Below are 144,179 nucleotides of genomic sequence, written 5' to 3'. Positions count from 1 at the left end.
GGCAGTTCTTCAGACAATGTGCTGGCGACAAGACACAAGTGGTTTGCACGCTGTGCAATCAGAGCCTGAAGCGAGGCATAAACGTTCTCAACGTGAGCACAACCTGCATGACCAGGCATTTAAGTGCAAATCATGAGCTGCAGTGGAGTAGACACCTCAAAAACCAAAAAGTTCTCTGGCTCCTCCTGTTTCCTCTTCTGCTGCAGTCTCAGCCTCTTCATCCACCTCTGGAGTGACAGTGCCACCTGCCACCCCGCAAACAGAGGATCTGCCAGCAACACTACCACCTGGGTCACCAAGCATCTCCACAATGTCCCTCCAGCACCACTTCACCACCAATGACTGGGCCTCCATGCGAGACCTGTGTCCCTTGTTGCGCTGTTTCGAGTACTCCACCAACATGGCCAGTGCCGATAACGCCGTTCTCAGCATTACTATCCCACTTTTATGCCTCCTTGAAAAAACGCTGCTGGCGATGATGGAAGAGGATGTGGCACAGGAGGAGGAAGAGGAAGAAGGATCATTTCGTAGGGTTTCCGGCCAGTCATTCACAAGTGGCTCCAAGGGTGGCTTCCTGCACCCACAAACGCCAAGTACACAATTGTCCAGCCAGGGCACAGTTCTGCAGGATGAGGAGGTGGAGGATGAGGAGGAGGAGGAGGAGATAGAGGAGGAGGAACCTTGCTCACAGCAGGGTGGCACCCAGACCAGCTCATGGCCATCACTGGTGCGTGGCTAGGGGGATACAGAGGACACAGACGATACACCTCCCACAGAGGACATCTTTTTTTGCCTCTGGGCAGCCTGGCACACATGAGCGATTACATGCTGCAGTGTCTCCGCAACGACTGCAGAGTTGCCCACATTCTTACTTGTGCTGATTACTGGGTGGCCACGCTGCTGGATCCATTAAACAAGGACAACATACCGTCCTTATTTCCCTCACTGGAGCATGATCGTAAGATGCGCGAGTACAAGCGCACACTGCTGGACGCGCTGCTGGTGGCATTCACACCTGACAGCGGGGGCACAGTGGAAGCACAAGGCGAAGGCAGGGGAAGAGGAAGAGGTCGCCAACGCAGCTGGGGCACCACCAGCACCCCAGAAGGCAGGGTTAGCATGGCCGAAATGTGGAAAAGCTTTGTCAGCACGCCACAACAGCACGACACAACAACAGCACGCCACCACCAGCTGATATGCAACGTCTTAGCAGAAGGTAGCTTTTCACCAACATGGTTAAGCAGTATGTGTGCACACGCCTACACGTACTGAATGACAGGTCTGCCCCCTTCAACTTCTGGGTCTTCAAATTGGGCACATGGCTTGAGCTTTCCCTTTACACCTTGGAGGTGCTGGCCTGGCCTGCAGCCAGTGTATTATCTGAACGTGTGTTTAGCACGGCAGGAGGCGTTATCACAGACAAGCGCAGCCGCCTGCCCACAGCCAATGTGGACAAGCTCACGTTCATTAAAGTGAACCAGGCATGGATCCCACAGGACTTGTCTGTACCTTGTGCAGAATAGACATGCATACCGGCCTTAACCAGCCATTGTTATACCACAGCGCAATTGCTCATTCTTGTATTTTGGATATTTCACACTCTTTTGGAGTGTACCCTAATTTTTTATAAAAATTAAAACCAAAAACCAGTGTTCGCTACCTTGTCCTCCTCCAACGCTGCTTCCACCTACAACGCTACGTCCACTGTCTCCTCAAACTCCTACTCCATATGGACCTCCACCTCATAAACCCAATTTTTTTTTTTTTTTGTACGTATTTTATTTTATCTCATTTCACTACTTTGTCTGTTACATTTTCGGGTGAAATTCACCAATTTTTGGGTGTGATGTACCACTGCTATACCTAGTAGACAGGTTAAAAAAATTCACAAATTTGTCTGAATAAACCCCTGCTCTGCATAGGTAACAGGGAATAACATTTCAGAAATTCTTCATTCAATGCTTAAACTTTAACAAGTTGTACCACATTTGCTCTTCAATAATTTGTTACACATTTGCGCTTTAATAATTTGTCCCACATTTGCGCTTCAATAATTTGTCCTACATTTGCGCTTCAATAACTTTTCCCATATTTCCGCTCGATCCAAAAATTTTTTAATCCATTTATCTCCCTTGGATGTGGTCTCTCTTTCTCACGGTGCGTGGAACCCTGTGGTCTCTCTTTCTCTCCAGCGTGGAACCCTGATTTGCCGATAACCGTGATCAACATGGTAGGCTCAGAAAAGAACATCCAAAGTTGATAGAGAAGATATCCAAATGGATGTTGGACGTCATAGGGGCACCTCTGCATAGGTGACAGGAACATAAATTTCAAAAAATCGTCTGTTACATTGTCAGGTGACATTTTACAAATTTTGCTGAATAGAAACCCCTGCTCTGCATAGGTGACAGTGAATACAATTTCAGAAATTCTTCTCTAATTCATGCCACATTTCCGCTCGATCACAATTAAATTTCATCCATTGATCTCCCTTGGATGTGGTCTCTGTTTCTCACACTCCCTCTCTGGCGTGGAACCCTGATTCGCTGCTAACCGTGATCAACATGGTAGGCGCAGAAAAGAACATCGAAAGTTGATAGAGCAGATATCCAATTGGATCGTGAACATCACGGGAACGTGCGACATGGTGGGGCAGTATGCTTGCACACGCCTACATGTACTGACTGATGGGTCTGCCCCCTTCAACTTCTGGGTCTCCAAATTGGGCACATGCCCTGAGCTTGCCCTTTACGCCTTGGAGTTGCTGGCCTGCCTTGCAGCCAGTGTATTGACTGAACGTGTGTTTAGCACGACTGGAGGGGGTTATCACAGGTTATATTTCCCAATGTTTTGGGGTGTACCCGAATTAAAAAATATATAAATAAATTTAAAACAAAAAAGCAGTGTAGGCTACCTACTCCTCCTCCACCGCCGCTTCCACCTACACCGCCACATCCACCGCCTCCTCAACCTCCTACTCTATATGGACTTCCTACTCCTAGATCAAGATTATTAGTTTAAATTTTTACGTATTTTAAGTTATTTGAAGTCATTTCCCTATCCACATTTGTTTGCAGAGCACTTGCCATGCTCTTAACCACATTTTGCAGGCATTTGCAGCCCTCTAGCCCTTTCCGTGACATTTTTAGAGCCATTTTAGTGCTCAAAAGTTCGGGTCCCCATTGACTTCAATGGGGTGCGGGGTCAAGTTCGGGTCCCGAACTCAAACTTTTTTGTGAAGTTCGGCCGAACCCATTGAACCCGAACATCCAGGTGTTCGCTCAACTCTAGTTATGATATTTGCTATAAAGAACCTTATCTAGGATGTTATGTTCCCTACATAAATGGTTCGTTGAGTGATACAGAGACTGAAATATATATTATTGATCTCTCTTTTCTACCTCATTAGCACTAAAACCAATATTTAAAACCAAAATAGTGAGAAGTAGTGTTGATCACAAATATTCGAATTGCTAATTTTTATTGCGAATATAGGTACTTTGAAAATTCGTGAATATTTAGAATATAGTGATATATATTCGTAATTTTGAATATTCAAGATTTTTTTATTTATTCGTAATGCTAATTTTTAATCACGATTTTTTCAATTGCCGAGTAAAAACACGATTCCTCCCTGCTTCATGCTTGTGGGCCAATGACTTTAAATGGGAAAAATGATGAATATTCTAAAAAAAAAATATGTATAGCACTATATCGAATATATTAGTTTTTTCGAATATTCGTAATATTTTAAAACAAGAATATATAGCAATACAGCGAATATTCGAAAAAATACGAATTAAGAGCGATTTAGCTAATTTAGTGCTATAATCTTATTTGTCTAATAGTTGTAATTTTTTTCTCATCTGGAGTTCAGATTGGAAAAAAATTTCAACTATTGGAAAAAAAGATTATAGCACTAAAATAGCTAAATTGCTCTATATTTGTTTTTTTCCACGAATATTCGCTATATTGCTATATATTCTTGTTTTAGAATATTACGAATAATCCAAAAAAACAAATATATTCGTTTTCTTGAATATTCGTAATATTCTAAAACAAGCATATATAGCAATATAGCGAATATTCTGAAAAAAAATAAAACGAATATAGAGCAATTTAGCTAATATAGTGCTATAATCTTCTTTGTCTAATAGTTGTAATTTTTTTCTCATCTGAAGTTCATCCGAAGTACAGAAACAGGCTAAAGCCGACATGCAGGACTATTCAACAGCTACCAGAAACATTTAGTTGCAGTCATTGCTGCACAATGGGATCACACCATATACTGAACCCAAAGGTTCACATTTTACACTGCGTGCAGAATTATTAGGCAAATGAGTATTTTGACCACATCATCCTCTTTATGCATGTTGTCTTACTCCAAGCTGTATAGGCTCGAAAGCCTACTACCAATTAAGCATATTAGGTGATGTGCATCTCTGTAATGAGAAGGGGTGTGGTCTAATGACATCAACACCCTATATTAGGTGTGCAGAATTATTAGGCAACTTCCTTTCCTTTGGCAAAATGGGTCAAAAGAAGGACTTGACAGGCTCAGAAAAGTCAAAAATAGTGAGATATCTTGCAGAGGTATGCAGCACTCTTAAAATTGCAAAGCTTCTGAAGCGTGATCATCGAACAATCAAGCGTTTCATTCAAAATAGTCAACAGGGTCGCAAGAAGCGTGTGGAAAAACCAAGGCGCAAAATAACTGCCCATGAACTGAGAAAAGTCAAGCGTGCAGCTGCCAAGATGCCACTTGCCACCAGTTTGGCCATATTTCAGAGCTGCAACATCACTGGAGTGCCCAAAAGCACAAGGTGTGCAATACTCAGAGACATGGCCAAGGTAAGAAAGGCTGAAAGACGACCACCACTGAACAAGACACACAAGCTGAAACGTCAAGACTGGGCCAAGAAATATCTCAAGACTGATTTTTCTAAGGTTTTATGGACTGATGAAATGAGAGTGAGTCTTGATGGGCCAGATGGATGGGCCCGTGGCTGGATTGGTAAAGGGCAGAGAGCTCCAGTCCGACTCAGACGCCAGCAAGGTGGAGGTGGAGTACTGGTTTGGGCTGGTATCATCAAAGATGAGCTTGTGGGGCCTTTTCGGGTTGAGGATGGAGTCAAGCTCAACTCCCAGTCCTACTGCCAGTTTCTGGAAGACACCTTCTTCAAGCAGTGGTACAGGAAGAAGTCTGCATCCTTCAAGAAAAACATGATTTTCATGCAGGACAATGCTCCATCACACGCGTCCAAGTACTCCACAGCGTGGCTGGCAAGAAAGGGTATAAAAGAAGAAAATCTAATGACATGGCCTCCTTGTTCACCTGATCTGAACCCCATTGATAACCTGTGGTCCATCATCAAATGTGAGATTTACAAGGAGGGAAAACAGTACACCTCTCTGAACAGTGTCTGGGAGGCTGTGGTTGCTGCTGCACGCAATGTTGATGGTGAACAGATCAAAACACTGACAGAATCCATGGATGGCAGGCTTTTGAGTGTCCTTGCAAAGAAAGGTGGCTATATTCGTCACTGATTTGTTTTTGTTTTGTTTTTGAATGTCAGAAATGTATATTTGTGAATGTTGAGATGTTATATTGGTTTCACTGGTAAAAATAAATAATTGAAATGGGTATATATTTGTTTTTTGTTAAGTTGCCTAATAATTATGCACAGTAATAGTCACCTGCACACACAGATATCCCCCTAAAATAGCTAAAACTAAAAACAAACTAAAAACTACTTCCAAAAATATTCAGCCTTGATATTAATGAGTTTTTTGGGTTCATTGAGAACATGGTTGTTGTTCAATAATAAAATTAATCCTCAAAAATACAACTTGCCTAATAATTCTGCACTCCCTGTATACTCACAGATATATAATATTGGATCATTTTGCTTATTAAATAAATGACCAAGTCTTATATTTTTCACTTATTTATTTGATTTGGCTATTTTTTTATCTATTTTTAGGACTTATTCCACTAAATCCAGCACCACTGTACCTGCACAAATGTTATAAAGATGTTCTAATTGTTTTAACCCTCAAATTAAAACTTTCAATTTTCGATTTTTGTACCTTCCCAGAGCCATAACTTTTTTAATTTCTCTGTGCACATAGCCTTATGATGGCTTGTACTTTCTAATGCCACTATTTATTATTACATATGATGTAGAGGAGCTGGAAAAAAAATCCAAATGGAGTGGAATTGGAAAAAAATGCTATTTACTGGAAAAAAAAAAACTTGATGAATCTTTTTTTTCTTTTCATCATTCATATTCAGAACTTTTCTGTAGTTATGTGTATGGTGCTATATGAGCCTCATGGCTGAACACATACATCCACTTCGGGCCTCTGATGTTTGGAACAGCAGAAACACGGCGGCAATCTTTTTATGTGCTGACTTCCGCCGTACATGAACGGCAGAAGTTGTGAAGGGGTTAAACATACTCTAAGGCATAGGGGGATAATCTTTCTGTATATACCAATGACTACTAAGTAATACAGTATAACCAGACAACATAATTGACAAACTATTTTAGCATAAATCTGTCCATATAAAACTTTGGGCCTCCACCATTATGGTGTTGCTCTTACATTGGACAATCCCACTTTGTCAGCATTGTCCTTCCCCTTACTCAAAACATTTTTTATACTTTCCCTGTTTGTCTTCTTTGATGGTCCACATCAGTGGTCAACAATGACTGGGCCACGGCCCAGGACCGGTCCCTGGATGATTTTCTGCCTGTCTGCGGCTACACAGAGGAGGTGATATGGCGCATGTGTACTGTGCAGCACACACTATGCTCTCATCTGCTGCAGCACGGCAGGAAGGAGAGAGAACATTCCTTCCCACTGTGATGCTGGCCAGCCACTGCCACCAATGAAAAGGCTGATGTCAGGAAGGGAGGTTGGCAGGCATGGACTGTATGGATTCAGCCACTACCTCACCAATGAAAATTAAGATGAGGGACCAGGGGGAGTGTCATTTAGGGAGGAAGGAGGAGAAAAACCTGGGAGCTCAGTTTCTCTTCCTTCCACATGCATGGCCTGGAGAGTGTCACTTAGTATTGTTTGTAGATAACCATCTGTGTATTACAATGGAATGGAAAAGAACTGTACAAGAAAGATGGTTTGCATCTATCTCTCATGGGAACTCAAGTTCATTGATCTTATTCCCTAAACTGCTAGGGTGATAATCTAGCAGTCCGACTGCCCTCAGGAACAGTGCCAGAAGATGCCAGTAGTACAGAGGATAAGAAATGACAAGCTCAGAGTCTTGTCTTCAAATGCTCGCAGTTTAGGGAATAAGATCAATGAACTTGAGTCTATAATGGCATTTGAGAATATAGATTTAGTGGCTGTTTACTGAGACATGGTTCAATGGGAGTAATGACTGGTATATAACAATACCAGGGTTCTCTCTATAATGGAAAGACAGAGAAGGCAAGAAAGGGGGAGGGGTGGCACTGTATGTGAAAGATAGCATAAAATCTAATTTAATACAAGTTAGCGAGACCAATTTAGAGTCAGTTTGGGTCACCTTGCAGCTTGATAATAATAAGGTAACTCGTGTAGGTGTGATATATAGACCACCTAGCCAAGTCAAAGAATTAGATGATCTACTAGTTGAAGAAATAGCTAAAATGACCTTGAAGGGGGAAGTTATCATTATGGGAGACTTCAATCTTCCTGATGTAAACTGGAAAACCAAAATAGTTAGTTCTGCCAGGAGTACAGATATTCTAAATTCCCTACTGGGATGATCTCTACAGCAAGTAGTTGAGGAGCCAACCTGGAAGGAGGCCATTTTAGATTTAGTATTCACAAATGGAAATTTGGTATCTGATATTACTGTAGGGGAAAGCTTGGGATCTAGTGATCACCAGTCAGTGTGGTTTACTATAGTACAGTGACTGATTCACACCACACAAAAACAAAAGTTTTAGACTTTAGAAAAACTTACTTTTCTAAAATTAGATTAGTGGCATACGAGTCCCTATCAGATTGGAACAGTTTCAATGGAGTCCAGGAGAAATGGGACTACTTAAAAGTGGCACTATTGAAGGCAACAGATAATTGCATTAGGCTTGTCAGTAAAAGCAAAAAAAGGAAGAGACCACTGTGGTACTCAGCAGAAGTGGCCAAAATCATTCAAAACAAAAAGATAGCATTTAGTAATTATAAAAATAAAAAAAACGAGGATGACAGGCAAATTTATAAGATTAGGCAGAGAGAGGCCAAACAAGTTATAAGAGCTTCTAAAGCACAGGCAGAAGAGAAATTAGCTCAGTCAGTGAAAAAAGGCGATAAGACATTCTTCAGATACATACATGAAAAAAGGAAACTAAAACAAGGAATTAACAAATTAAAAACAAAAGAAGGAAGGTATATGGAAGAAGATAAAGAACTAGCTGACTGCCTCAATGAATACTTCTGTTCAGTTTTTAAAAAGGAAAATTAAGGAAAAGGACCTCAGTTAGGAAGGAAGACTAATAAATCTTTTGATGCATGTGTCTTTACAGAGGAAGAGGTTCTAAGTCAGCTGTCTAAAATTTATACAAATAAGTCACAGGGGCCTGATGGGATACACCCAAAGCTATTAAAAAAGCTTAGCGGTGAACTAGCAAAACCATTAACAGATTTATTTAACCAATCACTGGCAACAGGAGTCGTCCCAGAAGATTGGAAATTTGCAAATGTTGTGCTCATTCACAAGAAAGGTAGTAGGGAGGAATCGTGCAACTATAGGCCAGTAAGCCTGACATCAATAGTGGGGAAATTAATGGAAACCATACTTAAGGAGAGGATTGTGGAACATCTAAAATCCCATGGATTGAAAGATAAAAAACAGCATGGGTTTACTTCAGGGAGATCATGTGAAACTAATCTTATTGATTTTTTTGATTGGGTGACTAAAATAATAGATGGCAGAGGTGCAGTAGACATAGCTTATCTGGACTTTAGTAAGGCTTTTGATACCGTCCCACATTGAAGGCTTATCAATAAATTGCAGTCTTTTGGCTTGGACTCCCATATTGTTGAATGGATTAGGCAGTGACTGAGGAACAGACAACAGAGGGTTGTAGTCAATGGAGTATATTCAGACTATGGTCTTGTTACCAGTGGGGTACCTCTGGGATCTGTTCTGGGACCCATATTGTTTAATATCTTTATCAGCAAAATTGCAGAAGGCCTCGATGGTAAGGTGTGTCTTTTTGCTGATGACACAAAGATTTGTAACAGGGTTGATGTTCCTTGAGGGATACACCGAATGGAAAAGGATTTAGGAAAACTAGAGGAATGGTCAAAAATGTAATGTTGGTAACTAAAATGTAATGTTGATAAGTGCAAGATAATGCACCTGGGGCGTAAAAACCCAAGAGCAGAATATAAAATCAGTGATACAGTCCTAACCCCAGTATCTGAGGAAAGGGATTTAGGGGTCATTATTTCAGAAGACTTAAAGGTAGGCAGACAATGTCATAGAGCAGCAGGAAATGCTAGCAGAATGCTTGGGTGTTTAGAGAGAGGCATTACCAGTAGAAAGAGAGAGGTGCTCATGCCGCTCTATAGAGCACTAGTGAGACCGCATTTGGAGTAGTGTGCGCAGTACTGGAGACCATATATCCAGAAGGATATTGATACTTTGGAGAGAGTTCAGAGAAGAGCTACTAAACTAGTACATGGATTGCAGGATAAAACTTACCAGGAAAGATTATAGGACCTTAACATGTATAGCTTGGAAGAAAGACGAGACAGAGGGGATATGATAGAAACTTTTAAATACATAAAGGGAATCAACAAGGTAAAAGAGGAGAGAATGTTTAAAAGAAGAAAAACTGCTACAAGAGGACACAGTTTTAAATTAGAGGGGCAAAGGTTTAAAAGTAATATCAGGAAGTATTACTTTACTGAGAGAGTAGTGGATGCATGGAATAGCCTTCATGCAGAAGTGGTAGCTGCAAATACAGTGAAGGAGTTTAAGCATGCATGGGATAGGCATAAGGCCATCCTTAATATAAGATAGGGCCAGGAGCTATTCATAGTATTCAGTATATTGGGCAGACTAGATGGGCCAAATGGTTCTTATCTGCCGACACATTCTATGTTTCTATGTATGAATTCTGAGATTTGTGAAAAAATAGACTTAACACAACATAGATGCATAAAAGTTTATGAGACTATGATTTACTTATTCTAAATTTATTCGATTCAGATTGTTGTCCAGATTTGGAACTTCTAAAAAACCTCTACCTCTATTGGCGCTAGCGGAGAAAATCTATTTTCTGTGGGAATAATTAAATTCTTTTTTTCAACCTGAGGTTCTTTCTTTTTCCTTTCCATTTCTTTCTTTTTTCATTATTCGCATTTTTATGTTAAACTTTTACTGTATCTGGTTCTGATCTTGACGGTTGAAATTATTTTTGGGGTCTAATGAGACCCTCTATTACGAAGGGAAGCTGCCAACATCAGTTCTGATTCGGTTGGCAAGGGAGATTGTGTTCCTTAGCCACTGACAGAGACGCGGAAACGAAGGAAAGCTGAGTGTGGTTCAGCCCTGAGTTTATTTGGATACAAGGCTTATCAGGAGAAGAAGTAATGCCCCTTTCACACAAGCGAGTTTTCCACGTTGGTGCTAGGCATGACGTGAACGCATAGCACCCGCACTGAATCCTGACCCATTCATTTCAATGGGTCTGTGTACATACGTTTTTTTTCACGCATCCGTTCTGCGTTGCATGAAAAACGCAGCATGTTCTATATTCTACGTTTTTCACGCAGCGTCAGTGAAAAACGCATTTTATCCTCACCTGTTTTTCACCGATAGCTGCTAAGAGATGTTGTTTTTAAATCTTCAGTTTTTTATTGCGCGCATGAAAAATGCATCAAAACGCATTGCAATTGCGAGGAAAAAACTGAACAACTGAACGCATATTTGCGGACAAAACTGCCTGAACTTGCTTGCAAAATGGTGTGAGTTTCACTGAACGCACCCTGAACGCATCCGAACCTAATCCGTCACGCTCATGTGAAAAAGGCCTAATACTGACACTGGGAGTGGTGAGAAAAAGATGTATGCTAAACACATAAAAGATGCAAAAACTGTTTAGTTCACTCCAAGTCTTCTGTCTTCTATCTATGTTGGTTGGTGGATCAAATCTACAGGTAGGCATTGTTCCTTTGTGCCAATGCATCATATAGAGCCAATATACATTTTTAATTTCTATTTTCTACATTTTATAGTCTTGTTCTAGATGGTAAATTTTACTAGTCCTCCAGGTCATACTCTATATTGTTTTACATGAGAATATTACTTTTTTTTTATAGTTATGTCTCACTTGCGAATATTGTATGCCTGGAGGTTGTATCTGAAAAACCGCTTGTAAAGGGTCATAGTTGTGATCTACGATTCAGATATCAATCTGCCATTGCTATTAAGCCATGTTAGATATACCTGTTACATCAGTTCCCGATGGCTAGAAAGTAGAAGGGGTTAAAATAATTTACGTTCCCATACTAAAAAGTCCTGAACATGGTGCAACATGACTTGAAACAGTCCAGAGACTTCTAGGGGAAAAATATTAATCAAAAGAGAATAATGAGGTTCATTAATTAGCTTCCCTAGACTGATTCTCAGAGCGGCGGTATAGGAGCCTAGGGCAGCTATTAGCAGCTTCTACTTATTCTATTGATCTGTGTATATCGGAGAAATTCCTTTTTTTTTCTTCTAAGATGTTTTATTGATTCAGATATCCTTTCTCTTTTGAAACAACATGAAAGTTAAACTGAACTTTGCAGCAACTCTGAGCCAGAAGAAAGACTGATTTATTTAAGTGTTTCATCCTCGTGTCATGCAGACAATGCCATACTTTCCTTTATAGCAAAGCAACATTTTAAAAATCCTCAGAGCATGATATAATCCTCCAGATGCTCCCTCAGTGCTTTTTGCACAGTACCATTCCTATAACTTCTAACATTGATGTTAGTTAAAGAAACTCTCATTGAGCAAGATTGCTATCAGCACCCAATAGGCTATCATTGGCAACAGTTTGAAAAAACTTTTTCAATAGAGTCATCCATTATTTAGTTCTTTCAATTCAGAACTATGAAACAACAGCTCTGGCTTCCTGCTGGTTTTCCAAAGATTCCTATAATAATCCTTTATGTTCTTCCATATGAAATTGGACCCATTTAAATTGCAGTATTGCCCCTGTTAGACTTCTTGCAAGGATTGTCCACCACCATCATGGCTAAACTTATGTTGAATGGTGCCTTCTGTTTCAATAGTTTTTATTGAATTTTTCCTTTCACACTGTTAAAGAAAGTACATTACAGTTTGATTTGTTACAGTGTCAAGCAGAATACCATTATAATCAGGTAATCAAAGGAGAATATAAATTCCAATATAATACAATTATTCAGATAACATTATTTTATGTTAAGCACCATCCTATTCTTTATTGTTCTTCAATGAAGCAACCTTCTAGTAGATGCTTGGAGCCTGCTTGGGTGTCCAAAAAATATTGTGTACTGTATGTAAAGTGTAGAAGAAAAAATAAACTGGTAGATAAGGGTAGAGATGAAATAAACAAAAAGATAGGTAACTAGAGAGAACTTAGAAAACCTATTTAGGTCCCTTATGCAAAGGAAAAAATGTACATCACAACCTAATCTAACTGTCTAATAATGAGAAGTACCTTGATGAAGTCCATGGTGTCCAATTTTTTGCGCACTTTATTAAGTGTATTGTTGCTTCTGGCAATCATTTTTTCAAAGCTATAATTGACATTTACCTTCCTTATTATTTGAGACATGTCAGGAGTTGATGAGGATTTCCAATTTTGCGCTATACACTGTTTGACAGAGAACAGTCCTTTGGGGGACTGAGTACCTATCGATATCAAGTCTTAACAAAAAAAAGCGTCAGGGTTAAATGGTAGATTGAGGTTGAGGGAAGAGTAGATTAGAAGGGCAGTTTCTTTCTAGAAACCTGTAATGATTGGGCATTCCCAAAACATATGTAGTAACGTGCTAAATTAATTATAGCCTCTCCAACATAGATCAGGGGAATCTTTATATAGAGCAGGGGTAGGCAACCTTCGGTACTCCAGATATTGTGAAACTACAACTCCCAGCACCAGCATGCATACTTGCTCTGTTCTTCTCAGAACTCCCATAAAAATGATTCGAGCATGCTGGGAATTTTAGTTTAACAACAGCTGGAGTGCCGAAGGTTGCTGACCCCTGATATAGAGCCTGTATGGGGTGTAATACCATTTGAAGATTAGTTTGGAGTAAGCCTCATGATGATTCTGCACATGATGTGCTGCGCATTTAAGTTAAATAGGCAGGAAGGTATGTATTTGGAGATATTTAAAAATAAATCTGAGATATCTAGTCCATATTAATTGCTCAAGAATAGAAAATTATGAAGTATTGTGCCTTTGTAAAGATCTTGTATGGTCTTAATACCTGATTGTATCCATGAGGAGACTGATTTCTAGGATGACAATATCTACGACTTGTAGGGGAATTTCCATTGTTTTAAGGATTGGTAGATTTGAGCATATTTTTATGTAAGATTTCCATGTTTGGAAAGTAGATTTGGCCGTCGGCAGTACGTTGGCATTATTTATATTGCCCACATTAGAGGCCAGTAAGAGAATGTCTAGTTTTTCTGTCTGACTAGTATGTTTCTCTATGCTCACCCAGAGTTTGTCAGATTGTGGAGTCCACCATGCTGTCGATTGATCAAGTAGCGAAGCAATATGATATGAGTTAATATTTGGGAGGCCCAAACCACCATGGTTTTTATGTCTGGTCAGTACCCCAGCTGCGATTCTAGGGTGTTTGTTGGACCAAATAAATATGTTAAGTTGAGATTGAAATTTTTTAATTATTGGTTTTGGGATAGCTAGGGGAATTGAGCGGAATTGGTATAGGAGTTTATTTGGTTAATATCTGAGTTTGAGCAGTAATGGTTTAAAGGATGGTGCTATCTATGATATCTTTTATTGTAACTTCCCATATGGTGTCATATAGTGTACAATTAACAACAGTGCCTTATTTTATGTGCCATACATGGCGTCCGAGTAACAGTGACATAGATTCTACTGCAAAAATAATATACTGCACAGTGCCTAAGTAGCGGTGTCATACAATGTAATCTTCACCATCTAGTTTCAAAAAATACCAAACGCATAGTTAGTGACCAAATAACTACTCCATACATACATTAATCAACTAAAAGTTGATTACAATGTCTAGATAATACAGCTATATAATATTTATTGTGGTTGCAAGCCTTCAATACCGAGTCCTCTGTGGAGCCTGCACAATTCACACTTTCCTAAAGCTGGCCCAACAGGTGTTGTTCAAAGATATAAACATATCTGCTATCCACAGGATAGAGGATAAGTATATGATTGGTCGGGTTTCATCTCCTGGGAGTCCACCAATCATGAGAATAAGCACCCCAAGTACTTTGAATGAATGGCCGTCAGTTCATTCTCAATGGAACTGCCAGAGTCAATCGAGTACAATGCTTGGCTATCTCTGGCTGTCCTGTAGAGAATGAATGGAACAGCAGTGCGTACTTTTGACCACAGCTCCTCTCAAGCCAAGGAACTCAGGAAACCTGTTCTCGTGATTGGTGGGGTCCCAGCCATCAGATTCTTGCTGATCTAATAGCTCACAAAACAGATATGGAGGGAGGGATTGATTAGGAAGGGTCAAGGAAGAGCAGGGAAATTAGACTTTTAGAATGGAAAGCTTGGCCAGGCACACAAAAGTTTTGGGAAAGATTGGCTTGACACAGAGGAAAAACTGGGTAAAAAGCAGTGTGGACTATAGAAAACAGAGCTAAGGAATGATGGGGAAGGAGTGGTCAGGCATGTAAAAGAATTAGGAGAAGGAGTGTCAAGGTACAGTATAATGAAGCCTTGGGGGAGATGTGGTTTAGCAGAAGTGAACACTTACAAAAAAGACAGTCTATGCATCTGCTATGGCGTGTGGTGTTAAGTAGCTCATGAAAGGGGTTTCATTTTTGTCTTCACTATGGGTTCCTTGTCTTAATTAGAGATGAGCAAAGTTTTGAAAAATTGGAGTGAGCAGCTTCGTCAAAGTTTGACAAGAAATTTGATCTGTTACAAATTAATTTGTCACAAATTGCTATGTTAAAACCCCATTCAGCCTATCAATCAATGGAAAGTGTACCCGTCTAACGGCCATTAAAAATGCTCACCTCATCCACTTGCTCGTGCAGAGGCAGTCCGCTCCTTTCTTGATTGAAAAAGACCTGCCGAATGACCTCCGCTGTGTGATGACATCACCACTAATGACGTGAGCGGCAGGGGCTATATTCGAATTTGCGATATTTCACGAATATTTGGGCGAATATTCGTCATATATTCGTGAATTCGAGATTATTTTCTTGATTGCGAAAAATCGGCAATGCAATATTCGCGTAATGCACGCGAAATACAGGCGTGGGTCACTTTTGCTACATTTTCCAAGCTGCTAGAAGTTTCCTGAGACTGGAGAAAATGGTTGGCATGGCAGAACATAAAAAAATGGCTTTATATGCAGATAGAGTGCTCCAATATATTCGCGATTGCACTAATCGGCACTAATGATGCGAATATTTTGGTGCAATACATGAAACTTCACATTTTAGCAGGTCTGCATGTATGTATGGACAGCAGAACCTATCACACTACCTAACACACTGCACTGCAACAGCTACACTATATCAGGATATAACCTACACTGACTATCTCCCACTAACTATCTGTATTATATATATATAAGCTATCTAACTATCAATCTAATGTAGTGTGGAAAGCACAGAGCACAACAATGACACTGCTGTCTCTCTCAGAACTTTAAAAAACTGTAGAAAATGGCTGCTGGGGAGGTTCTTATATAGTAAGGGGTAGGCAACTTTCCTATTGGTTGCTAGGTATGTTGCTAAACTCAGACAAAGACATTGCAGCCTTCTCATTGGCCCACAAGCAAGAAGGGAGGTTACTGATGAAAAAAAAATCTAGAATATTCGAAATTACGAATATATATCAATATATTCTAAATATTAGCGAATTCTCGAACCGCCTATATTTGCGATTAATATTCGTGATTTGAATATTCGCGCCCAACACTAGTCACCACACGCTCTCAGCATGATCACAAGGTGACGTCATGTTATATATTAACATATTTCTTGACCATGAGTGTTTTATAACCTATCCTGGGTTAGAAAGTTATATTTTCTTTTTTCTAGAAGGAAGCAGGTGGACTGGCCATAGACTCTATAGGGAAATTTTTCTGGGGGCCGATGCCCAGGGGACTGCCCGAGTTCCCCTCACTGCCGGTACATAAGGATCTGATGCTCTTAGCATTGATCAAAGCTAGGAGCATAAGATACTTATACACCTGCCCAGCAGCCACAGGTGCTCTCCTCTATCACTGTCCTCAGTATGGTCATATGGCAGTATTTTATGCTGCACAGTATTGCTGATCCTGCCTACTTCTGTTGGCCTTGTCTACTTGTGTTTTCCCGCTTCTGTCAATTTGGACTCTCCTACAACTTGGGACCACTTTTTTTTGCCAGGGCCACTTTAAGTTTCCAGTCCGCCCCTAGAACGAAGGTAGAGCTGAACTGGCTAATTAGTGCCTTCTTCCTGTCTAGAGGAGTTAGGGAGTTGGTGACATAGAGATAAGAGTATTTTGCCTGTGGGGACAGCCCAAAAAAGAGCCCCATAGCACTTGCCAGGATATGTATAAGCTTCCAGCCTGCCTAGCAGTGTTTTTGCAGCTTGCATTTCTGCTTGTGGAATCTGTAACTCACTGTTAGGAATTGCAGAGAAATTTGGAGAAAATGCTATTCAAAGAATTGCATCTCAGAGGACTCTGAAGATAGCCTATGCTTCAGCCAGAACTTTGTTGTAACTGTTTTACTAAAATATTATGCCTTCATCATGAGCGTGTTTTGCATCTTAACGCTTAAGTAAAGACTGTCATTTACCTCATTCAACTTCACTTTGATCTCCTGTCTATCATTCTGCACTTCACCATCAAGGGCACCCCATCCCCCATCAGCCAGGAGACTCAACACAGGGTGATCCATGGAGAAAATACAACAGGTATACCCCTCATCACTGTGCCAGCCCTGGGAGGGAGAAGGATCCAGCCACTGTGCGTACCATGACCACTACTGCTCCCATCCTCCTCTCTGCGTACCCTCTGCACAAGTTTGTGACAGCTGAAAACACTTGGACCAGAGGATGGAGGTAAGTCTGCTTATGCCTCATAGACTGAATACTAAACCACCACAAATTATGTGGATTTACAGGAAGTTTACCCCATTTTAAGTAGATTTTAGAGAAATGCATTTCAATACAGTTTTAATACCCCTAGCTATAAAGCAGCAGGTGCTATTCACCTAAGAGATTTCTCAGAATAGAAATGCAGGCTTAGCTTGCCAAAATCTTTAGTAATAGCTTTGTATTAAACTGATAGAAAAGACTAACTTTAACGTTTTATAAAACCTTTCTGTAAAATGTTGATGTTTTGATATGTTGTAAAGAAGGGCAAGCATACTGTATTTTTTAAATGTTATAATATCCGCGTGTACTCAAAAAATAACTGAGAGTCTTCACAGTATGCTGTCACAATGATAGGAAAGTGAGAAGTAGTGAACTGTGTATGCTAAAGGCAAAGAAAATAAGAAATTTGCTGATCTCTGTTTACACAGAGGAGGGAAAAATAGGGTCAGATAGGGAAAGTGGCTGAGAAATTGGACTGGCAGTCTACATATACAGGGCCAAGACATTGTCATTATTGTTCACATCCCATTAGTTGGTTCCTGGTAATTGAAAATGATAAAACGCAATAAATACTGATAATTATCTGTCACGCCCAATGAAAATAATAAACAGGAGGCAGCACTACTGAAAAAATGGCAGTGTTACTTTTTCCAAACCAACGACAAATCCCCACTGTCAACCATGGCTTTGCAGGTTCTGGCCACATCTCTATTGTCTTGCATTGGGCATTCCTGGATAATGCTGATTCGGGCAGACAATTTAAAGAACACTCCAGCTCGACAATATATTCTGCAGGTACAGCTGCAAGAAAAAGTAGTTGAACCCTTTGGAATTATATGGATTTCTGCACAAATTAGTCCTAAAATGTGATCTGATCTTCATCTAAGTCACAACAATAGACAATCACAGTCTGCTTAAACTAATAACACACAAAGAATTAAATGTTACCATGTTTTTATTGAACACACCATGTAAACATTCACAGTGCAGGTGGAAAAAGTATGTGAACCCTTGGATTTAATAACTGGTTAAACTTCCTTTGGCAGCAATAGCTTTAACAAAACGTTTCCTGTAGTTGCAGATCAGACGTGCACAACGGTCAGGAGTAATTCTTGACCATTCCTCTTTACAGAACTGCTTCAGTTCAGTAAATATTCTTGGGATGTCTGGTGTGAATCGCTTTCTTGAGGTCATGCCACAGCATCTCAATCGGGTTGAGGTCAGGACTCTGCCTGGGCCACTCCAGAAGGCGTATTTTCTTCTGTTTAAGCCATTCTGTTGTTGATTTACTTCTATGCTTTGGGTCGTTGTCCTGTTGCAACACCCATCTTCTGTTGAGCTTCAGCTGGTGTACAGATGGCCTTAAGTTCTCCTGCAAAATGTCTTGATAAACTTGGGAATTCATTTTTCCTTCGATAATAGCAATCCGTCCAGGCCCTGATTCAGCAAAGCAGCCCCAAACCATGATGCCCCCACCACCATACTTCACAGTTGGGATGAGGTTTTGATGTTGGTGTGCTGTGCCTCTTTTTCTCCACACATAGTGTTGTGTGTTTCTTCTAAACAACTCAACTTTGGTTTCATCTGTCCGCAGAATATTTTGCCAGTACTGCTGTGGAACATCCAGGTGCTCTTGTGCAAACTGTAAACGTGCAGCAATGTATTTTTTTGGACAGCAGAGGCTTCCTCTGTGGTATCCTCCCATGAAATCCGTTCTTGTTTAGTGTTTTACGTATCATAGATTCGCTAACAGGGATGTTAGCATATGCCAGAGACTTTTGTAAGTCTTTAGCTGACACTCTAGGATTCTTCTTCATCTCATTGAGCAGTCTGCGCTGTGCTCTTGCAGTCATCTTTACAGGACGGCCACTCCTAGGGAAAGTAGCAGCAGTGCTGAACTTTCTCCATTTATAGACAATTTGTCTTACTGTGGGCCGATGAACAGCAAGGCTTTTGGAGATACTTTTATAACCCTTTCCAGCTTTATGCAAGTCAACAATTCTTAATCGTAGGTCTTCTGAGAGCTATTTTGTGTGAGGCATCATTCACATCAGGCAATGCTTCTTGTGAAAAGCAAACCCAGAACTGGTGTGTGTTTTTTATAGTGCAGGGCAGCTGTAACCAACACCTCCAATCTCATCTCATTGATTGGACTCCAGTTGGCACCTTACTCCAATTAGCTCTTGGAGATGTCATTAGTCTAGGGGTTCACATACTTTTTCCACCTGCACTGTGAATGTTTACATGGTGTGTTCAATAAAAACATGGTAACATTTAATTCTTTGTGTGTTATTAGTTTAAGCAGACTGTGATTGTCTATTGTTGTGACTTAGATGAAGATCAGATCACATTTTATGACCAATTTGTGCAGAAATCCATATCATTCCAAAGGGTTCACATACTTTTTCTTGCAACTGTACATTACATTCTGCTGTTAGTGATGAGCGGCATAGGCAATATTTGTTTTCGCAATATTTTGCAAATTTTTTGCATAATATTCGCAATAAATTAGCGAATTCTAGAATTCACGACCTCCAGTAATTATTATTTTTTTTTTTTTTTATTTTTTTTTTAAATTTATATTTTTATTGTAAGTTTTTAAAAGAACAAACAAAAACACAAATGTGGGGTAACAAGGTACCATGGTATAGGCGCGCAGGCCTTGCTATAGTAATTGTCGAGAGTACAGACTTTGCGATTATAGATACATGTCAAATGTACGAGAGGATCTACTAAGATCATGATAGGCAAGTAGACGAGTAAACAAATAGGCAAGTAGGTAGATAGACCAATAGTCAATAATAAGAGCTGTCTAGAATTGTTATCAGGGCACTGAACAACTTTTTTCGTGGGAAGAGCAGCTAGCAGTTCACTCCAATCATACCAAGGTATGATTAGACTCTGACAGCAATACAGTGTGTAGCCATTATATGGGTTACATGCGTTTAGGACGATTTTTAAACAGTTTGTGCACTTGTATTCAGTGGTTGTAGTGTCAGAACCTCCATCAGGTTCTATTAAGGAGTCTAGGGTTTGGGTGATCTAAAAGTTAACCACAATGTCCATTTTTTTAGGAAGACCCTGTGGGTACGGGATTCCCATGAGGAGAGTTCCTCGAATCTATGGATCTGGTCTATTTTCTGTATCCATTGATCTAGGGTTGGAACTGTAGTCTGGAGCCAGAATTTGGGTAGTAGGAGGCGAGCCGCAATAATCATCTGTATAAATACAAATGGTAACTTAGCTTTCCCATTGTCTTGGGGGAGTGATAGAAGAGCAGTCAGCGGAGAAGGCTGAAACCTTGTTCCACAAACCTTATTTGCTGTAGCGAATATGTCATCCCACCACTTCTGTATGAGAGGGCATGTCCACCATATATGGAAGAAGGTGCCCCTCTCCCCCAGGCATCTCCAGCACCTATCAGTAGTCGAACCAGCATATCTTGATATCTTATCCGGGGTGTTATACCACCTTGTGAGGATTTTGTAACTGTTTTCCCGGATCCTGACACAGCGGGAGATACTGTGGGGGGAATCTAGGAGCTTGGGCAGTGAGTCAAAGGGGATTGTGATGTCTAGATCTAATTCCCATTGTCTGACGAAGGATGGTTTAGCTAGCATAGGGGATAGACGTAGTTTGTTGTACAGCTGAGAGGTGAGTTTTCTGGGCAATGTTTGTGAGATAGACAAGGCCTCAATCCAGACCAAGGGGCGAAGAAGGTCTCCTGTTTTGATGTGCTGTTTTAAGTAAGCCCTAAGGTAGGTTACTGGGATGAAGTCACATGGGTGAGGGTTAAGTAGGGCATTCATGTCCCTAGAGTCCATCCATTCTCCAGACGGAAGAGCTAAGGATATTAGTGGTATCGAAGAAGACAGCAATCCTGGTGAGGTGGCATTCCTTAGTGTATGGGGAGCTGTATTCAGTGCGTCTGATATTGTAAGTGTGGGCGAAGGGAAAGGGATGGAGCAGTGTGTATGTGATAGCCACTTCCATGCTTCTAGTGTGGCACGAATAATTGGATAAGCTGACATATGGCGATAGAGAGTAGTTTCCTGACCCAATAGGAGTGCCCTAGCTGATATATTCAGTATGTCTATTTCCATTTGTGCCACTGTGGAGCGTGGGGAAGGACTTAGCCATGTTAGTGCACGAGCTAGAAGGATAGCCCTCCCATATAATTCAGGGCTTGGAAGGCCTATTCCTCCTGCATGTCTGGGTTTGATGAGGAGAGAAGAGGGCAGCCTTGATCTCCTCCCATTCCAGATGAAAGAGCCAAACTTCCTCATTATCGAGACGTAATAATGCTTGGGAACAGTGATGGGGAGAGCTTGTTGCAGGTATGTGAGTTTGGGAAGTATCAAGGACGAGAGGATGTTTTTTCGGGCAAGGTTATCAATGGAGTCGAATATAGATTTCCTCAGGGGAATATAGTTAAGGGAGAAAAGCTCCGATATGTCGGGGCTAATTTTAATCCCTAGATACGTAATGTTAGGGGATGACCAGTTAAATGGAGAATCCTTCATTAGGAGAAGTCGGGTTGGTTGAGGGATGCCTAGGCAAAGGACCAAAGATTTATTAGCATTGATTTTAAAATCAGATATTGAGCTATACGCCATGAGGTGAATCTGCAATTTAGGGAGGGATGTTTTGGGATTAGTTGTCATTACAAGAACATCGTCCGCAAAGGCGATGATTTTCTGTTCCCTGCCTCCCAAACATAGACCTCTTACCTCCTGATCCAATCTTATGTTTGCCAAGAGAGGCTCTAGGGCTAAGACGAACAAGAGAGGGGATAAGGGGCAGCCCTGACGAGTCCCATTCCCAATGGGGAAAGAAGGCGATGTATTACCATTGACTAGGACTGAGGCTGTAGTTTTTTCATACATCGAAAATACTGCCTTGATATAAGGATCAGGTAGGCCAAATCTCACTAAAGCTTGTTTCAGGTATAACCAGTTGACTCTATCGAATGCTTTTTCAGCATCCGTGCTGAGAAAGAGCAAGGGGGAGGCGAGTCGTTTTGCATGACAGAGGGTGTTGATAACTCTTGAAGTGTTATCCTTGCCCTCTCTATTGCGGACGAAGCCCACCTGATCTCCATGAACAAGGTGAGGGAGTATGATAGCGAGTCTGTTAGCTAACATCTTGGCCAGGAGCTTGAGGTCTATGTTTAGGAGGGATATGGGCCTGTAATTGGCACACAGTCTAGTGTCCTTCCCTTCCTTGGGGATAAGAGTAATATGTGCCGCGGTCATATCTCTTGATAATGGAATTCCCTTAAGAGTCTGGTTGCATACATCTAGCAGGTGAGGAAGGAGTATTGTCTGGAAAGTTTTGTAGTAGGCCAATGGTAGGCCATCTGGGCCTGGACTTTTCCCTGTCGGCATTTGATTCATTGCATTCTTTAATTCTGTTAGAGAGAAGGGGGCTGAGAGGTATGTTTCCTGATCTGAGTCGATTCTAGGAAGTTTGGCTGTCTCTAGAAAGGAGGATGTCAAGGAGGTGCGGTCTTCAGGGGTTGTTGATGGAGGTAGGTTATATAAGTCATTATAAAATGAACGGAATTGAGCAGCAATTTGTTCCACTGAGAAGATGGGAGTCCCTTCCTGTGATAAGAGTTGATGGACAAAGTTTGTGGATCTCCTCCCCTTAATTCTGCTCATTACAAATTTGGTGGCCTTATCCCCGTGAGCAAAAAACTTGTGTTGAGAGCTCATATGATATTTAGCGGCTCTAGTAGCTAGTAGGGATTTGAGTTTTGCCCTATATTCAGATAGCTTTTGGAAAAGAGCATCAGAGGCCTTAGCTTTATGTCTTATCTCATGTATCTGGATATTTTTCAAGGTTTCGTCTATTTCTTTTTCCCTCGCTTTCTTAAGGTATGTGCCCAGGCTAATGAAGAGCCCTCTAACTACAGGTTTATGTGCATCCCAGAGTGTATTGGCCGATACTGCGGGGCTTTTGTTGAGAGAGAAGTATTCAGCAATTTGCTTAGAAATCCGATCAACTGATTCTTGAAATCCAACAAGTGTTTCGTTTAAGCGCCAATTAAAGCTCGAGGGCATCACTCTAGGGGCCTTGACTGAGAGATAAATTGGAGAATGATCTGATATATGAATAGTTCCAATGGACGTCTCACTGCACAGATGTAGGTGCTCCTTAGAGATGAACAAGTAGTCTATTCTGTGATATGTTTTGTGTGTTGAAGAGAAAAAGGTGAAGTCTGGTGTGTTCGGGTTGAGGGACCGCCAAGCATCTACCAAATGTAGATCCCAAAGGGTATTCCTAATACTTTTAAGGAAACTTTTAGAGTGAGACGATTTGCGTGTGGAGATATCTAGTTGCGGACACAGGGCTACATTAAAGTCACCTCCAACAATTACTATCCCCTCTTTGAAAGCCTCTATGATAGGGAAGATGTCGGAGAACCATCGAGGTTGGCCAGTATTGGGGGCGTATAGGTTGACAAAAGTATATGTTTGTGGTCCTATGGAGCCCTTAAGCAGAATATATCTGCCTTCAGGATCCATATTCTGGCTGATAAATTTGAAGGGAATTTTCCTCTGGAGCCCTATGCTGACTCCGCAGGAAGCTGAGGAATTACTCCCACAATGGTACCAGTTAGAGTAGTGCGAAAATCTCATATCTGGGTAGTGGTTAAACCGTAAATGCGTCTCCTGGAGGAAGACCACCCCCGCCCCGGCTTTTCTCAAAATGGCAAAGACTTGGCTCCGTTTGGAAGGGGAGTGGAAGCCCTTGACATTGTAAGAGGCCACTGAGATGTCAGCCATGATTTGCTATGTGTGTGGGTTTACCTTGTAGCTGTTGTGGCCCTCTCCCAGGAGACGCATTGAAACCGCTATGGACCATCTTCCCTTGTATTCTTGGTGTCACTCGTGTATCAGGGGCGATCCTATCTGACATGTAAGTCTGGTACCTTGAGTTAGGGGAAAAAAAAGGGGGTAAAACAAAACATAGTGAACAAACAGAGGAAACAAACATAGACATAACATTTGATGTCTAAATCTAGTGGGGGTTACTTGGTCTGTAGACCGTTTAAGAGAACGTTTGACGCCCTATGGTATGTGGTGATGGAGCAGAGTCAGACCGAATGCAATAATGAACTAAGTGGACTCTGGACGTTAGTGTTTAGGCTATAGGACTTTGCGCTAACAGTGGGAACTCTAGAACCTAGTTGAGAAAAATGTCAGTTAACCACTTCCCGCAACTGTAACGCCGAAAGGCGTCATTGCGGCGGCTCCCCCAGGCTACGCTAACGCCAATAGGCGTCATCTCGCGTGAGCCGAGATTTCCTGTGAACGCACGCACACAGGCGCGCGCGCTCACAGGAACGGAAGGTAAGAGAGTTGATCTCCAGCCTGCCAGCAGGCTGGAGATGTGTTTTTTTTAACCCCTAACAGGTATATTAGACGCTGTTTTGATAACAGCGTCTAATATACCTGCTACCTGGTCCTCTGGTGGTCCCCTTTGTTTGGATCGACCACCAGAGGACACAGGTAGCTCAGTAAAGTAGCACCAAGCACCACTACACTACACTACACCCCCCCCCGTCACTTATTAACCCCTTATTAGCCCCTGATCACCCCATATAGACTCCCTGATCACCCCCCTGTCATTGATCACCCCCCTGTCATTGATCACCCCCCTGTAAAGCTCCATTCAGACGTCCGCATGATTTTTACGGATCCACTGATAGATGGATCGGATCCGCAAAACGCATCCGGACGTCTGAATGAAGCCTTACAGGGGCATGATCAATGACTGTGGTGATCACCCCATATAGACTCCCTGATCACCCCCCTGTAAAGCTCCATTCAGATGTCCGCATGATTTTTACGGATGCACTGATAGATGGATCGGATCCGCAAAACGCATCCGGACGTCTGAATGAAGCCTTACAGGGGCATGATCAATGATTGTGGTGATCACCCCATATAGACTCCCTGATCACCCCCCTGTCATTGATTACACCCCTGTCATTGATCACCCCCCTGTAAAGCTCCATTCAGATGTCCGCATGATTTTTACGGATGCACTGATAGATGGATCGGATCCGCAAAACGCATACGGATGTCTGAATGAAGCCTTACAGGGGCATGATCAATGACTGTGGTGATCACCCCCCTGTCATTGATTACCCCCCTGTAAAGCTCCATTCAGATGTCCGCATGATTTTTACGGATGCACTGATAGATGGATCGGATCCGCAAAACACATCCGGACGTCTGAATGAAGCCTTACAGGGGCATGATCAATGACTGTGGTGATCACCCCCCTGTCATTGATTACCCCCCTGTAAAGCTCCATTCAGATGTCCGCATGATTTTTACGGATGCACTGATAGATGGATCGGATCCGCAAAACGCATCCGGACGTCTGAATGAAGCCTTACAGGGGCATGATCAATGACTGTGGTGATCACCCCCCTGTCATTGATTACCCCCCTGTAAAGCTCCATTCAGATGTCCGCATGATTTTTACGGATGCACTGATAGATGGATCGGATCCGCAAAACGCATCCGGACGTCTGAATGAAGCCTTACAGGGGCGTGATCAATGACTGTGGTTATCACCCCATATAGACTCCCTGATCACCCCCCTGTCATTGATTACACCCCTGTCATTGATCACCCCCCTGTAAAGCTCCATTCAGATGTCCGCATGATTTTTACGGATCCACTGATAGATGGATCGGATCCGCAAAACGCATCCGGACGTCTGAATGAAGCCTTACAGGGGCGTGATCAATGACTGTGGTGATCACCCCATATAGACTCCCTGATCACCCCCCTGTCATTGATTACCCCCCTGTCATTGATTACCCCCCTGTAAAGCTCCATTCAGACGTCCGCATGATTTTTACGGATCCACTGATAGATGGATCGGATCCGCAAAACGCATCCGGACGTCTGAATGAAGCCTTACAGGGGCATGATCAATGACTGTGGTGATCACCCCATATAGACTCCCTGATCACCCCCCTGTCATTGATTACCCCCCTGTAAAGCTCCATTCAGATGTCCGCATGATTTTTACGGATGCACTGATAGATGGATCGGATCCGCAAAACGCATACGGACGTCTGAATGAAGCCTTACACGGGCGTGATCAATGACTGTGGTTATCACCCCATATAGACTCCCTGATCACCCCCCTGTCATTGATCACCCCCCCTGTCATTGATCACCCCCCCTGTCATTGATCACCCCTCTGTAAGGCTCCATTCAGACATTTTTTTGGCCCAAGTTAGCGGAATTATTATTTTTTTTTTCTTACAAAGTCTCATATTCCACTAACTTGTGTCAAAAAATAAAATCTCACATGAACTCACCATACCCCTCACGGAAACCAAATGCGTAAAATTTTTTAGACATTTATATTCCAGACTTCTTCTCACGCTTTAGGGCCCCTAGAATGCCAGGGCAGTATAAATACCCCACATGTGACCCCATTTCGGAAAGAAGACACCCCCAGGTATTCCGTGAGGGGCATATTGAGTCCATGAAAGATTGAAATTTTTGTCCCAAGTTAGCGGAACGGGAGACTTTGTGAGAAAAAAATTAAAAATATCAATTTCCGCTAACTTGTGCCAAAAAAAAAAAATTTCTATGAACTCGCCATGCCCCTCATTGAATACCTTGGGGTGTCTTCTTTCCAAAATGGGGTCACATGTGGGGTATTTATACTGCCCTGGCATTCTAGGGGCCCCAAAGCGTGAGAAGAAGTCTGGTATCCAAATGTCTAAAAATGCCCTCCTAAAAGGAATTTGGGCACCTTTGCGCATCTAGGCTGCAATAAAGTGTCACACATCTGGTATCGCCGTACTCAGGAGAAGTTGGGGAATGTGTTTTGGGGTGTCATTTTACATATACCCATGCTGGGTGAGAGAAATATCTTGGTCAAATGCCAACTTTGTATAAAAAAATGGTAAAAGTTGTCTTTTGCCAAGATATTTCTCTCACCCAGCAAGGGTATATGTAAAATGACACCCCAAAACACATTCCCCAACTTCTCCTGAATACGGCGATACCACATGTGTGACACTTTTTTGCAGCCTAGGTGGGCAAAGGGGCCCATATTCCAAAGAGCACCTTTAGGATTTCACAGGTCATTTACCTACTTACCACACATTAGGGCCCCTGGAAAATGCCAGGGCAGTATAACTACCCCACAAGTGACCCCATTTTGGAAAGAAGACACCCCAAGGTATTCCGTGAGGGGCATGGCAAGTTCCTAGAATTTTTTATTTTTTGTCACAAGTTAGTGGAAAATGCTGATTTTTTTTTTTTTTTTTTTTTTCATACAAAGTCTCATATTCCACTAACTTGTGACAAAAAATAAAAACTTCCATGAACTCACTATGCCCATCAGCGAATACCTTGGGGTCTCTTCTTTCCAAAATGGGGTCACTTGTGGGGTAGTTATACTGCCCTGGCATTCTAGGGGCCCAAATGTGTGGTAAGGAGTTTGAAATCAAATTCTGTAAAAAATGACCTGTGAAATCCGAAAGGTGCTCTTTGGAATATGGGCCCCTTTGCCCACCTAGGCTGCAAAAAAGTGTCACACATCTGGTATTGCCGTACTCAGGAGAAGGTGGGGAATGTGTTTTGGGGTGTCATTTTACATATACCCATGCTGGGTGAGAGAAATATCTTGGCAAAAGACAACTTTTCCCATTTTTTTATACAAAGTTGGCATTTGACCAAGATATTTATCTCACCCAGCATGGGTATATGTAAAATGACACCCCAAAACACATTCCCTCAACTTCTCCTGAGTACGTAGATACCAGATGTGTGACACTTTTTTGCAGCCTAGGTGGGCAAAGGGGCCCACATTCCAAAAGCACCTTTCGGATTTCACTGGTCATTTTTTACAGAATTTGATTTCAAACTCCTTACCACACATTTGGGCCCCTAGAATGCCAGGGCAGTATAACTACCCCACAAGTGACCCCATTTTGGAAAGAAGAGACCCCAAGGTATTTCGTGATGGGCAGAGTGAGTTCATAGAAGTTTTTATTTTTTGTCACAAGTTAGTGGAATATGAGACTTTGTAGGAAAAAAAATAAAATAAAAAAAAATCATCATTTTCCGCTAACTTGTGACAAAAAATAAAAAGTTCTATGAACTCACTATGCCCATCAGCGAATACCTTAGGGTGTGTACTTTCCGAAATGGGGTCATTTGTGGGGTGTTTGTACTGTCTGGGCATTGTAGAACCTCAGGAAACATGACAGGTGCTCAGAAAGTCAGAGCTGCTTCAAAAAGCGGAAATTCACATTTTTGTACCATAGTTTGTAAACGCTATAACTTTTACCCAAACCATTTTTTTTTTACCCAAACATTTTTTATCAAAGACATGTAGAACTATAAATTTAGAGCAAAATTTCTATATGGATCTCGTTTTTTTTGCAAAATTTTACAACTGAAAGTGAAAAATGTCATTTTTTTTGCAAAAAAATCGTTAAATTTCGATTAATAACAAAAAAAGTAAAAATGTCAGCAGCAATGAAATACCACCAAATGAAAGCTCTATTAGTGAGAAGAAAAGGAGGTAAAATTCATTTGGGTGGTAAGTTGCATGACCGAGCAATAAACGGTGAAAGTAGTGTAGTGCCGATTTGTAAAAAAGGGCCTGGTCTTTAGGGGGGTATAAACCTGTGGTCCTTAAGTGGTTAAAGAGACAGGGTTATTTATATCAACAATATTGTATACAAACAAGTCTCTCTAGTGATCTTGTGAAAGGCTTCTCGGAGTGAGGTGATGACCCCTCTTCTTAGAGCGAGATGACTTTGGCGTGCGCAGAATCTCAAATGGTGCCACTTTAGGTATTTCGGGTAAGGAGCCGAGATCTTGAAAAAGTTCCCAATTTTCAATCCTCATGGGAGGCACATTAAGGATCTCGAATGCAGATGTGAGGTCTGTATATGACGAGATGTTCACTCTCTTTCCGGCGTATGTGAAGGATATTCCAAAAGGAAAGGACCAGCGGTAAAGCACTTTTTTGGAGCGAAGCCAATCTGTTAAGGGCTTAAGGGCTCTACGTTTCTTTAATGTAGATGGAGCTAAGTCCTGGAAAACTTCTATTTTGGATCCCTCAAGCGCCAGATCAGGGTGAGCACGTGCGGCCTCCAGGACAGCTGTTTTGACTTGGAAATTCAGGTATTTACAGATAATGTCTCTGGGTGGTTCGTCCGGCTTGGGCTTAGGTCTGAGGGCCCTGTGCGCTCGTTCTATAGTTATCTCATGAGGAAAATCAGGCCCCAATAGCGATCTGCTAATTTCGATGATGGACGCTGAGACCTCTCCTGGGGTAACCGACTCTGGCACCCCTCTGAATCTGAGGTTGTTCCTACGTCCTCTGTTTTCTTGGTCTTCTAAGGAACAGTGGATGTCATTCAAATATAGGGCACATCGACGGAAAGAGTCCGTTACAGCGCTCTGGTGATTCAGAATTTCTACCTGGTGATTCTCCAGGCTCTCCACCCGGTCTCCTATTTGTCTCACCTCGCTCCTGCAGGCAGATAGTTCCGCTAGTATTGGCTCCATGATTCTGCTCAGGGCCCGGTCGAGGTATTTCCTTGTTACCGGAAGATCGGAGCTGGTTTGCACTTCTTCTGAATCGCTTTCATCCTCCGGTGGAGCAGGGGCGCGCTTCGGTGCTTTGGCCTGAGGAGTCGGCGCCATCTTGGGTTCTCTGGCAGCCACTGTGGCGGCGGCTTTCTTTAGGAATTTTTCCATTTCGCCTCCTGCAATCTGTGTTTTGGAGGGTGTCGGGGTGTCCACTAGTGATGAGCGGCAGGTGCCATATTCGATTTCGACGAAATTCGCGAATATTCGATAGAATATTCGTTTAATATTCGTCGAAATCGAATATTCGTCATTATTATAATATCTCGATTTATTAAGCGATTTTAAAGAATCGCGATTGCGATTTTAACTTAAGGCTACTTTACTATTGGTTTGATATCTAGAATTAGCGAAGATGACGAATATAACGAATGTATTCGTCATATTCCTCAAAACGAAGATAACGAAATATTCTCCATCTTCGTTTTAGTTAACTATTCGTCATCTTCGCTAATTCTAGCAATCAAATAGGAAAGTTGACTATAGAGACAGCTAAATATAATTCGCTATGCGATTTTATTACTTTTTTTTTTTTTTTTTTTAAACAAATTGAATAGTTAACTACTTCATTATTATAATGATTATATTTATAAAAAAAAGTGATATAATCGCATAGCGAATTAAACTTAGCTGTCTCTATAGTCAACTTTCCTATTTGATTGCTAGAATTAGCGAAGTTGACGAATAGGTAGCTAAACCGAAGATGTAGAATACTTCGTTATCTTCGTTTTGAGCAATATGACGAATACATTCGTCATATTCGCTAATTCTACCATCCAACCATAGTAAACCAGGTTCTAGTTGAAATAGCAATTCGATTAGTTAAAGTTAAAATAATCGAATTTCAATTTTAATATAGCACTGCTATATTCTTTATTTGTTAATTCTAGCCTAATATGGACTATAGCAGTGCTAAGCTTAAATCACAATTCCATTATTATAATTTGAATTAATCGCATTGCTATGGTTTACATTACTATGGCTAAATATTCTTCAGCTGCCTCAATTTAAGTTATAATCGTATTACGCGATAATGACAACAACGTAACTTTCGTGTAAGGCGATTTATCTTTGTATGTTCAATGCTCCCCAAAAGTTAGCTTAATAACACCATATTAAAGTTACAATCGCATTATGCGATAATGACAATTATGTAATTATCGATTAAGGCGATTTATCTTAGTATGATTTTAATGCTCTCCAAAAGTTAGCTTAACACCATCATATAATAACAATCGTATTACGCGATAATGACATCTACGTAATTATCGTGTAAGGCGTTTTTTTTTTTTTTAATCTTCCCATATCTAGTATAGCGTGTTGAATCTTTCAATCCTAAAATTCGCTTTACATACAATTTATTAAACAGTGTTGGATATAGTTGGTAGACTACACATAATATTAAATTAGCTAAAATGTCTATAGAAAAATAAATGGCGGGACATTTACCTCAGCAGTGGCCATGAAAATCGAAATGCGATTTTCAATAAAAGCGTTAATAACGATAAAATCGTATTTTTTTTGCCCAAATGACAGAGCAGATTTGTGAACCCTCCCTTCTCCTAGCTTGAATAGCCAATGGGAATGGCCTGTCACACCTTAGCAACATCCATAGCAACCAATCGGTTAGTAGCCTGCCCCTTCACTATATAAATAAAGACACCGCCCGGTTGCCATTTTGTGGGTTTAGTTGTTGTAGTGAGAGGAGCAAGAGCATTTGTCAGTCGAAATTGTGCAGAAATCGAAATTACAGTTTAAAATTATTAGATAGATAGATAGGGTTTAGGACAGTGAATAATTATATAGTTTGTAGGGTGCAGGGTAGGTCATAAAGTTAGTTTAGGCAGTGTTAGGGCTCAGTTTATTATATAAAGTGCAGTGTAGAGTAGGGACTAGTTAGTTTGAATTGATTAAATACAGATAGGGAATTAGATAGTAATTTCAGGATAAATTAGCTTAGTTCTTAGGGTTTAGTGTAGGATCAACTTTATTATTTACAGTAATAGTTAGGGTTTAGTGTAGGATCAACTTTATTATTTCCAGTTATAGTTAGGGTTTAGGTTAACTTTTCATATAAAAGCTTAGTGTAGGGTTTTAGTTTAGTGTCCTTCTGTGTAAATTCGTAGTCTTTATTGTCTGTTCCGAGTTTGTTCATTTTGTCCTAGTCCGTCCGTCAGTCCGTCCGTCTTTGTCTTTGTGCCGTTGTAGGTAGTTAGTAGAAAAAAACAAACCTTTAGTGTTACTTGTCTTTGTTTTGTCTTAGTCCGTGTTTTTGTAGTTAGTTTAAAAAAAAAAAAAGCAAAAAAAAAAGTTTTAGTGTTACTTGTCTTCGTTTTGTATTAGTCCGTGTTTTTGTAGTTAGTTAAAAAAAAAAAAGCCAAAAAAAAGTTTTACTGTTACTTGTCTTCGTTTTGTCTTAGTCCGTGTCTTTGTAGTTAGGTCACAAAAAAGCCAAAAAAAAGTTTTAGTGTTACTTGTCTTCGTTTTTTCTTAGTCTGTGTTTTTGTAGTTAGTTTAAATAAAAAGCAAAAAAAAACTTTTAGTGTTACTTGTCTTCGTTTTGTCTGTCTGTGTCTTTGTAGTTAGGTCACAAAAAAACCAAAAAAGCCAAAAAAAAGTTTTAGTGTTACTTGTCTTCGTTTTGTCTTAGTCTGTGTCTTTGTAGTTAGGTCACAAAAAAACCAAAAAAGCCAAAAAAAAGTTTTAGTGTTACTTGTCTTCGTTTTGTCTTAGTCTGTGTCTTTGTAGTTAGGTCACAAAAAAAACAAAAAAGCATAAAAAAAGTTTTAGTGTTACTTGTCTTCGTTTTGTCTTAGTCCGTGTTTTTGTAGTTAGGTCACAAAAAAAACTAAAAAGCAAAAAAAAAGTTTTAGTGTTACTTGTCTTCGTTTTGTCTTAGTCCGTGTCTTTGTAGTTAGGTAAAAAAAAAAAAAAAAAAGTTTTAGTGTTACTTGTCTTAGTTTTGTCTCAGTCTGTGTCTTAGTAGTTAGTTTAATTTTAGTTATTAGTGCAAAATAATAAAAAATAAAAAAATATATATATTAATAATTAATCTTTAATTTCTTTTTGGTTTCTATAACTTTAAATTTTTTTTTTTTGGTATTTTATATCATTTGTGTTTTTTTGTCACCGGCCCAATAAAGTTTATCCCCTATATTTATATATATTTTATTTTTGGTTGGTTCTTCCAAAAATGAGCCACAAAGGCGAGGCACGCAGCCAGAGCAGTAGGGGCAGGAGAAGGAACGCTGCTACGCAGCCAGCAGTCAGTGGAGCACGCCTGATCCCAGATTTTTTTGCGCGTGGCAGCCGCACAATTGGTTCAGACGAGGCGGATGCAATTGTGGCATATGTGGCACAATCCAGTGCCACAGATTCATCTGCCCAGGCTCGCAGCAGGAGCAGCAGCATCAGCAGCGGTGGGGCAACTCCTCCTCCTGCTTCACCACCCCCCAGTCCCCAAGATGATACCCTGCTCCTGTTTAGCGACAGTGAGAGGGACATCTTGGGGGACTTAATGCAGGAGGGTGAACTTGAATTTAGTCCACCCGATTGTCAAGACCTTATGGAAGGGGTAGAGGAGGAGGATGGGGTACCTCCTGTGAGTACCCCAGTGATATCCCTTCCAACGGGTGCGGGTGGGGTAAGCCACACTACTCCGGCACCTAGTCAGACTCAGGTGTCAGTGAGGGGACAGCAGAGCCATGGCAGGGGCTCCCCGTTAGCTGTTCCTCTCGGTCCATCACATGGGGGCCTTGAGTCTGAGGAGGAGGGTGACACAGAGTGTGTGCCACCTCCTTCGTCACGTGACAGCAGCACTGACGAAGGTAGGCAGGCGAGGCAATTGGTGCGCCAGGTCACCAGGGAGCCCAGTGTCAGGGGCGCCACTGGTAAGAGCGGCAGGCAGCAGCAGCCAGCTCCTACTGTGCGCACCGAGCCTGAACAGGCGCGGGTATCCTCTGCCCCATCTGACCAGAGGTTTGGGCGGAAGTCGCCTGTTTGGGCCTATTTCACCCTGGCAGCAGATGATGTCACAATTGGCATCTGTCAGCTATGCCATGCCAGGGTGAGGAGAGGGAAGTGTTTGGCTCGGCTGGGTACCACTGCCCTGACCCAGCACCTTAGAGTCAATCACTGGCGGGAGTGGGAAGAGATGCGTGGTGGTCGTAGCAGCAGCGCCACCACCAGTGTGCAGGGGCCAGCACCTCCTGCCACTGTTCAGCATCAGCAGCAACCGCAGACTCAAATTGAGTCCCACTCCACCACTCCCTCTCCTAGAGGTACTGGTACCGGCAGCCATACCTCTGCCTCCACTGCACCCTCCTCCAGGTCCTCCTCCTCTGCCGTCCGGCGCCAGCCCTCAATTGCTGAGGCTTTGGAACGCACCGCGCCCTACACCCCCGGGGACAGACGCGTGCGTTCTCTCAATGGGCTCCTGGCAAGGGTTATTGCCCAACATCTGCTGCCCTTCAACCTTGTGGATAGCAATCCATTCAGGCAGATGTTGGAGCAGGCCCAACCTAGATGGCGTGTCCCCAGCCGCCATTTCTTCGCCAGGACCGGCGTCCCTGCCCTCCACCAGCATGTGGTGCAGAATGTATCCCTGTCGCTGGATCACGCTGTCAGCGACAGGGTGCATCTGACCATGGATGCCTGGACCAGCAGGCATGGGCAGGGGCGCTACATTAGTTTTACCGCCCATTGGGTTTCCCTCCGAGGCGCCGGGGAGGGAACAGCGGCATCAGAGTTTGTGGTGCCGCCACGGGGTGTCCAGGGTGGAAACACTATCCTCCCTCAAGCCACTGTCTCCACAGCTGCTGAGCCCCCCAGCAAGCGTCCCCGTAGCTATGCAAGTGTGGGGCACGTCCGCTGCCAGGCCGTGCTCCAGCTTGTTAGCTTAGGGGAACGGAGACACACTGGACCTGATGTTCTATCAGCACTACAGGATCAGGTCCAGAAGTGGCTGACACCCCGAAGGCTCCAGGCAGGTATGGTTGTATGTGACAACGGCAGCAACCTCCTCGCCGCCCTCCATGCTGGCAGTCTGACACACGTCCCCTGCATGGCACATGTCCTCAACCTGGTTGTCCAGAAATACCTACGTACATTTCCAGGGTTGAGTGACATTGTGCAACGTGTCCGTCGGATTGCCAGCCACTTCCGACGCTCCCCAACTGCCTCCGCGTCCCTGTCCAGACTGCAGCGGGACAACAGCCTGCCCCCTCACAGGCTGATTGTCGACAGCGTGATGCGGTGGAACTCCACCCTCCACATGCTGGAGAGGTTGTGGGAGCAGAGAAGGGCGGTGAGGGAATACCTGCTTGACCTAGGCACTCCAGGGCCAACCAACACACTCCCATACATCACTAATGCGGAGTGGGGGCAGATACAGCAGGTCTGCCACGTGTTGGCCCCATTTGAGCAGGCGACCAAGATGGTCAGCGGGGAGCATGTCGGCCTCAATGACGTGCTCCCCTTAGTGTTCCTGCTGGACAGGACACTAGATCGCCTGCTCAAGGCTGGGGAGAGTGCCTTGGTGGAGCAAGATGAGGCGGCCTTGCTCCACCAGGACCAGGCCCAGGACGACGTGGAGGAGGAGGAAGACATTCATGACGTCCAGGAGTCTGCGCCTGGTCAGGAGGGAGAGACGGTGTCGGGGGCACCGTTAGTCCGGGGGTGGGGCAGCAGCAACAGGGACCATCATGAACAGCAGCAAGAGGACCAGGAAGTCATGGTCCCTGGCAGCCATGAGGAGGCACAGCAGGCTGTCCTCTTCCCTATGGCTGCCCACATGCTGCGCTGCCTTAGGAGGGACCCCCGGATCAGGAAACTGAAGGAGAGTGATGATTTCTGGTTGGCCACCCTTTTAGACCCTAGATGCAAGGGGAAGCTGGAGCAGTTCATCCCAGCCAGCCGGAGACAGGCCCGGATTGAAAAACTGCGGTCCTGTCTCATCAAACGGCTGGAGGAGGCTAACCCGCGGCCTCAGGCTCCAGTTCTCCCCGCCCATCTCACCCAGCCGACGGCTGGTCCCAGCAGCACCAGCCGACTTGGTGACCTTATGGGTGAGATGAGGCAGTTCTACCAGTCTGCGCGACCCAGTAGCAGCAGCAGCAGCAGCAGCAGTCACCACCAGCGGCTGGCCCGCATGGTGGCTGACTACATGGGGTCAGTCGGTGCTTCCGACAGCATGAGCACCGACGACCCCATGGAGTACTGGGTTGCCAGGCTGGACACCTGCCGTGAGCTCGCTCAGTATGCGCTGGAGCTATTGTCTTGCCCCCCCTCCAGCGTACTGTCTGAGCGGACTTTCAGCGCGGCAGGTGGGGTGGTCACGGACAAGAGGACCCGTCTGTCCACTGACTCCGTGGACAGACTCACCTTCATCAAGATGAACGAGTCCTGGATCGGCAGTGACTTCTTGGCCCCCGCTGTCGGTTCAGGACGTTGAGACGTCCCTTGTCCATCACTCTCCTTTTCTCTCCCTCCAAAAATCCGTTGTTTTTTAATCTTTTTAACTTACTTATTGATATTTTTATTTATTTATTAACTTATTTATTTATTTATTTATATTTATGAATTTATTTATTAATTACTAGTTATGAATTTTTTGATGAATTTTGAAATTTATTTTTCTATTTATTATATATATATTTATTTATTATTTTGCATTATATTTTATCTATTTATTACTTTATTAATCATGGATTTTAAAACTTATATATATATATATGTATTTCTTAGTTTTTAAAAATGTAATATAATCATGTATGTTTGATTTCAGTAATGGTGTGTATTATTTAATATTTTTATTATTTATATATTGATTATAGATTTTATTTATTTTAATGTATTGATCATGTTTTAATAAATATTTTTATTGATTTTTGTTAATTTTTAATATATTTATAGTTATATTTACATGTATATTATATTTTTTAATTTATTTAATGTATAATATGATCATTTTTAAAATTATGAAATGTACAGTTGGGTTTTATTTATATTTATGTATTGATTAATTTCAGTATTGATCCATTTTTTAATAATCACACATTATTTTATTTTTAAGTAATTAGTGTGCATGACCACACAGCACACAATCAGACCTAAGTAGTCTGCTCCAGGTTTCCAGATCAGGCACATGGAAGATGAAGCAGAACACTGTGTTTTCGCTTACAACGACATCATGTGTTTTCTCGAAGGCAGAGTGCTGTGGAATTGTCGGTGTTTAGCAGCGGCTCTTTTGTTCCTCCTCATGTCTGTGAGGAGGAATGTGTCCCGACGCTCCACCCACCCATACACGATCAGTATCGCACACACGCTAGTCTACATCCAACTCCTACACCCATCCCTCATGTGCCTTTGTGAGCACCAAAGGCAGTGATGAGCCAAGTTTCAGCGGGCGGAGTCTGGAAGCGTTCCGCCGTGATCCAACGGGGGAAACGCAATCTCCCTTAGGTGATGAAGCAGCGTTGTTCCAAAGCTGATGAAAGGGTCCACATTGGGGCTTCCACCAGTGAGCAACCTGCATGATCTCTTGACGGTCATAGGGTCTAACGATCCATTTAAAGTGGCTATTTTGAACAACCGTGGTATTGCTGTCAGGCGCAAAGGGTGCATACTTGAGCATGGCACAGCGGATCGCCAACACTGTCATCCAGCATAGTGCATTTTTCAAGCTGTTTAGAGGGAAACATGTGTTCTTCAGTTACATAGAACTGACAGTAAACTGTTTGTGCTTTATTAATCACGGTTATGTTTTTATTATGTTTTTTATATAATTATAAAAAAATTCAAATATACATTGTATATCTATGTGCAGTAATACGGTCCAATAGAATGTTGATTTCAGCCTTATTAGCAAATTTGATTGCTTCCAGGGTGAAATGGGTGAGATTGATATATTAATATTGCATTATAGACAAAATCTATATATTTACCTACCACATCAGATCTATTTAAGTGCTGTTTTTTTTTCCTTCTACATACAACTGCATTTTAGAGGAGCGTATTACTGTAAATTTATATAAATCCTCAAAGAATAAAAATTTAATAAAACTAAAAAAGAATTAAACTTCTTTCTCATGGTCAATTGAAACACACGGTAGGAATGCGTGATGTCAACGCATAGCACACGCACTGAATACTGAACCATAAATTTTTATGGGTCCGTGTACAGGAGCCAAACTGCTAATCGTTATGCACAAACAGTTTACTGTCAGTTCTATGTAACTGAAGAACACATGTTTCCCTCTAAACAGCTTGAAAAATGCACTGTGCTGGATGACAGTGTTGGCGATCCGCTGTGCCATGCTCAAGTATGCACCCTTTGCGCCTGACATCAATACCCCGGTTGTTCAAAATAGCCACTTTAAATGGATCGTTAGACCCTATGACCGTCAAGAGATCATGCAGGTTGCTCACTGGTGGAAGCCCCAATGTGGACCCTTTCATCAGCTTTGGAACAACGCTGCTTCATCACCTAAGGGAGATTGCGTTTCCCCCGTTGGATCACGGCGGAACGCTTCCAGACTCCGCCCGCTGAAACTTGGCTCATCACTGCCTTTGGTGCTCACAAAGGCACATGAGGGATGGGTGTAGGAGTTGGATGTAGACTAGCGTGTGTGCGATACTGATCGTGTATGGGTGGGTGGAGCGTCGGGACACATTCCTCCTCACAGACATGAGGAGGAACGAAAGAGCCGCTGCTAAACACCGACAATTCCACAGCAGATCTATATGTACATGTTAATTCCTTTATATATTTACATACATTTTATCGATATCTATAATGTATAAAATTAATATCAATATGTCTCAGTTGAGGTATGGTGTTGCCCGGGTCTGGTGGGGGCCCATTCCCGGGAACACACTGCTGCTGCCCACATGTCACATGCTGTTGCTGCTGCTGCTGTCGGAGATGTCTCAGTTGAGGTATGGTGTTGCCCGGGTCTGGTGGGGGCCCATTCCCGGGAACACACTTCTGCTGCCCACATGTCACCTGCTGTTGCTGCTGCTGCTGTCGGAGATGTCTCAGTTGATGTATGGTGTTGCCCGGGTCTGGTGGGGGCCCATTCCCGGGAACACACTGCTGCTGCCCATATGTCACCTGCTGTTGCTGCTCCTGCTGTCGGAGATGTCTCAGTTGATGTATGGTTTTGCCCGGGTCTGGTGGGGTTCCATTCCCGTGAACACACCTTTGCTGCACACACATTGGCTGCTGCTGCCTGTCCCGCGGAGTTAGGCCTAGATATTTATAGGCCTTATACTGCAATTTAAATACAAGCTTCTGATGCTGCTGCTCATGTACCTCACGTTGAATTGTCTGTATGACTTTTAAAACAACGTTGGCTAGTGAAGCCTCTCCTGCCAAGTTAGGCCGAGATATATATAGGCCTTATACTGCAATTTAAATACAAGCTGCTGATGCTGCTGCTCATGTACCTCACGTTGAATTGTCTGTATGACTTTTAAAACAACGTTGGCTAGTGAAGCCTCTACTGCCAAGTTAGGCCGAGATATATATAGGCCTTATACTGCAATTTAAATACAAGCTGCTGATGCTGCTGCTCATGTACCTCACGTTGAATTGTCTGTATGACTTTTAAAACAACGTTGGCTAGTGAAGCCTCTCCTGCCCAGTTAGGCCGAGATATATATAGGCCTTATACTGCAATTTAAATACAAGCTGCTGATGCTGCTGCTCATGTACCTCACGTTGAATTGTCTGTATGACTTTTAAAACAACGTTGGCTAGTGAAGCCTCTCCTGCCCAGTTAGGCCGAGATATATATAGGCCTTATACTGCAATGTAAATACAAGCTGCTGATGCTGCTGCTCATGTACCTCACGTTGAATTGTCTGTATGACTTTTAAAACAACGTTGGCTAGTGAAGCCTCTCCTGCCAAGTTAGGCCGAGATATATATAGGCCTTATACTGCAATTTAAATACAAGCTGCTGATGCTGCTGCTCATGTACCTCACGTTGAATTGTCTGTATGACTTTTAAAACAACGTTGGCCAGTGAAGCCTGTCCTGCAGAGTTAGGCCGAGATATATATAGGCCTTATACTGCAATTTAAATACAAGCTGCTGATGCTGCTGCTCATGTACCTCACGTTGAATTTGTCTGTATGACTTTTAAAACAACGTTGGCTAGTGAAGCCTCTCTTGCCCAGTTAGGCCGAGATATATATAGGCCTTATACTGCAATGTAAATACAAGCTGCTGATGCTGCTGCTCATGTACCTCACGTTGAATTTGTCTGTATGACTTTTAAAACAACGTTGGCTAGTGAAGCCTCTCTTGCCCAGTTAGGCCGAGATATATATAGGCCTTATACTGCAATTTAAATACAAGCTGCTGATGCTGCTGCTCATGTACCTCACGTTGAATTGTCTGTATGACTTTTAAAACAACGTTGGCTAGTGAAGCCTGTCCTGCCCAGTTAGGCCGAGATATATATAGGCCTTATACTGCAATTTAAATACAAGCTGCTGATGCTGCTGCTCATGTACCTCACGTTGAATTGTCTGTATGACTTTTAAAACAACGTTGGCTAGTGAAGCCTGTCCTGCCCAGTTAGGCCGAGATATATATAGGCCTTATACTGCAATTTAAATACAAGCTGCTGATGCTGCTGCTCATGTACCTCACGTTGAATTGTCTGTATGACTTTTAAAACAACGTTGGCTAGTGAAGCCTCTCCTGCCCAGTTAGGCCGAGATATATATAGACCTTATACTGCAATTTAAATACAAGCTGCTGATGCTGCTGCTCATGTACCCCACGTTGAATTTGTCTGTATGACTTTTAAAACAACGTTGGCCAGTGAAGCCTCTCCTGCCAAGTTAGGCCGAGATATATATAGGCCTTATACTGCAATTTAAATACAAGCTGCTGATGCTGCTGCTCATGTACCTCACGTTGAATTGTCTGTATGACTTTTAAAACAATGTTGGCTAGTGAAGCCTGTCCTGCCCAGTTAGGCCGAGATATATATAGGCCTTATACTGCAATTTAAATACAAGCTGCTGATGCTGCTGCTCATGTACCTCACGTTGAATTTGTCTGTATGACTTTTAAAACAACGTTGGCTAGTGAAGCCTCTCTTGCCCAGTTAGGCCGAGATATATATAGGCCTTATACTGCAATGTAAATACAAGCTGCTGATGCTGCTGCTCATGTACCTCACGTTGAATTGTCTGTATGACTTTTAAAACAACGTTGGCTAGTGAAGCCTCTCCTGCCAAGTTAGGCCGAGATATATATAGGCCTTATACTGCAATTTAAATACAAGCTGCTGATGCTGCTGCTCATGTACCTCACGTTGAATTTGTCTGTATGACTTTTAAAACAACGTTGGCTAGTGAAGCCTCTCTTGCCCAGTTAGGCCGAGATATATATAGGCCTTATACTGCAATTTAAATACAAGCTGCTGATGCTGCTGCTCATGTACCTCACGTTGAATTGTCTGTATGACTTTTAAAACAACGTTGGCTAGTGAAGCCTCTCCTGCCCAGTTAGGCCGAGATATATATAGGCCTTATACTGCAATGTAAATACAAGCTGCTGATGCTGCTGCTCATGTACCTCACGTTGAATTGTCTGTATGACTTTTAAAACAACGTTGGCTAGTGAAGCCTCTCCTGCCAAGTTAGGCCGAGATATATATAGGCCTTATACTGCAATTTAAATACAAGCTGCTGATGCTGCTGCTCATGTACCTCACGTTGAATTGTCTGTATGACTTTTAAAACAACGTTGGCCAGTGAAGCCTGTCCTGCAGAGTTAGGCCGAGATATATATAGGCCTTATACTGCAATTTAAATACAAGCTGCTGATGCTGCTGCTCATGTACCTCACGTTGAATTTGTCTGTATGACTTTTAAAACAACGTTGGCTAGTGAAACCTCTCTTGCCCAGTTAGGCCGAGATATATATAGGCCTTATACTGCAATTTAAATACAAGCTGCTGATGCTGCTGCTCATGTACCTCACGTTGAATTGTCTGTATGACTTTTAAAACAACGTTGGCTAGTGAAGCCTGTCCTGCCCAGTTAGGCCGAGATATATATAGGCCTTATACTGCAATTTAAATACAAGCTGCTGATGCTGCTGCTCATGTACCCCACGTTGAATTTGTCTGTATGACTTTTAAAACAACGTTGGCCAGTGAAGCCTCTCCTGCCAAGTTAGGCCGAGATATATATAGGCCTTATACTGCAATTTAAATACAAGCTGCTGATGCTGCTGCTCATGTACCTCACGTTGAATTGTCTGTATGACTTTTAAAACAACGTTGGCTAGTGAAGCCTGTCCTGCCCAGTTAGGCCGAGATATATATAGGCCTTATACTGCAATTTAAATACAAGCTGCTGATGCTGCTGCTCATGTACCTCACGTTGAATTTGTCTGTATGACTTTTAAAACAACGTTGGCTAGTGAAGCCTCTCTTGCCCAGTTAGGCCGAGATATATATAGGCCTTATACTGCAATGTAAATACAAGCTGCTGATGCTGCTGCTCATGTACCTCACGTTGAATTGTCTGTATGACTTTTAAAACAACGTTGGCTAGTGAAGCCTGTCCTGCCCAGTTAGGCCGAGATATATATAGGCCTTATACTGCAATTTAAATACAAGCTGCTGATGCTGCTGCTCATGTACCTCACGTTGAATTTGTCTGTATGACTTTTAAAACAACGTTGGCTAGTGAAGCCTCTCTTGCCCAGTTAGGCCGAGATATATATAGGCCTTATACTGCAATTTAAATACAAGCTGCTGATGCTGCTGCTCATGTACCTCACGTTGAATTGTCTGTATGACTTTTAAAACAACGTTGGCTAGTGAAGCCTGTCCTGCCCAGTTAGGCCGAGATATATATAGGCCTTATACTGCAATTTAAATACAAGCTGCTGATGCTGCTGCTCATGTACCTCACGTTGAATTGTCTGTGTGACTTTTAAAACATTGTTGGCTAGTGAAGCCTGTCCTGCAGAGTTAGGCCGAGATATATATAGGCCTTATACTGCAATTTAAATACAAGCTGCTGATGCTGCTGCTCATGTACCTCACGTTGAATTGTCTGTATGACTTTTAAAACAACGTTGGCTAGTGAATCCTATCCTGCAGAGTTAGGCCGAGATATATATAGGCCTTATACTGCAATGTAAATTAGAGCTGATGATGCTGCTGTGTGTCTTTGTGCTGTTGACTTAGTTGTAGAACTTGGACCACTAAAGTTAATCTTCTAGTGGCATTGCTTTTATTTAGTCTGAATATTTAGTCCTATGTATGTGTACAACTTACACTATAGCGTTGACATTAATACGATTGGTTGATTATTGATCATGCCTGCGTAGTTTTATTAAAACTTTGGTAGTACTTTAAGTGAAGAGTTATCATTTATAAGCTGATGCCTGTCATGGCAGTGCTGGGTTATGCAGATCGATGGGTAGCCCTTGTTCTGTAGCTTTAGTATTTTAATTCTACTGTCTGCCATTATTCTGCTAAATTTTGATTGATCCATGTATTACATTACAACAAACAACTTTTTTAATCAATCTTTAAAAATTGTTTTGAGACAACCGGCATGGAAGACTATTTTTCAATACTAGTTACTCTAGTATATAGTATTTGAAGTATCAGAAATTAGTGTTCATGTTTGCTATTCTGACCTGTGATATGCTCAGAGTCATTATATATAATCATTGATCAATAGAATATTATTAAAATAATTAAACTTTCATTAAAGTGTTAATAATAAACATTCACAAATTTTTTATATTTTGATTTATTTATTTTATTTTGGTTTGTTATTTTGAAAAAGTTGTGTTTGGTTGAGCCTTGTTGTGGTTGTCATTGTTAAAGGTGGGGACTGCGCCTGGCCTTCCATTGTCAGCAGTTGTTGTGCAGTTAAAACTGTACAGGACTGATTGATAAACACAAAAAATGTTGTTTTTTTTATTATTATTTATATTTTGTTTTATATAAGGATCGAGGTTCGAACATGGTGTCGTCAGTCATCCTGGGAGGGATGTCTGACTTCCGTGTTGGCCTCTCTCTACATGGTTTTGTGTGACTGGCGTCATACGCAGCCGTGTGGTAATCCGGTTTTGTGAATGTATAATTATTGGCACATTTTGATGTAGATATATACATTATTAATTTTGTTAATGAATATATGTAATGAAAATTATCACATGATTATTATAGAAATCATGTCACGATTTTTTGAAAGATTAAAATAAATTCATCACAGTCTTTGTTTGTAAATGAGGATGAAATTCTCCAAGAATTAAATTTGTGTAATCACTAAAATTATTTAAAATCCATGCTGGTTTTTTCTTAGAACAATCATTTATTTTTATTTTAGTAAAACTTATAAATTTTTCAGTAGATAATATATGTCATTTTTAAATGAGATGAAAAAATTCAATGCTCATACAGTTTTATAGTTAATAATCTCTACACTGTATGTATTAAATTTTTTAATACTAATTTTAATATTCAAATTTTGGATATATTGATAAATTAATAATTTAGCAGAATTTTGTTCACACACATAGTAATATATTTTTTTTTTATTGACAAATATTAATATTTAACTAATTTAATTTGTACTTGGCACTATTACTTTTTTACACTACTTGACTGCTGTGTAATTTGTAACAAAATTGCTTACGGTTCATGAAAGAAAAAAATTTAAAAGTAAATTCCTACGCTTAGGAAATTTGGTCATGAAATTTAAAAGCTGAAGGGGCTGTCATTTGAAACTTGCTATCTGGAGAGAAATTGGGAGTGGATAGATAATACTGTATAGTTAACCTGCATGTAGTGAATTCAAAAACTCCCAAATAAATTTAAAAAACATGTGTAGCATAACTGAGAAATCAAAGTTTGTAATGCAACTGGTTTATTAGTCTTGGTTTGATTAAAATCTGCCTGTGGTAAAGAATAAACTGACACCTGTGTGTGGATAGTGAATAATTTAAGAAATACACTGCTAATAATTTTAAACCATGACGGAGGTGTTAAAAACATCGTCCTCATCCTACTCCTCGACTTCCTCGAGTGACTATGAGTGTAATGAAGGTGGTTGGTGAGAGGGTACTGCTTCACCTCTTAACCACAACTGGTGTGCTAGAGTCAGAAATTTATCTAGATGAAGGACCATAATTGGCGCAGGTATATTTCATATCTTTTTATTAAACATGTTTCAATGGGTCATGAAATTAAATCAACAGTATGCTATTAATAGTGAACGTACAACAGGCTAATTTTCTTGAATTTAACAAAGATGGGCCATATCTTTAAGTGTGCAATAGTAATGGAAAATTCGGCGCTTGTGCTGGGTCCACCAATAATTTATGAACAATTACACGCCACATCTCGGCCTTACAGGAGACAGTCACAACGTTTCTAACCATGTACAAAGTAAACAATTTGAGATGAATAAAAAAAATTACTTTCATAGGAGAACATGTACATTACTGAGTGTTGGTGATGTTATGTCAGCATTGTACCGGAACATTGTTTTCTCTCGTATCTACGTGATCCATTTAAATGGTCCAGCATATGGTTGTAGCAATTATTCACGATGACTATTTTATTGTGCCGGTGGTCATGTGTATGCCACAATTAAAAACGATTACTGTGGATTTTGGCGCTCATGGCAGCACGCGTGACGGGACCAGGTACAATCATAGACCTTGTACAACATGTATACATTTAATGTAAAAAATGAAAATACAAAGGTTAATTAATTTATGTGATCATGTCTCCAAAATAATCCAATTTTTTTTTATATCAATGTAAAATTTAGGATTTGAGGTTACCGTTGTAATATTGCATTCTATGGAAAATGTATGTTTGTGTTGTATGAAGAATGGTGTATTAGACATCTGAGGAGAGGTGTACCTGTCTAGTGAATTGACGGTACTGTATGGGGTGTACGGCTGGTTCGCCTCCACGTGGTGCACCCTGGGTAACGCAAAATGAACCAGCATATACTGAAATACTGGAGGTCGATCATTACTTCTTCTAAACTGTGTATGTGTGTGTGTGATTGAGGAGGTGGGGGGTGGATTAATTGAAGGAGGTGGGTTTAAGGCGGTGAAGTGTTTAAGGGGGAAGATGGGGTTGGATGTGGGTTTTATAGCGTGGGATATACAGTGTGTATATCGTAAATTGAGGTGCTATTTGCATATGAGAGAAATTTGTCTGCTATTCAAACATACATTATACTGACATTGTAGTGTGATGTAATCGCTTTAATTTGTGCAAAAATCATTTACCACTTCAAACACAATGACGTAGCTATACTTCTTCGTCTGATGTCTGTGACCATCAGTAATACTTATGGTGGACATTTAACCCATAAGATGCAGTGGTAACTTGTTAACTGTAACAATACAAGCAATATGGAACTTTAAACAATACTGTTGGATTAGCAATGCAACCAAAATTATATCATTGCCAATCCAGCTTTGGCAAATTTGTTATAGGGGGTATTGGTAGACTTAACCTCTTCAGGACACATGACATACCGGGAACGACATGTTGTCCTGTTACTTAAGTTTATGGATTTACCTGCGGTTTTTTCGGCGGAAATCGGCGGTTGCATCGGGTCCCCATGCGGCTGTGGGGGGGACCATATGGCATTGAAGTCACTGGCAGCACGATGCCTAAGGAAGGCATTGCGCTGCCTTCCGTTGATGAGCCTGTGAGATCCAGCCCCCAGGATCTCCCAAGCCCCGGGAGCTTTATGAGTAACACACACAGTATTACTCATACAGCCAATTCATTCCAATACTAAAGTATTAGAATGCATTGTAAAGGGGATTAGACACCAAAAAGTATAATTTCAAAAAGTGGTTAAAATTTATTTTAAAAATAAAGTTTAAAAGAAAGAAATATTTTTCCACAACAAAAAAAAAATTATTGTAAAAATCAATTATTTTTTAAATAATAAATGTAAACAAAAAAGCTAAAAAGGACTGTGATAAAAATAAAATAATATTAGGTATGGAGCCAATTCTAGTGCCAATAAAACCGTCATCTCATCTGACAAAAATCATACCCTACCCAAGGTATTAGCCCCAAAGATTAGCAAATTAATTTTCTCAGACTATGTAAACACTAAAACATGTTTTTTTGGTTTGTAAAAATAACTCATTGTGTAAAAATTACAGGAATTAAAAAGTAAACCTATTAGGTATCCGTGACAACCTAGTCAATAAAAATATCACATGATATAACCTGTCAGAAGAATGTTAAAAATATTTAAAAAAATGGTACTAAAACAGGTTTTTTTTTTTAAGCGGCCTAACGAAAAGTAAAATATAGAGCAAAAAAAAACATATTTACCCTGAACTATTGCCAACAATACTGCCACCCTATCCCGTAGTTTGTAAAATGAGTCTATTTTTTAAATTTTGTACTCTGGGGGTGCATCAGGGGGGCTTCAAATGGGACATGGTGTCAAAAAAATAAAGTCCAGGAAAAAGTGCCTTCAAAAAATCATATGAAATTAATTTCATTCTGTGCCCTGCCGTGTGTCCGTACAGCTGTTTACAACCGCATATGGCGTGTTTCTGTTAACTACAGAATCAGGGCCATAAACACTGAGGTTGGTTTGACTGTTAACCATTGCTTTGTATCTGGAAATAAATTAATAAAATGATAAATATAACAAACAAGTGAAATTTAAAGATTGTATCTCTATTTTCCATTATTTCTTGGGGGACACCAAAAGGGTTATCAATTTTTTTTAAATAATTTTCAAATACCTTGAGGGGTGTAGTTTATAAAATCGGCTCAGTTTTAGCATGGTTTGTATTATGTAAGCCTCACAAAGTGACTTCAGAACTGAATTGGTACCAAAAAATTTCTTTGGTGAAAATGAATGAAAAATTTAAATATTTGCTTCTAAACTTCTAAGCCTTGTACCAACGCTAAAAAATTATATATCATTCACAAAATAATCCAAAAATTAAGTAGTCATGTTGGGTATGTAAAGTAATAACAAAATATTAGAGGCATTAATATGTATTATAGAAGTTGAGAAATTGAAAGTTATAAAATTTGTAATTTTTTACAAGTTTTTATTGAATTTGGTGTTATTTTATAAAATATAAATCATTATTTAGAATTCATTTTAAAACTGTCATGAAATACAATATGTAATTAAAAAAACTAAATCACAATGGCCTGGATCAATTGCTATTTTAATTTACAACTATCCAGATTGAATAAGTTTTAATCGCGTTCGAATGGAACATTAGAGCTATTAGTCTGATTTACTATTGTCTGACTCAATAGAATTAAGTTTCATTCGTAAGCGAATATAACTTAGAGCAAGTTAACAATATGAAATAAGTATCATTCGTACTCGAATTAAACTTTGAGCAAGGTAACAATATGAAATAAGTATCATTCGTATGCGAATATAACTTAGAGCAAGGTACCTATATGAAATTTGCCTGCCTATACAGTATACTATGTGTGGTTTGTTTTCGCGAAAATACGTCATTAAAAAAAATCGTTTGCGTGCATCTGTGCGTGCGTGCGTCTGTACGTGCGTCCCTGGGATTGCAAGGAGAGTGGAGAGAGGTCGATTTAAGTGATGAAAATGGCAAGAAGCAATTTCGATGCTGAAGAGCTTGAATATTTGATCACTGTAAGTAATTCTAACTGGAAAAAGTATGTCACTGTGCTGTTGTCCAAGTCCAAGGTGCGGTCAGTGTTCAAAGTCACTCTTAAAGGGCCGGTCCCAGTTAAAGTCACTGTGCTGTTGTCCAAGTCCAAGGTGCGGTCAGTGTTCAGAGTCACTCTTAAAGGGCCGGTCCCAGTTAAAGTCACTGTGCTGTTGTCCAAGTCCAAGGTGCGGTCAGTGTTCAATGTCACTCTTAAAGGGCCGGTCCCATTTAAAGTCACTGTGCTGTTGTCCAAGTCCGGTCAGTGTTCAGAGTCACTCTTAAAGGGCCGTTCCCAGTTAAAGTCACTGTGCTGTTGTCCAAGTCCAAGGTGCGGTCAGTGTTCAGAGTCACTCTTAAAGGGCCGGTCCCAGTTAAAGTCACTGTGCTGTTGTCCAAGTCCAAGGTGCGGTCAGTGTTCAAAGTCACTCTTAAAGGGCCGGTCCCAGTTAAAGTCACTGTGCTGTTGTCCAAGTCCAAGGTGCGGTCAGTGTTCAAAGTCACTCTTAAAGGGCCGGTCCCAGTTAAAGTCACTGTGCTGTTGTCCAAGTCCAAGGTGCGGTCAGTGTTCAGAGTCACTCTTAAAGGGCCGGTCCCAGTTAAAGTCACTGTGCTGTTGTCCAAGTCCAAGGTGCGGTCAGTGTTCAATGTCACTCTTAAAGGGCCGGTCCCATTTAAAGTCACTGTGCTGTTGTCCAAGTCCGGTCAGTGTTCAGAGTCACTCTTAAAGGGCCGTTCCCAGTTAAAGTCACTGTGCTGTTGTCCAAGTCCAAGGTGCGGTCAGTGTTCAGAGTCACTCTTAAAGGGCCGGTCCCAGTTAAAGTCACTGTGCTGTTGTCCAAGTCCAAGGTGCGGTCAGTGTTCAAAGTCACTCTTAAAGGGCCGGTCCCAGTTAAAGTCACTGTGCTGTTGTCCAAGTCCAAGGTGCGGTCAGTGTTCGAAGTCACTCTTAAAGGGCCGGTCCCAGTTAAAGTCACTGTGCTGTTGTCCAAGTCCAAGGTGCGGTCAGTGTTCAGAGTCACTCTTAAAGGGCCGGTCCCAGTTAAAGTCACTGTGCTGTTGTCCAAGTCCAAGGTGCGGTCAGTGTTCAATGTCACTCTTAAAGGGCCGGTCCCATTTAAAGTCACTGTGCTGTTGTCCAAGTCCGGTAAGTGTTCAGAGTCACTCTTAAAGGGCCGTTCCCAGTTAAAGTCACTGTGCTGTTGTTCAAGTCCAAGGTGCGGTCAGTGTTCAAAGTCACTCTTAAAGGGCCGGTCCCAGTTAAAGTCACTGTGCTGTTGTCCAAGTCCAAGGTGCGGTCAGTGTTCAGAGTCACTCTTAAAGGGCCGGTCCCAGTTAAAGTCACTGTGCTGTTGTCCAAGTCCAAGGTGCGGTCAGTGTTCAATGTCACTCTTAAAGGGCCGGTCCCAGTTAAAGTCACTGTGCTGTTGTCCAAGGTGCGGTCAGTGTTCAGAGTCACTCTTAAAGGGCCGGTCCTAGTTAAAGTCACTGTGCTGTTGTCCAAGTCCAAGGTGCGGTCAGTGTTCAATGTCACTCTTAAAGGGCCGGTCCCAGTTAAAGTCACTGTGCTGTTGTCCAAGTCCAAGGTGCGGTCAGTGTTCAATGTCACTCTTAAAGGGCCGGTCCCAGTTAAAGTCACTGTGCTGTTGTCCAAGTCCAAGGTGCGGTCAGTGTTCAATGTCACTCTTAAAGGGCCGGTCCCAGTTAAAGTCACTGTGGTGTTGTCCAAGTCCAAGGTGCGGTCAGTGTTCAATGTCACTCTTAAAGGGCCGGTCCCATTTAAAGTCACTGTGCTGTTGTCCAAGTCCGGTCAGTGTTCAGAGTCACTCTTAAAGGGCCGTTCCCAGTTAAAGTCACTGTGCTGTTGTTCAAGTCCAAGGTGCGGTCAGTGTTCAAAGTCACTCTTAAAGGGGAGGGCACTGTTATAGCCACTGTTAAAGGCGATGTCTTTCTCAAAGTCACTATTAAAAGGTGCAGACTCTGTCAAGGTCACTGTTACATGGGAGGCCATTGTTGAAAGTCACTGTTAAAGAGGCGTCCACTGTGGAATTTAATTCTTATATTTGCTTTTACTATAAATGTTTGTATTATTACATTACTTTCATATAGTTCTAAAGAGAACTATATAAAAATCTACTATTTTAATAATTTCGTATAAAATTAAAATTTTTATTGGTTTTGATGACTATAATTACTAATAATTGTATTTTAGTACTTTTGCATTACATCCTCTAATTTTTATCTGGTAGACTCTATTGAAAAAAGGTTATGACGACATAACTAGACGCGAAGAAAAGCAGGCCATTTTAAGGAGAATGGCCAGCGCATTAAGTTTCAAGAATGGAAAGAGGCATTCTAAACAGGCATATCTGAAGAAATGGTCTGACCTAAAAAGACACAATATGAAACTAGTGAAAGAGGTCAGAGATAAAAACTGTCCAGGTACGATGCTTACATTAATTTTATAACTAACACCTATTTTTATTTATGTGTTGAGTTATGCAAATAAGTATTTCTATCCCTTTACAACATTTTACTTACTTCAGTAGTGTTGAAACGATGGAACGGGTGCTAGAGGCGGCACTCAAGCACTCTCTTTGGGCCGCATACCCTTAAAAATGTCTAATGTGTACTAATCGGCTTTACACATTCCCTACCATACAGCTTCGCAGGCACACTATTAAAAGCACAGTCAGCATATTGAATGTAGGCAGCTGTTACAGCAAAATGATAATTGTGTGGAAGACAGACTATACTGGTATTCTGGTACAATGGTAAAGTCGGAAATTTGCAATAAATAATTTAGTTGGCTTGCTCTTCTGCCTAAAAGTTCTCCAGAACGGATTTAGTAAATGCTGATTAAACAGTTAAAATATATACATTCACTCACAGTGAGAAATAGATATATGATGTAAACCCCGATCCAATGTCAAAACAGTTGACTTTGTACACCTCTTTCCAATAACCATGCAACAGTAACTTGCGAACCAATACCCCCTTCTACCTCATCCTAGATATAAACGTACTCAACTGTAAAACATATGAAAAACTTCATTCATAGTTCCATCTAACACCAAATCATGTGAAATCAAACATAGGGGTAATGATTATGTCATCCAGATCCCACCATAGATTAATTTTGTGTACCGTTAAGTTTTGTTTTTTCTTTGCTTGTTTATGTTGGTATTTTTGAATAATTTGGTCATTACAGGAGTGCCTCTTCCAAAATTAAGACCGAAACGCCCTAATAAGAAGAAGGTGGTGGAAGAGGAGATGATGGAGGATGAGGAGGATGAGCAGGAAGAGGAGCAGGCAGGACCATCAGGGCATCAGGCCCATAGCCCACCTGAGGGAGAGGAGGGGACGGTACAGGAGGATGAGGAGGATGAAGAAGACGAGCTGGTGACCACCCCCCGCCAGGAGGGTAAATATATTCTGTTGATGTTTTAATTTAAAAAATGTCTCAACACACATAGAGGTGTCAGTTTAGTCTTTAATTACCACAGGCTGATTTTATTCAATCAAAAAATTATAAACAAGTTCAAGTTCAACCTCAAAATTTTATTCAGACTTCAGATATTGCATAACCTAAAGTACCACACTTTGCGTTCATTCCAAGAAGTGTAGCTAAAATATTTGTATTTCACCACTCTTCAGGGTCTGTCAGAGACCATGCTCATTTATCTGCAGGTTATTTTTTCACATCTTTTGTCCACACTTGAAAAAAAATATATATTTATTCCAAACTTTATTAAAAAGGGTTGATGGAGTACGGGAGTGACCTGTGCCACTATATCTGTCTGTGCACTCAGTCTAAAAACCCAGACACAAATTAAATCCACGTAAAACATTTTTTTTACAGCTAGCTGATGTTACTGGTGTACTGATTTCAGTAAAGTATCTCAATGAGGCATACAATTTAATTAAGATGTAACTAGCATCCAATATATAAGAATTTAGTTAAACTAAAAAAATTTAAGTGCACAAAACAATATAAATAATTATCTACAGAATGGGGTAAAAACTATGAAACTGTGAACAAAGAACGTACAACACACAACAGTAATATAAAACATGAACAGTATAAAGTAATTAATATACAAAAAAACATAATAACTAAAATACTAAGTCCATAACCATAAATTCAAAAGAACTATTATTAATCCTAAATAAAAGAATATATAATGGATTAACATAGTAACATAGTACAGAAGGCCTAAAAAATAGATCTCTCCATCCAGTTTGGCCTGTTATCCTGCAAGTAGATCCAGACCATGGAAAAAAAATAACTGTGACTTATAAGCCAATTTTCCTCACTTTAGGGTAATAAATTATTCCTTCCCGACTCAAATCAGCCAATCAGAATAACTCCCTGGATCAACGACCCCTCTCTAGTAGCTATAGCCTGTAATATTATTACGCTCCAGAAATACATCCAGGCCCCTCTAGAATTCCTTTATTGTACTCACCATCACCATCCCCTCAGGCAGAGAGTTCCATAGTCTCACTGCTCTTACCGTAAATAATCCTCTTCTATGTTTGTGTACAAACCTTCATTCCTCCTGACGCACAGGATGTCCCCTCGTCACAGTCACAATCCTGTGGATAAATAGATGATGGGAGAGATCTCTGTACTGACCCCTGATATATGTATACATATTAGTTAGATCTCCCATCAGTCGTCTTTTTTCTGAAGTGAATAACCCTAATGCTGATAATCTTTCAGGGTCCTGTAGTTGCCACATTCCAGTTATTAATTTAGTTGTCCTCCTCTGAACCCTCTCCAGCTCTGCTATGTCAGCCTTGTTCACAGGAGCCCAGAACTGTACCCAGTACTCCATGTGTGGTCTGAAAAAAATATTTGTAAAGTGGTAGGACTATGTTCTTATCACGGGCATCTATGCCCCTTCTCATGCAACCCATTATCTTATTGGTCTTGGCATCAGCTGCCTGACACTGGTTTTTGCAGCTTAGTTTACTGATTATTAAAATTCATAGGTCCTTTTACATGTCAGTGTTAACGAGTGTTTTAACATTTAGTATGTACGGGTGACTTGCATTATTCCTTCATATGTGCATAACTTTACATTTGTGAGTGTTAAACCTCATCTGCCAATTATCTGCCCAAGCCTGCAATCTATCCAGATCCCTCTGTAGCAGTATATTATACTCTGTAGTATATATATATATATATATATATATACACAGTATACTGTCCTCTTCATTGTTAATTCGTTTACACAGTTTATTTTCATCTGCAAAAATTGATATTTTACTATGCAAGCCTTCTACAAGATCATTAATAAATATATTGAAGAGAATAGGGCCCAATACTGACCCCTGAGGTAACCCACTATTGACAGTGACCCAATCTGAGTGTGTACCGTTAATAACCACCCTCTCTTTTCTATCACTGAGCCAGTTACTTACCTACATAAAGACATTTTCTCCCAGTCTGAGCTTTCTCATTTTATATACTAACCTTTTATGTTGTACAGTGTCAAATGCTTTGGAGAAGTCCAGATAAACCACATTCAGTGATTCGCCGCTGTCAAGTCTAGAACTTACCTCCTCATAGAAACTGATTAAATTAGTTTGGCATGACCGATCCCTCACGAAGCCATGCTGATATGGTGTTACTTGCTTATTTTAATTGAGATGCTATAAGATTGCATCTCTCTGAAAAAATTCAAACAGTTTAACCACAAGAGATGTTAAACTTAACGGCCTATAGTTTCCAGGCTCTGTTTTTTAACCGTTTTTGAATATTGGCACCACATTTGCCATGATCCAATCCTGTGGGACATTCACTGTCAGAATACAGTCCACAAATATCATAAATAAGGGTCTGGCTATGACATTACTTAATTCACTTAGGATACGGGTGTGTATGCCATCTGGTCCTGGTAATTTGTCTATTTTAATATTTTTAAGTCGAAGATGTAACTGGCTCAGACAGCACTTTATCTGCTTTATACACCAAACAATGATTGTCTTTTAAAGTACATTGAAAAATTATATTTCCTTTACTTTTACAGCCATAAAAAATTTTAGTAAAGAAATGAAAATTGTGCAGCGGGAGCAGTGCGAACGCATGAGAAAGTTGAGGGCACTGCACATGAGAAGAATGAGGGAGCAGAAGCTACAACACTCCCATGAGTTGGCACAAGCAGAGGAGGTCAACCAAAAAGCCATGGATGGGCTGCTAAAAAAGCTAAAAAAAATTGAAAAATTGCCTTAATTATTTTTTTTCATTTGTTTTTTTGGGCCTTCCTTCAGTTATTGATGTTAATATTTTTCTTTATTTAAAAATTGATTTATAAAAGTTTATTATTCTATAAAATTTGTTGTGTTTTTTTTTATTGTAACCAATGGGGTTACAGTACGGACAATTTAGTCAGGGCCAATGTAATAATTCATTATCAGTACATAAAGCAGACGCCGTTACATTGAAACTGGGTAATAAACATGGCACCGCTTATGCTCGCACCACTTATTCACTATGACTATTTTATTGTGCCGGTGGTCATGTGTGTGCCACAATTCAAACCAGAATACTGCGAACTGTGGCGCTCTTAGCAGCACGCATGACGGTACCAGGTCCAATCATAGACCTTGTACAACAGGCACACATGTAATGCAAAACTTTCAAAATAGAAGTATTAGTACTACAAGTTATTAGTACTTAATGTGATCATGTCATCAAAATTTCAAAAAAATTAGGCCTATAAATGGAAAATATTTGATTTTAGGTTACCGTTATAATATTACATTGTATTTAAATTGCATGTGTGTGGGGTATGAGTAATGGGGTATTGGCCAATGGCCATCTGGGGAGAGGTGTACCTGTCTAGTGAATTGACGGTACAGTATGGGGGGTATACAGCTGGTTCGCCTCTACGTGGTGCACCCTGGGTTGTGGTAAATGAACCAGCAAATACTGAAATACTGGAGATCAAACATTACTTCTCATAAACTGTGTGTGAGTGAGGAGGTGGGGGGGAGTTGATTGAGGGGGGTTTAAGGTGGAGGAGGGTTTAAGGGGGGAGGGGGGTTTGGTGTGGGTTTTATAGCGTGGGATATACAGAGTGTAGCACGTAAATAGATGTGCTATGTGCATATGAGAGATATTTGTCTGGTATCCATACATACATGTTACAGACATTGTAGTGTGATGTAACCTCTTTTATTTTTTGACTAGAGTTGAGCGAACACCTGGATGTTTGGGTTCGAGAATTTCGGGCGAACTTCACGGAAATGTTCGGGTTCGGGATCCGAACACGACCCTAACTTCGTCCCAAACCCAAACCCCATTAAAGTGAATGTGGACCCGAACTTTTGGGCACTAAAAAGGCTGTAAAACAGCCCAGGAAAGAGCTAGAGGGCTGCAAAAGGCAGCAACATGTAGGTAAATACCCTGCAACAAATGTGGATAGGGAAATGAATTAAAATAAAAATTAAAAAAATAAAAATGACCCAATATCAATTGGACAGAGGTCCCATAGCAAAGAATCTGGCTTCATGTCAGCAGAGAATCCGTCTTCATATCATAGCAGAGAATCTGGCTTCATGTCAGCAGAGAATCTGGCTTCATGTCAGCGCAGAATCAGTCTTCATGTCATAGCAGAGAATCAGGCTTCACGTCAGCAGAGAATAAGTCTTCATGTCATAGCAGAGAATCAGGCTTCACGTCACCCACCACTGGAACAGGCCACTGTCACACATTTAGGCCCCGGCACCCAGACAGAGGAGAGGTTCATTCAACTTTGGGTTGCCCCGCAATATAATTGTAAAATGAAAATAAAAATAGGATTGAATGAGGAAGTGCCCTGGAGTAGAATAATATATTGTTAAGGGGAGGTAGTTAATGTCTAATCTGCACAAGGGATGGACAGGTCCTGTGGGATCCATGCCTGGTTCATTTTTATGAACGTCTGCTTGTCCACATTGGCTGTAGACAGGCGGCTGCGTTTGTCTGTAATGACGCCCCCTGCCATGCTGAATACACTTTCAGACAAAACGCTGGCCGCTGGGCAGGCCAGCACCTCCAAGGCATAAAAGGCTAGCTCTGGCCACGTGGACAATTTGGAGACCCAGAAGTTGAATGGGGCCGAACCATCAGTCAGTACGTGGAGGGGTGTGCACAGGTACTTTTCCACCATGTTAGTGAAATGTTGCCTTCTGCTAACACGTTCCGTATCAGGTGGTGGTGCAGTTAGCTGTGGCGTGGTGCCAAAACTTTTCCACATCTCTGCCATGCTAACCCTGCCCTCAGAGGAGCTGGCCGTGACACAGCTGCGTTGGCGACCTCTTGCTCCTCCTCTGCCTTCGCCTTGGGATTCCACTGATTCCCCTGTGACATTTGGGAATGCTCTCAGTAGCGCGTCTACCAACGTGCGCTTGTACTCGCGCATCTTCCTATCACGCTTCAGTGCAGGAAGTAAGGTGGGCTTATTGTCTTTGTACCGTGGATCCAGCAGGGTGGCAACCCAGTAGTCCGCACACGTTAAAATGTGCGCAGGCACTGCAGCATGTAGTCGCTCATGTGTGCCAGGCTGCCCAGAGGTAAGGACAAGCTGTCCTCTGTGTGAGGCGTATCGTCATCGTCCTGCATTTCCCCCCAGCCACGCACCAGTAATGGGCCCGAGCTGCGTTGGGTGCCACCCCGCTGTGAACATGCTTCATCCTCATCCTCCTCCACCTCCTCCTAATCCTCGTCCTCCTCGTCCTCCAGTAGTGGGCCCTGTCTGGCCACATTTGTACCTGGCCTCTGGTGTTGCAAAAAACGTCCCTCTGAGTCACTTCGAAGAGACTGGCCTGAAAGTGCTAAAAATGACCCCTCTTCCTCCTCTTCCTCCTGGGCCACCTCCTCTTCCATCATCGCCCTAAGAGTTTTCTCAAGGAGACATAGAAGTGGTATTGTAACGCTGATAACGGCGTCATCGCCACTGGCCATGTTGGTGGAGTACTCGAAACAGCGCAACAGGGCACACAGGTCTCGCATGGAGGCCCAGTCATTGGTGGTGAAGTGGGTCTGATCCACAGTGCGACTGACCCGTGCGTGCTGCAGCTGAAACTCCACTATGGCCTGCTGCTGCTCGCATAGTCTGTCCAGCATGTGCAAGGTGGAGTTCCACCTGGTGGGCACGTCGCATATGAGGCGGGGAGAGGGAAGGCCGAAGTTACGCTGCAGCGCTGACAGGCGCGTGCAGCAGCAGGGTGTGAACGCCGGAAGCGCGAACAGACGGCCCGCACTTTATGCAGCAGCTCTGACATGTCGGGGTAGTTGTGAATGAACTTCTGCACCACCAAATTCAGCATATGCGCCAGGAAAGGGATGTGCGTCAAACCGGCTAGTCCCAGAGCTGCAACGAGATTTCGCCCATTATCACACACCACCAGGCCGGGCTTGAGGCTCACCGGCAGCAACCACTCGTCGGTCTGTTGTTCTATACCCCGCCACAACTCCTGTGCGGTGTGGGGCCTGTCCCCCAAACATATGAGTTTCAGAATGGCCTGCTGACGTTTACCCCGTGCTGTGCTGAAGTTGGTGGTGAAGGAGTGTGGCTGACTGGATGAGCAGGTGGAAGAAGAGGAGGAGGAAGCTGAGTAGGAGTAGGAGGAGACAGGAGGCAAAGAATGTTGCCCTGCGATCCTTGGCGGCGGAAGGACGTGCGCCAAACAGCTCTCCGCCTGGGGCCCAGCCGCCACTACATTTACCCAGTGTGCAGTTAGGGAGATATAGCGTCCCTGGCCGTGCTTACTGGTCCACGTATCTGTGGTTAGGTGGACCTTGCCGCTGATGGCGTTGCGCAGTGCACACTTGATTTTATCGGACACTTTGTTGTGCAGGGAAGGCACGGCTCTCCTGGAGAAGTAGTGCCAGCTGGGAACAACATACTGTGGTACAGCAAGCGACATTAGCTGTTTGAAGCTGTGTGTGTCCACTAGCCTAAATGACAGCATTTCATAGGCCAGTAGTTTAGAAATGCTGGCATTCAGGGCCAGGGATCGAGGGTGGCTAGGTGGGAATTTACGCTTTCTCTCAAATGTTTGTGAGATGGAGAGCTGAACGCTGCCGTGTGACATGGTTGAGATGCTTGGTGACGCAGGTGGTGGTGTTGGTGGTACATCCCATGTTTGCTGGGCGGCAGGTGCCAACGTTCCTCCAGAGGCGGAGGAAGAGGCCGAGGCAGCGGCAGCAGCAGAAGAGGCCGAGGCGGCAGCAGCAGAAGAGGTAGCAGGTGGAGCCTGAGTGACTTCCTTGTTTTTAAGGTGTTTACTCCACTGCAGTTCATGCTTTGCATGCAGGTGCCTGGTCATGCAGGTTGTGCTAAGGTTCAGAACGTTAATGCCTCGCTTCAGGCTCTGATGGCACAGCGTGCAAACCACTCGGGTCTTGTCGTCAGCACATTGTTTGAAGAAGTGCCATGCCAGGGAACTCCTTGAAGCTGCATTTGGGGTGCTCGGTCCCAGATGGCGGCGGTCAGTAGCAGGCGGAGTCTCTTGGCGGCGGGTGTTCTGATTTTGCCCACTGCTCCCTCTTTTGCTACGCTGTTGTCTCGGTCTCACCACTGCCTCTTCCTCCGAACTGTGAAAGTCAGTGGCACGACCTTCATTCCATGTGGGGTCTAGGACCTCATCGTCCCCTGCATCGTCTTCCACCCAGTCTTGATCCCTGACCTCCTGTTCAGTCTGCACACAGTTGGCACCTGTGTTTCGTCATCATCATAGACGTGCCGAGGTGGTATTCCCATGTCCTCATCATCAGGAAACATAAGTGGTTGTGCGTTAGTGCATTCTATCTCTTCCACCACTGGGGAAGGGCTAGGTGGATGGCCTTGGGAAACCCTGCCAGCAGAGTCTTCAAACAGCATAAGAGACTGCTGCATAACTTGAGGCTCAGACAGTTTCCCTGATATGCATGGGTGTGATGTGACAGAGTGATGGGCTTGGTTTTCATGCGCCATCTGTGCGCTTTCTGCAGAAGACTGGGTGGGAGATAATGTGAACGTGCTGGATGCACTGTCGGCCACCCAATTGACTAATGCCTGTACCTGATCAGGCCTTACCATCCTTAGAACGGCATTGGGCCCCACCAAATATGGCTAAAAATTATGGCGGCTACTGGGACCTGAGGTAGTTGGTACACTAGAACGTGTGGCTGTGGCAGAACGGCCACGTCCTGTCCCAGCACCAGAGGGTCCACTAACACCACCCCGACCATGTCAGTGTCCACGTCCGCGTCCCTTACTAGATGTTTTCCTCATTGATACCGTTCACCACAATAAGAAAAATATTATTCGGGCCAATGTATTGAATTAAAATTCAGGCCTTTTTTTCCTGACACCTATCACTGTCTGGCTATGTATTTAGGTACCGTATTGCACTAATACAGGCACACCAGTAATGACAGATTTGGATGAATATAAATGTGAGGCCTATTATTTAGGCGCTGGGTGACAGGTATACGTTTAATCACAGAATTAGACTTGGACCTGCACTGTAGCGTGTGTGTTAAGTTCTTGAGAATTACCCTATCAGCACCTTTAATCTAATATACCCTTTTAGGGATAGATTTCAAGTAGGCCTGATCCAGCAGATACCACTAAATTTGTTAATTGCAAATTTGGGAATTGTTTTTCAACCCAGAACAACAACTGTGCTTTGACGGTCACTAAAAACAACTTGACCAGCTAAAACAGTACTGATTTGGATGAATATAAATGTGAGGCCTATTTTTTAGGCGCTGGGTGACAGGCTCAACTTGCCCCCGATGTAGTATATGTCCAAAAAATAACCACACTATTGATGGTTAAATGCACTTGATGAAAGCTTGACCCTGATGTAGGATATAGCAAAAAATAACCACACTATTGATGGTTAAATGCACTTGGTGGCAGCTTGTGCTGGCGCACCACAAGACACAAAATGGCCGCCGATCACTCCATAAAAAAGTGACTGAAAAATGCTCTGGGCAGCCTAAAAACACTGAGCAATTGAATAGCAGCAGTTCAATGATCAACAGCTGTAGATCGATCTCTGAATGAAGTCTTTTGGAGGAGTTAATCTGCCTAATCTCGCCCTAACGTCGCAGCAGCAACCTCTCCCTATGGTTCAATCAGCAGAGTGACGTGCAGCGCTACGTGACGCAAGCTTATATAGAGGCTGGGTCACATGCTGCACTGGCCAATCACAGCCATGCCAATAGTAGGCAAGGCTGTGATGGCCTCTTGGGGCAAGTAGTATGACGCTTGTTGATTGGCTGCTTTGCAGCCTTTCCAAAAGCGCCAAGAAAGCGCCGAACACCGAACCCGAACCCAGACTTTTAGGAAAATGTTCGTGTGATGGTCCGTGTCACGGACACCACAAAATTCGGTACGAAACCCGAACTATACAGTTCGGGTTCGCTCATCCCTATTTGTGACATAATCATTAACCACTTCACAGCCAATGACGTAGCTATACTTCATCCTGCAGAATAATTAAACATAGATCAATCCTTATCCGGGCGCCGTGGCCACCTGCTTTGTGTGGCTGCATAAACACTCAGCTAATGTCCGTGACCGTCAGAAAATACCGATAGTGGACATTTAACCCATAAGATGTAGTAGTCACTTGTTAACTATAAGAATACAAGCAATACGAATATTTTAGCAATAGTGTTGAATTCGAAATGCAAATAATTTTTATTGCATTGTTTGCAATTCCTGCTTAGGAAATTTTGCGATAGGTGGTATTGGTAGAATTATCTAATAAAACAAATATAGTCCTGTATGTCAGAATATTGCAATATAAAAGTTGGATTAGCAATGTGGTTATTTTATTATTAATAATAATAGAAAATATTATCACATTGTGATTGAAAATTAGCAGATAGATTCAATATCAGTTAAGTTCGTTAATTCTAGACCCATCCCATTAGAGACCCATCAGCAGCCTCAAGTTGAAATCAAAGTTCGATTAATACAAGTTATAATAATCGAATTTCGATTTGAACTTTCAATATATTAAGAATATTCGAAAAGACGAAGTTAAAGCATTAGGAATATACGTAAAAAGTTGAAATCGCTATTCGATTGGTATAACCTGAATGAATCGAATTCCGATTTCAACTTATACAGTCTACCTTGTTTGATTTGTTATCGCGGAAATACGTCATAATAGTGTTTGTGCGACCGTGCGTGCGTGCCTGTCTTTCTCTTTGGATCGCAAACGGAGTGGAGAGAGACAGCGAAGAGAAGTTTATTCGAAAATGGCAAGGAGCAATTTCAAGCAAGAAGAGCTGGAAGCTTTGATAACTGTAAGTGATTCTACTGAAAAAAGTGTCACTGTTAAGGACGGCCACAGTTTTAGTCCCAGTTAAAGGGGCAACACCAGTTCTAATCACTGTTAAAGGGATGGGCAGAGTTCTTGTCACTCTTAAAGAAACGGTCACTATTGAAGTCACTCTTAAAGGGGCAGCCAACTTTCTTGTCACTCTTAAAGGGCCGGTAACTATTCAAGTCACTCTTAAAGGGGCGGGCAAAGTTCTAGTCACTATTAAAGGGGCGGCCAAAGTTCTTGTCACTCTTAAAGGGGCGGCCACAGTTGTAGTCACTTTTAAAGGGGCAGCCACAGTTCTAGTCACTGTTAAAGGGATGGTCACAGACGTTCTTGTCACTCTTAAAGGGACGGTCACTATTGAAGACACCCTTAAAGGGGCGGCCACAGTTCCTGTCACTCTTAAAGGGGCGGTCACTATTCAAGTCACTCTTAAAGGGGCGGACACAGTTATTGTCACTCTTAAAGGGACGGTCACTATTCAAATCACTCTTAAAGGGGCGGAAACTATTCAAGTCACTCTTAAAGGGGCGGCCACAGTTATTGTCAATATTAAAGGGGCGTCCACAGTTGTAGTCACTCTTAAAGGGGCAGCCACAATTCTAGTCACTGTTAAAGGGATGGTCACAGTTCTTGTCACTCTTAAAGGGACGGTAACTATTGAAGTCACTCTTAAAGGGGCGGCCACAGTTGTTGTCACTCTTAAAGGGGCGGTCACTATTCAAGTCACTCTTAAAGGGGCGGCCACAGTTCTAGTCACTCTTAAAGGGGCACTCACTATTCAAGTCTGTCTTAAAAGGGGAGGCCACAGTTCTTGTCAATCTTAATGGGGCGGTCACTGTGGAGTTTAGTTTTATATTTGCCTTGAATATAATTTTTATTTTACTTTCATATAGTTTCCATAGGGAAACAGATAAATATCTACTATTTTACCGTTTCGATATTACATTATATTTTAGCTTGTTAACATGACTATAATTACTAATAATTGTATTTTAAAACTAAGGGATTACATCCTTTCACTATTATCTTGCAGACTATGTTGTCAAAGGGATATGATATAAAATGCCGTTTTGAGAAGCAAACAATAGTGCGGAGAGAGGCACGCCGGCTGTGGCAGCTGCATGGAAATGTGCATTCAAAAGAGGCAATATTAAAAAAATGGTCGGACATTAAACGACACAAAATGGATCTGGTGAAAAAGGTCAGAGACAAAAATTGTCCAGGTACGATGCTTACATTAATTTTATATCACCCACCTATTGTTATTTATGTGTTCAGTTATGCAAATAAGTTTTTCTATCCCTTTACAACTAATTATTTACTTCAGTGGTGTCGAACCGATGGAACGGGTGCTAGAGGCGGCACTCTCTTTGGGCCGCATACCCTTGAAAAGGTCTAAGGCGTACTAATCGGCTTTACACATTCCCTACCATACAGCTTCGCAGGCACACTATTAACAGCACAGTCAGCATATTGAATGTAGGCAGGCTGTTACAGCAAAATGATAATTGTGTGTAAGACAGACTATACTGGTATTCTGGTACAATGGTAACGTTGGAAATTTGAAATAAATAATTTAGTTGGCTTTCTCTTCTGCCTAAAAGTTCTCCAGCACGAATTTGCTAAATGTTGGGACACGTAGCTTATTTTCCCTTTAAAATATATACATACACTCACAAAGAGATACAGATATATGATGTAAAACCTTATCCAATGTCAAAACAGGTGACTTGGTTCACCTCATTGGAATAACCCTGCAACAGTACCTTACGAACCAATACCCCCCGCTACCTCATCCTAGCTATTAACGTACTCAACTGTAAACCATCTGAAAGACTTCATTCATAGTTTCATCTAACACCAAATCATGTGAAATCAAACATAGGGGTAATCATTATCCCATCCAGATCCCACCATAGATGAATTTGTGTACCGTTAGCTTTTTTTTTTTGCTTTGCTTTTTTTTTCTTGGTATTTTTTAAAAATTTGTTCATTACAGGGGTGCCTCTTCCTAAAGTTAGAGCGAAGCGCTCTAATAAGAAGAAGGTGGTGGAAGAGGAGATGATGGAGGGTGAGGAGGATGAGCAGGAAGAGGAGCAGCCAGGAACATCAGGGCATCAGGCCCATAGCCCACCTGAGGCAGAGGAGGTGACGGTTCAGGAGGATGAGGAGGAGGAAGAAGAAGAGCTGGTGACCACCCCCCGCCAGGAGGGTAAATATATTCTGTTGATGTTTTAATTAAAAAAATGTCCCCACACACAAACAGGTGACAGTTTAGTCTTCACCACAGGCAGATTTGATTCAAGAAAAAAATTATAAACAAGTTCAAGTTCAACCTATAATTGTTATTCAGACTTCAGATATTACATACCCTAAAGTCCCCCACTTTGCATTCACTCCAAGCAGTGTAACAAAAAGATTAGTATATCACCACTCTTTAGGGTCTGTCAGAGACCATGCTCATTTCTCTGCAGGTTCAGTTTTCACATCTCCTGTCCACACTTGAAAAGAACAGCATTTTTAATCCTAACTTTATTTAAAAGGCTTGATGGAGTACGGGAGTGACCTGTGCCACTATATCTGTCTGGGCACTCAGTCCAAAAACCCGGACCCTAATTAATTCAACGTAAAGTTTTTTTTACAGCTAGCTGATGTTACTGGTGTACAGATTTCCGTAAAGTATCAGAATGAGGCATACTGTTTAATATTGGATGTAACGAGCATACAATATATAAAAATTTTATTAGACTAAAAAATAAAGTGCACAAAACAATATTAATATTTATCTAAAAAATGGTGTAAAAACTATGAAACTGTCAACAAAGAACGTACAACACACAACAGTAATATAAAACATGAACACTATAAAGTTATTAATATACAATAAAAAATTAACTTAACTACTAAGTCCATAAACCAAAAGTCTAAATAACTATTATTAATCCTAACTAAACCAATATATAATGGATTAACATAGTAACATAGTATAAAAGGCCGGAAAAAGACATTTGTCCATCCAGTTCAGCCTGTTATCCTGCAAGTTGATCCAGAGGAAGGCAAAAAAAAAACTGTGAGGTAGAAGCCAATTTTCCTCACTTTAGGGTAATAAATTATTCCTTCCCGACTCAAATCAGCCAATCAGAATAACTCCCTGGATCAACGACCCCTCTCTAGTAGCTATAGCCTGTAATATTATTACGCTCCAGAAATACATCCAGGCCCCTCTTGAATTCCTTTATTGTACTCACCATCACCACCTCCTCAGGCAGAGAGTTCCATAGTATCACTGCTCTTACCGTAAAGAATCCTCTTCTATGTTTGTGTACAAACCTTCTTTCCTCCAGACGCAGAGGATGTCCCCTCGTCACAGTCACAGTCCTGGGGATAAATAGCTGATGGGATAGATCTCTGTACTGACCCCTGATATATTTATACATAGTAATTAGATCTCCCCTCAGTCGTCTTTTTTCTAAAGTAAATAACCCTAATTTTGATAATCTTTCAGGGTACTGAAGTTGCCCCATTCAAGTTATTACTTTAGTTGCCCCCCTCTGGACCCTCTCCAGCTCTGCTATGTTTGCCTTGTTTACAGGAGCCCAGAACTGTACACAGTACTCCATGTGTGGTCTGACTAGTGATTTGTAAAGTGGTAGGACTATGTTCTTATCACGGGCATCTATGCCCCTTTTGATGAAACCCATTATCTTATTGGCCTTGACAACAGCTGCCTGACACTGGTTTCTACAGCTTAACCAAAATTCATTGGTCCTTTTCCATGTCAGTGTTACCGAGTGTTTTACCATTTAGTATGTACGGTTGACTTGCATTATTCCTTCCCATGTGCATAACTTTACATTTGTCAGTGTTAAACCTCATCTGCCACTTCTCTGCCCAAGCCTCCAATCTATCCAGATCCCTATGCAGTAGTATACTGTCCTCTTCAGTGTTAATTACTTTACACAGTTTAGTGTCATCTGCGAAAATTGATATTTTACTTTGCAAGCCTTCTACAAGATCATTAATAAATATATTGAAGAGAATAGGGCTCAATACTGACCCCTGAGGTACCCAACTAGTGACTGTGACCCAATCTGAGTGTGTAACGTTAATAACCACCCTCTGTTTTCTATTACTCAGCCAGTTACTTACCCACATAGACGTTTTCTCCCATTCCGAGCATTCTCATTTTATATACTAACCTTTTATGTGGTACAGTGTCAAATGCTTTGGAGAAGTCCAGATATACGACATCCATTGATTTGCCGCTGTCAAGTCTAGAACTTACCTCCTCATAGAAACTGATTAAATTTGTTTGGCATGACCGATCCCTCACGAAGCCATGCTGATATGGCGTTATTTGCTTATTTCCCTTGAGATACTCTAACATAGCATCTCTCAGAAAACCTTCAAACTGTTTACCCACAACAGATGTTAAACTTACCGGCCTATAGTTTCCAGGCTCTGTTTTTGGACCCTTTTTGAAAATTGGCACTACATTTGCCATGCGCCAATCCTGTGGGACATTCCCTGTCAGTATAGAGTCCACAAATATCAGAATTAAGGGTCTGGCTATGACATTACTTAATTCCCTTAGGATACGGGGGTGTATGCCATCTGGTCCTGGAGAGTAGTCTATTTTAATCTTTTTAAGTCGCTGATGTACTTCTTCCTGGGTCAGACAGGGCTTCATCTGCTTTATACACCAAACAATGATTGTCTTTTAAAGTACATTGAAAATGTATATTTCCTTTACTTTTACAGCAATAAACAACTTATTAAAAGACATTAAAAAAGTGCAGCGGGAACAGTGCCACCAGATGAAAAGGGTGAGGGATGAGCTGACCCTAGCAGAGGAGGCCAACAAAAAGGCACTGGATGGACTACTCCAAAAGCTGGAAGCAATGAAAAAATTGCCTTAATTTTTTTTTCATTTGTTTTTTTGGGGTTATCTTGTTTATAGTCTTAATATTTTTATTTATTTAAAGATTGTTTTATAAAACTTTATTGTTCTATAAAATTTGTTGTGTTTTGTTTTATTGTAACCAATGGGGTTACAGTACGGACAATTTAATCTGGGCCTAATTTATTATACAAATATAAAAAAAAATATCAACAAAAAAAAAATAATCAAAAAGTAGTTACGCCTTTAACCCCTTCACAGATTATCAGGTAAAGGTATGTCATTGCGTGACAGGGGATGTATTGAGCGGGCCTCTGCAGTGAGCCCGCTCCATACGCACTATCTGCCGGCTATATGATACAGCCAACATCCGGCCGCACTAACAGGAAGCGACGATCGCGCCGCCCCTGCCATTCAACCCCTCAGGTACCGCGATCAAGGCTCATTGCGGCACCTGTGACATGTGCGCCTCCATCTTCCTTCCAATCGGAGCCACTGCAGTGAAATTGCGGGGCTCCGATCGGTTGCCATGGCAGCATGGACGCTGCTGAAGCTATTCAGGCCTGACATGGCTTTCTCCATACTGAGCTATGCACGAGGCATAGCGCAGAATGGAGTGTGTAAAAATCCTATTCACCGTAATAAATCTCTATTATAGTGAATAGAAGATGGGATCAATTAGCCTATGGGGGCTAATTGCTGTAAAAAAAAAAGTTAAATAAAGTTTAATAAACAACACTATATTAAAAGTTAGAATCACCACCCTTTCCCAATTTTACATAGAAAACAATTTTTTATAATACAAAACATGGTAAATTAAATGGTGTCATTAAAAAATGCATCTTGTCCTGCAAAAACAAAAAAAAACTGACTTTATATTGAAAGTCAATGGGGGACGGATCCGTTCGAAAATTGAGTCATATTGTGTGAGAATTGAAACGGATCCGCCACCATTGACTTCCATTGTAAGTCTGGACGGATCCGTTTGCCTCCAAACGGCCAGGCGGACACCAAAACGCTGCAAGCTGCGTTTGGGTGTCCGCCTGCTGAGCGGAGCGGAGGCTGAACGACGCCAGACTGATGCATCCTGAGCGGATCCGCATCCACTCAGAATTCATTGGGGCTGGACGGATGCGTTCGGGGCCGCTTGTGAGAGCCTTCAAACGGAGCTCACAAGCGGAGCCCCGAACGCAAATGTGAAAGTAGCCTTATGGTCGAGTGTTGCTAATGCTAGATATTGTTCTGACATAACAGTGAGAATAATTTCTTCTTCATCCTTTTGAAATAAAATTTTGCCCATTTTCGATCGCCGATCGATTCCACACCGCTTCTTGCAATAATATACGTTAAAAAGTTGAAATCGCAATTCGATTATTATAACTTGAATTCATCGAATTGCGATTTCTACTTGGACCTTGGTTGAATTAGCGAATATGACGAATGTATTCGTCATACTCCACAAAACGAAGATAACAAAGTATTCTGCATCTTCGTTTTAGCTACCTATTCATCAACTTCGCTAATTCTAGCAAGCCAATCATATAGCAGTCTACTATAGACAGCCAAGTTTAATTCGCTATGCGATTATATGACTTTTTTCTTTTTTTTTTAATAAATAGAATAATTATACCTGATAATTATTCTATTTATAAAAAAAAGCAAAGTAATATAATCGCATAGCGAATTAAACTTAGCTGTCTCTATAGTAAACTTTCCTATATGATTGCTAGAATTAGCGAGGTTGTTGAATAGATAGCTAAAACGAAGATGCAGAATACTTCGTTATCTTCGTTTTGTGGAATATGACGAATACATTCGTCATATTCGCTAATTCTACCAAGCCAACCATAGTAAACCACTGAAACCAGGTCCAAGTTGCAGCGCTGTTAAAATCGAAAATCGATTATCAAAACTTGAAATAATCGAATTGCGATTTTACACGTAATTCTCAAATCCGACAGTACATTCTAGTATATGGAGACGTTCCCATGGTGATGGGGACGCTCCATGAGCACGGAAGTCGGCAGAAGCGGCAAAGGGCAATGACTGGAGCAGCCAGGAAGACAGGAATACAAAGGACAGGCAAGAGCAACTTTAGGAAGTAGGAAAGAAAAAAATATAACAATAAAAAAAAAAAAAAAAAAAAAAATCGAATATTCGAAATATCGAATTTATATCACCATATTCGAAATATTCGCGAATTAACGAAGTGCCGATATTCGCTAAAAAAATTCGATATTCGAATATTCGCGCCCAACACTAGTGTCCACATACTTGCTGTTCCCGATCTTGACCATCTCCGTCTTTGTAGGCTAGTGTTTGCAGGCGTCAGGGACGAATCTCTTCATAGAGCACGGAGCTATGCGACCATCTTCATCCGGCGCTAGCTCCGCCCCCCCTCCAGTAATTATTTTCACGATTGCTCAAATCGGCACTAATGATGTGCATTTTTTTGCGCAACACGTGCAACTTCACATTTTATCAGGTCTGAGTAGATATTACTGATTGATGCACTAAGTATTGTTGTGACATCATAGCACTGTGTCTAACAGAGACACTAATCCCACAGTAATTCCTATCACACTACCTAAGACCCTGCACTGGAACCTATCAGCTACACTATATCACTATCTGACCTACACTGACTATCTCCCACTAACAATCTGTATTATATATATGATCTAACTATCTAATGTAATTAAATAAGGATCCATATGTGTCTGCAAAGCACAGAGCACAGCAATGACACTGCTGTCTCTCTCAGAACTGCAAAAAACAGCAGAAAATGGCTGCTAGTAAAGGGGTAGGCAACTTTCCTATTGGTTGCTAGGGATGTTGCTAAGTTCTGAAAAAGATATTGCAGCCTTCTTATTGGCCCACAAGCAAGAAGCAGTAGTACTGATGAAAAAAAAAATTGAATATTCATGATTACGAATATATAGCACTATATTCTAGATTTTCACGAATTCTAGAAGTGCCGATATTTGCGATAAAAATTTGCGATTAGAATATCCGCGATCAACACTATCTGTTGTTCTTGATATCTGATTCAGACTTTCTGAAATATCACTCACCAATAATAATAGGGTTGAAAGCCAATCACATCCTACTAAAGCCATTTTCTTAAGAGTTCCTTTATAAAGAACCTATTAGGACCTATTGATAATATGCCGTCAACCCCTAAAAAAATTAAGAGAGTGGTGAAAAAATGTAGTAAAAAAAAAGAAACCCACTCAATGTTTCAAAGCTGTTCTGTTCCATCACTCAGGCTCCAGTCCTCATTGCTTCCGATCCTTGACTCTTACTTCATCAACAAAGCAAAAAGAGTGAACTTTATGAACCAAGTGACAGGTTGTAACACAAAGTTAGACAAAAGCAATAAAATAGGCAAGAATTGTTTGAACAAAGAACTTTGAAAGAAAACTTAGATACTGCAGGTTAGTATGCCCATAAAACCGAAAAAATCCCAGAAGCATCATCTAAGAGAAGAGATCTCAAGAGAGTCCTGGGCAGGAAATGGAGTGAGAGATGAAAAAGTGACAAAGCCAAAGGCAATAATCTTTTCTATAAATGACAGCTCAGTAGAGAGAGAGAGATAAACATATTTAATGATGCAGAAAGGACGCAGATGTCCAAAGATCATTCAGTATCTGATCTGGCGGGTGCACTTTTTTATCCGTGGACAGTACTGTGAGCCTGGTAAATATATAGAGATGGAAGGTATAAGCTGAGAAATATCTGCATACTTGCTTCCTACACTAATATGTAATGCACAGATATTTTACATCAAGTCTGAACCATCTTGGTGCCCTCTTCATGCCAGAGCTGCTCCATCATGCACACATTAATTCCTGTTGATGTGATCAGAGATCACAATTAGTGATTCTTCTTATTAAGTATGGTATAAATGTGATAACTACAGTTGTGAAGTCATTATGTTTTTTAAACGGAGTTTTTCAGTAAATAAAAGTTTTTATGTTATACGTATTTATTTATTTTTTAACTCCGCTGTTTCGGTAACACCCATTGAAGTCAATGGGAGCATACTCAAATAGTGTAGCAGAACAAGCCTTTTTTGAATCCATCATGTACCACTGCTGTGACCACCTCCTGAGGTGACTATTCCACCGATTTGCAGATCTTGGTTAAGAAGACTTGTCTCTGGAGACTATACTGTTTCTTTCTTGGATTTTTCATGGAATAGCTTTTCATCATATTTTTGTACAGGCCATGTATATGTTTATACACGTATATGGTTAATCCATAGATGTCTCTTCTCAACACTGAATAAACTTACATTTTTTAATCTTCCGTCAAAACTAAGACCCTCAACATAAACAGTGAATTGAAATTCCTCCAACCCCCAAGGCATGTGACAGGGCATTCAGTCAATTGCTAACTTTAAACCATCAAACTCTATGCCCAGCATCAATCATACTTGTCTTTGCCCGACAAGCCAAATCATTTTTTCTCTTGTTTTGAGAGGGGCAATAGAATGGTTTCTTCTGGGATAGATTTTGTTCCTGACAAGCAGCCACTTCAATTCTCTACTGAGGATGTTTGCTATGTCTTAAGTATGGTGAATGTACAGGGAGTGCAGAATTATTAGGCAAGTTGTATTTTTGAGGATTAATTTTATTATTGAACAACAACCATGTTCTCAATGAACCCAAAAAACTCATTAATATCAAAGCTGAATATTTTTGGAAGTAGTTTTTAGTTTGTTTTTAGTTTTAGCTATTTTAGGGGGATATCTGTGTGTGCAGGTGACTATTACTGTGCATAATTATTAGGCAACTTAACAAAAAACAAATATATACCCATTTCAATTTTTTTTTTTTACCAGTGAAACCAATATAACATCTCAACATTCACAAATATACATTTCTGACATTCAAAAACAAAACAAAAATAAATCAGTGACCAATATAGCCACCTTTCTTTGCAAGGACACTCAAAAGCCGGCCATCCATGGATTCTGTCAGTGTTTTGATCTGTTCACCATCAACATTGCGTGCAGCAGCAACCACAGCCTCCCAGACACTGTTCAGAGAGGTGTACTGTTTTCCCTCCTTGTAAATCTCACATTTGATGATGGACCACAGGTTCTCAATGGGGTTCAGATCAGGTGAACAAGGAGGCCATGTCATTAGATTTTCTTCTTTTATACCCTTTCTTGCCAGCCACGCTGTGGAGTACTTGGACGCGTGTGATGGAGCATTGTCCTGCATGAAAATCATGTTTTTCTTGAAGGATGCAGACTTCTTCCTGTACCACTGCTTGAAGAAGGTGTCTTCCAGAAACTGGCAGTAGGACTGGGAGTTGAGCTTGACTCCATCCTCAACCCGAAAAGGCCCCACAAGCTCATCTTTGATGATACCAGCCCAAACCAGTACTCCACCTCCACCTTGCTGGCGTCTGAGTCGGACTGGGGCTCTCTGCCCTTTACCAATCCAGCCACGGGCCCATCCATCTGGCCCATCAAGACTCACTCTCATTTCATCAGTCCATAAAACCTTAGAAAAATCAGTCTTGAGATATTTCTTAGCCCAGTCTTGACGTTTCAGCTTGTGTGTCTTGTTCAGTGGTGGTCGTCTTTCAGCCTTTCTTACCTTGGCCATGTCTCTGAGTATTGCACACCTTGTGCTTTTGGGCACTCCAGTGATGTTGCAGCTCTGAAATATGGCCAAACTGGTGGCAAGTGTCATGTTGGCAGCTGCACGCTTGACTTTTCTCAGTTCATGGGCAGTTATTTTGCGCCTTGGTTTTTCCACACGCTTCTTGCGACCCTGTTGACTATTTTGAATGAAACGCTTGATTGTTCGATGATCACGCTTCAGAAGCTTTGCAATTTTAAGAGTGCTGCATCCCTCTGCAAGATATCTCACTATTTTTGACTTTTCTGAGCCTGTCAAGTCCTTCTTTTGACCCATTTTGCCAAAGGAAAGGAAGTTGCCTAATAATTATGCACACCTAATATAGGGTGTTGATGTCATTAGACCACACCCCTTCTCATTACAGAGATGCACATCACCTAATATGCTTAATTGGTAGTAGGCTTTCGAGCCTATACAGCTTGGAGTAAGACAACATGTATAAAGAGGATGATGTGGTCAAAATACTCATTTGCCTAATAATTCTGCACGCAGTGTATGTAAGGCAGCTGATCCTGATGGTGTGCCTGGCCATGTGTTGAGAATTTGTGCCAAGCAGCTGGCTGGGGTCTTCACTGATATTTTGAATTCATTGTTGGCCCTAGCTGTTATTGCAATTAGTTTTAAGACTGCTACTGTTGTGCCAATGCCTAAGACTTCTACTGCTTTAACTCCTAATGATTTTCGTCCTGTTGCACTAACTTTGCTCATCATTTAGTCTTTTGAAAAACTTGTTCTTTTACACATGAAGTCCATTTTGCCTGTTACTAGTGTTGAGCAAAGCGAAGCATCCGAAGTGGAATTCAGTCCAAAGTTTAGAAAAAATTTGATTCGCAACAAATCCGATTTTTCAGCTCGCTTTGTGGTAACAAATAGTTTTTTTCCTAAAATGGTGGTTACATGTGTAACAAAGTGAAAGTAAGAAGCCCAGCAATGCAAGATCGCCCATAATACTGTGCAGACAGCCAATTCTCAAATTGGGGTGAATAACCTGTCTACTTCTACAGTTATTGGACTGACCACCTTGTTTAATACATAAGAAATTCTATTACGCCTTGATTCGGAAATTAGGGTGAATAACATGTCTTCTACTGTTATCGGGTTGTCCATCTTGTTTAATAGATAAACAATTCTATTAGGCCTTGATTCTCAAATTGGGGGGAATAACCTGTATAATTCTACCGTTATTTGGTCTCCTCTACTTTATTGGCACTGCCTCCATGTCCTTTGTTGGTTCTACTAAAGAGTCATTGGGACACGGTTCCTGCAGAGGCATATAGTGTTTTTTTTCCATTTACTAAAATCTGCTATATGCTTTTATTTTGGTTTAGTTAAGGGTTTGCTAGGACTGTTTGTGGCCTGTACAACGATGCACATGTCCATATACTGTATGAGACCTCCCTGTCATGCTGTCGCACAGCAACTGTTTCACTACCAGAAAGAACTAGCTCTGCATGTTGCTGCAATGCACAGTGATGTACATCGAGATTCACTCTCCCTGTAGGCCGGGATATAGCTGATTTAACGTGCTTTGTAAAAAATTAATTGGGAACTAACCAAATGTCTTGGAGTAATTTCAGCGAAGAAAATTAATCAAATTTTAGAAAAATTTGCTCAACTCTACCTGTTACATTATATCCATATTCACTTGCTTATCCTCGTAATAGGTTATCTGAGGATGTAATTTCTAATGTGCTCCATAGGGTACTCGCTTATTTGGATCATCTTAACTCATATATTAGAATGTTGTTCATTGATTTCAGTTCAGCATTCAACACAGTGGTTCCTCTCAAGTTGATTTGTAAGCTTACTTGGCATTAGTACATGTCTTTGTAACTGGGTTTTCAACCAAATGGTCAGAATAGAATAAATACACTTCTTCCCCGATCATATTAAATATCGGTGTTCTACAAGGTTTTGTACTGAGTCACCTTCTGTATTGCCTGTTTACCTATGACTGTATTCAGGGCTGTAATTTCTTAATTAACCCCTTCTACCCTGGGCCAGTTTTCGCCCTCCTGCCCAGGCCATTTTTTGCAAATTTGACATGTGTCACTTATCTAAGCCATACTGAGATTATTTTCTCGTGACACATTGTACTTCATGACAGTCATAAATTTGAGTCAATATATTTCACCTTTATTTATGACAAAATCCAAAATTTACCCAAAAATTTGAAAACAAAAAAACGCAATTTTAAAACAGAAATTGATATCCCACAAAATATTTCTTACTTAACATTCCCCATATGTCTACTTTATGTTGGCATCATTTTGTAAATGTCTCTTTATATTTTTAGGATGTTAGAAGGCTTAGAACTTTAGAAGCAATTCTTAAAATTTTTAAGAAAATTTCCAAAACCCACTTTTTAAGGAGCAGTTGAGTTCTGGAGTCACTTGTGGAGCTTACATTGAAACCACCCATAAATGACCCCATTTTAGAAACTACACCCCTCGAGTTATTCAAAACTGATTTTTACAAACTTTGTTAACCCTTTAGGTGTTCCATAAGAATTAAAGGAAATTTGAGATGAAATTTCTAAATTTAACTTTTTGGTAGATTTTCCATTTCAATTCTTTTTTTCCTGTAACACATCAAGGGTTAACATCCAAACAAAACTCAGTATCTATTACTCCACATGTGGTGGTAAACTACTGGAAGGGCGCATGGCAGGGCACAGAAAGAAAGGAGTGCGGCATGGTTTTTGGAAGGCAGATTTTGCTGGACTGGTTTTTAGACAGACACCATGTCCCATTTGAAGCCCCCCAGATGTACCCCTATAGTAGAAACTCCAAAAAATGACCACATTTTGGAAACTATGGGATAAGGTGACAGTTTTGTTGGTATTGTTTTGGGGTACATATGATTTTTGATTGCTCTATATTACATTTATTGTAAAGCAAGGTAATCAAAAATGGCTGTTTTTTACAATGTTCACCTGACAGGTTATATTATGTGCTATTTTTATAGAGCAGGTTGTTACGGACGCAACAATATTAAATATGTCTACTTTCTTTGTTTGTTTGGTTCAGTTTTACATAATAAAGCATTTTTTCATTGTTTTTGTGTCTCCAGTTTTGAACACCATATTTTTTTTTATTTTTCTGCCAATTGTCTTGTTTAGGGGCTCATTTTTTGCAGGAAGAATTGATGTTTTATTGGTACCATTTTTGGGTACATATGATTTTTCGAGGCAAGGTAACCAAAAAATGTATTGTTTTGGCACAGTTTTTATTTATTCAGTTTTACAGCGTTCACATGTGGGGGTAGGTCATGTGATATTTTTATAGAGCAGGTCGTTACAGATGCGGAGATACCTAATATATCTACTTTTGTATTTATTTTACTTTAACACAATAATAGCATTTTTGAAACAAAAAAAAACAAAACATATTTTAGTGCCTCTATAGTCTGAGAGTCATAGTTTTAAAAGTTTTTGTCCGATTGTCTTAGGTAGGTTCTTTTTTTTTGCGGGATGAGGAAATGGTTTGATTGGTACCATTTTGGGGGGCATATACCTTTTTGATCGCTTGGTGTTGCACTTTTTTGATGAAAGGTGACAAAAATGGCTTTTTTTAAATTATTTTACAGAATTCCCCTGAGGGGTTAGGTCATGTGATATTTTTATAGAGCTAGTTGTTACAGACGCTGCAATACCTAATATGTCAACTTTTTTTTAATTCATTTTACTTTAGCACAATAATAGCATTTTCAAGCAAAAACAATAATATTTTAGGTTCTCCATATTCTGAGAGCTATATATATATATTTTTTTTTCCAATTGTCTTAGGTAGGGTCTCATTTTTTGTGGGATGAGGTGACGGTTTGATTGGGACCATTTTGGGCGGCATACACCTTTTTGATTGCTTGGTGTTGCACTTTTTGTGATGTAAGGTGACAAAAAAGGCTTTTTTTGGCACAGGTTTTTTTTTTTTTTTTATGCTGTTTATCTGAAGATGTATATTATGGGATATGTTTATAGAGCCGGTCGTTACGGACGCGGCGATATCTAATATGTGTGTGGGGTTTTTTTTTCTTTTTTTTTTCTTATAAAATCAGGGGAAAGGGTTTTTTCTTTTTTGTTACTTGAAAGTTATTTTTTTTTTTATCATTAACAACACTTATTTGGATGTTTTTTTTACTTTATTTCTGTCCCACTCTGGGACTTCAACTTTTGGGGGTCATATCCCCCCTGCAATGACATCATCATCACGCCGCCTGAGCCGGGCAGCACACAGCAGGGACACAGGCCGGAAGAGCCTGCATCGCATCGCTGCTGTATCAGTGTATTTTTTTTTTGTTTTTGTTTTTTTGGAGGGGGGGGGAGCTGGCACTATGGGGGCACTAAAGGGGAGAACTGCACTATGGGGCATCTGGTGGTACTTTTTTTTAGGTGGCACTTCTTACTGGCACATTATGGGGGAGAGAAGCACTATGGGGGCTCTAAAGGGGCTTTTTTTTTTTTTTTTACACATTATTGGGGGCACTATAGGGGAGAACGGCACTAGGGGACATCTGGTGGCACTATAGGGGCATTATTTGGGGGGCACCATGGGGGAGAGGAGCACTATGGGGGCTCTAAAGGGGCTTTTTTTTTTACACATTATGGGGTGCACTATAGGGGAGAACGGCACTATGGGGCATCTGGTGGCACTATAGGGGCATTATTTGGGGGCACTATGGGGAAGTGGGGGCTCTAAAGGGGCCTTTTTTTCTTATTGGCACATGGGGCATTATGGCATCTGGTGGCACTAAGGGGGCATTTTTTACTGGCACATTATGGGAGGCACTATAGGGGAGGGCGGCACTATGGAGGAGTGGAGCACTATTGGGGCATATGGTGGCACTTTGAAGGGGCATTTTTTACTGGCACATTATGGGGCGGCACCATGGGGGAGAGGAGCACTATGGGGGCATCTGGGGGGTCTAAAGGGGCTTTTTTCTATTGACATATTATGGGGGCATTATAGGGGAGAATGGCACTATGGGGCATCTGGTGGCACTATAGGGGCATTATTTGGGGGCACTAAGGGGAAGTGGGGGCTCTAAAGGGGCCTTTATTCTTATTGGCACATTATGGGGGCATTATGGCATCTGGTGGCACTAAGGGGGCATTTTTTTACTGGCACATTATGGTAGGCACTATAGGGGAGAGCGGCACTATGGGGGAATGGAGCACTATTGGGGCATATGGTAGCACTTAGAAGGGGCATTTTTTACTGGCATATTATGGGGGACACTATGGGGAAGGGGGAGAGGAGCACTATGAGGGCATTTACTGGGGCACTATATAGGGGTATTTTATACTGGCATACATTATGGGGACATTAGCTCAACAGCGGGCACTAAGCGGGGGTATTTCATGTACTGTCATATTGTAGGGAGAATTATTAGTACTAGGAGGTATTATGCGGAGCTTTGCTAATACTGGGGGGCTATGAGGAACATGATTACTAGTATGAGCACTATAGGGGCATTATTACTACTAAGTGTGCTCTGGCAGAGAATTATTTCTATTTTGGGGAGCCCTGCTACTTTGGGGGGCACCCTGCCACAGTATCAGCTTAGCACAATAATTTTTGGGGGACATTATCTTTATACTATTAGTGTCTGGGCGCAGTTATTTTTTAGAGCACTGTGTGCCAATAATTGTTGAAGGGGGCACTATCTGTGTGGTAGTAGCATTTCCAGGGGGACTGTTTCTGCAGTATAGTATTGGGGGCACAGCGGGCACAGTATTGGGGGTGGCAGGAAAGGGTGTTCAGAAGATGTGAAGATGATGGAAATGTGGGAAACTAAAGTCTGTTTGTTAATCTCTGCAGAGATGGGAGATGGCAGAAAAATCATCATGGTGGTCTGGTCTGAATGGAGAAGATGAGGAAAGAGAACGTCTACAACAAAGGTGACATCACTGGATGTAAGAGGTATGGGGCGATGATGATCCGGCTCCTCCCCCTGCCATTTGCAGAAGTAGGATTCAGAGCTGGGTGAGGACGGTCAAGGGGGGCAGCCGGCCACAGGTGGGTGGCAGATGGTGGGGGGAACCACAGGCCTTGAGCAGGATCAGGGGAGGGAGGAGAGTGGAGGAGCTTCCTGGCTGTAGCCGGCTGTCTATTGTATAATGTGAAGCAGGCAGTGCAGCCAGGACAGACCTCCCCCTCTCTCCGTATGATGTGTAGAGACAGGCCGCAACTATAGAATGTCAGCTGTACAGTGTTTTTGAAAAATTCGCTCATCTCTAATAGCCACTGAGGAAGGAGCTAGTGCTCTGAATCGCGTCTACTCTACTCTACCACTTTATTCATATTTTTATGGCATGCCTTTTGTTTTAAGAAATACTTTTCCTTTGATTTAACTTTTCCCCATATGATCATATAATTGGAAAAAGGTGGCGGCAGAGCATTGTGGCGAATAACCCTGGAGCAATATACTCACCTGGTGAGCAGCAGTAGAGAGAGGGGAGGAAGCCAAGCACTATATGCACGCACTCCTATGGGAGACAGTTGAGGACACCGATTGCCACTTACACATGTTCCTACAAGTGACAACTGGGTGAATAGAGACAGGGGTAAGTGCACGTCCCCGTACACCTCCACTCCAGAGACCACTTCTTGAATCAAGTAAGTGAATCGGCATTAAACAAAGATAGAACAATTACCTGAATTTAGAAGGTTCGACACCATTATATGACACTTGCCAGCAAGAGATGGATAAGAACTTAGTAACTTATGAAATAACACTGATAAAGAAGCCATACCGCATATTATATGCATTGCTACAGACTAACCAACTAACTACAACGTTGTCTCCTGTAATTGTTTCATCTATTTCTATCATCTGTTGCATTTATCGCTATATATTGAAAAGTATTAATGATGGATATAAAATACCAACTATATCAATCAAAATAATCATGTTGGTTGGAGACGAATATAAAAATCCCAACTATCAAATTATTGGAGTATTTTATTGACATAATTGTTTTTGAACTTTATGCATATTAGTATATGACTGTATTTTTTCTGAATTGGAAGATTAGTTGGTACTTTATTTTTAGTATATGACGATTATCATTTTTTTTAACTTCAATATATTTACTTTATAGGAAATTGAATTTATGAACTAACGAATCATGTGTAATATTATATCATGTTCATTATTTTTTCATAATTTTTCATTATGTTATTCGTTTTTTTATGTAAATAAGTTTTTATTGGTTATAGTATTATTTTTTTTCTTATTAATAAATCTATTTTGTCCTACATAAACACCAGAAGGAGGAGTGCTTATCTTATTGTTTAATACTATCTCTTCACCATTGGGACTGGGTGCCCTATATTAATTGTGCACCCTCCACTATCCATACAATCTGTGTGTGAGCCCCTTATCTATTTTTACTATTATAACCTCTAAAGCTACGCCTCTGGTTGCCATCACTTTTAAAAGTCTTAGAAAACAAGTTAAAAGAATCAGATAAAGTTTCTGGTAGTGAATATTTTACAGATTGGGATTTAGATGTCAGTAGCAAAGTTTCAGTGGAGTTTTCAATATATTCCTTTTTAGGAACTGATTCTTTTGCAGTATTTGTTATTAAGATCACCTAACCGTACATTATGTACCATGATGTGCATTCATTACCCAGAAAGATGAGTTGCATGACTTTTTTTTTTCTCTGGTGAACTTCCAAGAATATAACAATAGCAAAAAACATAAAATCACTTAGAAATGAAATAACAGTACTACAGAAACCTGGGGGCTGAATACATAATCAGAGATTATCTAGTCTTTGAGTCCCGGGGGTTACCACATCTGATGAATTAAACACAATGACTCCGATTTCCTAGACTGTTCCCCAGGCCCCGCTGAGACATTCCCTTGAGTCTACCCCTGAAAGCAACATTTTCTTTTGCTGAATTGCTCTCTGTCACTCCACATGGAAGGCATCACTTCCCATGCAACCCATATATTGTCACTACAGGCTGATTAGACTGTTATGAATGTATCCTAAGGTAAGACTTTCAATGCATGAAAATATATAAGCAAATATGCAGATCTCAGTGCTAAGCATTATGCCTGAGTATTGTACAAGCACGTATTTCCCTTTTATTGGGAACACTGAAGAATGCCACAGACCAATTAGCAAAAGTGAGATAATGATGAGATGCAGGTAAGTGGAGTTCAGATGGTCTTAAGGTGCCCATGCACCATAAAGAGCTGTGTGCCAAATGCTCATTCTCCAAACATCTATCTATCCTAACTCTTTCATACACATACCCGCTTGGTTCAGCCAAGAAGGTATGTATTTTCAATGGGGAGTCAAGAGGCTCCCATACACATTAGATTGTTCTCTGGGCTTTCTTGGCAGTGTGCTGACCTATGGGAGGATGATAGTCTGCTCAATAAGTACCCCTCCTATGGATGGGGGATAACGTTTTTAGTTTAGTGGAAGTCCTACCCCTGTGACCATTACCAGTCATTAGAACAGGGATTCCATACCCCATGGAGCCCCCTGAAATGAACAATGCCACCCGGCCCCTGTCCTGCTGCTCCATGTATTTCTATGGGAGTCCTCGAGATGTAGTGGTCTTATGTTTGGGTGCTACAGTCATCACTCAGAGCAAAGGGGAAGGGCTGTAAAACAGCTCAATACAGAGAGTACTTCAGTGCACTTGTAGGAGCAGAAACTGGAAGAACAAAATGTCAAATTCACACCGCTTCAGATAAAAGCTCCACAAAAGCTATGTTCATACTGCTCACTCGAGTCCCTATCTATTGTTGCCAGCAGTTTAGCATGGTCAAAACTGCTGACAGACTCTCTCAAACTGATAGTGATGGTCCATAGTATTTAAATTAATTGACCAAAATTGTCCCATGTAGGTGAAATGCAGAAAGTAATTGTGGTTTTTGGCTATTAGTACAATTTTCAAGGTGTCATGGCTAGGCATATCATGGTGTGTATGAAGTTGTTAGGTGAATGATCCATGAATGATTAATATTGATATGACTGCTTTATTGGGACAAATCATCCTCTGTTCTAAATTATAAGGATATTAGAAGTCACCAGGGAGTTATGGGACAATACGAAAGTAAAACAAATCACACGCCAAGTGTATGTATACGGGTCACAGAACTTCAATGTGACCTCTAATTAATACTATAAAAAAGTATAGTGTTGGGAATAGTATTCCTTATAAAGCACAACTGCTTCAGAAGCTCCCTTAGAACTGTAAAGGGGAGATACCTGCTCACCATTGACTGTTAGACATAAATCACCTTTGCATCAGTTGGTGCATATTATGATGTTTTGTAGAATCTGGGACAAAGGACAGGGTATAATACGCACTGCAGCTGCTGAGGAACCTCTTTTTATAAAAAGAGGGAGTGCTACATGGCAGTCAATCAGTGTTTATCACACAGAAAAAGTAACCCTGCAAAAACAAACTAACAGTAATACATAAGTAGTGTCTGTATTGTACCAAATATCATCATCAGATATCAGAATATCATGTTAATGTAAAGAGTAGAGATGGCCTTGCAGTTCGCCCGGCGGTCATTTCGCGGCGAACATTGCGTGTTCACGATTAGCCGAACATGCGAACATATGGAGAAATTTGCACACGCCATATTCTTTTATATTGTGAAGATCTTTGACCAATGACACATCCATCAGGTGGTACAGGACAGCCAATTGAGACGTTTCAGCACATGGACATACCCCCTACCTTATAAATGAACCCGACCTGGCTGCCATTTTACATTCAGTGTTTTGCCAGTGTAGGGAGAGGTTGCTGTGTGGAGCAGGGACAGGCTGTTAGGGACACCAAACGCTAGCTAATAGGGCCACAAAAGTCATTTTAAGGACTGGTATAGGTGTGCTATCGATATGTGTGATACACAGAGGGGTGAGATATACTTATAATATACTTTTATAATGAGTCAAAAACACATAGATCTATATAGTGATCACCTGGAAGTCAGGGGCCTAGGGGCTAGGGGCTAGGGGCTTACTAGGGCCATTTTTATATAGGGTAAGGTTCCGGACGGTGTCGCTCTTATCAGGGCGGGTGGTCCGTGGTTAGGCTATCAGGGCCAGAATAGCACCCCCTGTAGGGCAATATCAGGGACAGTTCTTTGCCCACCCTGTCCTTCAATACCACATCATCATCTAGCCCAGGGATGGATGTTTTTTTGCTTTCCCTCCTGGATTCATGGATGTGCACTGGAACCCCCCGGATTGTGGTAGGACATATGGTTTCTCATTTGGTGCCGCCGAGCACTTGTTATTGCCTACCACATCTATGCTTTTTGGTTAACTTTAATAATTTCATTTATTTTCATTTTGAGCTATATCTTTTCCATTCACACGTCCACAAAATGGGTCCGCATCCGTTCCGCAATTTCGCACTTCCGCATCTGTGCTTCCGTTTCCGCAAAAAAATAGAACATGTCCTATTCTTGTCCGCAATTGCAGACAAGATTAGGCATTTTCTATTATAGTGCCGACGATGTGCGGTCCGCAAATTGCGGAATGCACATTGCCGGTGTTCGTGTTTTGCGGATCTGCAAAACACTTACGGACGTTTGAATGGAACCTCATAGTAAAATTATTAAAGGTTACGTTTTATCTTTATGTATATTGTAATGGATTGCCTTACTTGTACAATGTTATAATATACTTTCTATGTTAGAAAGTATATTATAGTGCATTTGTATTGTGCGGCAGTTGTGTGCGGTTCTGCTGCGATACTGCAGGTATATAGAGGGACAAACGTTATTGGAACAAATAAGTTCTACTGGTGTGATATACCAGTCGTCCCCCAAAAAAACTGATTGAAGCGGGGTGTTATATACCAATATACTTTCTTTATATTGCATTTGGGTACTGTATAGTGCATTTTCACATGCACGTACGCGAAAATTATATTGCCGATATTTCGCATTGAAAACAAAAATGAATGGAGATCGCAAATTCGAATAATACATCTAGTATGTCACTGTCCATGTTGTAGGACTATTTGTGCACTTCTAGTAATTATTTCTTGGCTGCAAATATGAGCTGAAGGTTTTTCAGGTTCACCTGCCATTAAAATGAATGGGACCAGATGCGAACTTGCGGTTCGCGAACATTTGATCACGATCGCATTCGTGAACCGCCCCGGCAGATGTTCGTCCATCACTAGTAAAGAGTATTTTACATATTACTGTTTTGTGTTATTCATGATTTTAATTATAGGCATGTAGAGTTATTAGCGGGTGGACAGAGATTCCTGAAATATGGGTTTGCACATTGCAACTTCATCAACCTGACTTGTTTTTTTTTTTCTTTCTTTTTTTGCATTTTCAATGATTTATTTATTTGCTGTCAATGTCAATGTGAGCTCTTTGTTTATTTTATGCTTGGAAAATAAAGATAAAATTGTCTATATATCGTTGTGTATTCCTCAGTCAGCTCATTACAGTTTTTCGGGCTTGACACATGACAACTTCTTATCATAAATATGCAACAGCAAGTTCTTCTTTAACCAAGTGAGCAAAAATGACTGGCTGTCGGCATGGATTAGGAGCCCTCTGTTGTTGATTTTATAAGCTTCAAACTTTAAGGCTTTGTCTACCAAACAGGGTTAAATATTATGAGTCTGTCTTTAGAGCAGGATTACATGCAGTCCATTCATGGTGTGACTATCCCAGGGACAATTATTTTCTCTGTCCGTGCAGACATTCATTATACTGTTGGTCTCTATAGTTAAAAATGATGTTTTAGGTACAGTATGCACGTTGATGGGCACATCAGCACATTTGTATTACCCTTCTTATTTTGTGATGCTTCTATACCTGTATGCAATGGCGTTCCTTCAATGTAGGCAGATTATGCAACTGCTATGGGGTTCATAGGAAGGGGCCCAGGTGCTTAATTCTATCTGCTCCCTACTTGAAAACATTGCATTTTCATGCAGCTTCCACTAGGGGAGCTCAGTGAATAGAAGCTATTATAATATCCATTGCCGTCAAAGGTAACTGTACAAATTCCAATGCATTAAGATGTCCCTAGTGGTATTTGCAGGCAGCCAGTTTAGTAATATACACTGCCTGACCAAAAAAAAGTCGCCACCAAAAAAAAAGGTTACACATTCTAATAGTTCGTTGGACCGACCGCCTTTAGCTTTGATTACAGCACGCATTTGCTGTGGCTTTGTTTCAATAAGCTTCTGCAATGTCAGAAGATTTATTTCCATCCAGTGTTCCATTAATTTTTCGCCAAGATCTTGCATTGATGATGGTAGAGTCTGACTGCTGCGCAAAGCCTTCTCCAGGACATCCCAAAGATTCTCAATGGGGTTAAGGTCTGGACTCTGTGGTGGCCAATCCATGTGTGAAAATTATGTCTCATGCTCCCTGAACCACTATTTCACAATTTGAGCCAGATGAATCCTGGCATTGTCATCTTGGAATATGCCCGTGCCATCAGGGAAGAACAAATCCATTCATGGAATAACCTAGTCATTCAGTATGTTCAGGTAGTCGGCTGACCTCATTCTTGGAGCACATACTGTTGCTGAACCTAGACCTGACCAACTGCAGCAACCCCAGATCATAGCACTGCCCCCACAGGCTGGTACAGTAGGCACTAGGCATGATGGGTGCATCACTTCATCTGCCTCTCTTCTTACCCTGATGCGCCCATCACTCTGGAACAGGGTAAATCTGGACTCATCAGACCACATGACCTTCTTCCATTGCTCCAGAGTCCAATCTTTATGCTTCCTAGTTAATTGAAGCCTTTTTTTCTGGTTTGCCCCAATGATCAGTGGTTTTCTTACAGCTACAGCTGTTCAGTCCCAATCCCTTGAGTTCCCTTTGCATTGTGCATGTGGAAATGCTCTTACTTTCACTATTAAACATAGCCCTGAGTTCTACTGTTGTTTTTCTTCGATTTGATTTCACCAAACGTTTAAGTGATCGCCGATCACTATCATTTAGGATTTTTTTCCCGCCACATTTCTTCCTCGAATACAATGGGTCCCCACTATCGGTCCAGTTTTTATTAAGGCGTTGGACAGTCTTAACCCAATTTTTGTAGTTTCTGCAATCTCTTTAGATGTTTTCTCTGCTTGATGCATGCCAATAATTTGACCCTTCTCAAATAGACTAACAACTTTTCCACGACCACAAGATGTGTCTTTCGACATGGTTGCTTAAGAAATGAGAAGCAACTCATTTCACCAGTTGGGGTTAAATAATATTGCCAGCTGAAAGATAATCGCCCATGCAGTAATTGTCCAATAGGAGGCTCATACCTATTTGCTTAGTTAAATCCAGGTAGCGACTTTTTTTTTTTGTACAGGCAGTGTATGATCTGAATGGAAGCAACAACTCAGAACTGTGTGGGGGATATTTATCAATGTACTAATACTAGCTGTCTGGTGTAAACATATTAAGAATTCTTAATTAATTCTATTAAGATTAAGAATACCATATTTGTGAATCACCTATTCCACTTTTTCCGACATAAAAAATTATTAACGTGGGTGATGCTGAGGGTGATTTCTTTTTATTACAAATTTCTTTCAATAAAAAAAAAATATATTTTTGTGTATTGTATTTTTGTGTTCTGGTTTAACTGGAAACTGTAACTGTACTGGAAAATAGGATGGGCTGGAGGAGCCATGCTAAGTTTTGCTATGGGTCCTTATACGATCTGTCCATGACCCTGTCTGTATGCCTACATTTCTTAAAAGTAGAAATGGATCAGCATTCGCCCTTTGATGATAATACATATAGGCAAATGTGACGCGTTTCAGCCTTTTTCAAACAAGCATGTCACATTATACAACATGGTACATATATAGCAAACAAAGGGCACATTCAAGATGGAGTCCTAGTGTACCCCACCGATTGGTCCTATAACAACATGTGACTAGACTCTAGCATAGATCATGTTCTTAAGGTCATGTTGTAAATAGAGATGGCCTTGCCGTTCGCCCGGCGGTCGTTTAGCGGCTAACTTTGCGTGTTCGCAATTCAACGAACATGCGAACATATGGAGATATTTGCGCCCGCCATATTCTTTTACATTGTCAAGAACTTTGACCCATGACACATCCATCAGGTGGTACAGGACAGCCAATTGAGACGTTTCAGCACATGGACATACCCCCTACCTTATAAATAAACCTGATCTGGCCGCCATTTTACATTCAGTGTTTTGCCAGTTTAGGGAGAGGTTGCTGTGTGGAGCAGGGACAGGCTGTTAGGGACACCAAACGCTAGCTAATAGGGCCACAAAAGTCCTTTTAAGGACTGGTATAGGTGTACTATCTATATGTGTGATACACAGAGGGGTGCGATATACTTATAATATACTTTTATAATGAGTCAAAAACACTTAGATCTATATAGTGATCACCTGGAAGTCAGGGGCCTAGGGGCTAGGGGCTTACTAGGGCCATTTTTATATAGGGTAAGGTTCCAGACGGGGTCACTCTTATCAGGGCGGGTGGTCCGTGGTTAGGCTATCAGGGCCAGAATAGCACCCCCTGTAGGGCAATATCAGGGACAGTTCTTTGCCCACCCTGTCCTTTAACACCACATCATCATCTAGCCTAGGGATAGATGTTTTTTGCTTTCCCACCGGGATTCATCGAGGTGAACTGGAACCCCCTGGATTGTGGTAGGACATATGGTTTCTGATTTGGTGCCGCCGAGCACCTGATTTAGTGCCGCCGAGCACTTGTTATTGCCTACCACATCTATGCTTTTTGCTTAACCTAATAATTTTGCTTAAATTAATAATTTTATTTATTTTCATTTTGAGGGATATATTTTCCATTCACACGTCTGCAGAAATGGGTCCGCATCCGTTCCGCAATTTTGCGGAACGGGTGAAGACCCGTTCATTTTCAATGGTGCCGGAATGTGCTGTCCGCATCCGCATTTGCGGATCCGCACTTCCGCATCCGTGCTTCCATTTCCGCCAAAAAATAGAACATGTCTTATTCTTGTCCGCAATTGCAGACAAGATTAGACATTTTCTATCATAGTGCCGGCACTGTGCGGTCCGCAAATTGCGGAATGCACATTGCCGGTGTCCGTGTTTTTTTGATCCGCAAAACACTTAAGGACGTGTGAATGGACCCTCATAGTAACATTATTAAAGGTTACGTTTTATCTTTATGTATATTCTAATGGATTGCCTTCCTTGTACAATGTTATAATATACTTTCTATGTTAGAAAGTATAGTATAGTGCATTTGTATTGCGCGGCAGTTGTGTGCGGTTCTGCTGCGATACTGCAGGTATATAGAGGGGCAAGTGTTATTGGAACAAATAATTTCTACTGGTGTGATATACCAGTCGCCCCCCCCAAAAAAATGATTGTAGCGGGGTGTTATATACCAATATACTTTCTTTATAGTGCATTTGGGTACTGTATAGTGCATTTGCGCATGCGCGTACGCGAAAATTATATTTCCGATATTTCGCATTGAAAATAATTATGAATGGAGATTGCAAATTCAAATAATACATCTGCACTTCTAGTAATTATTTCTTGGCTGCAAATATGAGCTGAAGGTTTTTCAGGTTCGGCTGCCATTAAAATGAATAGGACCCGCCGCGAACTTGCGGTTTGTGAACATTTGATCGTCCATCACTAGTTGTAAACATAAAAAGTAACATACGATCTACATAAACAAAAACTATATATATATAGATCCAGAAAAACGGGCGGCACTCCAAAGGATAAAAGTAAGTGAACCTTTATTCACCCAGGTGGTGCAACGTTTCGGCTCTACACTTGAGCCTTTTTCAAGCCTGAAAAAGGCTCAAGTGTGGAGCTGAAACTTTGCACCACCTGGGTGAATAAAGGTACACTTACTTTTATCCTTTGGAGTGCCGCCCGTTTTTCTGGATCTATACATTGGGGTAAGAAGCCTATTCCTCTTGGGACGTGCACCCTAACTTTACTTGATTTTGTACCAGTGCCGCCTTTTTTCCTTGATATATATATATATATATATATATATATATAGAGAGCAAAAAAGTTCAGTGGCAGCACCGTCAAAGAAAAAGAAAAAAATACGGGTGCAGCTGGCCCAGCGTGGATGAAAGCCAATCCAAATAGACAGAAATAACAAAAAGGGCAGCACTCCAAAAAGTAAAAGAAGAAAAAATCTTTAATTACCCATGCGGGACAAGCGACGTTTCGGCTCAATGTGTGAGCCTTTCTCAAGCTTGAGAAAGGCTCACACATTGAGCTGAAACGTCGCTTGTCCCTCATGGGTAATTAAAGATTTTTTCTTCTTTTACTTTTTGGAGTGCTGCCCTTTTTGTTATTTCTATATATATATATATATATATATATATATATTGTTAGTTTGTTTGTTCTTGATATGATCCTATGTACCTTCATGGATTTCAACCAAATTTGGTACATGTACTGTTCATGATCCAATTTAAAATAACAGGGGGTTGTCAAGTCCAGCCCAGACTGGGTTCTGGAAGGTTCTAATAAAGTAATGTGTTTTTGATGCAGTGTGCATTAAAATTTATGCATATCACTCTGCCTCTCATCTCCCTACATGTGCTGTCTAAAAGACAAACTGTCTCTTGCCAATAGCATCCAATGATGCAGCATGGATTTTTATACACCTATGTAACTGTAATTGCAGAGGCAGTGCTTCTCACTCTGCCTCTCATCTCTCTGCATGTGCCGTCTTAAAAAACAAAATGTTTGTTGTCCACAGCAACCACTCACAGCACAACCTTTTAAAGAAGCAGTGCTTTTAAGGTAAAGATAAAATCTCACATATTTGCAACACTAAAATCACCAACAAATGTGCATAATTCTGTTCTAGCAGTCAAATGATGTATGCCGTAGGGCCATTACAGTCTAAAGTGCGTGGTTATATAGCTCTATGGATAACTACAGATCGGCAGGAGCGGATTGGCCATAGAACTTTCAGGGAAATTTTCTGTTGGGCCGATTCCCAGGGGGCTACCTAGGCCCTCCTCATGGCTGGTGAGTGGAAGTTTTTGGGGATGTATTTTGTGCTTCTGGCAGTATTTTGTGATGGACTGTGGTATTTGGCTCTGTTGGGGTGGTATAATGTGCCACAATATGGTATTGCTGGCCCTGCCTTCCATCAATTTGGACCCAACTACAAAACGAGGCCACTTTTAGTATTTTTTACAGGGCCACTTTAAGTTCCCAGTCCGCCCCTGCAGATCGGCATCTGGAGTGAATATATCTCCAAACTATGTTATAATCGGAATATAATGTCTAAGAATAATGACAAAAAGTGTTGTTCTTGGCATCAATAACTGCAATGCTGAAAGTGAGTATAAGTTAACACCGAGTGATGTCTGTCGCAATTTTATATGTAGCTTGAAATTTAGCATTTGCAGCATGAGATTTTATGTCAAATATACATTTGCCATTATTAGGCCTCTTTCACACTTGCGTTGTCCGGATCCGGCGTGTACTCCACTTGCCGGAATTACACGCCGGATCCGGAAAAACGCAAGTGTACTGAAAGCATTTGAAGACGGAACCGTCTTCCAAATGCGTTCAGTGTTACTATGGCACCCAGGACGCTATTAAAGTCCTGGTTGCCATAGTAGGAGCGGGGAGCGGGGGAGCAGTATACTTACAGTCCGTGCGGCTCCCGGGGCGCTCCAGAATGACGTCAGAGCGCCCCATGCGCATGGATGACGTGATCCATGTGATCACATGATCCATGCGCTTGGGGCGCCCTGACGTCACTCTGGAGCGCCCGGGGAGCCGCACGGACGGTAGGTATACTGCTCCCCCGCTCCCCGCTACACTTTACCATGGCTGCCAGGACTTCAGCGTCTTGGCAGCCATGGTAACCATTCAGAAAAAGCTAAATGTCGGCTCCGGCAATGCGCCGAAACGACGTTTAGCTTAAGGCCGGATCCGGATCAATGCCTTTCAATGGGCATTAATTCCGGATCCGGCCTTGCGGCAAGTGTTCCGGATTTTTGGCCGGAGCAAAAAGCGCAGCATGCTGCGGTATTTTCTCCGGCCAAAAAACGTTCCGTTCCGGAACTGAAGACATCCTGATGCATCCTGAACGGATTTCTCTCCATTCAGAATGCATTAGGATAATCCTGATCAGGATTCTTCCGGCATAGAGCCCCGACGACGGAACTCTATGCCGGAAGACAAGAACGCAAGTGTGAAAGAGCCCTTAGTGCTTCAGTGATCCTTACCAACTTCAGAGAATCCCTTGCAGGTGATGTATGGGCCACTTGCTTGTGAGTGCCAGCATTCTTTACAGCAATGTAAGTAGGAGGAGATCAGACAATTACTGGGAGTGGACATTAGACATACCGTACATATTACTAATTAACACCAGATAGTGACACACAATCTTTTTTCCAATCTATTTTTATTCTCTAATTGCAGATTTTTATTTTATTATTTTCACTGTACACAATTATGGAATTGAACAAAATTCAGATCTAAATATGATTTTTTTTTTTTATTCTGGTTGAATTTTTTAATTGTTTCACTCATTTCTAATGATATGGTTTACAGCAATCACATGTGCAGCGCACTAGAACTGCAGGGACATGTGTGAGTGAGTGTGGCAACTAATGTGAATGTGAACCAAGGAATGTCTATATAATGTTTCTGCAGCTCCTTGGGTTGGTGTGCAGTGAGGAGAAGGAAGGCACTGTATTCCTTTGGGATCACTTTCTGGGGGTTAAAGGGGTTCTCCTGCCGGATGGTAGTTGAGGCGCCCTTGGTGATTTGGGTTTTAGGTGCAGGGAAGGCAGGGTCCCTGATGTCTTTGCGATGCTAGCACCCTTGGGTGCAAGTAGGTGATCGGTTAGCACAATAAGGAGACCAGTTCTTTTAACAAATCCACAGTGTTTTACTGAAGCTGATCCAAAGGTCATCAATGTGCACAAAAATATTTTACAGCGAGGCAGCCTGCTCAGTTGTTCTGAATAGTTCACAAAAGTTGCATAAGGGGTTATTTTCCACTCTTGCAATCAGCTTTCTCTAGGCTGGAGGGATGTATTATCTCTGTCATACAGTATAGTTGTATTCTTTGGATCACAATATCTTGTCCGGATCCGTCGTGTACTCCATTTGCCGGAGGTGCCCGCCGGATCCGTAACACCGCAAGTGAACTGAAAGCATCTGAAGACGGATCCGTCTTCAAAATGCGTTCAGTGTTACTATGGCAGCCAGGACGCTATTAAAGTTCTGGTTGCCATAGTAGTAGTGGGGAGCGGGGGAGCAGTATACTTACCGTCTGTGTGGCTCCCGGGGCGCTCCAGAATGACGTCAGAGCGCCCCATGCGCATGGATGACGTGATCCATGCGATCACGTGATCCATGCGCGTGGGGCGCCCTGACGTCACTCTGAAGCGCCCCGGGAGCCGCACGGACGGTAAGTATACTGCTCCCCCGCTCCCCACTACACTTTACCATGGCAAAGAGGACTTGGCAGCCATGGTAACCATTCAGAAAAAGCTAAACGTCGGATCCGGTAATGCGCCGAAACGACGTTTAGCTTAAGGCCGGATCCGGATTAATGCCTTTCAATGGGATCCGGCCTTGCGGCAAGTGTTCAGGATTTTTGACCGGAGCAAAAAGCGCAGCATGCTGCGGTATTTTCTCCGGCCAAAAAAAGTTCCGGTCCGGAACTGAAGACATCCTGATGCATCCTGAACGGATTTCTCTCCATTCAGAATGCATGGGGATAATCCTGATCAGGATTCTTTCGGCATAGAGCCCCGACGACGGAACTCTATGCCGGAACAGAACAACGCAAGTGTGAAAGAGCCCTAAGTTATGGTGTAGCTTGGAATCTCTCCACCAAATGCAGAGAAGGCTAAAGCCTGATAAACGACAATTAACTTCCTTTGCTAATATTTTCACTCCCTCTCTGGGTTGCCTGGATCTTCTGCAATCTTTCCCTTCAAGGGGCTGGTGCATGGAACTATGGCTATCCACAATGACTGCTGAGTTGTTGCTTCTACCTAAGAAACCTCACTACACTGTAATAACTTCCTTCACGCGGAAGAAGGCTGGAGTCTGCCCTCTGAGGTCTGTTGTGACCTTTGGAGTTACCCTAGGGACAGTCCATCTTTTTTACCCAAGTCCCTCTGTCCCTCTTTGCTCCATAAATGTTCCTCTTTTTGATCTAAGGGATAGATGTTTATTATTGAATTTAAAATTAGTGATGAGCGGCAGGGACAATATTTGAATATGCGATATTTCGCGAATATTTGGTAGAATATTCGTCATATATTAGAGAATTCGCGAATTTGAGATTATTTTCTTGATCATGAAAAATCTGCAATGTAATATTTGCGTAATGCTCTCAAAATACAGGCGTGGGTCACTATAGCTATATTTTTCAAGCTGCTAGAAGTTTCCTGGGACTGGAGAAAATGGTTGGCACGGCAGAACATTACAATAGCTTTATATGCAGATAGAGTGCTCCAATATATTTGCGATTGCGAAATCGGCACTAATGATGCAAATATTTTGGCGCAATACAGGAAGTGCAGAATTATTAGGCAAGTTGTATTTTTGAGGATTAATTTTATTATTGAACAACAACCATGTTCTCAATGAACCCAAAAAACTCATTAATATCAAAGCTGAATATTTTTGGAAGTAGTTCTTAGTTTGTTTTTAGTTTTAGCTATTTTAGGGGGATATCTGTGTGTGCAGGTGACTATTACTGTGCATAATTATTAGGCAACTTAACAAAAAACTAATATATACCCATTTCAATTATTTATTTTTACCAGTAAAACCAATATAACATCTCAACATTCACAAATATACATTTCTGACATTCAAAAACAAAACAAAAACAAATCAGTGACCAATATAGCCACCTTTCTTTGCAAGGACACTCAAAAGCCTGCCATCCATGGATTCTGTCAGTGTTTTGATCTGTTCACCATCAACATTGCGTGCAGCAGCAACCACAGCCTCCCAGACACTGTTCAGAGAGGTGTACTGTTTTCCCTCCTTGTAAATCTCACATTTGATGATGGACCACAGGTTCTCAATGGGGTTCAGATCAGGTGAACAAGGAGGCCATGTCATTAGATTTTCTTCTTTTATACCCTTTCTTGCCAGCCACGCTGTGGAGTACTTGGACGCGTGTGATGGAGCATTGTCCTGCATGAAAATCATGTTTTTCTTGAAGGATGCAGACTTCTTCCTGTACCACTGCTTGAAGAAGGTGTCTTCCAGAAACTGGCAGTAGGACTGGGAGTTGAGCTTGACTCCATCCTCAACCCGAAAAGGCCCCACAAGCTCATCTTTGATGATACCAGCCCAAACCAGTACTCCACCTCCACCTTGCTTGCGTCTGAGTCGGACTGGAGCTCTCTGCCCTTTACCAATCCAGCCACGGGCCCATCCATCTGGCCCATCAAGACTCACTCTCATTTCATCAGTCCATAAAACCTTAGAAAAATCAGTCTTGAGATATTTCTTGGCCCAGTCTTGACGTTTCAGCTTGTGTGTCTTGTTCAGTGGTGGTCGTCTTTCAGCCTTTCTTACCTTGGCCATGTCTCTGAGTATTGCACACCTTGTGCTTTTGGGCACTCCAGTGATGTTGCAGCTCTGAAATATGGCCAAACTGGTGGCAAGTGGCATCTTGGCAGCTGCACGCTTGACTTTTCTCAGTTCATGGGCAGTTATTTTGCGCCTTGGTTTTTCCACACGCTTCTTGCGACCCTGTTGACTATTTTGAATGAAACGCTTGATTGTTCGATGATCACGCTTCAGAAGCTTTGCAATTTTAAGAGTGCTGCATCCCTCTGCAAGATATCTCACTATTTTTGACTTTTCTGAGCCTGTCAAGTCCTTCTTTTGACCCATTTTGCCAAAGGAAAGGAAGTTGCCTAATAATTATGCACATCTAATATAGGGTGTTGATGTCATTAGACCACACCCCTTCTCATTACAGAGATGCACATCACCTAATATGCTTAATTGGTAGTAGGCTTTCGAGCCTATACAGCTTGGAGTAAGACAACATGCATAAAGAGGATGATGTGGTCAAAATACTCATTTGCCTAATAATTCTGCACGCAGTGTATGTGCAACTTTACATTTTAACATGTCTGACTATTTATTAGTGATTGGTGCACTAAGTATTGTTGTGAACTTGTGACATCACAGCTCTATGTATGTAGCATTTATGTATGTAGAGCAGAACCTATCAGCTACACTATATCACTATCTAACCTACACTGACTATCTCCCACTAACTATCTGTATTATATATATAAGCTAACTAACTAACTAACTAACTAACTAACTAACTAACTATCTAATGTAATGACACAGGAAAGCAGAGAGCACAGCAATGACACTGCTGTCTCTCTCAGATCTGCAAAATACTGCATACAGGGGCTGCTGGGGAGGTTGTTATATAGTAAGGGGTAGGCATCTTTCCTATTGGTTGCTAGGGATGTTGCTAAGCTCAGACAAAGACATTGCAGTCTTTTCATTGGCCCACAAGCAAGAAGGGAGGTTACTGATGAAAAAAAAAATCTAGAATATTCAAAATTACAAATATATATCACTATATTTTAAATATTTGTGAATTCTCAAAGTGCCGATATTTGCGAATAATATTTGCGATTCGATTATTTGTGTTCAACACCATTTACAATATTGACCCAGAAAGTGTTTGTCTGGTTCCTATCTGTATACTAGAGCCGGCCTTGTATATTATTTCATTATTTGATGCAATTTGAAGTTTAGGAATTTCTATATTCAGAAAATTTTTGCTCTATTTCGTAAGAGAAAACTATTGGAGCATATAAATATGCAGGAAAAACTGATCTTTCAAGCAATGAACCACCAGTGTCCCTCTTTCAACGTCCAGAAAGTTGGGAGGTATGCATTAACTTCTATGGAAGAGTGTATTGAGTATGCTCTCTGACCTGTGCAGATGGGTAACCTATTGCCCTTTGTTATCTATACAGAGGTTTGTTCTTTCATTGTCATACCTGTGATGATGATGAAATGATTGCAGAAAAGAGCTCTATACAGAACAAGACATGTCAGCCTATAATTAAACTTAGTGGTCAGAGTGAAAACTGCAAGACTTCAGGGTCATTTTAATATAGATAGTAACATAAAAATTCACATTTCAATGAAATTACAGTATGATGCTGATGACATGTTTACACTTCTACAATACAGAGGTTGTCTGAGCTTTACTAAGTGCTGGCCTATCCTCATTATAGGCTGTCACTAGCTGATCATTGAGGGTACAAAACCCTACCCCCCAACCCTTCATTTATTTGGGTGTACCTCTTTTGCCATAAGTCAGTGCCAAAACCACACAGCTCCATCAATCTTGTAGTGGACAGTGTTCATCACTTGAGCACTCTCCGATTAATGACATTTGGAGCAAGAAAACTGTGACAATTCTGAATGTGAAAGTTTCCTAGTAAGCAGTATATATGGGTCATAAGCACATTTTAAATCAGATAGTTATAGTTAACAATACCAAAAGCATGATATACAGATCTCAAAATAAACAGTAAAGTGCTTAGGGCAGCAAATAAATTGGACTTTTAAGGAGTACATGATGGCCAATTTTCCATTTTTGCGCTTTCATTTTTCACTCCTTGTCTTCTTAGAGCCATAACTTTTTTATCTCTCCATTTGTATAAACATGAGTGAAAAAGGGGGTGATTTTGTTTTACTTTTATCACTTATATTAAGTCCCCTCAGGGGACTCCAACAAGAGATCATTAGATCGCTTCTTCCACAGACTGCAGTGAATCATTTTAATCAATCATTGCAGCCTATGGGAGATTCAATACATTCCTATAAAGCCGCACCACAGGCAGGGCTTCATAGGAAATAATCCCATGGTACCCTAAAGCCCTCCTAAGAGGCTCAAGGCTACCACAAGGTATGAATGGCTTCCTCAATCTCAGCATAGGGGAGCCATTTGGGCCCATGGAGAGCAGTGCTGCTGAGAAAAAGCCACTCAGATGCTATGGACACAATTGACAATGGCATCTGAGAGGTTAAATGTCTGTGTTCGGCATTATTGCTGATCAAAGACATTAGCTCTTCAGTGTAAAACAGCAGACACTTGATGACCATGGCAACCGCTCGTTTCCAGATCTAGCGCCATGATTAAAGATGTGCATTGTAAATGTACGACTCATGTCAGGAAGGGGTTAAAAAACAAAACTAATGCCCTAAATGCAGTATATGTGAATCACATGGTAGCAGCTCAGACACGTGTTTTGCTGTCACTTCTTCAGAGGAGATTTTTAGTTTACTAAAGATCTTCAATAGTGTTGATCGAGCACCATAGTGCTGAACACATCGGAATGCTCGGGTGCCCTACCGACCGACCACCCAAGTAAAATGGAAGTCAATGGGAGAACCCGAGCATTAAACCAGGCACCACCTGCTCTGAAGAGGGGAGGGTGCCTGGTTTATAGGAAAAGGTCAGAAATTGATGGAAACACCACCAAAATGGTTCAGGAATAGTGATGAGTGGCATGGGCAATATTCGAATTTGCGAATTTATCACAAATATTTTGTAGAATATTCGGCATATATTTATGAATTTGAATATTCGTTATACTCGACATCCCAATTTATACGCGAAAATCGGAAATGTAATGATTGAGTGAGTACGCAAGCGCATGACGTAATTTACGTGTGTGGCCTGGTTTCGCATTCGATACTGTAGAAAGTCTGCAGGATACGAAAAATTGGTGCGCAACTACTTTGAGAAAGCTGAGGAAGGAATCCTGATAAGGCCTCATGCACACGACCGTTGTGTGCATCCGCGGCCGTTGTTCCGTTTTCCGTTTTTTTTCGCTGACCCATTGACTTTCAATGGGTCCGTGGAAAAATCTCAAAATGCACCTTTTTGCAGCCGCATCCGTGATCCGTGTTTCCTGTCCGTCCAAAAAATAGGACCTGTCCTATTTTTTTGACGGACAACGGTTCACAGACCCATTCAAGTCAATGGGTCCGTAAAAAAACACGGATGCACACAAGATTGCCACCCGCGTCCGTCATCCTTGTCCGTAGGCTACTTTCACACAGATGGATCCGCTGATCCGTCTGCATAAAAGCTTTTTAGATCAGATTTTTCACTTCGTGAAAACTCAGATCCGACAGTATATTCTAACACAGAGGCGTTCCCATGGTGATGGGGACGCTTCAGGTTAGAATATACTAAAAGAACTGTGTACATGACTGCCCCCTGCTGCCTGGCAGACCCCCCCTCCCTTCCCCTTGTATTTAACTCATTGGTGGCCAGTGCGGCCCCCCCTCCCTCCCCTGTATTTAACTCATTGGTGGCCAGTGCGGCCGGCCCCCTTCCCTCCCTCCCTTGTATTTAACACATTGGTGGCCAGTGCGGCCGGCCCCCCCTCCCTCCCTTGTATTTAACACATTGGTGGCCAGTGCGGCCGGCCCCCCCTCCCTCCCTTGTATTTAACACATTGGTGGCCAGTGCGGCCGGCCCCCCTTTCCTCCCTTGTATTTAACACATTGGTGGCCAGTGCGGCCGGCCCCCCCTCCCTCCCTTGTATTTAACACATTGGTGGCCAGTGCGGCCGGCCCCCCTTTCCTCCCTTGTATTTAACACATTGGTGGCCAGTGCGGCCGGCCCCCCCTCCCTCCCTTGTATTTAACACATTGGTGGCCAGTGCGGCCGCCCCCCCTCCCCCTAATTAAAATGACCGACCGCCCATCATTGGTGGCAGTGGAGAGTTACGATCGGAGTCCCAGTTTTATCGCTGGGGCTCCTATCGGTTACCATGGCAGCCAAGACGCTACTGCAGTCCTGGCTGCCATGGTTACTTAGCAATTTTAGAAGCATTATACTTACCTGTGATGTCTGTGACCGTCCGGGCTCCCCTCCTACTGGTAAGTGAAAGGTCTGTGCGGCGCATTGCTTATAGCAAGGTTACCACCCGTGTCCCCTGACAAAATGGAGGCGGTTGTGAAGGCCCTCGTGGAGGCTAACTTGCAGCAGCAGGAGGCTAACAAGCAGCAGCAGGAAACTAACCAGCTGCTATTGTAACATGCAATGGCATTGCAAGCAGCAGGAGCATACCTGAACATCTACGATACCCAGAAAGGTGTCCGTGCGGCGATCCCTAAGATGAACCCCTCGGATGACATCGAGACCTATCTGACGGTGTTCGAAAAGGTGGCCGTGAGGGAAAAGTTACTCCGAGACCAGTGGGCTGAGGTCGTGTTGATGTGGGCCCAGCGAGTGCATCAGTGGGAATTTTACCCAGTTGAAACCGTCAGACCGCAGTATTATGACCTGTTACACCGTTTGTAAAAATGGCTGCAGCCAGACGAACTGACCCCCACTGCTATGCTGGACCGTCTCTTGGCGGATGTGTTCTGGAGGGCTTTGCCGTACCCCCTCAAGCACTGGTTTGGCCAGGTGTCTCCGGGTAATGCCTTGGAGCTGGTCAACCTGGTAGAGTGCTACGGGGCCACCAGAAATCTACAGGGGGGTCTGTTAGGAGGGTCAAACCCCGGAAATCTCCTCCCCTGACTCCGTGGCCGGTGCCAGCCAAACCTGCCCGGGACGTACCACCTGTAGACCCAGCCCCGGTGGTCTGCTGGCGATGTCAGGAGCCTGGACACATAAGGGCTTACTGTCCCCATTGGGGTGAACCCATGGACACCAACAATGGCTACCGCCACTCATTATATGCCAGGAAGTTGTGTGCCACAAGAACCTCCGAGACTGTAGACAATAGCCACCTGAGCCAGGTGGAAGTGGGGGACACTTTGGCGGTGGCTCTGCTGGATTCAGGGAGCCTGGTGCCCCTGGTAAGAGCTGCCCTGGTATGGCCCGACGAGTATACTGGCCGAAAGGTTGGCATAGTGTGTATTCATGGAGACTTAAAGGACTATCCCACCTCCTGGTCTCTCTATCAACGGTGGCCGGCAGGTGGACTCATGAGGTGGCTGTCGCCACAAAATTACAGCATGAACTCATAATTGGGAGAGACTTCCCTGGTTTCCCGGTACTATGGCTGGATACAAAAGTTACCGATACCCGGGAAACAGACGTAACCCTAGCAGAGTGGCCGGGATGAGCGGGAGACCAAAACCTTGGGAACCTGAGTCCAAAGGGCCAGTGGTAGGGGTGACCGCCACTTCTTTGGAGAAGGGGGAGACAACCCCTCTAAGTGTAATTGTGGGAGATGTGGAGGACTTGTCGCTTGGTCCGGAGTTGGCAGACCTCAATGTCTCTGGAGATAATTTTGATACAGCACAGCACCAGGACCCGACTCTATCCCTATCCTGAGGGAATGTTGTAATAGTTGAGGGTGAGCCGCAACAGCCGGCGGCCGAGTCTATGTTCCCCCATTTTGTGGTTCAACTGGAGATGCTGTACCGGGTAAATCAACTACAGGGTGAACATATTGAACAGCTGGTGGTGCCCAAGGCGTATCACAAGCTCGTGTTGGAGTAAGCCCACCAACATGTTCTTAGGGGACACCTGGGCCAGCAGAAAACGCAGTACCGGATTCTACAGCTGTTCTACTGGCCCAGTGTGTTCCGAGAGGTGGAAGAGTATTGCAAGTCTTGCCCAACCTGCCAGATAACCAGCCACATTTCCATAGCCCTCTGGTCTCTCTCCCGATTATTGAGGTTCCATTCGAGCGGATCGCTATGGATCTCATAGTCCCAGTACTGAAGTCCGCTAGAGGGCACCAACACATTTTCGTCATCCTCAACTACACCACTCGGTACCCGGAGGCAGTGCCACTGCGTCATACATCAGCCAAACTCATAGCTAAAGAGTTAATGGAGATGTTTTCTCGAGTGGGTTTGCCTAAGGAGGTTCTGACTGACCAAGGGACACCGTTTATGTCCAAGGTCATGAGGGAACTCTGTAAGTTGCTCCACATAAAACAGTTACGGACATCCGTGTATCATCTGCAGACGGATGGCCTGGTAGAGAAGTTTAATCAAACATAAAAAAATATTTTAAAAAGACCGGAGTCTAAGGATGGGAGGGACTTGTACCTTCTTCTGCCCTATCTAATGTTCGCAGTGCAAGAAGTGCCCCAGGCCTCTACTGGGTTCTCACCCTTCGAACTGCTATACGGCAGACACCCTCGCGATCTATTGGACATGGCCAAAGAGGCGTGGGAACAACAACCCACACCGCACAAAAGTGTTTTTGAATATGTCACCCAGATGCAAGGACGGATGAAAACCATGTTACCTCTGGTTAGGGGGCATATGGAGGCAGCACAGCGAGCCCAGAGTAGGGTCAATAATCATCAGGCTCGGGTCCGTAACTTTAACCCGGGTGATCGGGTGTTGGTTCTGGTACCAACTGTAGACAGTAAGTTCCTAGCTAGGTGGCAGGGGCCCTACGAGGTACTTGAAACTATTTGAGAGGTAGATTACAAGGTACACCAGCCAGGGAGGCGAAAGCCGTAGCAGGTGTACCATGTGAATCTGCTCAAACCATGGAGAGATAGGGAAACCTGTACGGAAGACAGCCCACGACCAGGGTTCTAAGGGGAAGCAGTTTCGGCCCCTCTGTCTGTAGCAAGGGAATCGGCTGCCACAGTGAAAATTGCTGACAGCCTCTCCTCTAAACAGGCTCAGGAAGCCAGGGAGTTCATTAGTCGGAACGCGGATGTATTCTCGGACCTCCCTGGACGCACGTCCATAATCCGGCATGACATTATCACTGAGCCTCAGGCAAAAGTTCGGTTATAACTAGAGTTGTGCGAACCCGAACTGTTCGTACCGAACTTTAGGGTTTTCGGCACCTGGACCCGAACCCGAACATTTACATAAAAGTTCGGGTTCGGTGTACCTATTGGGGGCGCACATAACGACAAGGGTAGTATCTATTTTATTTGTTTCACCTTTCAAGGTCTTGGAGCATCGTCGTTAATGCACACAGTTTTATATTTCTTCAAGCTGGCTTTGATAGGATATGGTAATCTAAACATAACCATACAGAACGAATGGAGGCGATGAACATCCTCCTAACGGCACTCATATCACAAGTCACTCCCAGGACAGTTTTCCACAACTAGTGGAATATGGTGTGTGATCAGTGAAGATTTACTACACATTCAGTGTAGGAATATCCAATGTCAAGACTGGCCCACAACAGTGTATGGCCCAAATACACAAACTAAGTACGGCTACGGTCACTACATTGTTGCTTCCAAAATGGCTATGATATCTTGACGTAGCTGAGCGAGAGGCTGTCCTCGTGGATTTGGTTTTAATAAAGTGCGTACAAATATATGTGTAAGTACAGTACAGACCAAAAGTTTGGACACACCTTCTCATTCAAAGAGTTTTCTTTATTTTCATGACTATGAAGGCATCAAAACTATGAATTAACACATGTGGAATTATATACATAACAAACAAGTGTGAAACAACTGAAAATATGTCATATTCTAGGTTCTTCAAAGTAGCCACCTTTTGCTTTGATTACTGCTTTGCACACTCTTGGCATTCTCTTGATGAGGTTCAAGAGGTAGTCCCCTGAAATGGTCTTCCAACAGTCTTGAAGGAGTTCCCAGAGATGCTTAGCACTTGTTTGCCCTTTTTCCTTCACTCTGCGGTCCAGCTCACCCCAAACCATCTCGATTGGGTTCAGGTCCGGTGACTGTGGAGGCCAGGTCATCTGGCGCAGCACCCCATCACTCTCCTTCATGGTCAAATAGCCCTTACTTTCAAAGTTTTCCCAATTTTTCGGCTGACTGACTGACCTTCATCTCTTAAAGTAATGATGGCCACTCGTTTTTCTTTACTTAGCTGCTTTTTTCTTGCCATAATACAAATTCTAACAGTCTATTCAGTAGGACTATCAGCTGTGTATCCACCTGACTTCTCCTCAACGCAACTGATGGTCCCAACCCCATTTATAAGGCAAGAAATCCCACTTATTAAACCTGACAGGGCACACCTGTGAAGTGAAAACCATTTCAGGGGACTACCTCTTGAAGCTCATCAAGAGAATGCCAAGAGTGTGCAAAGCAGTAATCAACGCAAAAGGTGGCTACTTTGAAGAACCTAGAATATGACATATTTTCAGTTGTTTCACACTTGTTTGTTATGTATATAATTCCACATGTGTTAATTCATAGTTTTGATGCCTTCAGTGTGAATCTACAATTTTCATAGTCATGAAAATAAAGAAAACTCTTTGAATGAGAAGGTGTGTCCAAACTTTTGGTCTGTACTGTATGTAAGAGGATAGAGGTGTGTAAGAGGGTAGAACCTAGAAACATACATCAGGTCTAGGTATTCCTATAATTCTTCCATGGGCTCCATAGTTCCAAGAACTTAGAGTGAGACCGGTTAGCCCAGCTACTAAGTTCCTCCATGAGGTATAGTTGGTCGACTTTCATCTTCCATTGGGCAAGGGAGGGAGGATCTGGGTTAAGCCATCGCAACGGGATAAGAGATCTGGCTGCTTGGACAAGCCATGTAGGGAGATAAAACGGTTTAGGGGACCATCCTTTAGAGGGTAGACACAATAGTACTGAGATCGAAGTAAGCTGGAGGGAGGAACCACATATTTGGTTTATTTCTGTTTCAATATGAGACCAATAAGTGGAGATTAGCGGGCAAGACCAAAATATGTGTCCAAGTGTACCTTTTCCCTGAGAACAACGCCAGCATACATTTGTATTTGACAAACCCATTTTGTGGAGTTTGCTAGGATCATTATACCATCTGACCATCGTTTTGTATGAATGTTCTTGAATTTTTACGCATCTAGAGAATCCATGAGATCTTTGATGTATTTGGTCGATATCCGCTGTACTGAAGGATACTCCCAGATCCTCCTCCCATTGGACAATGTAAGCAGGTTTGTTCATTTTCAGTGAACCCTGTAGATTTTTATAAATAGTAGAGATCGCGTGTTTAAGTGACGTTCGCCCTTGTACCAACCTTTCAAATCAGGTAGCTTTGTTTGCTGTTGCATATTTATCCTGTAGTTTAAAACAAGTGTCTTTGAAGATTCTTAGGTCTAAGAAGTTAGCTTGTTTTAGTCGACGGGAGAAGAATGCGTTTAATTCTGTTGTTGTTTTTGTATGTGTTAGTAATTCCTCAATATTTAAATCTTTAAATAGGTTCCAGAACTCCGGAGGTTTGGTGACACCAGGATAGATCAGGAATGGACTTAGTGAAGAATGCATAGATCTTGGGGGATCAGAGAGTAGGTGTGTGTGGCTGGATAGGGTGTTGAAGACCGAGTAAATCTCTTTGGTCAGACCCTCTATTGGGAGTGTGGCTTTCTGACGCCCCATAAGCCCGCTAGTTGACAATTGGTTAGGGTAGTTAATTCTATATCTGAGCCTAAAATCCTGAATTGGGGAATGCATAATTGCAGCCACCTTTTCAATTGGATCGCTTTGTAATACATCTGGGCGTCAGGGAGGCCCATACCTCCGTGCGAACGGTTTCTGGTCAGTTTGTCGTACGCTATACGTGACTTTTTGCCCTTCCATAGGAAAGATGTAAATAATGAGCGGGTGGAAACAAAGAAGGAATGTGGTAAGTGGATAGGGACCATTTGGAGGAGGTATAGGAGTTTGGGCATGATATACAGTATGTTTGTAGAAGGTTCTTCCTACCTAGCCATGAGACAAAGGGGAGGGCCAATGAGTTTAACTGGTCTTTGACTTTTTTCAGTAGAGGTACATAGTTTATGGAATATAGCTTCAACGGTAGGTTTGTTAGGTATATTCCCAGGTATTTGATTTTTTCCTACTGCCATGTAAAAGGGTAGTAAGTACGCAGATTATGGATTTGAGGTGTCGGGATAGTGATGTTAAGTGCTTCTGATTTGGAGTAATTGATTTTAAAGTTTGATAGTGTTCCAAATTGCTCAAACAAAGCCTTTAGTGGTGGGAACGCTTAGATGGGGTTTGTGATCAGGAGCAGGAGGTTGTCCGCAAAGGCGGCACATTCATGCTCTGTTTGGTTAGTTTTTAGTCCCTTTATCAGTGGATTATGTCTTATTGCTTGTAATAAGGTTTCCATAGTGATAATGAAAAGAGTGGGAGACAGCGGGCAACCTTGGCGTGTACCATTGCTTATATTAAAAGGGGTGGATAATGTGCCGTTGACCCTCACTCTGGCACTAGGCTGATGGTAGAGGGACATAATCGCGGTGATGAAAGGCAGGGGTACACCAAATCTATGCAGAGACCTTTGCATATACAGCCAATTGACTCGGTCAAACGCCTTCTCGGCATCCGTACTAAGAAGGATGAGAGGGTGTTTTTTGTCTTTTGCTAGTTTGATCCTGCAAGAGTGGAAATTGCCTTCCCTACCTGCCCCAAACCCGGTTTGATCAAGGTGGATTATTTTTGGGACAATTTTATTCAGTCTGTCTGCAAGGATCTTTGCCCATATCTTGACATCTAAATTGAGGAGTGAAATTGGCCTGTAGCTGCCGCATTCCATTTAATTTTTGCCTTCTTTTGCTATTACAGTTATAGTGGCTTCTAAAGTTTGCTTTGGGGGATGGACGCCCGACATCAGTGACTGGCACCATGCTGTAACATGAGGGAGCAGTACTGGTAGGAATTTTTTGTAGTAACCAGCGGGTAACCCATCTGGTCCTGGGGCTTTCCCATTGGGTAGGGATTTGACGATTTCCGAGATTTCTTCTCTATTAATAGGGGCTAGTAAAGATAAGCTATCTTCCTTGGGGAGAGTAGGTAGGTTAAGTTTAGAAAGAAACGCATCAATTGTTTGCTTGTCTGCGTCTTTCGTTGGATCCGCTGCGATGTTATATAATTGGCTGTAGAAATGGCTGAATTCAGTTGCTATGGCCTTTGTCTCACTGGTTACAGTGCCAGAGTGAGTTTTAATATTTTTGATGAATTGGGCATCTTTACTTTTCTTAATTAAGTGGGTCATTAGTTTACTACCTCTGTCTCCGTGCGCTTAGTGCTTGAACTGTGCATATTGATATGCTTTGGCGCATCTGATGTTGAGGAGTTCCTTCAATTTGTGGCGAAGGGCAACCAAGTCATCCTGCATGACTCTCGCTTTGGATTGTTTCTGGATAGATTCCAGAGCTGCAATTTGTGATAGCAGGGAATTTAAAAAATTTTGCCTCTCTTTTTTGACTTTGGTGCCCAATGCCACAAATTCACCCCTAATGAAGGCTTTATGTGCCTCCCAGACTATGGTCTTGGAGGTATCTGCAGGTTTATTTTCCTGAAAGTACAGGGTCAATTTTCACGTTAGATCTGCCAGGGATTGGTCTGAGTCAAGTAAAGTTTCATTTAGCCTCCAGGTCCACTCCCTCACTGGCAGGGAGAGAAAGGACATGGACGCCGAAACTGGGGCATGGTCCGAAATCGTTATAGAACCCATTTAGGCTTTTCTAAGGGTATTTAGGTGGTTGTCTGAAATAAATATATAGTCTATTCTTTGGAAAGAATGGTGGACTTGTGAAAAATAGGAATAGTCCTTAGTTGAGGCGTTAAGGGTTCTCCAAGTGTCAATTAAGTGATTTTTGGTCAGTATTTTTTGAATACTTCCTAAAGTTTTTTGCGAAAGGGCCGATAGACCTTTGGAAGTGTCCAAAATTGAGTTAAGGGATATGTTCAGGTCTCCTCCTATTAGCTTCAGACCCTCTGCAAAATCCCGAAATCTATCAAGCGTATTTTTGAGCCAAGGATATTGGTTGTTGTTCGGAGCGTAAATACTTGCTAGTGACACTAGAGTGTGACCAATCCTACCTTTCACAAATATGTACCTCCCCTCAGTATCCGCTAATGTCAGAGTAGGTTCAAATGGTATATGTTTGGCTATCGCTATACTGACTCCTCTAGCCGCTTTCTTGTATGTGGAATGAAACCATTTGTTATAGTGAATATGTGGTAAATTAGGAATTTTGTTATTTTTTAGGTGGGTCTCTTGAAGAAAGCAAATATCTGATTTGAGAGATTACCTGATACCTCTTTTGAGGTGAATTAAAGTCTCTGATGTTGAAGGAAGTTGTAGTTATGGTTGCTATGACAATGGTGTTAGAAAGGGTGTGTATTCTTCAGAGCTATATATCCCGGGAGCAGCCTGCGACAAAGTGCAAACAAAAGGAAAGCAAAAAAAGTCAGTAAATTCTGATATATCAACAGGGGCAGGTGCTATTAGATGTGATCTAGAAGTTGTTTGTAATTGGGACCTTTCTTCTCTGTATAATAGAAAGCGTCCATTGTGTTGGTCGCTATTCTTCATACAGAGGGGATATGCGGGGACAGAGAATCGAATCCGATTCCTGATCTGGCACCGCAGACCCGTGCTTTATAAAGAGGAAGACATGTTATACATACTTTCTGCTATGTATATTTCAGATTATTGTAGATCTAGTCAGTTAGAAATCGATAATATCCTGATGGGGGGGGGGGAGGGGAAAATGGAGGGGGGGAGCAAAAAGGAGGGGTGAAGAGGGGAGTTGAATGGTAAGAGGATAGGGACATCAACTTAATGGTTGGACAGGATCTATCTTTCTACATGACCGCTATGAATAGTAACTGAAAAAGTGCTCAGTGAGTAGTCATGTTGGCATTGAAGTATACAGTAAGTTACACATGTCTTGAATATTAGGGTATATAAGTACATAAAGACACCTATACGTTTGATGTTAGTGATACTTATAAAAACTACAGCCAATGGATTCCATTTTGTATCCACAGGGTGTAGCCGTATTTGATCCTATAGCCTGTTGCTAAATAGAAGTGTCATATTGACGGCAATATAGGAGACATCAGTTATAATCAAAGAAGAACAGAACTATGACAACATCATAGAATCTTGAGAGTAGCATCAAAGATGGCAATACATAAAGAGGGAAGGGATGGAGAGGTGAGAGCGAGATTTGGTCGTTGTGAGGGGGGGGGGGGAGGCAAGAAGCATGAATAGGGAGAGAGAGAAAAGAGAAAAATGAGCAACAAGAGTGAGAGGACGACACATAGGTAGTGTGGCCCAGGACTATCATAAAGGAAGGGGAGATCAGAAGTACAAAGATAAGTGACTTCACGACTAAGAAGTACGATGTGATACTTGATGATGCTCGAGGTCAATTAACCCTCCTGGAGCTATAGCCCGAACTCATCTTCTAATCGCTCTGGAATGTTTGTTCCTTGTAGGTGTCGACCACGGTTCAAATCGTGGTAGTGGAGGTAGCTGCTTGACGGAATTGTCCAAAGGCATCCATGAGTCCATCGGTATGGGATCTACGCTGAGATGGTTCCAGGCATCTGGTAAGTCCGATGGGGTTCTGATTGTGCAGCGTCTTCCATCCTTGCTGAACATGAGACCGAACGGGAAAAGCCACCGATACAGAATTTTCTGGTCTCTTAAATAATCTGTTAAGGGTTTCATAATTCTTCTTTTATATAGTGTGGACGGAGCAATGTCTTGATACATAAAGATTTTTGTATCTTCAAATCGTAGCTCCTTCCTCTCCCTCGTCGCCTGGAGCAAGGCCACAGTACTTCTAAAGCTAAGTAGGCCGCATATAACATCTCGCGGCGGCTCGCTTTTCTTCGGAACAGGGCGCAGGGATCTATGGATCCTTTCAATGGTGATATCTTGAGCTTTAGCTTCTCCAAGTATGTCCTTGAAAAGCTGCTCTGCGACAGCCTGTAATTCAGCTGCCCCTACTGATTCTGGCAGTCCTTTTAGTCTGATGTTCTTTCTTCTGCTCCGATTCTCCTGGTCCTCTATTTGCAATAAAGCGTTGTTGAGAGAATGAGTTTGAACTTCCAGGAGATCGGATACTGCAGATGCCCGGTCGGTTAGTAGGGTCTGGTTTCCCTCCAGGGATTCGACTCTGTGGCCCAGGGATTTTACATCTTCCCTCATGTCTCTCACCTCCTGTAACAGCGGCGCCATGGGCGTAGGAAGCGGGGGGGACGGATCCCCCCCAGGAAATAATGCGGGGGGGACAAGTATGGTCAAATCCCCCCCAGCGGCAGCGGGGCAATGTGTGCAGCGGCGGCGGGGCAGGCACTGAGATGAGCTCTTCCATTGTGGAAGTGAAGCGCTCATCTCCATAGTGATCTGTTTGTATCGCCGTCCTCAGGACAGCGATAAAAACAGAAGGCTGCGGAGGAGCAGGGCAGGGAGGTGTGTCCCTTTCCTGTTCCTCTGATAGGCTGCCGGCACTACTAGGCCGGCAGCCTATCAGAGGCCGGCATAGGCGGCGCGATGACGTCATCGTGCCGCCTGAGCCGTACAGCGCTGTAGTCGGGACACAGTGACAGGCCGGAAGAGGCCTGCATCGCATCGCTCCAGTCCAAAGGGGTAAGTATAAGTGTTCATATTTTTTTTTTTATATATACAATACTTTGTTTTACTGGCACTTGATTGGGGGGGCTATTACTGGCACTTGATTGGGGGGGCTATTACTGGCACTTGATTGGGGGGCTATTACTGGCACTTGATTGGGGGGCTATTACTGGCACTTGATTGGGGGGCTATTACTGGCACTTGATTGGGGGGGATATTACTGGCACATGATTGGGGGGCTATTACTGGCACTTGATTGGGGGCTATTACTGGCACTTGATTGGGGGGGCTATTACTGGCACTTGATTGGTGGGGGCTATTACTGGCACTTGATTGGGGGGGCTAATACTGGCACTTGATTGGGGGCTATTACTGGCACTTGATTGGGGGGGCTATTATTGGCACTTGATTGGGGGGGCTATTACTGGCACTTGATTGGGAGGGGCTAATACTGGCACTTGATTGGGGGGGCTATTACTGGCACTTGATTGGGGGGCTATTACTGGCACTTGATTGGGGGGCTATAACTGGCACATGATTGGGGGGGCTATTACTGGCACTTGATTGGGGGGCTATTACTGGCACTTGATTGGGGGGGCTGTTATTACTGGCACATGATTGGGGGGGGCTGTTATTACTGGCACATGATTGGGGGGGCTGTTATTACCGTCACATGATTGGGGGGGCTGTTATTACTGGCACATGATTGGGGGGTGCTGTTATTACTGGCTGATGAGAGCCACTGGGGGGCTGATGAGAGGCACTAGGGGGCTGATGAGAGGCACTGGGGCTCTTATCTGAGGTCTTATTGGGGGTCATTCATATTGGGGTCTGAGCTGAGGTGTGATCTGAGGTCTTATTAACATTGGGGATCTTATTGGGGCTGTTAGCTGAGGTCTGATTAACATTGGGGGTCTGATTGGTGGTCTGACCTGAGGTGTAATGAAAAATATTTTTTTCTTATTGTGTCCACTTCCAGCCCGGAGCCCAGCTGCCCAAAGCACTCATCCGGAGCAGCTTGGAGAAAAAGGCCTCACAGTCTCCCACACTCCTTCTGCCCGGCCAAGCCAGCCAGCACCCCTGAGTCTTCAGAACTGTAAGTGTGTGGGGGGGGTTCACACACACACACACACACACACTTAAAATTTAACGATATAAACAACTCGCAGTTTACTGAATAAGAATATACCCGGTGAGCAAAAATGCTGTCCCCCCCAGATTTTTGGGGGTTCCTACACCCATGGCGCCTCTTCCTCCCACGCCTCTTCCTCCCACGGCTCCTGCATATTCCTCTCCGTCCTCTTCATCGAGTCCGGTATCGAGGGCTGCGGCGCCATTTTGTTCAGGCGCGCTGGGGAGAGCGCCAGCTTTTTTCTCATGAAGCGATCCATCTCTGTTTGCCCCTTTTTATGTTTAGGGGTAGCCTGATGGTCTCTAGGCTTTGACCATTTCTGTCTGTTTCTGGGTGTCTGTTTGCTGGAAAGCACGGGTCTTGGCGGCAGGAGCTCTGTCTCAGACCTCCATCATGCTCAGCGGTCAGGCTCCGCCCCCACCCAGCCTCTATTTAAGCTGGAGTCACGTAGCGCCACCCGTCACTCTGCTCGGATTAGTGTAGGGAGAGGCTGCAGCTGCTGTGAGGGAGAGATCAGGGAGAAATCTAATCAAGAACTGTTTTTTGTTCTCAGCGATCTACAGCAAATGTGTTTTGTGGGTGAAGTGAACAATTTTTTTAAGCCTGCCCTGAGCCAACTACTACTGAAAACGAACTTTTTTTTCTTCAGTTAGTCAATATCAATACATAATCGGCAGCCATTTTATGCAATGATAGTGCATCAGCACAGGCTATTTGCATGTCTGCAAGTCCAGAAATACAGCTTTTTGCTTACTAGGGTTAAAAAAATACATCTGTTAAATAGAGTGCACATCTGGGATTACACGTGCATAAGTGATTGTCACATTTAGGCCAGAAATACGACTTTTTGGTTACTGGGGTGAAAAAAACATCTAATATACTGCACATCTGGGATAAGACGTGCATAAGTGAGTGTCACATTAAGGCCAGAAATATGGCTTTTTGGTTACTGGGGTGAAAAAACCCTCTAATATACTGCACATCTAGGATTAGACAAGCATAAGTGACTGTCACATTTAGGCCAGAAATATGGCTTTGGCATACTGTGGTGAAAAAACCCTCTAATATATTGCACATCTGGGATTACACGTGCCTAAGTGACTGTCACATTTAGGCCAGAAATACGGCTTTTTGGTTACTGGGGTGAAAAAACCCTCTAATATACTGCACATCTGGGATAAGATGTGCATAAGTGACTGTCACATTTAGGCCAGAAATACGGCTTTGGCATACTGTGGTGAAAAAAACCCTCTAATATATTGCACATCTGGGATTACACGTGCCTAAGTGACTGTCACATTTAGGCCAGAAATACGGCTTTTTGGTTACTGGGGTGAAAAAACCCTCTAATATACTGCACATCTGGGATAAGATGTGCATAAGTGACTGTCACATTTAGGCCAGAAATACGGCTTTGGCATACTGTGGTGAAAAAACCCTCTAATACACAGGTGCCAACTGCTGCGTCTTTCTGCAGTGTGCAGACCGAAAAGGAGGTCAGGGAGGAAGACTGGGTGGAAGACGATGCAGGGGACGATGAGTTACTAGACCCCACATAAAATGAAGGTCATGCCACTGACTTTCAGAGTTCGGAGGAAGAGGCAGTGGTTAGACCGAGCCAACAGCGTAGCAAAAGCGGAAGCAGGGTGCAAAAGCAGAGCAGCCGTCACCAAAACAGTTCGCCTGCTACTGGCCATCGTCACCAGGGACCGAGCACACCAAAGGCAGCTTCAAGGAGTTCCCTGGCATGGCACTTCTTCAAACAATGTGCTGACGACAAGACCCGAGTGGTTTGCACGCTGTGCCATCAGTGTCTGAAGCGAGGCATTAACGTTCTGAACCTTAGCACAACCTGCATGACCAGGCATCTACATGCGAGACACGGGCTGCAGTGGAGTAAGCTCAGGCCCCTCCTGCTCCCTCTTCTGCTGCTGCCTCGGCCTCCTCCTCCGCCTCTGCCGCCCAACAAACAGAGGATGTGCCACCAACAACAGCACCTCCGTCACCAAGCATCTCCACCATGTCACACGGAAGCGTTCAGCTCTCCATCTCACAAACCTTTGAGAGAAAGGGTAAATTCCCACCTAGCCATCCTCAATCCCTGGCCCTGAATGCCAGCATTTCTAAACTGCTGGCCTTTGAAATGCTGTCATTTAGGCTGGTGGAGACGGACAGCTTTAAACAGCTCATGTCGCTTGCTGTCCCACAGTACGTCGTTCCCAGCCGCTACTACTTCTCCAGGAGAGCCGTGCCCTCCCTGCACAACCAAGTATCGGATAAAATCAAGTGTGCGCTGCGCAACGCCATCTGTGGCAAGGTCCACCTAACCACAGATACGTGGACCAGTAAGCACGGCCAGGGACGCTATATCTCTCTAACTGCACACTGGGCAAATGTAGTGGCGGCTGGGCCCCAGGCGGAGAGCTGTTTGGTGCACGTCCTTCCGCCGCCAAGGATCGCAGGGCATCAGACTTTGCCTCCTGTTGCCTCCTCTTCCTACTCGGCTTCCTCCTCCTCTTCTACCACCTCCTCATCCGGTCAGCGACAGACCTTCACCACCAACTTCAGCACAGCCAGGGGTAAACGTCAGCAGGCCGTTCTTAAACTAATGTGTTTGGGGGACAGGCCCTACACCGCGCAGGAGTCGTGGCGGGGTATAGAACAACAGACTGATGAGTGGTTGCTGCCAGTGAGCCTCAAGCCCGGCCTGGTGGTGTGCGAAAATGGGCGAAATCTCGTTGCAGCTCTGGGACTAGCCGATTTGATGCACATCCCTTGCCTGGCGCATGTGCTGAATTTGGTGGTGCAGAAATTCATTCACAACTACCTAGACATGTCTGAGCTGCTGCATAAAGTGCGGGCCGTCTGTGCGCGCTTCCGGCGTTCTCATCCTGCCGCCGCTCGGCTGTCTGCTCTACAACGTAACTTCGGCCTTCCCTCTCACCGCCTCATATGTGACGTGCCCACCAGGTGGAACTCCACCTTGCACATGCTGGAGAGACTGTGCGAGCAGCAGGCCATAGTGGAGTTTCAGCTGCAGCACGCACGGGTGAGTCGCACTGCGGAACAGCACCACTTCACCACCAATGACTGGGCCTCCAAGCGAGACCTGTGTGCCCTGTTGCGCTGTTTCGAGTACTCCACCAACATGGCCAGTGGCGATGACGCCGTTATCAGCGTTACAATACCACTTTTATGTCTCCTTGAGAAAACACTTAGGTCGATGATGGAAGAGGATGTGGCCCAGGACGAGGAGGAGGAGGAGGGGTCATCTCTAACACTTTCAGGCCAGTCTTTTAGAAGTGGCTCAGAAAGAGGATTTTTGCAACAGCAGAGGCCAGGTACAAATTTGGCCAGCAAGGGCCCACTACTGGAGGACGAGGAGGATGAGGAGGAGGATGGGAATGAAGCATGTTCACAGCGAGGTGGCATCCAACGCAGCTCGGGCCTATCACTGGTGCGTGGCTGGGGGGATACAGAGACCGCAGACGATACGCCTCCCACAGAGGACAGCTTGTCCTTACCTCTGGGCAGCCTGGCACACATGAGTGACTACATGCTGCAGTGCCTGCGCAACGACTGCAGAGTTGCCCACATTTTAACGTGTGCTGACAACTGGGTGGCCACCCTGCTGGATCCCCGTTACAAAGACAATGTGCCATCCTTAATTCCCTCACTGGAGCGTGATCGGAAGATGCACGAGTACAAGCGCACGCTGGTAGACGCGCTTCTGAGAGCATTCCCGACTGACGCCGGGGGACAAGTGGAAGCACAAGGCTAAGGCATAGGAGGAGGAAGAGGTCGCCAACGCAGCTGTTTCAGCGCCAGCACCTCCGAAAGCAGGGTTAGCATGGCCGACATGTGGAAAAGCTTTGTCACCTCGCCGCAACAACCGGCCCCAACTGCTGATATGGAGCGTGTTAGCAGGAGGCAGCATTTGAACAACATGGTGGAACAGTACCTGTGCACACGCCTACACGTACTGACTGATGGTTCTGCCCCATTCAACTTCTGGGTCTCCAAATTGTCCACATGGCCAGAGCTTGCCCTGTATGCCTTGAAGGTGCTGGCCTGCCCTGCAGCCAGTGTACTCTCTGAACGTGTATTTAGCATGGCAGGAGGCGTCATTACAGACAGACGCAGCCGCCTGTCCACAGCCAACGTGGACAAGCTCACATTCATTCAAATGAACCATTCTTGGATCCCACAAGACTTGTCTGTACCTTGTGCAGAATAGACATTTATACCACCATCAAACATACATTCTTGTACTCAAGTCAAGTGCAATGATTCTTTGTTTTCTTTTTTTTATTTGTCCCAATATTTTGGGAGCTACCGACCCCAATAAAAAATAAAAAAAAAACATTGTTGGCTACCTCCTCCTCCTCCATTGCTGCCTCCACCTACAACACCACATTCACCGCCTCTTTAACCTCCGACTCTATATCCACCTCTTTCTTTGAGTTGCAGGTTAATAATTTGTAAATGTTAGTTATTTTATTTCATTTTTTTTTTGTAAATTCTTTATTTCTGAAGAATTTTCAATAGGTAACAAACATGGAGAGATCAATACAGTAAAATAAAGCACATAAAACACATGAAATGCCGTATACGTGACAGGATAGTCATATCACCATTTGGTTGATACATGCATAAATCTAGGTGCAGTGAGGAAGAGAAGTTAAAGCATGTAATAAGGAAAGTGGACTATTTTCTCATAGACCAAATCCTATAAGGCACGGTGTGAATCTGAGTATCAGTCCATAGTTTAATCATATAGGGAACATTCACGTGATTTGGCTGACAGTAAGTATCTGTATAGTCTATCCAGAACACAACATATAGAACTTAACTTATGGGATGTTTCAGTCTCGAGATATAAGGCATGGGAGCAATCTTGTATCATATACATAAGGTAAATTACAGACTCAATGAACCGAGGCCACACTAGAGTGTACTTGTTGAAGCACGTATAAGCAGGGGGTGAGACACTAAACGTTATACATTGAGGTAAAGAAAAGATGTTCCATTATATATAAATTCTTGTGGGTCTAAATACTGAATCAGCGAGTGGATGCTGGTTAATGTACTCTATAAAGAGAGGAAGCGTTCGATCTAACTATAGTTCTTATAGAAATCCAGCCATGGTTGCCACGTTTTCAGAAAGTTTTTCCTGTTTCCCCTTTCCCAACCAACCATTTCTTCCATGAGGCAGATCTGGTGCACTTTTTCTAACCATTCTTTAATGGTAGGTGGTTCAGTATTTTTCCATTTGGTGGGAACAACAAATTTTGCTGCTCCTATCATATGCGTGATTAGGTTGTTGGAGGAGGGTTTGAAGCCTCCATGTGGCAGCCACAGAAGTATGAGAGCTGGTGCTAAAGAGATACAGGAACTACAGACTCTATTAATAATTTGTTCCACTTCTATCCAGAAGTTGGAAATAGCTTTACAGGACCACCAGATGTGTGAGATGGATCCACACTCATCTTGACAGCGCCAACACTTATCTGAGGGTGACAGGTGGGCTCTATACAGAAATTATGGAGTTCTGTACCACCTAGATACAATTTTAAAGGAATTCTCCTGGATACGGATACACCTCGAAAATCCATGGGAGTGCTTTAAAACTGTATTGACGTCTTCGTCCGAGAGAGTTAACTGCAGCTCCCGTTCCCAAGCTCTTAAGTATGTGGGTTTCTCACCTGAGGAGTCTAATATAAGTTGGGAGTACAGCTTGGAGAGGGTTTTTGTGGGGGGATAGGGAAGTAGGATGTAATTTTCAAGCCAGGTGGGATCTACACGGGGCTCCACATGTATTTTCTTATTCTTTTTGCAGCTGAGTTCTAGGTCTAATTCAACTAGTCTGGAACGGAGGGACTCGGGAATATAAGTTTGAACCTTGGTGAGAAACTCCTGGAGGTTTTTGGCTTTAGCCAGGTCAGAAATTTTAAGTTCTGAAAGATACGCCCAGGCTTTATGAAAGTCGTTTCCACCTTTGTTAAGAAAATACGGGAGGACAGATAGTGGGGCTACATTGGATAGTTTGTTAGCAGACATTGATAGGGCCGCCGAACTGTTACAGAATTGGAGCATGCAGTATGTTAGGGCACTAAGAGGATATCTTTTCTTCCTGGTTGGGGAGGCAACCCAAAAGTTGTGGGCAACGTCCTCACCTAACAAAGCTTTCTCCAAAGCTACATGTAATGAACCGTTATGGGGTCTAGCCAATTCAATCCATCTCTCCAACTGGATAGCATGTAGATAGGTCTTAAGATCCGGTAAGGATAATCCTCCTCTGTTTGTTTTCCTAATAAGTAAGGGGTAAGCTAGTCGTGGCTTTTTGTTGGACCAGAGGAAATTACTGAAAAGAGACCGGAAATCAGAGAAGAACTTGTTTGTCAGCGGAATGGGTAGACATCTCAGAGTATAAAGGATCTGCGGAAGAACATAAGTAGCCAATAGATTTTTCCTGCCCAACCATGAAAGAAAAGGTAACTTAATAGAGGCCAGGAAGTTTTTGATTTTACTAAATAAGGGGACATAGTTATGTCTAAACAGATGTGAGTGGTTTGCCGGAATCATGATTCCCAAATGTTTAATAGCTTCTTTGGGCCATTGGAAAGAAGTGTGCTTTTTAACTTCTATCATGTGTTTTTCTGGTGCTGAGATATTAAGTATCTCAGATTTGTCATAATTGACCTTGAAATTAGAACTGCTGGGTTTGTAATAAAGAGGAGCAGGTCGTCCGCAAAGGCTGCCAATTAATGGGTTTTCCCCTTTACTTGGAGTCCCTTGATGACCTCAGAAGTTCTTAATTTGCAAAGGAGAATCTCAAGGGTTAAAATGAACAGAGCTGGAGAGAGAGGGCAGCCTTGTCTCGTTCCATTGGATATATTGAAGGGCGGAGATAGGGTGCCATTGACTAGGACTCTGGCTGAGGGTTGTGAGTAAAGCGAGAAAACGGCAGAAATAAACAGAGGTGGGAAACCGAAATGACGTAAGGCACTATCTATAAAAGTCCAATTGACCCTGTCAAATGCTTTTTCAGCATCAGTTCCTAACAGGGTCAATGGGATCCTATGTTTTTTCGCGTAGTATATGGCATGTAAAACTCTGCTAACATTATGTTTGCCCTCCCGTCCCTTTACAAAACCCACTTGTTCCTCGCCAATTAGTTTGGGGAGTAGCTTTGCTATTCTACAGCTTAAAAGTTTGGCCCATAGTTTAACATCTACATTAAGTAGGGAGATCGGTCTATAGCTGCTGCATTTAGCGGGGTCTTTCCCTTCTTTGGGAATCACTGTTAAGTGGGCGATTAGCGATTGCGGAGGGAGGGAAGTTCCTTTTAATAGGGAATTGCATAAGTCCGCTAACTGTGGGGCAAGGGTTTTCTTAAACTTTTTGTAGTAAATTATAGGTAGCCCATCTGGACCTGGGGATTTCCCTGATGGAGTACTTGCTAAGACCTCTAATATCTCCTCTACCGTAACCGGAGTCAGTAACATTTCTTTTTCTATTGAGTCTAGGGTCGGAACTTTAGTTGTCTCTAGGAAAGACTTAATATTGGCCAATGTAAGTTCTGGGCTATTGGATTCTAGGTTATATAGGGAGGAATAAAATTTAGTGAATTCCTCTGCTATCGCAGGGGTGTTGGTAAGCTGATGACCCTTTTCGGACTTGATTCCCTGTATAAAGGTTTTCTCCCTTTGTCCTTTGATCATTTGGGAGAGTAGCTTATAGCCTCTATCACCATGCATATAGATCTTGTATTTAGCAGCCCTGAGGGCCCTGGCAGATTTAATGTTTAATAAATCCAGCTGCGTTCTTAGCTTAGTGAGTTCCTTATAATGGGCATCTGTGGCATCTCTTTTAGAAATGTTTTCCAAAACAGAGATTTGGGTCAAAATAGAGTCCACTTGAAGCGTCCTTTGTTTACGCACCCATGTGCCTAAGGATATAAGCTCTCCTCTCATATACGCCTTATGTGCCTCCCATATCATGGCCTTATCCATAAGAGGGGTACAGTTCAGTTCAAAGAAGGCTTCAAGTTTTCTCTCTAGCTTAAGTCTGTCTCTGTCGTTTTCCAGGAGGGTCTCATTAAGTCTCCATGACCATGCTTTAGGAGGGAGGCCCTTCAACTGGAACACCAGAGAGACAGGGGCGTGGTCAGACACTGTAATCTGCTCAATAGATGAGGATTTAATTCTCTCCAGGACATGATTAGAGAGATAAAGGTAGTCAAGGCGCTGAAAAGACCTATGAACAGCTGAGAAAAACGTGAAAATCTCTGTCACTGGGGTGGGCCAATCTCCAAGTATCTGTAATTTGATGATCAGAAAGTGACTTCCGCAATTTACGGAGTTGTGCAGTAGAGTATTTGGGGGCTCCTGAGGTAGAATCCAAGGGGTGATCTAAAGCAAGGTTCAAATCACCTCCAAGAATCAATATTCCCTCTCTGAAGTCTTTAAGTAGTTTTAATACTCTAATCAACCAGGGAATTTGCTTGGCGTTAGGAGCATACACGTTGACTAAGGTCAGCTTATTACCAAAGAGCGTACCCTTCAGGAATAAAAATCTGCTCTCAGGATCCACATACTGCGCCTGGATTTGAAAAGGGATATTGGCTCCAATACCAATGGACACCCCCCTGGAGGCAGAAGAGTGGGAGCTGTGAATCCATTTTGGGTATTGTTTAGTGAAAAGGGTTGGGATATGGTTATGTCTGAAATGCGTCTCCTGCAAGAACAGAAGGTCTGCCCTCTCTCTCTTAAGCATCTGATAGACTTGGCTTCTCTTCTGGGGAACATTAAGCCCATTTACGTTTAGTGAAGTTACCTTCAAGGAATCCATGAGGTGTGGTAGGTTGTGCGACCATTCAAGAAGTTGCATCCCAGAGGATCAAAAATTGCTGAAAACAGTACCCATCTTGGAAAACTATAGACAAAACACATAAAAACAAGGTTGAGCATGTTAATACTCAGAGAGAGCAGACAATTGGTGACCTCCTGTAGGGGAGGATACGTAGAGGAGAAGGTGAGCAGGAAGGGGGAGGGGGTAATTAGCAAGAAATAAGTATTCAATGTAAGAAAAAGATAAAGAAAAAGTTAGGAAAGGGAGGTAGGGGGGAGAAAAACTGTGAAATACAGAAAGCCTGTGTGGGCCTCTCACAGCACAGGCATATTATCAATGCAGTGGGGTTCCACAGTAATAAAAGCTGGGTGAACCATCCTAAATATGGGTCTCCCCGGCAATTCTTAAGCAATGGGGTATGAACATAGGGAAAAAACATTCCTAAAACAAGTGAAGTACTGTTACACAGAGACATGTTAATATGGTATACTGGGGTCCTTAGAGGAGCAGATATATGCAACGTACCATTACCCCCTTACTAGGATTGAGATGTGCCTTGACTAGGATCTAATGAGGTTGTCGACTCAGGTGGCACTTTACCATAAGAGGTAGATATTAGGTAAGAAGGTAATGGTAGTGGTGAGGACCACAATACAACAGCTTAAAACAGAGACGATACTTTAAAGTCTATTTAACTGCTCTTGGGACTGATGTAGATACCGGATTAACTTCTGGATATCTCCTGAGGGAGGTTAAATATTAGAAACTGATGATAAGAACACTTAAGTGTCCTGAAGTTCCGCCTGACGTTTCTTCGCTTGCGGTGACTTGAATTTCTTAGCTAACTTCCAATCTTCTAGTGCAGGTAGCAAAGGCACCTTCAAGTCACCTGTCATAGGCAACCAGGAGGGGATATCCAAAGGATCAATCTGCAAAGCGTCCCACATTTTGGTGAGGTCCACTGGGTGCCGGACAGTGACCTGATTTCCATTTATGGTAGCGCAGAGACCAAATGGAAAGAGCCAGCGCAGAGGGTGTCTTCTCTCCCTAAGGAGGTCGGTGAGTGGCTTGAATTGCCTGCGCTTCGCCAGGGTACTTGCTGCGAGATCTTGGTACAGCTGTATTTTGGCATTTTCAATTGTTAGTTCGCCTTTATGTCTGGCGGCAGTTAAGATGGCGGCCGTGTCGACAAAACTTAGTAGGCCGCATACAATGTCACGTGGCGGTGCTTCTGGCGGTGGCTTGGGTCTGAGGGCCCTATGGGCTCTCTCTATTACTATTTTCTCTGCCTTTTCCTGCCCCAGTAAGGAGGAGAAGAGTTGACTGACCGTGTCTAAAATGTCCTCTCTTTGCACGCTTTCAGGAACTCCTCTGATGCGAACGTTCTTTCTTCGACTCCTTTTCTCCTGATCTTCCAGGTACAGGTAAGTGGTATTCAGATGTTCGCCGGATCTCTTCACTGTCGACTGCATCGCACGGCTGTGCTTAGTTATGGCGAGCTGGGAGTCTTCTAGGGCTGCTACTCTGTGCCTCGTCTGTTTAAACTCAGTTTTGATAGCGGATAGTTCTCTCAGAACTGGTTCAAAAGCGAGGGCCAATGACTCCTTGAGGAAGGCTCTAGTGATGGGTGTCGAGCCCCGCTCGCTGCATGTTTTGGACATAGTGCAGGAGCCCTCATCGTCGGAGTCTTCAGTGCATGTAGCGGCGGCGGCGGCATCCAGCGCCGCATCCAGCGCCATCTTGGATCTGACTGCCGGAGAAGATAACTTCTTTTTTAGGAACTTATCTAGGTCGGATTGACCTCTGGCGTGTTTGGGCGTCATCTGTGTCTCTTTAGGCTTGTCTCTATTAGGTTTCCCCATAATAAAGCAAGGTGGGAACCCGTCAAATAGCTGTGAACAGTGTGCTGCTGTGAGGAGCTCTCAGCTTAGGCGGCCATTCCCTGACGTGGCTAGCTCCGCCCCTTATTTTATTTCATTTTAAGTAATTTCCCTATCCACATTTGTTTGCAGAGCAGTTGCCATGCTCTTAAGCACATTTTACTGCCTTTTACATCCCTCTAGCCTTTTCAAGGACTATTTTAGAGCCATTGCCAATTTTAGTGCCCTAAATTGAAAAAAATCTTATTTTCAATTGTCGGGTGACATTTTACCATTTTTGGCGTATACAAACCCCTGCTGTGCTTGGGTCACAGGGGCCAAAATCCTCTGTTCTATTGCTGGGTGACATGAACACCCTTTTGCCGTGAATGAACCCCTGCTGTGCCTGGGTGACATGGCCCTAAATCTCCCAAAATCCTCTGTTCTATTGCTGGGTGACATGAACCCCCTTTTGCCGTGAATGAACCCCTGCTGTGCCTGGGTGACAGGGGCCTAAATCTCTCAAAATCCTCTGTTCTATTGCTGGGTGACAAGAACCCCCTTTTGCCGTGAATGAACCCCTGCTGTGCCTGGGTGACAGGGGCCTAAATCTCTCAAAATCCTCTGTTCTACTGCTGGGTGACATGAACCCCCTTTTGCCGTGAATGAACCCCTGCTGTGCCTGGGTGACAGGGGCTGTGCCTGGGTGACAGGGGCCTAAATCTCTCAAAATCCTCTGGTCTATTGCTGGGTGACAAGAACCCCCTTTTGCCGTGAATGAATCCCTGCTGTGCCTGGGTGACAGGGGCCAAAATCTCTCAAAATCCTCTGTTCAATTGCTGGGTGACATGAACCCCCTTTTGCCGTGAATGAACCCCTGCTGTGGCTGGGTTGACATGGGCCTAAATCTCTCAAAATCCTCTTTTCTATTGCTGCGTGACATGAACCCCCTTTTGCCGTGAATTAACCCCTGCTGTGCCTGGGTGACAGGGGCCTAAAACTCTCAAAATCCTCTGTTCTATTGCTGTGTGACATGAACCCCCTTTTGCCGTGAATGAACCCCTGCTGTGCCTGGGTGACAGGGGCCTAAATCTCTCAAAATCCTCTGTTGTATTGCTGGGTGACATGAACCCCCTTTTGCCGTGAATGAACCCCTGCTGTGGCTGGGTTGACATGGGCCTAAATCTCTCAAAATCCTCTGTTCTATTGCTGGGTGACATGAACCCCCTTTTGCCGTGAATGAACCCCTGCTGTGGCTGGGTTGACATGGGCCTAAAACTCTCAAAATCCTCTGTTCTATTGCTGCGTGACATGAACCCCCTTTTGCCGTTAATGAACCCCTGCTGTGCCTGGGTGACAGGGGCATAAATCTCTCAAAATCCTCTGTTGTATTGCTGGGTGATATGAACCCCCTTTTTGCTGTGAATGAACCCCTGCTCTGCATTGCTGACAGGGAACTAAATTTAGTGAAAACATCGGTTACTGATCGGAAGATGCGCGACTACAAACACACGCTGCTGATGGCATTCCAACCTGACAGCGGGGGCACAGTGGAAGCACAAGGGGAAGGCAGAGGAGAAGGAAACTTATGTTTATTAAAATGAACCAGGCATGGATCCCACAAGACTTGTCCGTACCTTGTGCAGAATAGACATTTATACCAGCCTCAACCATCCATTCTTGTACTCAAGTGCACTTATTCTTTGTTTTATTTTCTTATATGTCCCAATATTTTGGGTGATACTCCAATTTAAAAATAAAACATAACACAAATCAGTGTTGGCTACCTATTCCTCCTTCACCGCCGCTTCCACCTACACCGCCACGTCAACCTTCACCGCCACATCCACCGCCTCCTCAACCTCCTACTCCTACATTCAGATTGTTATTTCAATTTTTCTGTATTTTATGTTACTTTAAGTCATTTCCCTATCCACATTTGTTTGCAGAACAGTTGCCTTGCTCTTAAGCACATTTTGATGCCTTTTGCAGCCCTCTAGCCCTTTCCAGGACTATTTTAGAGCCATTTTAGTGCCCAAAAGTTCGGCTCCCCATTGACTTTAATGGGGTTCGGGTTCGGGGTCAAGTTCGGGTCCCGAACCCAAACTATTTTTTCAAGTTCGGCCGAACTCGTCGAACCCGAACATCCAGGTGTCCGCTCAACTCTAGTTATAACCATACCGGGTTCCCGAGGCTCGGCGACAAGCCATCACGGAGGAAGTGCAGCTAATGCTCCAGCTGTCATCGAGGAGTCAAAAAGTGAATGGACCAGTTCGATAGTCTTAATACTCAAGCCAGATGGGACATTGTGGTTCTGTAACAACTTCCGCAAATTGAATGAGGTGTCCAAGTTTGACGCATATCCCATGCCCCGAGTAGATGAGCTTATTGAGAAGTTAGGCCAAGCCGGGTATTTTTCTGTGTTGGACCTCACCAAAGGGTCCTGGAAGGTACCCTTGATGGTGACTGCCAAGGAAAAAATGGCTTTCATCACACCAGAGGGGCTGTATCAGTACAAGGTTTTACCCTTCAGTCTACATGGTGCTCCCGCCACGTTTCAAAGGCTAATGGACGTTGTACTACACCCACATCGTCGGTACGCTTCGGCGTACCTGGACGATAATGTTATCCATAGCAACGACTGGGAAAGTCACCTATCTAAAGAACAGGCTGTGAAGGACTCCCTTAGGAAGGTTGGCTTAACCGCTAACCTAAAAAAGTGCGCAATAGGGTTAGAAGAGTACCTGGGGTGTGTAATTGGGCGCGGAATAATCAAACCTCAGGTGACAAAATTAAGGCAATTAGGAATTGGCCCGACCTGTCACTACTCGGCAAGTAAAGTCGTTACTGGGTATTGTGGGGTACTATATGAGGTTTGTCCCCCAATTTTGCTACAGTCGCCGCACTATTAACAGGCCTTTTGAAGGGACAGAAGTCAGTGACGGTTTGAGTGGAATGAACAGGCGGAAAAGGCTTTCTCCGCTTGAAGTCAGTCCTGTGTGGGTCCCCGGTATTGGTGGACACCTGACTTCAAGAGGGAATTTGTGGTACAGACCGATGCTTCTGAAGTAGGCCTTGGAGCTGTGCTCTCTCAGGACATCAATGGGGAGGAACATCGTGTTGTTTTTCTGAGCCGAAAGCTTACCCCAGCCGAGACTAGGTACAGTATAGTGGAGAGAGTGCCTGGCCATCAAATGAGCACTCAGGTCTCTCCGCTATTATCTGTTGGGGAGAAAGTTCCGTCTGGTGACCGACCACTCCCCTCTCAAGTGGATGAGCCAAGCCAAAGAGAGGAATGCTCGGGTCACCAGATGGTTCTTATCGTTACAGAACTTCAAGTCTCTGTGGAACACAGGGGCAGGGCCGCTTACAGAGATGCTGTTCACTGACTTGTTCTGTGGATGGCTGGCTTGTTTCCCGCTGATGCATGTTTTAATTTGTCTATGTTTGACCGATACGTTCCAGTTTGGAATGCATGGTCATTTTCTTTCCTTTTAATGCAAGTCTGGCGATGTGTACGCCACTGGTCATGTGACGCCAGTTTGAATCATGTAACCTTATTTGACCATATGACGGCACTTACCCATGTGATGCGCGCGTCATCAGTCATGTGGCCCTGACACAGGTCCTGTGCCAGGTCCTTCAACAAACTATAGGACGACCTGCTATCTATATTATTGTTCCTATTTAGTCCACCTTACCCATGTGATGCGCGCTTCATCAGTCATGTTATCCTAATGCAGGTCCTGTGTCAGGTCCAGGTCTTTCAACAAACTATAGGACGACTTGCTATCTATATTACTGTTTCTACTTAGTCTACCCTATCCCCTCGGAATCTATTATTTATATGGGGTCAAGGGTCTTTAGCATATACAGTACAGACCAAAAGTTTGGACACACCTTCTCATTTAAAGAGTTTTCTTTATTTTCATGACTATGAAAATTGTAGATTCACACTGAAGGCATCAAAACTATGAATTAACACATGTGGAATTATATACATAACAAACAAGTGTGAAACAACTGAAAATATGTCGTATTCTAGGTTCTTCAAAGTAGCCACCTTTTGCTTTGATTACTGCTTTGCACACTCTTGGCATTCTCTTGATGAGCTTCAAGAGGTAGTCCCCTGAAATGGTTTTCACTTCACAGGTGTGCCCTGGCAGGTTTTAATAAGTGGGATTTCTTTCCTATAAATGGGGGATGGGACCATCAGTTGCGTTAAGGAGAAGTCAGGTGGATACACAGCTGATAGTCCTACTGAATAGACTGTTAGAATTTGTATTATGGCAAGAAAAAAGCAGCTAAGTAAAGAAAAAACGAGTGGCCATCATTTCTTAAAGTAATGATGGCCAGATTAGTCAGCCGAAAAAATTGGGAAAACTTTGAAAGTAAGGGCTATTTGACCATGAAGGAGAGTGATGGGGTGCTGCGCCAGATGACCTGGCTTCCACAGTCACTGGACCTGAACCCAATCGAGATGGTTTGGGGTGAGCTGGACGCGCAGAGTGAAGCAAAAGGGCCAACAAGGTGCTAAGCATCTCTGGGAACTCCTTCAAGACTGTTGGAAGACCATTTCAGGGGACTACCTCTTGAAGCTCATCAAGAGAATGCCAAGAGTGTGCAAAGCAGTTAATCAAAGCAAAAGGAGGCTACTTTGAAGAACCTAGAATATGACATATTTTTTGGTTGTTTCACACTTGTTTGTTATGTATATAATTCCACATGTGTTAATTCATAGTTTTGATGCCTTCATAGTCATGAAAATAAAGAAAACTCTTTGAATGAGAAGGTGTGTCCAAACTTTTGGTCTGTACTGTATATATATATGGTACACTGGTACCCGTGTCAAGCAGTGGGGTAATTTATTAACCCATGTGATAGCAACGTTTCAGCTCACATCCATGGAGCCTTTGTCAAGCCATAGTACACAGTGCAAAATCAGGTGCTTATATAGCATACATAATTAACATGGTGATTACATTGTGTAATGAACTGCTCTGTTTTAAATGGCGGTCATGTGACAGGATCATGTGATCGGAATATTGCATCCACCTCCTTATAGGCTGCAGCATGCACAGTTGATATCTATTGCTGGGTCGCCATCTTGGTTGTGGTTTTGGATGTCCTCTATGCGATATGTTAATCTTGCGGGATGAGAAGCACTCCACGCCTGCGCAGCATGGTTTCTTTGACGCCGATCAGGTCTTGCCGTCTCAAGCTACATGTGAGAGTTTTGGATAATGAGCTATTTGTTTTTAATATGCACAATTATGTACACCTGTGATTGGTTGTTTGTTAATGAAGGGTATTTTATGATATTGATTGTAACACATATATTCATTTATGTAATATTAGCACATTGCACTTTATATACGATTGTTTGGATATGTTTGATTAAAAAAAAACTATGTACAGTATACTTCAAATCACTTTGGAATAATGGATTTTAAAATTGTTTTTAAGGATATTGACACTTAATCATGTAATCACCATGTTAATTATGTATGCTATATAAGCACCTGATTTTGCACTGTGTACTATGGCTTGACAAAGGCTCCATGGAGTGAGCTGAAACGCTGCTATCACATGGCTTAATAAATTACCCAATGCTTGACACGGATACCAGTGTGCTGCCTTGCTTTTTTTGGGGGGTGTATCTAGCAAGACCTTGGTCCTTGGTCTTTTTTAAGGTATTGCACCGCCTATTTGTTTGTGTGCTGCTCTTCAACTCTTTTTTCGCATTTTATCTGGACTAGAGGAGCCCTGCACCACCAACATTGATACGACACTAGATACTATTAACCCTGATGTGTTTTCCTATACGAGAGAGGACGAGGAGAGGATTTTTCAGAATTCGGTGAGAGATGTTTCCTTCTTATCTACCCCTTCTATTGTGGACATCAAAAAGAAGTTTGAAAATGAATCTAAACGTTCAATAAACCTTGAACTGCACCTGCACACGTTGAGTGAATATCATCATCTTCACAGGATATCTAGAGGTATGCGTTCACATCTAAGACCGGACTTGTTTTTGAATAATTCTGAGTTCTGTGCAAGATTTACGCAGATCTCCAACAAATATGCTTTTGATTTTATTTTGTTAAATATGGAATTTTTGCAAAAAGAATTGACATTATTGGAGGCCAATATCAAGACCTTGGTAGATAAAATGCAGCAAATGTTTACTACAGAGGACTTTGATATGTATATGTCTAACAGTCAATCAGTCTTTGATAAATTTAGGAGTGATCTGCAAGCAAAGAAAATAAGTAAATGGTCAATAGATATGGACGACTACACCACGGGCTTTATCTATAACTGGCAAGGGTATCTGAGGAAAAGTCGGAGACCTATGGGAGAAAAAAGAGGTTCCAGTATGACAGGGGATAATACCAAACAGTCCAATCGTGGGTTAAGAGATAAAGCTGAGATTCAATCATCCAATGCTGGTGGAGCTTCTAGCTCCTTTTTTAGAGCGAAGTCCGGAGACAAGAGAACCCGGCGGGGTGGGCGACTCCAGCACAAATGGAGGAAGATAAAAATATTCCAGGACACAGAGAACAAGGACTGTGAAAAAGAAAACATAGTGGTAAATATTTCTTCAGTTAAACTCACTAATGCCCAGATTGATGTATTAAATAAGGGTCTGTCTTATTGCCCTGTTGCCAAAACGAATTGGTTCAACATTGAGTTGGATTTGCAGAGGTTTTTTCGTATGATCAAGTTGAAGATATGGGCTGCTGGGCAACAGGGCAGACCTATGACTGATGTAGGGAGGGTGAGTGAATTGAGTTTACATAGTACTGGATTATTTCTTAAGAGTGATTTTAGTCCTATGATACATCATCCTGCTGTTGAAGCATTTACTTTAGAAGTAGGTAGAGATATTGAGAAATTGAGACATGATGTGTCACTGAGAACTATGGAATATGCAAATATGACTTCTAATGATATACGAGCGCTTGGTGATCTGTCCTCTAACCACAGCCTCACCATCAAGTCTGCGGACAAGGGTGGTGCGGTTGTGGTCATGGACACAGATTACTATGTGCAAAAAATGAAGTTACAGCTTGCGGATGGGAAGGTATACCAGAAAATCCAACATGATCCAAAGTTTGGACTGTTGAGGGAACTTAGAGATCTGTTGATTCAAGCCAGAGATGGCGGGATTATAGATGAAAAATTGTTCACCTATTTATTCTGTGAAAAAACAACTACGCCTATATTATATACCCTCCCTAAAATACACAGTCGGCCAATTGTGTCCGGTAGGGGCCCTTTATTCTGCAATGTAGCTATCTTCCTGGATAGGATCTTGCGGCCATTTGCTGTGTCCGCTAGGTCCTATATCAGGGACACTAGCAATTTCTTATCCAAAATTAAGGATTTGGAGGTACCTGGGGACGCCATTTTGGCTTCCTTTGACGTGTGTAGTCTATACACATCGATTGCGCATGAGTTGGGTCTCCAGCCCGTCCATCAGTGTTTACGATCCACTGATTATACAGAGGAGTGTAAGGAATTTTTGATCACACTTTTGAGATTTATCCTAACCAGGAACGATTTTTTATTTCAAGATGACTACTATGTCCAGTTGAGGGGGACTGCTATGGGGTCCAATGTGGCGCCCACTTATGCAAATATACATGACACATCTGGAGGAGTCCTTTGTCTATGGGTGCCGCCACTTCAGCCATGTGCTGGGGTGGTGGTGCTACATAGACAACATTTTTTTGGTATGGGTGGGCGCCACAGGGGACCTCATGGCATTTCACTAGTTTCTCAATGAGATTGATCCAAGTGTCAAGTGTACCTTGGTACATTCTAAAGAAAAACTAAAATTTCTTGATACAGAGGTTTCCATATGTGGGCATGAGTGTGTCACTGACCTACTGTATATGTGAAACCTACAGATAGGAATACACTGTTGAGGTATGAAAGTCATCATCCACGACCTATGATTAAGTCTCTTCCTCTTAGTCAAATTTTGCGAGTAGCTAGGATAGTAGAAGCTGGTCCTATTAGAGACATGAGATTAGCTAAAATGGCAACAAAATTTTGCTCTAGAGGATATCCTAAGAGTTTGATATCTGACAGTATATGTAAAACTAAAAAAGAGTGATGAATGAAGGCCCAAAGATACTCCAAACTGCTCGGCCCAGGATTCCATTTATCACTGATTATAGTGTCAACAGTCCACAGGTCTTATCTATTGTCAGGAAACACTGGCAAGTTCTGAGGAGTGGTTTTGACAATATAGATGAGTTCAGGTCTCCTCCACTAGGCTCCTTCCGTAGGAGTCAGAATTTAGGTGACAAACTAGTCAAGTCATATGTAGGGTCCTCTAGAGTAAGTTGCAGCACGTATTGTGGCTCTGCTCGGAAGGGCTGTTATCCATGCTACAATTGTGTTAATTGCCCATATACGATACGGGGTGAATCCTTTCTAAATCCTGCCTCGGGCAAAACAATTAGAATTCAACAGTACTTGACGTGTGATTCTGCGTTTGTAATTTATTTGTTATCATGTCCGTGTAATCTGTGGTACGTTGGGGAAAACACTTGGGACGTCAAAACACGCCTAAACCAGCACAGGTACACGATTAGGAAACAGAAGTTGGACTTACCCGTGTCCAAACATTTTAAAGATGCAGGACACACTGAGCGTGATTTAAAATTTAGAATATTAGAACAAGTACCTTTGTCCAGAAGAGGTGGAGATAGGATTATGCGGTGGAGGTGGAGATAGGATTAAAAAGAAGAGAGCTATATTGGATTTTTGAGTTACAGACTCTCAAACCCAGAGGCCTTAAAGGGGTTATCCCATCATAATGATCACTGTTAAATCTCTTAATGATTTGACAGTGATCATTTTTGTAAATATATTTGATTAACCCATTCCCACCGTTTAGGAGAAAATTCATCCCCACTTACCTCATTGTTGTTATTCGGTCTCCCCTGGTTACTGCCACCGCTCTTCTCAGGAATTCCGGTGGCCGCGCTTGCGCAGAAGACTCCTTCTTTTCTCCCGGCCGGGCCGCTCGCTGTCCTGAACGCGCACGCTGCCGCACATGCGCAATGGTGACTTATTCCTGGCCAGAATAGTACAGAGCCACGAACGCACACGCCGGCTCTGTACTATACTGACCAGGAATAAGTCACCATGGCGCATGCGCGGCAGCGTGCGCGTTCAGTCCAGCGCGCGGCCCGGCCGGGAGAAGACTTCAATGAAGATGAAGCCCGCCCCCAGCCAGAATCCAGGAAGTGAACGGCGCGCTGGCAGCAGGTAAGTATGAAAATGCAAAGTGGGATAACCCCTTTAATGTTGAATTCAAGGTAACATGAATATATCCCCCCCCCCCTGCTTTCCTTCTTCTGTAGAATTCTCTCCTCTATTCTCTCGTATATGGTTTGTTACATGTGCAACATTATGATCTATTTTAACATTTTATTCTGTTTTTATACAGATGGATATACAAATGTTGATATCAATGGATAGCCTCCTTGGAAGCTACAAGACAGCAGGATCGGACAGGCTGATATGGATAATTATAATTTCAGATACTTTTTTTTGCGTTTAAGCATGTAATTGTAATAGGACATGGGATGCCACAATCAGGAACATACCACATATATTTTGTTGGTAATTGGGGTCGTAGACACAGTATGCATTGCCCTTTTTATGGGGGTGATGGGACTGTGTCTACTGAACATATAATTTATTATATAGCCTTGTGAGGATGGATGGTGTGACAGAGTGGTCCAGGAGAGGGATTGAGATGCAGGGTCACGTAATAGTGACACTGACATCCCCTTTACCCAATAGGGTACGTTTTCCCCAGCCAGGTGACCCCTGGGGGGTGACTTTGTGCCCCCTGGATAAGTATGTGGCCGTGAATAGTATGGTGTGTGTGCCATGACGTAATATACATGGTGAATACATCACCTGTAACTGATGAATTATTGATATATAAGGCTATGAGGATCATGTGGTCGGAATATTGCATCCACCTCCTTATGGGCTTGAGCATGCTCAGTTGATATCTATTGCTTAGTTGCCATCTTGGTTGTAGTTTCGGATGTCCTCTATGCGATATGTTAATCTCGCGGGATGAGAAGTACTCCACGCCTGCGCAGCATGGTTTCTTTGACGCCGATCAGGTCTTGCCGTCTCAAGCTACATGTGAGAGTTTTGGATAATGAGCTATTTGTTTTTAATATGCACAATTATGTACACCTGTGATTGGATGTTTGTTAATGAAGGGTATTTTATGATATGGATTGTAACACATATTCATTTATGTAATATTAGCACATTGCACTTTATATACGATTGTTTGGATATGTTTGATAAAAAAAACTATGTATACTTTGTTCAAATCACTTTGGAATCATGGATTTTAAAATAGTTTTTAAGGATATTGACACTTAATCATGTAATCACCATGTTAATTATGTATGCTATATAAGCACCTGATTTTGCACTGTGTACTATGGCTTGACAAAGGCTCCATGGAGTGAGCTGAAACTTTGCTATCACATGGGTTAATAAATTACCCACTGCTTGACACGGATACCAGTGTGCTGCCTTGCTTTCTTTTTTTGGTATATCTAGCAAGACCTTGGTCCTTGGTCTTTTTTAGGCCCCTTTCACACGGGCGAGTATTCCGCGCGGATGCGATGCGTGAGGTGAACGCATTGCACCCGCACTGAATCCCGACCCATTCATTACTATGGGGATGTTCACATGAGCGGTGATTTTCACGCATCACTTGTGCGTTGCGTGAAAATCGCAGCATGCTCTATTTTGTGCGTTTTTCACATAACGCAGGCCCCCATAGAAATGAATGGGGTTGCGTGAAAATCGCAAGTATCCGGTTGCTAGGAGACGATCGGGATGGAGATCCGATCATTATTATTTTCCCTTATAACATGGTTATAAGGGAAAATAATAGCATTCTGAATACAGAATGCATAGTAAAATAGCGCTGGAGGGGTTAAAAAAATAATAATAATAATTAAACTCACCTTAGTCCACTTGCTCGCGCAGCCTGGCTTCTCTTCTGTCTCCTTCTTTGACGTCACTCTGTTCATCACATGATCCATCACATGATCTTTTACCATGGTGATGGATCATGTGATATGCGATTTAATTTTTCGCGTATTGCGATTTTCTTTAAACTGTATAAGGCAACTTTCATATTGGTTGGCTAATATGTGTATTTTACGAATATTCTCTATATTGCTATAACTTGCAAAGTTTTTTTGAATATTACGAATATTCTAAAATATGAAGTTATAGCAATATATCGAATATTCGTAAAATACACATAATTTAGCTAATATAGTGCTATAATCTTTTTTTTTTATAGTCTAATTTTTTTGTCTCTTCTGAACTTCATTTTTGGAAAAAATTGACACTTAAAAAATAATACTACAGCACTATATTAGCTAAATTGCAGTCTATATGTGTATATTACGAATATTCGCTATATTGCTATAGTATGAATATTCGAAAAAAAACGAAGTTATAGCAATATAGCGAATATTCGTAATATACACATCCCCGGCCTGCGCTGATCAACATCTTCCTCGCTCCTGCGCATTGCATTACCCACTACGGGCAGTGGCAGCCGAGCGTTTATTGCACATGCACAGGCGCGGTATTTAGAGGCGAAGAGAGGATGGAAGCACAAGAACCTAGGGCAGGCCAAAGGGGTGAAAGGGGAGTGGTTTGCTTTGAAAAGCGCCGAGGGGTATAGGCACCGGATGCATCAACGCCACCCCTGGGCATCTATAGAAGCTAATTAGCATATGAAGTAAAAGCGTTTTTCACAGAATACAGCCGATGGACAGCAATATGAAAGGTAAGATTGTAATAAGGGGAAGGTAAGGGAGATCATGATGTTAGTAATAATTTTATGTTAAAGACTCCCTTAAACACTGAATAGGCCAGCGATAAACTCTGCCTAAATAGCATGTAAAAATCTAGACCGCTTGCCACCTATCGGCAAGCGACTTTACCCCTCCTTCTAATAATAAAGTGACCGTAACAACTAAATCAACAGGGAGGGAGGGCGGGCTGGCAGCAGAACTTCAAAATGCGGTTTGGCAGACAATATAACGCTGGCAGCCACAAAAAATTATATACCAACATAACACCATCCAATAACCCGTTATCTAATTTCCGAACTGTTGCTTGGTTAACCTAAACGTCAATAACCCAGCCACAATACCATATACTGTAGGACACCTTCCTAACAAATCCCCTGTTACCTCATCCTACCTAGTTTTACCCATCTGTAACACTGGTTTTGGCATGTTATTTAACACCAAAATGAGGCAAATACACCATGGGGATAATCATAATCCCATGCAGATCCCTCCATATAGGTGCAATGCCCATGTGTAAGGAATCCGAACAATAGCAGCCCTTAGTTAACATGTCTGCCTGTTTAGCTAAGCAGCCTTTGCACCCCGGTTCCCAAGCGATTTTGCCTGGGAGTCGGGTGTTTGTTGGCATGTAATAGTACGTCCGTGTGCGTCAATTCACATCCCGCTGCGGCGTACTATTATGGGCCGGTTGTGAATTGTTTAAAAGTGCCCACAATGAGGGGACAACAGAAACTACAGTACTAGAAAACAACAAAACTGCACCCTAACTCTGTAAACTACCTAAAAACTATTAACTAACCAAATAAATAACATTATACTCTATCTGAACTATCACTAAGCAAACAACACTATAATTAGCATAAAGATCTATAACTACTGAATTTAGATGTAAATTGCACAAATAATCTTGTACTTGTCTTAACAAGCTGCTAATGCCAACAAGAAGGTAAAGCACATTAATAAAATGCACCTTTAAGGGATACCTGAACTGGGGGAGCTACTTGGCAAACTGAAAAAGTTGCCCTAGAGGCCTTTTTTTAATAATAGTTTTTGATGTGTTATAACGCATGCTTTTGTTTTTTTATAATGTTATGTTATGGTGTAATTTTAACTGATAACTTAGTTGTAAGGCCCCTTTAGTCCAGGGTCAAACTCATCTGGATCAGGACAGACAGAAGTAGGGACATGGTAACACTGTCTTATAGGGCCCACACATAACTCAGCAGTGTCAGGACATACAGCAGCAGGTATTTGTAACAGTGAAGTATAAAGCCCACACATAAGTCATCAGGGTCAGGAAAGACAGCAGCAGCAGCAGATAGACAGTTGAGTATAAGGTCTACACATAGCCAACGGCTGGACCCATCTATCCTGTGCCCATCTGAGCACAGAAGGCAGTAATGAGCCAGCTTGCCTCGGCCAGGGTGTGGAAGTGTCCCCTGCTCAGCCGCCAGGATTAGTTCACCTTCCCATCAGTGAAGACTCAGCCGTGGTCCCCGGCTGCTGGCAGGGTCCTCAGAGGCTGGCTCCAGTGCACAGCCCGGATCATCGATCGCAGGTCATGTTGCAGAATAACCCTTTAGATGCCAGGCTTGTCTACACCCGGCGGGGTTAGTGTCACACAGCCCGGGGCAGGCTTCACCAGGAAGGGGCTGACAGGCAAAGTGGAGCACCTACACTGTCATTCTGCAGAGCAGAGTTTGGTGTCTGTTCTGAAGCTTGGGGCCTGTAGTCCAGTGGCCTACAGTAAAATTTGTATCTATTGACCGCATAATGTACCTCAAGCCATATAATCAGTATTTCTTTTATGTCAGGTGAATGCCTAATTTTTAAGGCCCGTACTCCCGTGGCCTAAAATAAAAAATTTCTAGGCTCCAACAGGGCACATTTCAGAGAATGCAGAGACGCATAAAAATGTTTCCTGATTAAGATACATATTTTTTATTGGAATTTTTGTGATTGATCCCCCTCTAGTATGTCGCTATCCATGTTGTGGGACTACACTGCGTGCAGAATTATTAGGCAAATGAGTATTTTGACCACATCATCCTCTTTATTCATGTTGTCTTACTCCAAGCTGTATAGGCTCGAAAGCCTACTACCAATTAAGCATATTAGGTGATGTGCATCTCTGTAATGAGAAGGGGTGTGGTCTAATGACATCAACACCCTATATTAGGTGTGCATAATTATTAGGCAACTTCCTTTCCTTTGGCAAAATGGGTCAAAAGAAGGACTTGACAGGCTCAGAAAAGTCAAAAATAGTGAGATATCTTGCAGAGGGATGCAGCACTCTTAAAATTGCAAAGCTTCTGAAGCGTGATCATCGAACAATCAAGCGTTTCATTCAAAATAGTCAACAGGGTCGCAAGAAGCGTGTGGAAAAACCAAGGCGCAAAATAACTGCCCATGAACTGAAAAAAGTCAAGCGTGCAGCTGCCAAGATGCCACTTGCCACCAGTTTGGCCATATTCAGAGCTGCAACATCACTGGAGTGCCCAAAAGCAACAAGGTGTGCAATACTCAGAGACATGGCCAAAGGTAAGAAAGGCTGAAAGACGACCACTACTGAACAAGACACACAAGCTGAAACGTCAAGACTGGGCCAAGAAATATCTCAAGACTGATTTTTCTTAAGGTTTTATGGACTAATGAAATGAGAGTGAGTCTTGATGGGCAGATGGATGGGCCCGTGGCTGGATTGGTAAAGGGCAGAGAGCTCCAGTCCGACTCAGACGCCAGCAAGGTGGAGGTGAGTACTGGTTTGGGCTGGTATCATCAAAGATGAGCTTGTGGGGCCTTTTCGGGTTGAGGATGGAGTCAAGCTCAACTCCCAGTCCTACTGCCAGTTTCTGGAAGACACCTTCTTCAAGCAGTGGTACAGGAAGAAGTCTGCATCCTTCAAGAAAAACATGATTTTCATGCAGGACAATGCTCCATCACACGCGTCCAAGTACTCCACAGACGTGGCTGGCAAGAAAGGGTATAAAAGAAGAAAATCTAATGACATGGCCTCCTTGTTCACCTGATCTGAACCCCATTGAGAACCTGTGGTCCATCATCAAATGTGAGATTTACAAGGAAGAAAACAAGTACACCTCTCTGAACAGTGTCTGGGAGGCTGTGGTTGCTGCTGCACGCAATGTTGATGGTGAACAGATCAAAACACTGACAGAATCCATGGATGGCAGGCTTTTGAGTGTCCTTGCAAAGAAAAGGTGGCTATATTGGTCACTGATTTGTTTTTGTTTTGTTTTTGAATGTCAGAAATGTACATTTGTGAATGTTGAGATGTTATATTGGTTTCACTGGTAAAAATAAATAATTGAAATGGGTATATATTTGTTTTTTGTTAAGTTGCCTAATAATTATGCACAGTAATAGTCACCTGCACACACAGATATCCCCCTAAAATAGCTAAACTAAAAACAAAACTAAAAACTACTTCCAAAAATATTCAGCTTTGATATTAATGAGTTTTTTGGGTTCATTGAGAACATGTTTGTTGTTCAATAATAAAATTAATCCTCAAAAATACAACTTGCCTAATAATCTGCACTCCCTGTATTTGTGCACTTCTACTAAGTATTTGGTGGTTGCAAATATGAACTGATGGTTTTTCAGGTTCGCCTGCCATTAAAATGAATAGGGCACGCCGCGAACCTTGCGGTTCGCAAACCGTCCCGCGGCCGATGTTTGTCGATCACCACCTATTAGGTATGATTAGGTGAGGGCCTGCAGGTGATTGACCCTGTAAAATATTTTAGGTGCGGGCCTACTGGTGAGCTGACCCTGTAAAATATTGTATGTGAAGGCCCTGCTGGTGAGCTGACCATGTAAAAAATTGTATGCAAGGGCCTGCAGGTGAGCTGACCCTGTAAAACTTTATATGCTAAGGGCGTGCTGGTGAACTGACATTCTAAAAAATTATATGCGAGGCCTGCTGGTGAGCTGACCCTTTAAAAAAATTTATATGCAAGGGCCTGCAGCTGAGCTGACCCCTGTAGAATATTATATGAAAAGGGCATATATGCGAGGGCATTATATTTGACGAATAAGCACGTGTTGATATGATGGAAGAGGAGAAGGAGGATGAGAAAAGGAAGGTTCAACCCTATACCCTTGTTTGTGGTGGATGGCGTGCATGGGAATACACTGTATTCAGTACATTATAAACAACACATTTAAAGTGCCTTTATGATCATAAGGTTTCCTCTGGTGTAGTCGAGAAGTCATGGTCAATCCAGGCTTTGTTCATTTTTTTAAGAGTCAACCTGTCAGCATTTCCAGTTGACAGCCGGATACGCTTATCTGTTATAATGTCACCAGCAGCACTAATACCACTCAGACAAACGCTGGGGCAGGGCAGGCCAGCACCTCAAGGCATAGAGCACCAGTTTGTGCCACGTGTCCAGCTTGGACACCCAGTAGTTGTAAGGCACTAAGGATCAATGATGACGCTGACACGGTCTGCTATGTACTCCTTCACCATCTTCCAAATTTTTCACTCCTTGGGACACTAGGCCGCACATCAGGGTGAGGGTGCTTGCGGGGTGTCATGAAACTGTCCCAGGCTTTGGAGGGTGTTGCCCTGCCTCTGTTGGAACTGCTGTGTGTTCCCCTTGTCTTCCCTCCTCGGTTGGCCATGGAACTACGGACTCTGCCTCCAGCGTCTGTCAGATGGAAATTTCTTGGAGCAATTTTTCAACAAGAATCTTCTGGTATTGCACCGTTTTGCCTCGGGGGCTCGAGAAGGAGTGAAACAACAGTAAACCATGTTGTCCTATAATGCGTAATAACGTGCGGGTCATGGGAAAAAGCAGCTTAAACATGAAGTCAGCCCATGTGTGCCAGAGTACCCAACGGGCAAGACTTCATTGTTGTCATCAGGAGGATCACTCTCAATTCTCCTCATCCTCATTCCTCCCCTCTTCTGCCTACCCATGCTGAACAGATGGAATTAAACTTCCATGGTAACTTACCCTCCTGTAGCGGAGGCAACAGTCTCATGCTCCCTCCTCCTCCTCTTCATCATCCAATAGTGCTGAGCAGATGAACTGAGGGTGGTCTGGCTATCACCCTGTGTAATGTCTTCCTCAATTTCACCCTCTTCCACATGCAAAGCGTCGTCCTTAAATGTGAGCAGCGAGCGTTTGAGTAGACACAGAGGTGGGATGGTTACGCTGATAATTAGCGTTATCACCGCTCACCATCTGTATTGATTCTTCAAAGTTTATTAAAACCTCACAGAGGTCAGACATTCATGCCCACTCCTCGCTTGTGAATAGCGGAAGCTGACTGGAAAGGCAATGACCATGTTGCAGCTGGTATTCCACTTCTTCCCTTCTGCTGTTCATAAAGCCTGGCCAATATGTGGAACGTGGAGGTCCAGCGCTGTGCTTACATGAGATGGCAATTTCAAGCGCTGCTGCAGCGTTGACAGACCGGCTGAAGCTGTTGATGACTTGCGGAAATGTGCACACACGAAGTGCACCTTAACCAGTAGTTCAGGCAAATTGGGGTAGATTTGTTGAGAAACCACTGAACCACAAAGTTGAACACTGTGGGCTAAGGCAAGGGATTTGTCTGAGCTTGCCGAGCTCCAAAGCCGCCACCAAGTTACGGCCATTATCAGACACAAGCATGCCTGGTTGTAGGTTGAGTGGTGAGAGTCACAGCTCAATCTGGTCTCTTATCCCCTGCCACAGTTCTGAGGCAGTGTGCTGTTTGTCCCCTAAGCATATGAGCTTCAGCGAGGCCTGTTGCCCGCTTCCCCACTGCAGTGCTCCACTGCTTCCAGCTACCCACTGATGACTGACTGGTGCTGCATGCGGATAACTCGAGGTGGAAGTGGAGAAGGAAGCGAAGGAGAAGTGGGGTTTGGAGCCACTAATGGTAGGTGCCGGTGGAAACCCTGATCAACATAGGGCCTGCAATCCTTGGCGTCGGTAGCACCCTGTGCCATCCCAGGGTCGACTCGCTCCGGCCTCCACAACATAAACCCAGTGTGTGGTCAGGAAATGTAGCGTCAACTGGCCGAATGCACTGTCTATGTGTCTGTGGTTAAGTGGACCTTCCCAGTAACTGCGTTGTGTTCAGGGCACGTGTGATGTTACGGGATACATGATGGTGTAAGGCGGTCTTTGGCACACCTTGAAAAATAGTGGCGGCTGGGGACTGCGTAACGCGGGACAGCCACCGACATCAGGCTGTGGAAGGCCTAAGTGTCCACAGGCCTAAATGGCAACATTTCCAGGGCCAATATTTATTGCTATGGCCTGTGGGTGGGTGGCTGGGTATTTTCGCTTGCGTTAAAATGCCTGGGGTGAGGACATTTGGACACTGCGCTGGGACATGGATATGGATGTGGTCGCTAATGATGCTTGCGAAGGTCCAGGTGCAGGGCGGGAGGCATCCGGCCTGCACCTTCGACAGGGAATTGGCCAGTACATAACATAGGGGAAGAGGAGGCAGTGGTGTGACCCGCAGACACAGATTGTGGACCCAGGCGTTCGTCCCACTTATTACGGTGCTTGGATGCCATGTGGTGGATCATGCTGGTGGTGGTGAGTTTGCTAGTGTTCACGCCTCAGCTTATTTTCGTATGGCAAAGGTTGCAAACTACTATTCTTTTGTCATCTGCATTTTCCTCAAAAAAGCCCCATACTGCAGAACATCTACCCCTTGGCAAGGGAGATTTCCGCATGGGGGTGCTCCGGGGAACAGTTGCGGGCCTGTTTGTTGTGGCACTGACCTTCTCCCTTTTGCCACCCCACTGGCTCTTCTAGCCTGTTGCGGTGCTGCAGATCCCTCCCCCTCTATACTGCTGTCCTCGCTTGGCTTTCCACCTTCACACGTCCCCTGGGGTAGTGACCTCATCGTCCACCACCTCCTCTTTCACTTCTCACTCTGATCATCCTCCTGATTTGTTGACCTAACCACAATCTCAGTGATTGACAATTGTGTCCTCAAACCTCTTCATCAACCCTCTTGAGGACAGTATTTGCGGTTGACTCATTGGCAACTGTGTCTCATCCATCATCCAACTCATTATACACTACTGATGAGCGGCAGGGGCAATATTCAAATTCGTGATATATCACGAAATATTTAGGTGAATAAATTGCCAAATATTTGTGATTTAGTGATATTCGTGATATTCTTTTCGATTGCGCTATTATGCGCGTGAGCGCACGTATGCACGCACGCACTATTAGTACATAAGTGATGAAAATGGTTGGCAGCAACTTTCGAGATAGTGAGGAAGAACTCCTGATCACGGTAAGAAATTGTACATTACAGTACTGTTTTAGATAAAAATTCCATGCATGTCATAATAATACCTTTTATATGCAGATAGAGTTTTTTAATGTATTCGAGATCGCGCAAATCGCCACTATTGATTCGACTATTTTAGTGCATTACATACAACTTCACCTTTAATCAGGTCTGACAACATAATACTGATTGTTGAACTTAGTATTGTTGTGACATCACAGCACTATTTCTGTAGCATGTATGTATGGACAGCAGAGAAATCTCTCTCAAATGCACATTGCACATTTATTTTCCTGCCACACTCTACTAACCAATACTATCTAACACTAACTATATGGATTAAATTGACAAGAGTATGAAGCTGGCAGGAGTATGAGGAGGCACCGAGTTGCACAATGGTCGAGTCTGGAGTTGGCAGCAGTATGAGGAGACAGAGTGGCACAATAACAGAGTCTGGAGGTGGCAGCAGCATGAGGAGACCACAAAGTGCCCAATGACAGAGTGTGGAGGTGGCAGCAGCAAGCAGCATCAGAAGGAGGCCACAGAGTGGCAGAATGACCAAGTCTGGATTGTGCGACAGCAGCAGCAATCAGGATACCACAGAGTGGCAGGTTACATAGTGTGGAGTTTACAGCAGCAGCAACAGCAGAATCTCAGTATACAAAGAGGTGGCAAGGTGACATAGTGTGGAGATGGCAGCAGCGGCTGCATCAGGATACCACAGAGTGGCAAGGTGACATAAGTGGAGATGGCAGCAGTAGAATCAGGATACCACAGAGTGCAAGGTGACATAGTTTGGAGATGTCATCAGCAGCAACAACAGGATAACACAGAGTTGCAAGGTGACATAGTGTAGATATGGCAGCAGCCAGCATCAGGATACCACAGAGTGGCAAGGTGACATAGTGTGGAGATGGCAGCAGTAGCAGCAGCAGATGCATCAAGATACCACAGAGTGGCAAGGTGACATGGTGTGGAGATGGCAACAGCAGGATCAGGAGACCACAAAGTGGCGGGTGGCAGCAGCAGAGTAGTAGCTGAGGCAGGTAGCCAGCAGAAACTGGTCTCTTTTTTTCAGATTTGGCTGAGATGGCTAAATGATCTAATCAGATGCATCAGGCATTGGTGGGTGAAAGCATGGCTGATCACACCTTGATTCATCTTGACAAAGTCAGTCTCTCCACATTTTGGTGGACCGGTGAGCTCTCCTTGGGTTAACTATGGCCCCCAGCTGCACTAAACACCCGCTCTGATGCCACAACTACTGCCGTGCAGAACAGCTTTTCCAAGGCAAAACTCCGCTAGTTGCGGACACAAATCCAGTTTGGCCTGCCCAGTAGTCCAGCTGAACTTTAATGTGGGTTGGCAGGGTGCTGTCCAAGTATGCACCATCTGCTGCTTCAGGTCCTGCTCCCTGGTCTACCTGCTGCTGGTGAGTAGTTTCTTCACTATGTGGGTTGAATAAAGCTACTCATCAGCGACTGTAGACTCAGACTGCTGTTGATGGAGCTTGTACTGCTCCTGCCACCCCACCCCTCCCCAGCCAACCATGGCAATGAAACGTGAGCGCAGAGGGCCCCCCCCCCCCGGTCCAGACCTGCGAGAGTATGGACAATGGCCGCAGATAGGCAGCAGCCAACTGACTACATAGAATGTCTCTGTTGTAGTTCAGTTTGTCCTCCTCTCAGGTGGGTGTAAAAAAGCCCTCATTTTGGACTGGTAGCGAGGGTCCAACAAGGTGGAGAGTCAGAAGTCATCCCTCTGCTGAATGGTGAAAATTTTACTGTCACTACACAAGCAAGTGAGCATGCATCGGGCCATTTGTGCAACTGACTCGGAGGGACTCCCTGCCTCCATCTCCACTGCATACTGCACGGTGTGTCTGGGTCTCTGTCTCATCTTCCTCATTGCCCTGTAGCTCCTCTGGCTGCTCCTCTCTCCTGTCAGCTGAGTAGTAAAACCACCTATTTCACTACCCGCTCCTGCGCTCCAATGTTCTCCTCCTCCACTTCCTCCTGCTCTTCAGTTCAGTGCCCACAGGGCTCAATGTGGGCGTGAGATATAGGTGCCACGTCTCCAGTCTCCTGACTAGTCATTGTTACCGCCATCTGTTCCAGGACATGAAGCAGTGGAATGATGCTGTTCATCCCGCAGCCTGGTGACTGACAAATAATGTGGCCTCCTCAAAAGTGCCTGAGCAAACGGCAGGAGTTACACATGAGCTGCCACTGGCTGAAAGCAAAGTTACACAAGGGAGTACTCCTATCCGATTGGATCAACAAGAAATCGTTGATGGCCTTTCTCTGTTCATATAGTCGGTCCAACATATGGAGGGTGGAATTCCAACTGGTGGAAACATCGCATATCAGCCTATGTTGGGGGATGCCGTTCTGCCGCTGCAGCTAAAGGAGGGTGTGCTTTGCGGTGTACGAGTGGCTGAAGTCGATTCAAAGTTTCCTGGCCATTTTTAGGATGTCTTTCAGATGGGTGTAAGACTCAGGAACTGCTTGAAAACCAGACTGAACACATGTGCTTAGCCCTCCTTGACGCAGCGCCGACACAATGTTCTTCCCGTTGCCGGGGCTGCACTCCCCATGCCGTCACACACTTGAACTCTGTATTAGCTGACCAGTGCAACACCTACGATGCTGTACATCAAAGGTTCCAATGCACCTAATAAAGAAAAGGGAGAGAAAAAAAATATATATATTCCTCTCTTCCCCGCCTCCGATCTCCTGTCCCACTGGTTTTCATCACAAATAACTGCAACAGTAATATGCATAAATATTATTTCTTTTTGTACTGAAAATAGGTCACTAACACGCTGTCAGCACATATAGATGCAGAAGTGAAGTGCATATATATTTATTTATTTGTACTGAAATAGGCCACTAAATGCTTTCACCACAAATAACTGCAACAGTGAAGTGCGTATATATTTTTAGTTCTGTACTGAAAAAGGCCACTAAACACTTTTAACACATATTATTGCAGAAGTGAACTGAGAGTATATTTTTCTTTTTGTACTGAAATATGCCACTAAACGCTTTCCCCATAAATAACTGCAACAGTGAAGTACATATATTTTTTTCTTCCTGTACTGAAATAGGCCACAAAACGCTTTCAACAAATATAACTGCAGAAGTGAACTGAGAGTGAACTTTCGCCACAAATAACTGCAACAGTGAAGTGTGCATATATTTTTCTTTCTGTACTGAAATAGGCCACTAAATGCTTTCAACCACAAATAACTGCAGAACGTGTAACTGAGAAAATTTTTATTTTTTGTACTAAAATAAGCCACTAAACTTTTTCATCACAAATAACTGCATCAGTGTAGTGAGTAGATATTTTTCTTTTTTTACGGAAATAGGCCACTAAACGCTTTTGCCACAAATAACTGCAACAGTGAAATGTGTATACAGTATTTTTCTTTTTGTACTAAAATAGGCCACTAAACGCTTTCACCACAAATAACTGGAACAGCGAAGTGCGTATATATTTATTTTGTTGTACTGAAATAGGACACCAAAGGCTTTCACCACAAATAACTACAACAGTGAAATGAGTGTATATATATTTTTTTGTACTGAAAAAGGCCACTAAACTCTTTCATTACAAACTACTGCAATAGGAAATGCGTATATATTTTTCTTTTTGTACTGAAATAGGCCACTAAATGCTTTCAACACATATAACTGCAGATGGGAAATGCATATATATTTTTCTTTCTGTACTGAAATAGGCAACTAAATGCTTTCACCACAAATTACTGCAACAGTGAAATGCATATATATTTTTCTTTCTGTACTGAAATAGGCAACAAAATGCTTTCAACACATATAACTGCAACAGTAAAGTGCGTATATTTCTCTTTCTGATACTGAAATAGGCCACTCAACGCTTTCAACACATATAACTGCCGAAGTAAACTGAGAATATATTTTTCTTTTTGTACAGAAAATAGTCGAACTAAACGCCTTCTCCACAAATAACTGCAACAGTGAAGTATGTAGATATTTTTCTTTTTGTACTGAAATAGGCCACTAAATGCTTTCACCACAAATAACTGCAACAGTGAAGTGCATATATATTTTTCTTTCTGTACTGAAATAGGCCACTAAATGCTTTCACTACAAATAACTGCAAAGTGAAATGCGTATATATTTTTCTTTCTGTACTGAAATAGGCCACTAAACACTTTCACCACAAATAACTACATTAGTGAAGCGTGTATATATTTTTCTTTTTGCA

Source organism: Bufo bufo, chromosome 4 (assembly GCF_905171765.1).
Source record: "Bufo bufo chromosome 4, aBufBuf1.1, whole genome shotgun sequence".
Classification (NCBI taxonomy): Eukaryota; Metazoa; Chordata; class Amphibia; order Anura; family Bufonidae; genus Bufo; species Bufo bufo.
Note: the sequence above shows the minus strand (reverse complement) of the source record.